This window comes from Falco cherrug, chromosome 14 (assembly GCF_023634085.1).
Source record: "Falco cherrug isolate bFalChe1 chromosome 14, bFalChe1.pri, whole genome shotgun sequence".
NCBI classification, from domain to species: domain Eukaryota; kingdom Metazoa; phylum Chordata; class Aves; order Falconiformes; family Falconidae; genus Falco; species Falco cherrug.
The window spans coordinates 15,165,393-15,309,571 of NC_073710.1; the positions used below are offsets into that span (position 1 = coordinate 15,165,393).

The 144,179-nt window shown below is 37.4% G+C and overlaps 1 long non-coding RNA gene across 1 annotated transcript; it reads right to left on the minus strand.

Annotated features, from left to right (window-relative positions):
* Positions 1-5,284: 5,284 nt before the first annotated feature.
* On the minus strand, positions 5,285-73,487 carry LOC114015414 (uncharacterized). The gene is made up of 4 exons (XR_003559328.2): positions 73,241-73,487; positions 67,560-67,670; positions 7,327-7,450; positions 5,285-5,991 (listed from the first exon to the last, which is right to left on the minus strand). It is a non-coding gene; the product is annotated as an uncharacterized LOC114015414 (long non-coding RNA).
* Positions 73,488-144,179: the final 70,692 nt, after the last annotated feature.

Below are 144,179 nucleotides of genomic sequence, written 5' to 3' on the forward strand. Positions count from 1 at the left end.
GATGCAAAATGGAGGAACTCAGGAAAGTCATGTGGCAGTTTCAGTGCTGGGCAGGACTGTAAGTTTTATCCCAGAGGTGAGACTGTGCTGTCAGTAGTAATATTCTTCCTGCATAAATTGCCATTGGAGGAAATGCTCTCCTTTTCTCACCCTTCATAGCTGGTACACATTGTTCCCTTTTATTGTTTAAGCAGAGGCTGCATGTCACCATAGGTACACCTGAATTACAGTTTCGATTAAAGTGAGTGATGTTTATACAGTGTTTGGGGGTTAAATGAGCATTTTCAAGTCCTACAAATGTATGCAGAGCATTTTGCTCTCTCCCACACTGTTCTTGGATGTGAACAAGATGAGCTTTGTGTCCACTTGATAGCTTTATTAAAAAAATGAGTCAAGATTATGCTGCTGGACCACCATAGTCAGCTGTCTTGTCTCTCAGGGCATGAGGAACTATATCTGTATATATATATATATATGTATAAAAGGGGGTATTTTTTGTACCACCCTAAATTGAACGGTTCTCAGGTGTTTTGCCAGGTTGGAGATCCAGGGCAAGTTGAATCTGCAGCTGAATGCTGAGTGTGTATATTTATAAGGCAAGCAGGAATCCAGTTGTATTTATTAATAATTGGAGATACACAGAAAGTCTGCAAATGGCTTGATATTCATAAAACCTTAAGAAAAGTTCAGATGCTGCATACTGGGTTGTTACAATTCCGTTACTGTAAGGGCCTTCTGCTTTTTTCTCTAAGCTATTGTTATTCTGTGTTAATTAAAACGCAGACAATTAAGTATATAAAAGTACACTCGAGCTTCTGTGCACATCCAGCTGAAAACAGAGCCAAATGACCAGAAACAGGCTAATGGAGTTACAAACTTTGCTTCCCAATAATGAATTTCATACTCAGTCATTCTACTCCAGTTACAAAGTGACATTTAAATTATGCTGCTGTTTCTCCTACAGGCTTCTGACAGGGTGTTTTCAGTAAGAAAATTAAATGGGTTACAAGGCACTTAAATGCAAAACTTAAAAGTGGTATCTTAATGTGTTTGATTCCTAAATGAAATGTTAGCTCTGTGTGTGCATATGATTTTACCATGAATGTGACATGTAAAACTGACAGTACATCTCATCAAATCTTCAGTGCGCTAACTTGCATCCTTTAAATGCTGGCCTTGTGACATTCCTGTTGAACCCACACAACAGAATTAGTCATGTGGAGAGGGCAACCGCTGGCAAAAGAAACAAAAAAGATAAGGCATGAGCAGCTAACTTAGCATTGTCACAGGTAAAAGACAGCAATGAATCACAGGCAACTGCAAAACCATCAGGAGAAGAGCCAGTAATGAAGGTGATTCAACTGTAATGTCAGGCTCTCTCGAGGAGACAGCATGCACATGGGTAGAGAAGTGGAGAAGAAAACAGGTGAAGGCTAATTTTTGATGTTGAAAAGAAAGCTTTATCTTCCTTGTGTGAGGCCCCAGTTTAGAAAAGGTATTTATCTATGAGGTTAACTTCGTCAGCTCCACTAACTGCACTCCAGTGAGAGATAAGAAGATAATTAAAATTACCACCATGCTTAATCAACTTGCCAGCATAGGGATACTCTCTTGAATTGGGGCACAATTAAATTAAGCTTAACTTCTTCCAAATATATGCAAGAAGTAGACATCTGGCAAAGTCTAGCTGAAAACGCACAGAGCTGCATTAAGACAATCTCCAAGGACAAAGGAAATGGAAAGTGAAAGGGTATTACAGAGCAAGACTTCTGCCAAGTCTTTTAATTTTTGTTTTGCAATGCAGACTACCAGTCACAAAAATACTGGTGATTTCACTACTTTATTGCTAAATCACTGGTGATTTCACTCATTTACCCATATATACATACATATATATGAAAATGTATGCATGTACACTAATGTACATGATTTTATAATAAGCGTCTCTAATTGCTGTGTTTTACTATAGTTTATAACTGTAATTAAAAGGTCTAAAAAGGATATAAAAGAAAGTAGACTAATTGAGCTAATCAGCGACAAGATCAAGGCCCTCCTGGCCTTGAAATCTATAGCTCCATGAAAGGGAGTCTCTGAATATTTGCTGAATCTAAGAGTATTAATAACCAGCAGTTACAGTTCTGTCTGTCTACAAGGGGCACCGAAGAACTAATTTTAACAACATGCCCAGAAGGTAATAGCAGAATCTCTATTAATCCTACTGAATCAGAGTTGAGAAGACCTCTTAAACCACAGCTGGAACTAGTCTCAGCCAGATTATATGCTGCAAATTCCTGATTCCTACTCTCTGGGCATGAGCTATAAACTCACTGAAGACAGAAAGGCTACCTTTCAGATCAGGGCTCATAAAAATAGTGTGAATGGCAGTTGTGATCTCACACTCTGGAAAGTCAGAATGCTTTAAAAATAATCTAAAATCATGGAAGAAAATAATTATATTTTCTTATTTTTCTCTACAGTAGAAACCTTGAAGGACCTTTTCAAATGGGAAGCCTGCATTTCAGAAGTGTTTTAAAGAGTACGGTCACTCACCAAAAGCAGAAACCTAGGACCCATCAAGCACTTTTTAAGGATAAATATAATTGAAAATATCTCACAAAGGCATCAACCAATTCCTTTTACTTAACTATGTGAAGAAAGGTAATAATTCTCTTTTTCTTCCCCCTAAACTGTAAAAGTAGAGTTCATTAGGTATGCTTTTTTTGCTTTTCTGTGCTTCTTTATGTAATTTGCTGTTTCATACATGGGGGGAAAGTTATAAAAGTACTGATGGTTTGAAGGAATGACTTGTTAATTTATTCCTTAGTCAGGTATCATCTGAATGCTTTGGAACTGCACTAAGTCTCCTGAATTCCCAGTCTCCCTATATGGCTTGTTCTAGCCTGGCCACAATGCCTGAGCAGTAGAATGTAATTTAGAGAGCTCTACTTTCAGGAAATCATCCTCCTTTTGCAACAGGTCCCTCCTCTTCCTGGGATCTGATTGTTGATCTTGCCTTTGTTTTCCATTTCACATATAAAATATAAGATTTTACAAAATAGTTTGGTGTATCAGTTGTTAGTTTTCAGCCCAAACGCATGGTATCTTCAAATATGGCAGCGGTCAGTCCTTTCTCAAGTCATTAATTTAATACTTGGTTCTAAAGGCAAATTAAAAGGGGGGTTTATACCTGAATTCTTGTCTGCAGTCCTGAATGAAATGTGTCAAAATCCACTTGACTTCACTAGACAATCAGGCCGTGCTTAATCCAGTATTTTATACTATAGCTTTTTTTTTTTTCTACCTTTATAACATTTCCATGATAGCCAAGCACCAGTTCAGCAGGTGATGAACCTTACTCTGCTCTTTATCGGTCTCCCTGGCTGTTTGGCTGTACAGAGGCTGACAAGAGGCAGGACAGCTCGTGCCAGCGCCTGGTTCAGGTAACTGCCACAGCTTCCATATCTCAGGCCTCCCACATGACCTCTGAGGGTGCCTACCTAGAGCCGAATGCTTGGAATGCAGACAGTTCCTGCCAGTTAGGATAAAAAATCTGGAACCAATGAGGAGTAAAAAACTTAGAATCATAGAACCATTTAGATTGGAAAAGCCGTTTAAGATCATTGATTCCAAAGATCTAACAACTGCTAAACCATGTCCCTAGGCACAGTGTCTACACATCTTTTAAATACCTCCAGGGACAATGTCAGGTCTGTAGAGACCCTGTGTGTGAAATATTTCTGGGTTTGCATTCATATACAAACTTAATCATGCATGTATGTCAAGAGCCTATGACATGAGACACTTAGAAAGTATGAGTTGATTTGAATGTAATCGTATGTTGGGAAAGAAACAGTATTATTGAAAACCTTCAGTTGAGTCTGGCAGTTAATCTAAACAGAAGAAAATACCAGCATCCAAAAATCTTAGACCATAAAAAAGCCACTGATCATCCTGGCAAGCTGGTCAAGTATGACTGGGAAATAAACCACTGAAACACTCTCCATGTTTCTGTAAGGGGAGACAGAGCAATTCAGCACCTGAAGCTCCTATTCAGGCAGAATTTGCTACTAATACCAGTTCTTACACCAGATCTCATCAGGCTTGACTTGAAGGAAGTTGTAGGCTTGAAGCCACAAAGTTCAGTATTAGAAAGGTAGCTTCTGTGGAGGGGGAGAAAGCAAAAATCAAATTGTCATCTGAAATTTTACTCTTTAAGTCATGAACACATTCGAACACATTCTTTTGAAAAGTTAAACAAGTGATTAGGAAGTTATCATCAAACATGTCTATGCTGGACTACCTCCCGACAGAAAAAACGGTGCTTTCATTAACAGTAATCCCAGAAAACCACTCATTTTTATTTTCTTCCAACAAAGAACTGTGCTTGTGAGGTAAAGAACATTCTAATATCCCCATCATCTGTTCCCATTTCCTTTCAAACTGAAAAGAGTATCTCTTCATTTCTCTGTTGTGTGCAGCTACTCTTTTACAACAGTGGGTTGTGAAACCAGAGCTTCCACTGACACAGGATCAGAGACAGGCTTAAGATTTTAGAGGTGGTTCTGAAGTCCTGAGAAATCCTTCACAAGCTGTATGCTTTTAGCCGTGCTGAATTGCTACCGTCTCCAGATCTAATCTTTCCAGCAGCTGATTTTCCCTTTATCCTGTGTGACCAGACTTCTCCCACAGGAGAAATTATGGTTCCAACTTTCCTAAAATTCCATCATTCTTATTACCCACAGTGGCACAAAAATGGGTCACCCTTTGAATCCTGTTTACACACTAACTTCACAAACTTATTCATTGCTTTTATCATGCAGATGGTTGTATGTAAGAAAACATATTTGTTAGATGTAAATTTTAGCTGCTTGGGGTCCCTGTCTCTATGAAGCATCTAGCCTAATGTCACCACAGGACAACATTTATGTTTTCATTTAAAAATAAAGTAGGCAGATGGGACTTCTCTCATCCATAGAGTAGTAAATTAAAAACAAAAGTAATGATTTTTTTTAAATGCTGTACTCTGCTGGGATGAGAATTTGGCATTATGACATCTGGTCTAATTTGAGTATTCCAGTAGCTGCTGTACAGCATTTACTAAAACACGGAAATGAAGCCTGCTAATATTATTTTTGCATAATCCCTGTGAACATGCACACCAAAAGTCTGTGCTTACCCATCTCTCAGCAAAATAAAAAAAAAAAAACCAAAACAGTAGAGACAGTTAATTTCATGGCATATGTCAAGTATTAATCACTGGAGTTGAAATGTTATCATAAAAAAGTCCACTTTAGATTATCTGTCCCTGAAAATAATGGAAAAGAGAAGCGGAAAAGAGAGAGCAGTCTCCCAATTTTATCGCAGAAAATTTATTCCCAAATAAACTTTTTCTCAGTAACATCTAGGACTCAAATTTTCTCTGAATCTTCCAACCATTTACGCAAGTTATTAAGATTCCACTGAATATTCAAAATGTTTCTTCAATTAGGTAGAGACCTTATGATGCCAAGAAACTATCAATATTAACTTAATTTTTGTCTTTTGATTATGAGCTATTAAAACTTGTCATCTTTAACAAGACACAAAGCATGACTAGTAAATGATTAAACAATTTTCAAGAGTTCAACATAAGATACCACAGATATACCACCAAATTGAAATGCCTCTTCTACCTCAATACAAAATCCAAGTAAACACACTAAATAAATGGGCAGGCTGCAGTTCCCAGGAAATAATGCCTTCTGCTCTACTATGGAATAAAAAAGTTCTCACTCGTAAGTCATTGACTCTAATTTGGCCAAAAAATTGTCTGCTGAAAACTGCTGCAGATGCTAGCTGGTCTCAGACCAAGTATTACCAAGAAAAGCCATCTAGCAGATACATTACTGGATAAACATTGAAGAACTGAGCTCCATCCCTTGCTTGACTGCTGGTTGAACTGCTGGTAAGTCACAGCTCTGCTATTTCCATAAAATGCCTAGGATTCTCCACCTGTAATGAAGGAATACGGTTGTTAGTAATACTTCTGAATCATATTTACATGGTGCTTTTAAAAAAACCTAAAGGTAGTGTGATTTTTTGGGGCGTGGGGGTGGTTTTTTGGGCAAGTAACTAGTTCAACTGACAGTGAGAGAATGCATTTGTCTCTCACCCTTCGGGTTTCAGTTTGGAACCGAGAGTCACAAGCGCTGAGGTCAGTAGGAATGCCATGACCTTCCAGACATGATGGATGACTTCCAGCTCCATACGCCCCACTGCCTTTGCATGAGCACTACAGATACTTACAAAGGAGACATTCTCTTAAAACTTTTCAGGAAAACACTTTTGGCAAATCCAGCCAAAATACAAGCTCTTTTTATATACTTACTTTACATTTTTAGGGAAAAATAACACTGTATCAACCTGAGAAGTGCTTTTTTTTCAGTAACGTTGTACTGGGGCTCCGTAAGCATTTACCTTCTGCCTCTAGCTATGGAGAATGAACAGTTAATAATACTAACTGATACGAGAAAACAGCAAGCCTTGTGTTTATTCAAAGGTTATGCAATTACTTCAGTTGGTATTTCTGTTCTGTGACAATAACGATACAATATTTTACACAAATATAATTATGAATATTGTGAGTGCTGATTATTTAAGGAATTGTACCGAGAGAAGAAAAAAGTCTTATTTGGTCTTTAGTGTCATACAAAATTGCTGTGCAAGAGGAAATACGAATAAATATACTACATCGTCTTACGTGGGTAATCCCACATGCCTAGTAACCCTGGAACCGGGGTTCTGTGCAGGTACAGGGCAACAGCAAAATTTATGCAGTTTTAGAATTTAGACCCTAATATGGAAAAGGAGCTTTCTTCCTGAATCAGCCAGCATGCCTGTACTTTCACTGGTGGTAGCTAGTATATAATGCTCAAAGGACTTTGAGCCACCTTCTTTCCAGGTACCTAACCATATTCCATATTAGTACTGGTTGAAACAAAACTTTTTCCATGAAGAATTCAGCACAAAGAAATCTTAAGATTTTTTTTTGCTTTTGCTTTTTGCTTTTCAGTCTAGCTCTTACGGTGGGAATAAAGAACTGGAGTCCAAAACCAAGCATGGACAGAGGGACATTTAAAGTACCCATTTGGAAATTTGAAGGATCAGGCATGTCTTAAATAACACCTCCTTCTGTGTAGTTAAGGTAGGGGGAAAAGGAAGGGAAGGGAAACCTTCATTGAGGGTTTCTTTTGAAAAAATAAGGAAAATTTCCTTCTTTTAGACAGATGGCAAAAAGTATATGTTTCCTCTTTTACCCTTATTTATCTCAGTAGATAAACTACTCACTGAAGAGGAAGGGTACTTCAGTTCACAGTTTCTTCCATCCAGGGAATTGAAATTTAAATTTAAATCCTTATCTGTCTTTCTGGAGAGTGCTTCATCACCACTGTATGTTGCAGCATGTATGTATCTGTAAGTAAGAGAAAGAGCATTCTTCTCAGTATTTTTAGGGAAGCAATTTATTTTGCATGACACACTAATTAGGGAGCAGATGCACTTCTTTACAGTCTAATCTCATGGTTAGGACACTCTCCTGTGATGAGGAAAAATGTTGGTTCAGATTCTGTAAAACATGAGAAGTAATTCAAAACAGATCTGCACTCTGCTGCGTTCTGAAAATGGATATCAAGAGTTACCACTGATAATCACTATTGTATTCTTCTAGTACCACATTCTAAAGTTCTTACAAAATTTTAAAGTTCTCAGGAAATTAAACCCAAGAATTTTGTGCTGGAACAGTTTTGTTCTTTAGCAGTAATGGAGAAAATAGAATCTGTTCTTTGCAACATGTGGATTCCCATGTGGGCTCCAGAAATGTATTTCATTGTCTTTAGGGCAAGAACTAATTCAGAGAAAGGCTCTTTTATTTGCCACCTATGAATCTTAACCTTGACCTAGAAAGTCTATCCTCACTGTTGCATGAGGGGCAATTAAACTTCTGTGAAGCAAAACCTCCCTACCATAGCAAAGTATGTCAAGCGTATCAGAGCTCAAACCTCCAACCTCATTTTATTCCCTTTAAATGCACCAAGCTGCCTCACATTAATTTGAATAAACTGAGAACAACGGCATTTAATAGGTTTGAGAAACCTGAAAGTTCCTTCAGTCTGTTTTGGGTTGTTAAGAGTTGCTGAGGGGAGAGCAGGTTTCTAAAATAAGTAAGACATAGATTTCCAAAACGAGACACGGAGCTCAGACATTTAACTGAACAACATCAGTCTGAGAAGTTACTGTGCACCAACTGCATCTCGTAGCTGTTGGTAATGGCTCGTGTGCTCACTAACAGCCTGCCCTGCTTGTGAGCTAAAACAACTTGGGGAAAAGCTCAGAGTACCAGACTGTTGCATTTCACTTGGGGATGGAGGCAGGCTAGAGTGCACACTAACTGGTCTATCATGGCAGCTCAGCTGACTGGAAGTAATTAAGCTTCTATTAGCACGTGGTTAAAACACTGGTCATTGCTGTCCCTTCACAGACTCAAAGAAGGCGGGAAGAACACCCAACCAGAGCACATACCGTTGAACGAATCATAGTCAGACAGCTCACTGATTTCTTATATAATGCAAAGATGCTTTTAAAATTCAAGGGGATCCATGGATCCTCAGATTCAGGCTGTGCATGAAGGAACACAACAAAAAATCTCTGGTACTCTGTTTTTTGTTAGTATTGTCTGACCCCAATAAAGGTTTGCATGTCTCCAACAAATGCAGTAATCATTGTTTTGCTGAGATCTATGCTTAAATATGCCTTCTTTTCTTATATACCCAAATGAAGTGCATCCAGAAGCCCCTTTTATCTTACATCCTTGAAAATGAGAAAGTTTACAACAGGAAAGAGGATCCTTGATTCTGAAAATGACATGTAACTCAGCTTACAGTTTTTCTAGTAAAATCAATGCTTCTAGAATGCTGGATCCCAGGGTTTTACAATTCTGCATTGATCTCGTTCACCCTGTTTCCCATGAGAGCCTTTCTGAAATACTGCTGTTGAGTAACACGCTTGCTAGTATGAAGGGGACAGAGGAGTAACCTTTGCTGCTTAAGTAAAATGCAAAATGACATAAAGCATCCAATTCAGCCTCCTTCAGGGTGTTTAAGACACAGAACTCATTTTTCTGGATGAAAAGCAGACAGTGACACTGCCAGCAGCAACTGTGTCAGCTCAGGTTCTCCCAGCAGGAGGGCCATACAGGGTGGCTGAAGAGGGAAACACAACAGATGCCACAAATGGAAGTGCTCATTTAGAGCCAACGTTTAACTAGACAAAATGAGCTATAGGCATAAGGAAGTTAACAGTGACTCTTCAAAACATAACAAATGCAACTGATCAATAATGAAAAGTATAAAACAATTAAGATCTGTTTGAACTGGGGGTCCCAGCCTGCATCCAGAGCATCTGCATCTAGCTGTGGGTGAATAATGAATGCCTTGGTTTGGTATCTTCACAACAAAAACACAGAAGAGAAAAATTAAAACACAGTTTAGGGAAGTATGACAGAGAAATGTTTTGAGCAGAAAAACCTTTCCTCTTCTCCCAAAATACCTTTAAAAAATTATATATTCATTACATTGTATGTCATATTGTTCAATCAAAATGTTTTGTATCCTATTTTATATTTATCCCCATTAAAACAGTTTTCCTGTTGTGCCTGTTTTTAAAGGAAAAATGGTACTTAGCAGTTTTTAGGAACACAAATATCAGATTGAGCTAGATATGTTTTTGAAAAAAAAGGAATTTTTAAGAGATGCACAATATAAAATACATTATTTCTAAGTAGACTATGTTAACATTTTATACAGCTTAGTGCAAAGATGACCATTACAGGCAAGTACTTACATCATACTATATCCATTGAAAAATCAGAAATTAATTTTAATGAAAGACAAAATATTAAACCACCAGAGTTATTAAATATTTAGAACATAACTGCTTTGTAGTGGTTATGATCAACTAAAATAAAATTAATCACATTTTTTCAAAGTAATGTAGATATATCTGGATGCTCCTCAAGCCATTAAAATACGAGTGATGGCTATTGATAAATTTAGCATTTTCCCATCACTTAGAATTGGAATGAGGGTGTGAGGAAAGCTGGTTTTGTTAACTTGCGACCAATTAGTAAAGCAGTGCCTGCCATGATCTGTAGATCATCAAAAAAATGATTAGGAGGGTTACAGTGACTTTGTTTCTCTGTATAAAGAAGTGATCATTTCCACTGCCTACCACAGAAACAAAAAATTACCTACAAACCCTGCTTACTATTTAAAGGAAGGGAAAATACATGAATTGCTAACTACAGTTAAGAGGAAGTTTGGGTTTGGTTTTTTTTTCAATGATGACATTCTGTCTGTCTACTTATAAAAGTGGCAGATACTTCATGGTTTGGTTGTAATCCATCATTACGTATCATTTTATAATGTGTTCTATCATAATAGCTTTTAGCTGAAGTCCAGTGTAATCTCTAGGTTGTGACTCAATCAGAAATGTGGCATACCTACTTACCTGTGGCTAGAAAAGTGCAAAAATCTATAGATAGCAACAAGGAAAAAAGATAGGGAAAGGTCTACAACGCTGCATTATTGATGGGATACTTTGCAATACTAGGTTTCCATTGCTTAAAGAAACCTAAAATAGGGGTCATGCAATTCAGTCCACCGGCAGATGATGAACTGCAGTTAAGCTCATGTTTTCTCAGGACTGCTATTTCTCCACTCATGCATCATGAAACCAATCTCTTAAGTCCTTCAGATGTTTTTCCCATAAAGCAGTTACCTAATGGCACTCCCATCATCATAGTATGAGCCTTATATGTAGCTTGACTAGCACGCCGCTCTGCACAGGGTGAATTTCACTTGTGCCAGAAGAGGGATGCAAATAGCTTGAGATGGCCCATGATGAAGATTACAAGTAGCACTTAAATGTCATTGTTTCCATGACCTGTTTCATTTCACGAGTGCACTGGGGTTAAAAATGCTGTTCCGTCTGCCGCATAGTGTGTTTGAGATTGGGGCAGACTATACCTGTCAGAGAGAACTACAGACAAACCCAGCGAGACTGGCTGTGCCAAGGCTGACTTCCAGCGAGGCACGCTGTTACTGCTGCTGCACCCAGCTCGCCTGGTAAAGCAGCCGGGTATAGACCACCGGAGCCTGAGGATGAGCCTCAGCTGTGGGGACGTTCAGGAAGCATGCACAGCTATTCCGGGTCCTGCATGGGAAACTGTGCTAATTGGGTAAAGCCACTCTAGTGTACAGGGACCAACTGGCAAGCGCAACTTCCACAACGAGAGAGATCCATATTTTCAAATGTAACTAACAACTTGTGACAATAAAGCAGGAACAGGAGCCAAGATGCTGGCACTTCATCTTGTCACCTCTTTCAAGCACAGTAACTAGAATTTGCATTTGTTTCTTTTCCAAAGGCAGTCACTTATTTTATAAAGTAGGCATTTAATGCATTTGGTTTCTTTGGCACAATTTTATTTTGAAGCCAAAGTCTCTAAATAGTTTGTCTCTCTTATGAAAAGAACTTGAATATTATTTAATTAATACTGTATCAAACCAGAGAAATGGCATCATCCACACACAGAGCAGAGATCAGAACTGTTTCAAAAAGGGTAAATAACATGACTGTGATAAAGGAGAGCGAAGATGATGGAAGTATACAAAATTATGGGTGACGCAAACATGGTAAATCAAAAAGGCAGTGCACTTCAAAACCCACAACAGCCAACAGTTTGACAACACAGTATCACTGTCTATTGCCATTCATAAGTCTTGGGTAAACAGCTACATCTGTGTCTCCCTTGCCCAGTGCATATCCTGGCTTTTAGGGCTCCTTCCAGGGGATTTTACAGTATTTCGTTTCTAGACCAGGCCCTGAGCTACGATACACAGGATATCAATCATTCTTACCCTGGAGGTTAAACTCCACAAAGTAGTCTATGCATGGAGGAGGGTCAATGCCAGAATAACATTTTTAGAAGAAAAGTGTTCTTTATTTGGCATCTGGCTGTGGGCATGTCTTTACAGGCAAAAAGAAAAAAAAAAAAGGGGGGGGGGGGGAGGACAGAAAATTGGAGGGGAGTTTTTTAAACACTGGCTTAAGCCTTGGTAGGGATTAGGTAGACAAGTAGGGGTAACTTTCAGACACCCTAAATTCATTATTCTCATTTCCCTACAGCAGACTTCACAAGGAGAGCCAACAGGCAGATGAAGAAACATGAACCTGAGCTGGTACTTTCATACAGCACTGCAGAGGATACTAGTTCAAACTCCAAACAGCTTATTGCTGTGGTAGAACAGCGCTAGCTCTGAGCTAAGACCATCTGCCTCTCAGCAGCACACATTAGGCAGCCCAGCACCATGTTGATGTAAACATACCGCTTTAAGTTCTGGAAGCAGCTCCTGCATAGTTGCTCAGTGCTCTACTGTGCAGCAAAGACTGGTGTTCTCTTTTGTTAAAAAAGTCCTGCTTTAAATCTTGCCACTCTTTTTTGTTTTGGCTTTTTTTTTGTTGTTGTTGTTTGTCTGGCTTTTTGGAGGCGGGGTCCTTAATAATTTCTTGTCAGAACAAGTTTGTAGGCTGCCTGGAAAAGGAGGTAGAGTCATTAAATTTAATAGTTCTGACACTGTTTCTTAAACAGTTCCTAAGTGTCATTTGATGGATAGCTGTCTGGAATGATACCCTCCCTCCTGCTGATACTCCTGACCAAACCCAAGTGATACAAAACGTCTCAGAATCCCAGCAATTGCCTATTAGCAATAAATTACTCCTGATTTTTGCAGTCACCTACAATACACTAACCCCATATAGCATAAGAAAAGGAATAGATATTGTATGGATAATATGCAGATTTGAAGTTTTGTCAGATATGAGAGAAAGAGACCCTGAAACCAATATTTACTGTCAGGGTTTACAATGAAATTTCCCTTCTCAGTGGATTATCGAAGCAGGGTGATGGACTAGGTGACCTCTTCAAGGTCCTTTCAGGCTTAGGGTTTTGCCCATGCCCTTCATGTCCCACCTGTCCCCATCGTCCCCACTCTGATTTCTATAATGAATGTTTTTTTGAAATTTCAGTGAAGCAACTGTTAGTGTCCACTGCCAAAGGTAGTATAACACAGAAGGTGTACTACTGGTCCAATTGGCTGAGACAATTCCTGTGTTCTTTTTGCCCATTTTAATTAAAGAAAAGGAGAACTTTGGAAATTGAAAAGACTTAATTTTAAAAATACAGCTTGAATTTTATGAGGATAATTCATATCAAATATTATATAGGCAGAAGCTGCTCTATTTCATTCAGCTTCTGGAGAAAAATAATTATGCTCTTTACAATTTGAAGTGCATTTGTATTCCTTCCAAATAGCCCTATTACAACAAATGAAGTACTCACTATACATCTTTTTCCTGCTGGTTTTCAACTTAAATTTAATTTTCACATAGATTTATTTAAAACAATTCTCAATGTGACTAAGCCAAATGATGAATTTATGGAAGGTTTGGTAAATGTGCAATCTAGCTTAAGTTAAAAATGGCTACTTTGTAATTCTGTGCCTAAATAAAATTACGCATTGTAGCCAGCTATTGTGCATCCACTTCAAGTCTATTTCTTCAGGCACATAGTCAATCTTTAACTGAAAGGAAGCATAGTGCAAATATGTTGCTAACAGAAAAATGTATACATACATATGCAGCATTAGTATTACACTTTTCTTTCATTTATTTTTTTTGTTCTCTGAGTCTGCTTGAGCAGTTCATATGTGTATGTATGTGTATGCATTTTATATATGCACAGAATACACTGCACATATTGATGTTGTCTTATTTTTTATTGTTTATAATACATGACTGTGTCCAAATGTAAATAGTTTGAATCTAAGAAGAAAAGTTAAATCAAATTAATCTCACTGCAGAAACGTTTTGTGACTTGTAACAGAACAGACTGCGAGAACTTTGCCTCGGGCGAAGTGTGATCCTGTTTTCTGTTCCACTGTTTGCACAAAATCAGCAGTTACACCAAAGTCTAAAGCAGCCTCTCTCTGACAAAGAATGCTTGAATTCAGCACAGGATGCCTACAAGTTCACCATTTTTAGGAGTGGGCCCCAAAATTTTCTGAGGATGTCTCACTGAGGTTTCAAATGGCTACCCAGCGTGGGAGATATACACTCAACTAACAACTCCTTCAGGATTTCTGACCAAGTTACCCACACTAAGTTTGGTCAGGATAAAGTTCCTTTCTCACACACAAATAGATAAAAAATGAGCTACTAAATTGTCTGTCCATATCACAACTATGTACCAACTACAGAACTGGTGTCTAATGCAAAACTCACTGCATACAACTTACGGAAAAACTTCCATCTTCCTCACAGTTCTGGATGAGGCCTGTACTTCCTACTGCGGTAGTACGTCAGGCTGTTTATTTGGCAATTTCCTGACTCACACAGAGGGATTTCCATTACTGTCTTGCAAGAATTACTAGATACACAGAAAGATGTAATTCCACATCCTGAGAGATATCCAGGCTCCCAGAGTCAGACTGTATTGCGCAGTCTGCACCACAGCCCATCCAGCATGCTAATTAGACATCAGTCGTATAAATTAAGAGTGAGACTACGGTATTTTTTCTTTAAACAAGACCAAAAAAAAAAAATCACAAACTGTTTCATCTTCTTTTTCCCCACTGTTTTCATTTTTGATGTTAAAAGGTTGACAGCTGCACGCTAAGGAGATAGGCTTACAGGGAAATTACAAGCAGGTAAGCGGCAGCGAACACAGCAGCTCTTCGGAGGCGCCTGTCTCTCCGTGCGCCCTTAACCCAGGCACCTCGGGGAAGGCAGCAGAACTCACCCAGCTGCTGCGGAGGGGTTCCCTCACCCGCCTGTGTGCCAGGGAAGATGCTGAACCCTGTCACCACGGGCTGTTTAACTCAGTGTAAGATCATACCCTACTTCGCCCTATAATAACTTCTTCATGACTGTGATGTTACTTTTTGATACAGGATTAATGGAGTGCAGCAAATACCGAGATATTGATTATAAGGCCTCATTTTTCATTGTTAGTATCTCCTGCCTACTATTAAGCTTACAGCACAGTAAAGCCTGGAATTTAGAATAGTACCATGTTCAAAAAAACAGAATTCAGAACTCTTTTGCTTCCTGTTACTTTGCTTACTTTAAACCACAGAGAATGTGGTTTTGATTTGTGATTAAGCCATGGGTTTTAACCAGATCCTGTTTTATAAACCTTTAACTAGTGCATCAGAAGTTTCTAACATACGTTATTTTATTGCAACAACGGTCCATCAAAAGAATGACTTTATATCATGCAACCAGCATTTCCTGAGCAATGGTGCAAAGGTATATGGAGCTCCTAATGGTTTAACTACTAACTTTCTCAAATTTGCTTAGGTTCCCCACATGGCAGCACAAGGGGTTGCTTACTCTGGAGAATTTTACACTCATGATGTACAGTTCTGAAATAATACTGAACCCTGGCCATATATGAAAGCCTCCAGAGTTCCTAAATTCTTCAAAAGGCTCATAAAATCTTTGAAGTTGATAGCACTTCCTGTGCTGTCTTCTGTATTAAGTGAAATGGAAGATAGAGAAGGCATTTGGGTTTTGTTATTTTGAAATGAGACAGTGAGAAGGGTCTGCCATAAACAAAGCTTATGAATAAATGAATGCACCTGACAAAGAAGTTAATGATCACATGGACTGAGCCCAAATTCTTGATCAATGACTCATGTAGGCTTCTTTGCTTAAGCTTTGGCAAATCAATACTCCATTTTGTTAAACAAGTAAAATAGATTTTTTTTGTAGGGGTGCTCTGCATTAATTTTTAAATATAAAGTGTCAGACAAAGAAAATCTGCAAGGTTCCTTGGGAGTATTGCCTGGACCTTCCCTAATGTCTTTGCTTCTTATTATTTACTGTCATGTTATGCTTCTTACAGGTCAGAACACAGCAGATGACCAGTTATGGTCGATAAACAGTAGAATTTAGAAGACACTATTGTAGTTACAGAGCTCATGCCTTTGCAGACTTATTAGTATGGTATAATTATGTCACTACATTAGATTGCTATTAAATGAAGTGGGATTGGTAAATAGTAGGACCCTCTCCATCTTGCTGTCTCCCTGGGCTTGTAACACCCAGCACATCAACAGCTGGGTTTTTTCCCTTTATCATATAATGTTGGGAGTTTTATTTGATGCAGGTGATTACATTGACCCCCAGTGACCTGCCACACCTCAGCGGGCAAAGCAACTCCAGTATGTAGTCTGTTGGGGTTTTTATGATAGAAAGCACAAAAATCAAGATTCCTGAAGGGATTCAGGTACATAATGATACAGATACACCCTCCTTAATTGCTAAGAAATAAATTTAGGCTGGATGGTAGAAAGTTTGTATCAAGCAGTAAGGTTATTCCAATTCAACAGGAAGAAATTAATTTAACTAACTAATGTAGGTTCCTGATAGTGGGTAAAACTGATACCTAGTTTTCAAGACGACTTGATTGGTTTTTGAAAATTACTCCTGCAATATTAGATGTATCAAAGATACAAGAATCAGATTCTCTTGCAATTCCTGCCCCCACACCATTTCCAAAATGGACAGCGCAGACTAGGCAATTCACTCCTGCTGAACTGAATCCCCCTCCCCAGTTCACATTCTGCTCATGTAATTCTGTAGATCACACCAGACATCTGCATGCGCTCTGAATGCTGTCACAGTTCCCTCATTCTGTCCCCAAAATGTCGGGTCAGACCTGGTGCCATGAATGTGGTTATTGCTGAGTTTGCACCTGTCTTCTTGACACAGTGAACTACTGAAATTCCTGGCTGTAGGGCTCAATGAATGAAAAAAATTGTGACTTGTGAAGAGAACAGAAAGTTTCTAATCTCGTCAAGAAAATGACAATGTCCTGCACTTGATATTGCCTGAATGATATTGCCTAAACAATATTCCTGAAACATCGCTCCTAGATAGATCTAAGTAGAGAGAAAATGCCAAATCTGATTACGTAGATCAAAGCGGTCTGCTTCTACAAAGCTCTGAGTACTCACAGCTCACGTTGTCAAAATTAGATTTGTGGCTAAGTGGAATTTTTCATCATCACAGCAATTTGTTTTGGGTACTTAACAATGAATTTAGGGACCTAACTGTAAGTAGCCAACATTGAAAGCTTTAGTTTTCTAAGAAAAGCTACTGCTGCGCAGATTCCCAGAGTTAGTTATTACCTTCAGCAATGTATCTTGTTAAAGAGGCTGCTCAGAGCCAACTTCCAGCAGCGAAAACAACCAATACTGAAATATGGATAAGAAATTACCCCTTCCCTTAGTCCTGTTGGTTACTGGTCTTTCATCAAGCTTAAATATGCAAATACTGCTCTGTCAGAAAACTGACACTGTGACTTTAATAAGAAAGAAGAACAAGAAACTGCTGTCTGAACCATGAATTAAGCATTCTGTATGGTCACTGCATTGAGTCAGTGAAAGAAAAGAAACCAACTGTTCTGCAAAAGATAAATTATTATCCCTTAAAATGGTTTATGTTCCCTTGGTTATTTGTAGCAAGTGACTGAAAGTCAGGTAGAGGACACAAGCTATTGAACAGATCATGGGGGACTCTTCCAGGTTTGGACTGTTAAAAATCTTCACAAGTATATCAGAACAGGGCTAAATGGAGCGAAACAGAACAAATCCAAAACAAGAATTATACCCTACACGAATGTGTAAGCTTAAAGATCGTTAGAGAAGCTAAAATCTGTTTGGTGGATTGTTAGTTTAAAGCCTGAGCTCGGTTATTGGAATGCTAAGAATTATTCATTCATAGAAGAGAAAACATACCAAGAAATTTCCTCCAAGTAAAGAAATAAGCTTATTCACAAAAGTACATTACTTACTTTGCAAAGCTATTGGCTTGATATTCTCAGGCTGAGACCACCCAACGGCAAACACTCTCCATTTAAACAGGAAGTTAGGCCTCATAGCACTTCTTAAGATTAGGCATTTTTTTTCCTATTTTAACATTCTCCCTGATTGCAGATTCACACATTGCTGAAGGTCTAAATTCAAGCAGAGCTCGATATTAATAGTGGCTCAGTTAGTTACTGTCCTTTATCAACTTGGGATCAAATGCTGCAACGACAATCAATAGAGTATTTCCCCCCTGTGTCTCTGACAGCAAGAACAAATACATACATCAGATAAAATTACTATGTTTTCACAAGTAATTAGTATGATTCAAGTGATACACCACTAAAATCAACTTTATGCAGAATCAGTGCTTTTCAAAACACCATTTCACTTTCTCTTTCATGTGTCTACAAACATTTCCATTTTAGCATTATCTTTTATGCAGCAGTATCAAATCACAACCCTGCTTCAGACTGATCCATGCCATTAGCACCACCTCCACAATTATAAGATGCAATCTTACTCATTCACAACAGTACTGCTTAGTAGACTCAAGCACAGTACGTTGTGGTAGATGGAAGTTCAGAACACAATTTTCCCCATGCCTACTTAGTTGATTAGTAAGTAGAAAAAGGATTTTTGATTAAGAACAAAATGACATATCGGGGATTTCCATAAATAAAACATTGTGTCATACAGAAAAAACAACAGAATTAAACTTAAATCTATAGAATTATGGATCTTAAGCAATAAAAAGCCTGAATTTGTTAACAGATTGGAATGCAGAGTTGGAGTGTTTCACATATTTTCATTTGTTTGGTGTAAGCTTAATGTATCAGTGTGACTTGCTTTACTTCTATATGGTTGCAAAATATAGTCTCAATGACCCCACTTTAACCTGACTTTAGAAACAATGAAAATACTCTCCATTGCACAGCTCGCAACACAAGGTTGTACATATTCACGACCAGGACTTCTATCATCTATCACAATACAAGTAATAACTTGCAATTATAACTTTTCTGTCATGTGAGATAAAGGTAAAGAGGTAGCACGAGGTTCCATTAGATGCTTTACCAATACTCCTTAAAGGTGATTGGGAACCAAGTGCAGTGTAAATTTAAACTGCACTGCCGAAAACAGGTAGCAACCATTCCTTCTGGTGCTGTCACTGCCAGTGCAGTGCTCAGAACGCTGAGACCTGAAGACCTTCGTTTTACGTTTACACATTTAATGTACTTGTACTTATACAAAGACTGACATGTGCCATGAATACTCAGTAATCTGGTAGAGAAAGCATCCTGCTGGGAACTGTGGGTTTGAGTCACTGCGCGCAAAGAAATAAACTGGGATTAGTTTCTTATTAGGTAATTGTATTAAAAAATCACTATGTGGATTGAGCCCTAAAGGCAATAAAAAAGGGCACTGCGTGCTGTGGGGTAGGTCTAGAGAAAGGTGACAAAGAACTGTAAGAGAAATAATGGTATATTTTTTAAGGAAACAAAAATGGCTTTCAGATCAAATGTAATGATGCTCTGACTCATTCAAGTCGTCTTGTGACAATGTGGAGTAAGAGTTGCAGATGGCCATAGCAATTGAGAGAGACATGGAAATCTCCAGTTCAGAGAAAGCTTGAAATGTAATAGAAAGCAAGTTGGCTGCCTCTATCCCCAAGACAGAGATTTCACTCATCATTGTTACAGAATGAAAAATTTAAGAAAGCCCCAAGAGAAGAATTTTCTTATTTTATTCAAACGAAGCTTCCATCTGAAGGCACATATGACACCATATGGGATCCATTTCAGGCATTCATTAGGAGAAGAATAATTAGTCTAGCATCATACCAGGAAGAAAGGAAGAGGCCCAGAGGATAATTACTTTAGAAACAGAAATAAAAGACCTTGAAACTAAATTTGCTAGGGACAAGTCTATGAAAAATGAAGAAAAAAAAGACATTATTTATGGGAATTTTGAATTCAGTTATCAAGGAGAAGAGGAAAAGGGGCATGTCCACGACCGGATTATTTTTAGCTCAGGGAGAAGCTGGTACACTATTGTTTTAATGATTATGGAAAACATGTAGTCTCATATTTCAGCCATTCATCACAAGCACGAAGCCTCTTTGCTAGTACAAAAGAGATGAAACACTTCCACATTATACTAGGAAGAGCTGCACTGTACGTCCTCTCTTTACAAATACACTATTATTAGTGCTACTGGTCACAGGCTTCAAATACGACTGCGACCCTTTAAAGGTTGTCAAAAGGGATTATTCCTTTGTAGAGCTTACTATGAGACAATCTGCAGGAAAGAGAAATATCTGTATTATGTAAATAAAGCACAGATTGAACATGAGTATGCAGAAGACTCAAAAATATGTCAGATTTAGGGATTTTTCTATGAGCAATTAAGCATACCAAGATACTGCTTTCTATACATCAACTTAATCCTAACCACGCATTTAGCCAACATATCTCTACCTTCTGGAAGGTAACAGATAGACACATCATGTTGAATAAAAGGCATACATTGTATAGCGCACCACAGTCTGTCTCTAAAGCCTCAGGCCCTAAGTAACTAACCCCTAATTAACTGCTGAGTTTGGAGTTTCTGTGCTACTCAAAAGGCCCATGGGAAGTGAACAGTGACAAGATTTGGCCCTTAAAAAAAGCACCGATGACTGGATTCCTCCTCTTGATACCAGGAAACACCTGATATTCTGCAGCACTGAAACCATAATGGGAAGTAAAGATTTGTCTAGGTAAAATCTTTTGATTGAGACAGCGGTCAAAGGGACAGTTCTTTGATGTCTGGAACTCTTTGTAACAAAGAATAAAATGAGATCTCACATCACTGCGTGTGAAACAGATGGTATGGGTTATGACAGTAGTTCATTCATATTGGGAGCACTTGTTACAATGCATTATCTTTTAAAGATACAGAGAAAGCTATCTAGCATTTTGTGACTCACCTACACCATAAACAAGATAATTACCTGGTTCACCTGCTAGAGCAGAGAGATCGATTATAGAAGCTAATTAGAGACCTGTTTTAAGCAGATATGAACTCATGAGTCTTTGTTATGGGTTCTTCTCCTCTTAACACACCACAGAGAAAACCATAGAACAACAGTGATTAGCCTTATTTCATTTTTATTGCTTCTCCCATTCAGAGTAAAACCACAGAAAGTCAAAAGTGTAGCTAATTTACTTTAGCAAGCCAGCAAATGTAAGTTAATTTCCTTACTTTACGACTTAGAAAGCTATGCCAGAGCATTAATGTCAAAAGAAAACAAAGAAAAAAAAAATACATATCCATATGGAATATGAATGCAACTCATGGTAGCTTGACAAATGCTGGCAGAGAAAATGTCATATTTGCAAGCAGGTAACAGATATTGGTAGTGAGCATTTGAGCTCTTTGTTATTTGTAGATGTCAGCAGTGCAGCAAATAGATACACCAGGTTGTGATGTTTGTTGATTTTTACTTTTCTGGCACTGGAGAACCCTTCCATTTCCTTTAAGTAGCAGCCTTCCTTACTGTTGTTGTTCCCAAAGGCAGAACATCTACAGCAGTGCCCGTGAATTTCTAATTGCTCACATTTAAATATGTCATATATATGTCATATGTCTATGATCTGTAGCCATTTCCCACCTCCATGTGACCTGTCATACTCCAGGAGGGATTACTTTAGAATCTGGGCAGTCTGAAAATTTCACACTGGATCTCCACCCACATGTGGGATGAAAAAACAAATTACTTTAGGAAGGCAGAGGGATTTTAATAATTAGTACTTAATTCCCAAGTGACCTCCTGTCTAGTGCAAACTACAGTACTGAGTAGGGCACTTAGGCTTCCAGCCCACTGGAATGAAAAAGGTATGTCATATCTAAGTCATCAGACTTGGTGAGAACTGGCACTGGCACTTGGAAATCCCAAGGAGCAAAACGTGGCCTGAACTGCACCCTTGTTAAACACCTGCAGCAGAGCTACAAAAAAACCTTGGCATTTTAGCCACAAAACTGTAAACTAAAATCTGAATTACTAGGAAGAATCTAAATCCTTTAGGTTTTTACCAAGTCCTTAACAAACTGACTGTTTTTGAAAATGTTTGCCTAAATATTGCCAACATCACGTTAATTAGGCTCACAGCTCACATCTCACTGTGCTGGGATGTACAAGTTGGGTATTTTGACTCTCACATGCAGGACCAAGGGAGGCACCATTCTAAGACCATGCCTGCTGTATCAGGTCGTACATAAACCATGAAGCTTCCCTTGCCTCCCTTGCTCTTCTCCTGAGCACTGACTAGAGCACCAAACTGCACCTCCGGCTACTGTTGAAGCTGTTTCATTTTGTAGGAAATACTTACCTGATCACTGAAGGTAAGGGCACAAACAAGTGACTGACTCTAACAAGCAGAGCACTAACATAAGGGAAATGTTAGTTCACATTTGCTGCACCGCTTCATTTTTAAATGTAAACTTTGTAGCTTACGTAAATGTAGTATGGTAAATATGGTCAATGTAATACAGTGTAGACAGTTTGGGATGAAGTCCTGCCCCAAAATGTGCTGTATCTGATGTTTCAGGCATTCTTGCAGGTGACACAAAGCTAATTTACTCCTCCCCTAATCCCAATCCCAGAAACTCTGTCTCCAAAACAACAATTGTTGTTGGCTGGATGGCAGAAGTTGCTTCTCCCACCGATCAGCCAGCCTGTCTCTTTTGCATCAGGCCAATACACTGATGCTGAAGGTTCCTTCCAAGACCCACTCTCCAGTGACGCCCGCCCAAGTGAAGGTAAATCAGGCAATGTAAACTGTTAACAAGATTAAACAAGAGCAAAACACCCAGAAATTTAGCAGTCAAAAATTAACTGCCTTTGGATGTGTCCAAACGCAGAAGTAGATACCTGGAGAGTGTAATGGGTGGAGGGAGACTATCTATACAGTAACTTCCTTGCAGAGATGAGCCTGCTCTGCCCTTACTCGAAGGTTACCAGATGTAATACAGACACTCGCATTCATGTTGCATTGAGTCTGAGCCAGTAAACCCTTTCTCAAGCCTAGCAGCTCACCTTGGTGCTGCGCTAACTGAAGCTGCAAGGGCTGTCCTGAATGAAGGCAGAGCAAGCTCAATCTGTGTGCAAAGGATCATGCACGAACATCTCAAGAATTTAAGTGCCTACTGAGTTAATCAGCAACCAAGGACTTTACAGTGTCAAAAGTACTGAAGTACTGGATTTACCTGCCCAGCGTAGTATTTTCCTGTATCTACTGTGCAAGCAGATGCTCAGCTGTCCATCAGTGATATCAACACTTCTGCAAAGCTGGACAGTAACAGATACTAAATGTCTGTAGCTGCTTAACTGTCTCAGTGATCGAGTCATATTTACACCATTTGCTTTCTAAACTCATTCATTCCATGGAAACTAACACAATCTGGGTTACAAAAGCAGCTAATCCTGACCGAGTGCTGAACTCCGTGGCACGGTTTAGCACTGATAATCTGAGGACACAAGATGGCATTCATCTCTGACCGCAGAGCTGCAACGCTGCCTACCTGTCTCCTCATTATGTGCTAGGCTAGCAGAGAAGCCAAACGATCTCCTCAACAGGCCTTCCCTGTTCATTATGAGTCCATACGTTTTTGGGGAACATGGATGCCTATTTTTGGAGATAAAAACTGTGCTGTCAGGCAAGGAACCAGGTTTAGGGATATATGATGTTTAGAAGATCTCTGTATGGACCTGCATTCGTTATTGAAAATGACATTAAATATTTGACTAAATGTTTGCATTTGTGCTACCAGACTGGTGCAGTGTAAGAAACTACTTTGCAGTCATAGAAGGATACACTAGATATCTAATTTGAAAAAGGTCACAGTGCATCTGCTCCACATACTTCTTGATCTCCTTATAGCAAAGTTAGCACCTCTGACAAAAAGACTAAACGTCACAAGAAACATGCCAAAAATTAGAAGGGCATACACAGTGTTTTAGGCTCTGCGAGAACAGCGTAGCTGATAATTTGGGCAGTAATGATTCTTTTCCCGCTAAACACAGCAGTGGTTAAAAAAAATCTATCAGTAAAAATAATATTACACCTTAAAGCAGGCCTGGCACCAAAAGAAAACTGTGCTTGTATTTTATGGTCATCCATCTCTGCTCAGAAAGAATTGATAGTTTTCTTTTTCCTTTTGACTTAGAGATCCAGTGAAAGTGTCTACTAGAGCCAGAAAAAGGCTATCAGCTCACCAATGCAAAATGCCAATCAAAACTCTTATTAAAACCGAAGTGAGAAGCTGGGCAAAGCAAAAATCCCATCTAACAAGAATACAGATTTAAGGGGTGGGGGAAGGAATATTATTTTTGAAAGATCGGAGTTACAGTAATACGAAGGTTTTATGTAGTGGTTCTTTATAAATCAGACAAAGGCTGGCTTTTCCCCCTACCTCCCTAAATACCCTATCCAATAATTAATTTAACTGATATGGGACAGCTATATCATCCCTGAATAAAGTCATTTGTATAGAACTAAAAGCAAATGCCTTAGCGGAAAGACAGGGGTGATCACTATTTCAAAGCTCTTTTTTATTTTTTCCCCTACTCTTAAGACTTGTGAAATTATTTATTTGACAATCTGAAAATAAAACTTGAGCTGTATTAGCATGTAGGTTGCTCAATAAAAGGGAAAAAAGGGAGGGAGAGGATTAATAAATTACATGCTAGAAATGGGAAACAAGATTAGAGGTGACATTTTGGCAATGCCTTCTTCACAGCGAAGAAAAAAATGAAGTAAGATTAGTTAGAGGGGAAAGAGGGAGTCAATCAGTAGGAAAAATGAAATTTAGAAAATGTGAGATAGACTTTGAAAAATTGAGGAGTTGATTAGGATAAAGGGTGCAATAAAAGTGACTTTGTAGCAAATAGGGACATCACTACTATCAAAAGGTAAAGAACACTCAATGAATCAGAGGGTTAGAAGGTAGACTGGAGAATACCAGGCTGATAGCAGTGAGAATGCACAACAGGGAGGATGACAAGAGAGGAACAAGGTGAAAACAAAGTATATTACTGGTGCTACAAATCCAAGAGCAGTGAGTTTCCCCAAGGCCCCTGTCTGTGTCCCTCCTACTTTCTTACATCTCCTCTGATAATGTGGATGAAGAGTAAGTTATACACAACCAGACAAGAAAGAGCAGTCTGTGTGGACTCAGATTTAGGCAAGACTGGATTTTCAGCCAGTTTGTTTTCATGGGTCAACACTGATAGATTTGTACCCTACAGCAAATCTTGAATATGCATATCAGGTTGCTTCCTCTAGCATATTACTATAGCAACAACACTTGAACTGCTGATATTTGACATCACTGGGGCTGCTGTTTCTTTCTGTTGTCAATGGCAAGCCAAAAGAATGCTCCAGCCAGTGCTACTTTTCTGCAAGGGCAATGGACCTCTTCTTCAACCTCCCCATGGCTCCCTAGAACCCACTACCCTTCCATTCCTCAGCCTCCTCTGTCACTGTTAAGATCTCTCTTCTTTTTTTCCCCTCTCTCCCCCTCTGTTTATATGCTGATATTTGTAGTGGCTGTTTGAAACTCACTGTAAATGAAATAAGAATGTGGGCAGGACAAGCAGGAACTCCCTGTGCCGTAAATGAAGAGAAGTGATCACTCTGCATTGGCTGTAGCCTGAGCAGGTTTTTTCTCTTTTGATTAACCACCTTCTCCTTTCCTGGTATATTTGATAAAGAGCTAAATGGATCTGGAGGGGGTAGAGTTCCACTACCATGAGATACTGGACAGCTCTTTGCCTCTTCTCCATTTGCTAGCTCTCCACCATCAGCACTTGGTCTCATCACAAAGCCAAAGCACCTGTTGCTGCTGAGTAGTTAGAGTGAAGAAAGCCCACACAGATTGCTTGCTCTCATTCTGAATCTAGCGGGTTTGTGTGGCAAGCTTTTGGTGGCCGGCAGGGCTACAGGGCTGACTTCTGTAAGAAGATGCCAGAAGCTTCCCCATGTCTGATAGCACCAATGCCAGCGGGCTCTCTGACAGACCCGTGCAGACCTCCTGTAATTCATCTTTAGGTGAAAAAGACTAGTCCCCCAGACAGCAGCTCATCTTACTGCCTTTGCAAGTATCAGTAAAATGCCTACTATCATTTCTTGCAGTCTTCACCAAGAGACAGGGTACCACAAGATGTCCTCTCTATGCAGTAGCAATTGTCATCCCCTAAAATGCTCATTTGCAACTGCAATTACTCCAAAGCATCTAAGTCTAAGAAACAAGGTAGGTGTTTCTTTCCTGTATTTAAATGCAGGATTTAACTAGTAACTGACCATCATATCTTGCCAATGTTGACTTTTTGAATCGTAATCACTGTAACTAGAACTGCACTGAAAAATTGCATCAATTTGTCAATGAAATTGAGAGTAGTTAATGTATAAAAGGTAAATGTTTATGTTCTAAGTCAGTAGGAACATAATACTGCTGAGATATTTATTAACCTTGAGAATTTCAAATGAATGCATGTTTTGCTCGTGGTCTTGATGGGACATCATTTCACCTAAACACAAAATGCAGGTAGATCTACAGGGTTTTCTTTTTAATTTATCAGCAGTCTATGAATATAATTTTAATTTTCAAGTGTATTTTATTGTTAATGATAACTTTTTTCGAGATTGTTTCACACCCAGCTTTTAATTAGGATGACAAATTTAAATTTGCCTTTATTTTTCTTTCTCACAAAGTGTTCTTTATTCTCTATTAATTTCCCACTGAGAATTTTTTAAATTAAGAGGTTTTGTTTCAGAATTTGTAATCTCCTGAACAGACTTTACAATAATGTAACGTAAGTCTCTTTCACGCAGTAACCTGCTGATTGGGGTTTTTTTTAGCTGTGTTTGGAAAGCTAAGTAAGGCAAGAGGTTAAGTAAATCTCTAGTTCCCTAGGGGGTCAATGTGTGGAACATGCAGATACATATCTATACCCGGTATAATCTCTTAAAAACTCTGCAAATTTTGCTTAACCACTTGGTCTGCTTGTTTTTTAAAGTTGTGGCAAAAATATACTAGAAGAACAACAGCAGTACACAAGAAGAGATGTCAGCCAGTCCCTTACCAAATACAAAATATGGTGCTTGCTTAGAAGTGCTTGTTAGAAGACCTTAACTTCCAGATTGCTGAACTGCCATCAAAGACTTCATTAACGCACATACAAAGTTACCACTTGTTAAAAATTATTTTCAAGAGAATCCTTCCTAGATTTTTTAAATCCATCTTGATCAAAGACCTTAAGACAAGATTCAGCAGTCAGAGCTGACAAAATATTTCTTATATAACACGTAAGGAATCCAGTTTAATCTGAACACCATCACCTAAAAGTTTTAAGTTACTGAAACAAAAACATAGAGTTAACGCCCATGATTTCAACCCTACATGACAGGACCTTTAACCATGCACTGAATGCATGTGCATTAGTTGAATGACATTTGAACTTGCACACTAAATTTTCAAGTCACCGGGCCAATTTTTTTCAATTTTTTTTTTCTTTTACTGACCTTAAAAAATCTTGCAGCTTTTTGAGTTTCAACCAAAACTGTACCTTACCTCACGCAGTGTTGCCTTTGTACCTGGAATAAAGACGCTGCTGCTATGTTCTGAAGAAAACAGCGTTGTACAAATATTAAGATATTACATGAGAATACTGTAAGATGCAAGGAGGAAGGTTTACGTTTGAAATGTACAACAGGTAAGGTCTAGCATTATGTGCATTGTGGACCTACATCTATAATACAGCATTAAAGGTAATGAAAGAAAAATCTGGCAGGAAGAACCAATGATTTGACCAAACGTTAATCAAAACCAAACAACACAGATGTGCCAATACAGCTAGTGCTCTCAGTTTTCAGATATAAATTCTGAAGAGGAAGGCATCACTGAAGTATGGCATAGTATTATAAGTTGAATTTGCACACAACATAATAAAAAAGAAAAAAGCTAAAAGACAATCAATGAAATTGGCAAAAAGGCCAGACATGATGAAGTTCTAGTTCAAAACCAGCCACATGGTTTTCAATTTCTGTCTTCAAAGTGGAAGACTTCTAAGAGAGGACACTGAACTGGAGCTTTAGGAAAGTCAAGTAAGTTTGGGTGAAAGGAAATGGGATATAAAAATGAAGGAAGAAGTTACAGGAAAAAAATTGTTCCTGGACATTAACGTTCTGTCCTAGAGGGTAGTACATAGCACGACATCCAGCAGAGCAAATACTATAACAAAATGCCTAATTGCAAAAAGTAATCAAAGGTTATGGAGTGAAAACACAAACGCAGTGATATAGGAGTAAATGAAGTTAAGAGACTATAAGGGATATGCTGAAATTGTATATGAAATTGTTTGTATAATATGCATAAGAAAAGAAGAAACGTTTGCAAGGCCTGAAAGGAGTACTGCAGTGGGGAAAAGAGATTCAGAACATAAAATATTTTTTGCCATGAAGTGACACCAAAAGAAAATAAATCTATCTATCTATCTATCTATCTATCTATCTATCTATCTATCTATCTAAAATACCAGATAGGTATCAAAGGGAATCGGTTTCATATAAAAGAGGATCAAGAAATAACTACCTGAAGATTGACACAGCTTTAGAGTGAGCTGAGAGCTGTGCCAGAATTCCAAATAAAATGACAGTTGGTCAGGTAAGCCTCTCAGAGAGATGCACAGATGAAACTGCTTTAGGAAATTATTGTAAGGAACCAACATCTATATTCTAAGAGAGTCTGGTGAAATTCACTCCTGAATGGAGGATCTTTGCAAGTTCCTGGCAGTATTTAAAATTTCAAGTTTAACAATCAAAGAGTTCCCTAACTGTCATAGTAGAACTTGGAACAACTGGTAAATAAGATGAACAGTGAGGATATAAAATCTGCAGAGATGACACAATTTCTTAGAATGTACAAGGTGAGAAGCCAATTTCAGGGAGGGTGATTACACAAAGCTCAATGAAGGCACATCACACAAGACAAAGTTCAATGACAAAGTATTGGAAAGAATTATTTAAGCATCTGTTACTCACTGCTAAGTTCTAAATTAACTTCTTACAATAAAGAGGAAAAAGAATCTCTCCAATATTTTTTTGAATCTTCAATGGAACCTTAGTACAAAGGAGGGAGAACAATTCTACAATCTCTCCAAATTCCTGCAAATTAGGAGAGGCCAAAGAGCCGTAAAGATACGTAGTCAGGTATATGCATGTATTTGTGATTACTGCCAGTCTTTCTTCCAAAATTATTTTGTGATGAAATTAATATGACGTGGTCAGATGAATTTCGTATCTAGTTGCATGCTAGAAAGCAGGGAAAAAGGGAAGAGGAGAAGGTGACAGAGAAGAAACAAAAATCTGGTCAGATCAGCCATCTCACTGGTTTCTTACTCTTCATTCTCTAAACATTATAAATAGCCTTCAGAGTTCCTCAAATAGGAGGAACTAAATCATTAGCAAGCATAAAAAGCAGTGAGGACACAGTAAGTCAAGACAACTGCTAGAATGCTACACCACGAAACCCGATCTGTAATTACACAACAGATTTCCAATTAAAGCTCAAAAGCCTATCAGAAGGCAAGGTACTTGGAAGCCAACAAATCTGACATGGGAACAATGTTCATCAGCAGAGTGTACCGAAAACGTGATTAGGCAAATGCAGCTTGGGTGTAAACATCTGTACCCTCACAGCTGCCTGACTGGGCCCTCGGAAGACAAAGCAAAGGTCTCTGTTAAAGCTGAATGCAGTACTGCACACGTACAATGCCTGTTGGTGTTGCTAATAAAATCTAAGAAGGGAGAGCAAACTGAAGATATCCATAATACTAAAATTGGTTGTATTTTGAAAAGGAAGAATTAATGATGAAAAAGCTCTATATGCTTACTACAGTGATGGCTCCTTGGCTTGTGTCCATGCTACATAAGCACTTGTCTTCACCTTCTGTGGTGTGTGAGGGCACTGGAGGGTACTGCAACTGCCATATGAAACTCTTGCATCTGATGTTTAATTTACTGCACAACAGAATGCTTTCGAAAACAAAATGAAGTCTTTCCTTCCCTAAATAATCTTCCCTCCCCCTCTGCCATCATTGTCTTTGTAATATTTTATGATTTCTCATATAACACTCTGGGATATTGCCCCACAGAGGATGTGATTATAAATATATTGCTGAAATGAAATACCTGTATGGTGTTTCTTACTCACAGTACAGCTTGAGCAGTGGCAGACTAGGCTATATGCATATCTTAATATTTTATTTTGAGTTTTTCAGTTTTTGTAATAAAGAGCAAAAAGGAAGCAAAGAAAACAAGCTTCACATTGATTTAGGACTTCAGGGAGAAGAATAAAGCTATTCCATCTATTTTACAAATGCGAATATGCTTATAACATTGATCTCAACAGTGTAAATCAATAATACCCAGAGCTTCCCTGTCCCCACAGATTGTCTGCAAATTATAAATTGTGGTTACAAAAGTATAATCAGGGTGAAATATTATCAAATCTCACACTCTACACATGCTGTAATTCAAAAAAGCAGCAGATATCTTGGAACTTAGAGTTTTGATGTTTTAATGAGTGCACTATTTTTTCTAGGGAAGTATCCAGTCTTTTGCTGAAGGAACAGACTGCAGCTTCCAAATGACTGCAATTCTCTCTTATGCCATTATAGGAAAATCTTTTTATCCTGTCACCAAGCTCAGTGCACTCAGGCGGTATAAAGCAGCTGACAGCTAACATTAGTAGTATTCAATATAATCAGATTGGGTTGTGCATCTGACACAAGGAGCCACTAAGACACAAAGAAACACTAGAACATATTTTGAAATTACATCTTTATCATGGAGTAAAAAGCAGTGTTTCACAGCTTTTTCAGAACTTTGGTTCATATCAAAATAAGCCTTTTGGAAGTGTTTCCAGATTCTCAGCTGTGTTTGTTAGGAATTAAAAAAAAAGGAAGAAAAAAAAAAAAGAGGGAGGTTTCAACAGGTTCAGTTCTTGCCTTTGTATGACCAGTGAATCTGGCACGCACCCTCCTCCTCACCCATGCATTACTATTTCATTATGAATATGAAGTAGTGCACCTTCAATAGAGACCAGAAGAACTTCTACTAAGGTGAGCTTAAGGGTAGATGGTGAGAATCAAATCTACTGAAGCAGAGATTTTTTTTCCTATGTCAGTTGAATGTTTTAACCCCTACAGCGCCAGATATAAGCCCTATTTTTATAAAATCATGTTCCTCCTCCTGATACATTTTGCCCGAGACCTAAGCTGGTAGGAAAGCTTTGGCTTCCATTTCACAAAGACTGCTTTGTTTGTCAATACCAAGAGAATGCATCAACCATCTCCTGCCTACTAAACATTTTAAACATCTAAATGTCCATAGAGAACATCACTGCTAGAATGTGACACGCTGGATGTTAGGTGCTTCCAGACTTCGGCTTTAGCTAAGACTTTTGACTACCTAAAGTATGGACTTCCATGAATTTAGCCCTGACTGATTTGTCTTGATTCCTGCAGAAAATCAAGAACTGAACAGGGAGTTTGAAATCCACGTATCTCCAAATTCCAGCATCTTTTTTCCAGTGATCAATTTGATTTTACCACCCTGTTCAAATGAATTTTTGTCAGAACTGGCCAGTTAAAGCAACTCTAAAAATAGCAGACTGTTTCTAGAGGAGAAAGTAGCACTGTTCGCCATCCTCCAGCCCTCATACCTCAGATTATGGAGAGAAAGAAAGAAAGATGAGGGTTACATTTTTCCTTTTTGCTCTTCAAGGAACTCTGTCTGGTTTCAGCAATAATGCAGCAGTATTTCCAGATAATTAATATTACTGGTATGATGTTAGCAGTCAGGCTGCTGCAGCCAACCTCAGAGATAGTCATGCTTTAGGAAGTGATAGGCTGATATTATAAAGATCACTGTAAATAAAATAAATCTTAGTGAGAAGCATAATTAGTTAGTTAATGTGTTTGTACCAGACCACAAGTAGTAAGTCTTGGTGCCTGCTTACTTATAGGCAATAATAGTGAAAGCAATGAATGTTTCTCTGTTGCTAAATGCTTAGTTTCAGTCTCAGTCATTTAAAGTAACAGTAGTTTGAAATCTTTCTTCTACTACAGTAAATAGAGGTACAGAAAGGGTACTGCTAGTGCTAATAAATAAGACAAGTAGTTTTACCACATGGTTAGCAGTGTTTGACCAGTATAATGCAAATTTGTTATTATTTGCTTTATAGTTATGTTACAAAGTTCATGTTAAAAGGTGTCTTTTTTTCCGGAATGACAACTAGCCAATTTTTTCCTGACTTCTGAAACCACCTAGAAAGAAATAAAGTTTTGGAAGATGTTGAAAGGCAGACATGAGCCTGATAACAGACTCCATCAATAACTTGGGAAACAGATGTAGTGTTTGTTCAGGCTTTTTAAACTCGTCTGGGAATTATTTTTCTGACTATAGTTTAAGACCTTCTTTTCCACATTGATGTGTTTATTTTTGTTCAAAAGTTTCACATTTTTACCAGGAAAAAAAAACCCTAAATGCTTGTGTTTGTTTTGCGGAGTCTAGGGGTGACCCCAGCTTTACACTGCTGTTCTTATGTGCATCTATTGCAATAGTTTACAAGTTGCTTGAACCTTTTAATAAAGCTGTCCTCACAGTAACCCCATGGGTAGGTAAATGCTATTATATCCACTTTGCAGACACAGAGCTGAAGCACATAGGGACTAGGTGATTTGTTGAAGTACACACAGAGAGTATAGCAGAACAAGGACTTAAAATCGCCTTCCAAATTAGAGGGCTTGAACTTCTGCTTGAGGTACTGCACATCCTTTCTCTTACCTGGCCATCCCTGTGCCCCCTTTCCACTGCCACTCACCCACCACCACAGACTCCGCTCCATCATGTACTCGATCTCACCTCCTTCTGGGCATGTGTCCAACCACATCATTTAAATAACCTGGGACTTCACAGAAAGTTAAACGTAAGAAGGCACTTTACGCACACAGCTATTCCTGACGTACCAGCCTGCAAGACACAGACTCTCAGAGGGTCCATGGAAGGTAGACTAGAAAGAAAAACCTGAAATTCCAAAAATGAATTTTAGAAGTGTCAAAGAGATGTTCTTCCACTCTTTCTGGACTCTTCAACAATGCTAAAAAAAGTATTCCTGGGAATATGGTGGAACTTTTTGAGCTGCGTCTCCTGGAACCAGGAGACCTGATCCACTATGCAAGCTGGAGAAATTTTTTTTCAGTGTAAAGACACTTACTAATATTCTACACTTGGGTAGATACCAATAAATATAATACAGTATTAAATTATATAATAAATAACATCTATTATATAGCATTATAGAAATACACACTAAAATATAAATAGAACAGGATCTCAGCCCCTAAGGTTATGGGCATGGCTTTCAATTAATCTACTTATCAGGAAAAAAAACTGTTGGTTTGTTGTTTTTTTTTTAAGCATGACTTAATTGCAAGCTGGCTCTGTGTAATTCCTTAACAAACTAGGTCCTTGTTCCATAAGCACACTGAAAACTTCTCTTGTGTTTCGTATGGAGATCCAATAATTGGCCTTATTTAGTTTAGATGAAATAAATAATTTCACAGCCACTTCTCATTTAATAAGGTTGGTTGCAGCCTTTCTTTTTTCTCCTCAGCTTGTATATTTTTGTTTGGAGTGAACATAAAAGCATATTTTCTTGCCTGCTGAGTATTCATTAAAACCACTTCCAAATTTTTGCAGCCATTAGTCCTCACTATGTTCTGATCTTACTGGCATATTGATTTAACTGTAAAAACATTCCTTTCTTCAAATAATAATAGTAAAGATATTAACTGAAAGTTCTGAAGGACAGCTCTTCATCTAAAGGCCTAAACTACATCTTATGATGGCACGCAGCTCCACCCTGAGCTGGGAAAATGGTATGAATAACAAGAACAGCCCCTGATAATGGCATTGATAACTGGTATAATTATCTTGTAGACAAATGGGGAACTCCAGAGCTCTAATGTCACCTGAGAGGCACTATCAGAAGCAGGTAAGAAAAATATAAACATAAACCAAATTTCCAGGTTTCCAGTGAAGCCTATGAAACGCTCCCTTTGTGAAATTGTAATTTAATATTCTTTGGGGTTAGCAGTCTGAGCAAAATTACTGATCAGCTTTTCAGTACACAGACTGAGAATGTCTTCCTCTGGTTAAGGTGACACACTGCATGCAATGCAGTAGATAACAGCTATATTAAAAGCCGACTTAAGCTCTTCATTACAGCAGAATTCTGTAAATAACTGTGTTTTAAGTACCAAAGATCTTTTACGCATAAAGGCCTCAAATTATATAGACAGAGTGACAATGCTCTGCAACAGCAACAAGAGACACAGATACTAGACCATGTTATTTTGACATTCCAGTTTTCAGACAGTGTTATAATAACACTCAGCCAGCACACTAGCAAAAGTACACAACCGATTAAAACTACCTAACAGGGAAATACTGAGGACACAGACCACCTATTTATCTCTCTGTCTCTCCTAGAGACCGCTGTACTGCTAATTGCAGTTAGTTGCTGTAGCCATGCTGCTCAAAGCATATAAGCATGACAAAGTAACAGGAAAAATGTAATAGTTTATTCTTGCTAGTAAACAGATACGGTAATAAAAGTTCTCTCTCCCTACCTCTGCTCTGATGTGGTACTGCTGATTACTTCTCAGAAAGAGTTAAGAACAATTACGATAAAATTACGGAAGTCATAATTTTAATGTCAGACAGAAATATTGCAGTGCAGACCACTGTAATAAATGTTAAGCTGTTGTCAAGAAAGAACGAGATAAATGATATGATCCATTCTCCACATCTAACTGAACATACAGAGCTATAACTATTATTCCATTAGGTTTGTCTAGGCTGAAAAATTGTATGCTAATGGATAAAATCTTAATCACAGAAATAAGGGCATGAAAATCATTCAGTTTAGCTAAGATGCTTCATAATTATCAGTTACTCTTTCATTTGTCCTAACTCATATCAGTAGTTCAGTCACACACCTCATCATTCCCTGAAAACTCAACAACCTCTTTGCAACTCGTCTGTAAAATTTTCCTTTTAACTTCAGTTTATTGTTGATGCCTCTCTAAAGAATTTTGTGTTACTGTACATTAAGACCATCCTATAAAAACACAATTTGTTTTACTACATTATAAAAAAATGCTAGTTATCCTGACACATCTGTGTTATCTGTGCAGTCCCACGGGAAACACACATGCAGTGGAAAGGAATATGTTACAATTTGTTTGGAAACATTTTTACAATCACCAGGTGAGCCAGTAATTGCTCATATGAAAATGGTTATCTCAACGCATTAGCTCAAAGATGGAGATTACTGTGTGCGCAGAGAGTATCAGTAACTGCTACTGAACTTCTCTGGCAAATCTAGCTAAGTAACTAGCCAAATGAAATAAGTAATGGAAATGCGAGTGTTCATACTCGAGGTAAGCAGGGAAGTCTTCACTAGGAAATAACACTGTGAGCAGCTGATTCGGAGATATTTAGTTCAATTACCTGATGTTGACCGTGGCTTTGTAGACAAGGGAGACAGAAGCCATTCAGGTTTAGCCTCGTATCAGCTGGACTCCACTACAGCCTGACTACACTAACTGTAGAGTCAGGACTCTTCAAATTTAACAACATTTCTCGAGCTTGTAATCTAAATTACCATAAACTTCTAATGAAGACTGGGATTTAATGAGAGACTGATAGAAGCTAAGTATCCTTAACAAGGGAAGGCACGGAAACCTGGAGAGGAGTTTTTCCTGTTGAAACCAAGATATCATTCATGACTGGAAAAAGTGGATAGTACAATACAGACAAACACTTTTTAGACTTTGAGGAGCTTTCTCTACCTCCTGCTGATCTGCCTGGGAGGGTTTTGCTCTCTCAGTCTCACTCTCTGAACAGTCTTCTTATGGCTCCCAGCTATGAAGCAGAAGGACTTAACTTACTCTTTTCTTACATGTTAACAAAACATGGTTACTATCAGCACTTGGCTTCTAGAGGTAGCATACTCTGCTTAAGGTTTTACTGCCCGAACCCATCTTGTATACATGGAGGATCACAGCTTTATTTGTAGGACTGACTGAATCTTCCTAGCAAAAATATTCTAATATAAAACTAAAACAAAACAAAAAAAAAAATCAAACAAAAATAGCCTTTTGCTAAAACATTTTGAAAAAAACTGATCTTTTCTTTTTACTTCCAAGCAAAATACAAAAGTTATTTTGAAAAATAACTTCAAAAATACAAATGCAACAGCTCAGACATCCCCCTGAAAAAGAAGATCTGTTGGAAACTGTCTTTTATCTCTAGGCAGAATCGAAGGAGTTTACTCTCTCTCCCACCCACACTTATCCAATGCTTTACAAAACAATTCCAAAATTATCTTCTGTTCACACATTGTTTTTAATGGTCTTTTTTGTTTGTTTGTTTGTTTTGTTGGTCAATTTTATTTCTTGTTTTAGGCTGTTTTCAAGAAGTCTTCAAGCTTTCCTCCCTTTTTCCAGGTCTAATTATTCTTCATATACTTGTGATATATCTAGAACCATATTTCTACAGTCCTCTGTTTCTAACTGTACGTTGTTCATGACTGGTGATCATCCTAAGGTTTGTAATGCTATAAACAGAAGTTGAGAAGCAAAGCACATCCCTATTGTTATGATGTGCTGAACAAACAAAATGCATTCTTTTGTATTCTGTAAATGGACTGTTATCTTGTCCTTCAATACTCAGATGGTTTCCCTTCGTAAAAAAATTTAATAGATAATTTTACAGCTGAATAACATTTGACCTTGGAAATGCTCATTGAAATCAATGAGGCAAGTTGATTTTTATGCAGCATCTATGCACTAAAAAGGCACTTTAGGCAATTCCAAACATGAGATAGCATAGTAATAGGAAACACTAGTTTCTTGAAACATGAAAGAGCTTATACACTCTGCAAGGCTTGCAGTTCCTCCTGTGTAAATTTCTAAATAAGTGTTATCCATTTTATCATAGTGGGACTCATATAAAAAACTTCCACAACTGCTGCACTAATAAGGAGATGTAGTGATCCTAGGAGTTTCATCACAGCAGAGTATTTCTAGCAGTTTTGCTATTTTTTTCATTGAAAAATCTCTCCAAGGACTACCAGCATATTTCTTTTTGAAGCCAGCAACTACTGCTAAATGGACTTGTTTTTATAAAGGCATAGCTGAAGCCTACTATGATAGACTAGTATTATTAATCTTACATCTCAAAATTTAAAGCTTAGAAATCCAAATCCAGACCACACTATTAATGTATGGTCTGGAAGCACATCTGTTGAACATCATGCTTTTTATCCATAGGTTGATTGATTCTTCTGTGTCACCTGAAGCCTCTCTTCAATAAAATGCAGAATCACTGATAGTTTGACTTGTATTAATCCTGAATATAATCTATTAATGGAATAAAACATCATATGCAAGTGTGTTACTATATTTAACAGACAGATTAAGAATTTCTGGGCACTCTTAATCTGCAGAGTGAATCTGGTCTGGTCTGCACAGAAGTCTCATGAAGGTGTAAAAGACAGTGTGAAACTAAATTCAAACGTATGTGTAGGTTTGAAATCAACAAGGAAATTCATACCTTGGGGAAAAACAAATAGCTGGTCCTAGTCAACTGTTCATCCTCCTTTGCAGACACACATTTAGTATAATGAACTACAGCAATCCCTTTTTTTGTTTATTTTTTCCTTTTCTCTGACATTTACAGATCCCACCCCCCACCACCCCCAATCTATGGCAGGTTCTCACATTTGCATTTATTATGTGTTGTGTGACCACAACAGCACAACCATATAATTATCTTCAGTTCTGACATGAATGACTGTCCAGAGATTAGGTACCGGATAGTTTGTAGCAACATGCTCAAAGACAGAAGAAAATCTGAATTATCAGGGCTAAAAAAGCCAGATGCCCCACCATCACCACCAAGAGGCACACAGAACCCAAGGATTTTACTTAGGCTAACAAAAGGACTGGAAAGCAAAGATCTCAGCATTTTGTCAAAAACCTGTAATAATACATAAATATGTTATCCCCCAGAGAAAAGAAACACACGCTTGATCCCTGCTACCTGAGGTCTGTTGAAAGGTCGATAAAGGCTGCTATTTCAGCTTTAAAATAAAATATTCTGTATCATGGAACAATTACCCCCTCATGATATAAATTACAAATTAATTTTTGCTGATTATTATACATTGAATTCATTTTAGAGAACAACTCACCAGAGCATAAATGTCAATTTCATTATTATTTTTTTAAAACTAGGATTCAATTTTGCATTTCTATCATATTCAAAAAAAATAATTTTCTATGTAACTCAGTGGGATATTCATATGTGCTCAGAAACTAATGAGGTATGGGAAATAGATACACTATCATAAAAGGAAAATTACTAAATGAGAAAAAAAGATTTTAAAAGGTTCTCTTAGAGTAAAAAGAACAATTTCATCACCAAATGGGACAGCTTCTTCACTGTATCTCTTTGCCATCCCAAGTGGTCTGTTCATTTATGTAACTATTTTGGAACATTCTGCTTTTACTGACTGAAAGAATCCTGTTCATTAAACATCTTTGTAAAGTACTGTCAAAAAGAAAGCTGAAGTAATAAAGTTTATAAAGACCATTTTAAAAATAAAACTCTGCTCATTTTCTTTTGGTAATTCTGTTTCGACTACAGTAAATAAATGGTTCTGTAAACCACAAACAAAATAAGGGGAGCACAGAGCTGTACTACCAAGTAACATTCCAGCATTATTTTTAAGTAAACTGAGTAATTTTCATCTTTTTCATCTTGTGGCCTGAGCGCCCCTTTTCATTTGGTGCACTTCAGATAAACTGGCTGGTCAGTGCTTTCAAACAGCTGCTTGCCATACTCCAGTTCATAATGAAATCTCTGTTTGACTTAGATCTGCCTGCTTTCAAACTTAATTTTGGCAACTGCACAAAGATCAGATGATTGGTATGAGCCGATTCAGGTATGAGCACAGGTATTCAGGATTAACATGTGGCCTGGTGTAATGGCAGTATATGATGTCAGCCTGGACATGAATGTAAGGTGCGACCCTCCAACAAACTGGCAACAGTTGCTGGAAAAGTGCTGTTACAGATGAATTAAAAATTCTCTTTAATTAAGAGCTACATGTTCAGAGAAAGTTAGTGAAAGATGTCTCTAAGCACAGTAAGAAAAATACATATTCATATTCTGATAAGGCAATCAAGATGTTGATGTTAATATTAGAGCAATAACTTTAATTGTATTTCAGCAAACGAATGGCAATTAGAAAACAAATTATCTCAGAGAAGCATGTCTGCTGCACAGCTTAGCCCAGAAGGCAAGCCAAAAGCTAAACCTTTTACTTGAATTTTAATGCAGAAGATAAATAGACACACCTCTGGAGTTATTCTAAATAGAAATACCATAAACGGTTTAAAGTTAGTCTGAGACACAAATGTAAAAATTAGCTTTTCTCTTGAAGTGGGTTCTTTGTTGCTGTAACAAACATTAGATGCAAGAGTAAAATATTACTCTGTGCTTTAAAGATGGGGAAAATGTAACAGATGTTGGCCATGCTAATTAAAAAGCATATGTGTATAGTTAATGATTTCCATTAGGGTAAGATTTAGTGCATAAATGCAATATTAATGATTCAAGGTGAATTTTCGTTTTACTTCTCAGTGCTATACTGTTTTCACAGTGACCAACCACAACTACAGCCACATTTTCTGACAGAAATAAACACACCCCCTGCTTTGTATCTGATCGTATTAACTCTAGAAAAAAATAAATGATAGGGTTGCTTGAACCCTCTTCCAACCAGAATGACAACAGCCAGCCAGTGTATGCCTCACTATACCACAGGGTACCAAGAAACAGACTGGATTTTCATGAACATAGTAGAGAACTAAAATCTGGTGTAACATTTCCAGATTTAAAGTCACCTTCTATGATAAAAATGCCTCCTTCCAATAACAATACACTCACGTTTCTAGCCATCTGTGTTCTTCCTTCTCCCTGGTCCACTCCCCCAACATAATATGCCCCATCTGTCAAGATGAAAGTCTGTTCTGACAACCCATTCACCTCAGTGCTGTAGACCTTTTTGGTCTCTGTGACTTGGCATGAGCTGTATTTTGCTAAAAATGTGGTGGTATAAAATGCTTAGGCATTACTCAGCCGTCCATGGTTACAGTTATACTATTTAGAAAACTTAAAAAATCTTTTTATCAAGCTTGAACGGTTTTAGTGATGCTGTAACGGAATCCACCCAGATTGCAACAGAACATTACAATTTTCAACCATCAAATTGTGCATAAATGGTAAAAAGAAGGACTGCAACTGAGATCTTGATCCTTAAAAATCTCCCTACTCAGAAAGGAAATCTGACAATTTCTTATTCTACCTGCAATGCAACAGTCCATCTTGGTTCTAGAAAGCAATTAAGTACCTCATTAACTTTAAGCACCTGCTTAATTCCCATGGCTTTGAAGCCAGTGGGAGTTAAATGGTTGTTCCTGAATTTGTGCAGGAAAAACATGCTTGCTCAAACTTGCAAAAAAGAGAGATTATGTCTGCTAAACTTGTTATAGACTGGTTTAATAAACTTTATGGTATTTAACCTTCATCTTTATTACATAAAAAAACAGGCTAGAGCCCAAATGTGTGATGACATTTAGGCTGTATCTTCAAAGGATACACTAAACATCAGGTGATCATAACAGTCTATTTAGAATTTGAAGTTATACTCATCAACTCAACTGACCACTACTACCAAAGGGGGGTGGGGGTGGGGAATCTAGGAAAAAAAGGATTAAGAATCTTCTTGACAAAGCTTAGGCTTTTAGGAGACTGACGATAATGTCTTTACTGAACATGAAGTTCTTTCTTTTTAGTATGAGTTTTACACTAAAGGCTCCAAGATTTGCATGAAAAACCTGAGGTTTCTGTCAAGAATGTCAAGATGGGGCAGCCAGGTGTTTTACAGCATTTAAAATACACTCACATAGGACATGTCAGCCTCATGGTATCTGTGTTCACACTGAAGAAAAATATATGTAGAAATATATATGTAGGCTACAAAGATGTAACAAAAGAATCTTCCAAAATGTGCCCTTTAAATCATGCGCTGATTTAAACATGTGCCTATTATGCATGGACTGTAAATAACTTCACTGCCTTCTCTACCAATGCCAAACAAGGAGAGATGAAGGGATTACAGTGAGCAAGGCTGAGAGACACCGCTATGAATTTCCAACAACACAGCCCTTTAGCAGGACGAGGCTGGGGAGAAGTTATGAGAGCAGACACGACCTGTGTACTCTTGCCTGCAGAGCCAGGAAACGGCACTACGAGGTGCTTTGCAGAAAATGAAACATACAGTGCCAACTCCTGGGAAAACATTTTCTGATGAGTTGGTAAGGAACAGAATGGTAAGGTCACTAAACTACCTAAAACTACCTTTACATTAACAAATATATCAAAGGCTTTTATGGTATATTGTGAACTTCATTTTAGTACAGCAAAATATTTGTGTGTGTGTGTGTATATATATCAATAAATAAAAGATGACCTCTGGACTGCTAAACACTTCAAAGTACCTACCTGGAAGTTTTCTTCCCTGTTTCCTAAAATAAAAGTATCAACACACTGATCATAGTGCTTTTCTTATAGCAGCCATTTACGTTCACAGGTGATCAGAGGATTTCTTGGTAAGCCTCTTTGATCTGAACAGGATGATAAAACCCAAATCTTAGAAATTGCTGCTTTCAGCTGGTGAAATTAGTGGTGGAATGTGCGATGTATTGTTTGCTTGACTACATGAGCAGCCACATCAGCCACAGTATCTTACCCACAGCACCAAGCCCTTTTCTACTTGCCAGGACCTCAGCCATAGACATAAAACCTGATGAAAATCTGCTTTATTGTTCGATTTTACTAGCATTATTACAATAGTTTCACTTAAATTCATCAATGGTGGATCGAGTCCTACCACCAAAAGTGAGACATTTTCATGTCATGTAAAATTCACAACAGTAATTTTTTTAACTGCTTTTTGTTTAGTTTTCAAAATGTAAATTAAATTTTCCAGTAGACTTTTCAAGCAGTACATTCTTCTAAAATGTATTGTGAAAAGTACTTCTCAATCTGTCTGCATTGCTTTAACAGCAGAAGACAGGAAAAAGCTGCAGAGAAGAATCCAAAATGCTATTGGATTAAAATTCATGAAGGGCAGTTTCTCCCTTCAGTGTCAGAAGTAATTGCATATACACTGAACATTAGAGCAGTTCCTGAAGTTGCAAACATAAGCAGCAATTTAAAAGTGTTGCAATCCTTTGCATCTGGTAATATTTTTCTGCAACTTATCCATTGATATTCTATCCATAAAATTGTGATTGAAGTGGTCACGTGATTTAGGTAACAGTCTAGATTAAAAAAAAAAAACCAACGTTATTATTTCCAATATTAGAGATACTGTAAGAAGAATGTCTATTAAAACCTATGTGGAGTACTGGACCTACTGATGCCATGTGGAAACAGATAAACCAAAAAAAAAAAAATTCCTGTAGTGATTCCTAAGCCACTAGTTGAACAGTAAAATGCATTAAATATACACATAATTCAGAATTTTCTATATTCGTAGCTTTAGTGAACTTGAAAATGCGACTGTTTAGTGCAAATAACTTATACTGAGGACATCAGGTTTTACTTAGACTCTTCATACAAAAGCTTATTACATTTACATCATAGTGTGTTAAAATTCACAAGGAAGCTTCTGTGAAGAGCACACTCTATCTTTTCCTTATTTTTAAAAATGATTTGAAAACAAATCCATCATACTTAGCATTTGTACATGGTACTCAACCGACAAGCCCAAATGTTACTGAGTGACAGAATTGGTACAAAATATACTACAGCACTACATACTGCATCAATTTCGAAGTTAAGGGGACCATTTGTAGTGTGGGAGAATAGGTATTTTCTTCCTAAGAGAGAAGCCAATTTTGTTTGCTAGATTCACCAACAAATAGAACAGTACAGGTCAAACACTACTCTATTTCTAATATAAAGAAATAATAAAGAACCATATATGGTACAAATGATCTATACAATCTACACTATGTGCGTACATACACAAACCCTGGTTACACGGAAATGTAAATGCAAGGTTTGCAATTTCCAGGTAGAAGTCATTCCTCCTTTTTCTGAAAGTGAAAGGTGGCAACTGACCCTGGATTCACACTGGTATTTCACCAGTGGAGAAGGCACCTCCAGCCTACCTATCTGAATTATGTACTTCTCTTAACTTTAATTAAATTAAATGATCTTTGAAGAATTTACTACAAAGAGAACAAAAGAGAGAAAAAGATAAATGAGAAAGGGGAATTTAACAGCATTTTATTGCACATATCATCATGTCCTTTGCCTTCATATTATCTACCAGTAAAATGCTTTCTAAAAGTGAAAATTAATTATTTTCTTCTAAGTTTATTAATTAATCATATCTTTTTTATGAGAGACTGATTATTTAATTTTAGTCATCAATGGGAATGTTGAGCTTCTTAATACCAGACTGAAGCCATGTAAGAAAAGAGTATTAATTAGTTTCTTTCCAAAAAGCAGGTGGAAAAGGCAATTTAATTTAACATAGACAGGTACAGGCCCTGATCTCATGTGAAAAATCATTACTGTCTTTCTTTTCCATAACTGTTAAGTTAAAATTCTACTATTCTGAAAGTTACTTTGTGGCCTACATGAAGTAAGTTGATGGTTTCACTCTAATTCCCCATGTTTAGGTGCCAACATCACAAGGATACTGTCAGAGCTGTCACTCTTTGACACACATGTTGACAGGCTTATTAGATAACAAAGATTTAATGGGCACAGAAACTGAATGCAACTCTTGACCGTATGGGGACTGCTCCCTGAGGCACACACAGGAAACCTTCCATGAGAATTTTAATTTCCAGTAACAGTACTCTTGTTCTGTGGAGAAACTAGATGATCTCAGTCTCCTTCCTTGTGATTTTCTCCCTGTTTATTACACATGCCTTCTGCAAAGTTTTCAGTGGAAAAGCCTCCTTGGTTCTCCGGAATGGTTAAGGTGGGAATTAAAACTGTGTGGCGTGTGGTCGTCTGAGGTCACCTGCGGTCGTCTGAAGATGTGTTGGCATGTATGTCTGTGTACTTAAGATACAAAACAAAAGAGAACTTTAACAGAATGCAGCACAGATTAGCTGTTTGAGCATGCAGAGAACTGCTGAAAGTAGTTAAAGGTACAACTGCAAAAATTGTGTGCCCCCAGGACACAGGACCACGAGAAGGGTTTCCTCCAATGCCTCTTTTATCCCTTTTTTAATAGTAGGGGGAAAAGAAAGCCTGATAAAGACACAGACCCATTACTAATGCATATGATAGTATTTTCAACTAATCATGCAAAAGCTTCAGTAAATATATCTGAAGCATTTGAAGAGAAATTGAGTGATGTCCTTGACTCACACAAAACCCCCACAATATTTTCCTGAAGATGCATCTATAGTGACAAAACTTGCCAACTAGCTATCATGGGAAGTGCACAGCACCTTCTCAGGTCACTTAAAAGTGAACATAGTAACTCTGATGTATTATAATTAAGGAAGATAACACCATCAAAGATCGAGATGTTGAAAGCAAAATATTGAGTCTTTTTCCAAATAATTGAGTTTCATAAATCAGAAAATTCAGTTATTACAATAGGGCAAATTTTAGCTTCTGGTACCATTCCCTCACACCACGTTCCTGCATTATACTTTCTGAAAAAAATGTTTTAACAGCTGGAAGCTGAAATATTTTATACATTCCAAATTTAAATAAAGAATATGAAGATCAAAGAAAAGATAAGAAAAAGTTGTTGCCTGGACAACACAGAGGTAAGCAAAGTCCTGCAATGATTAATTCAGAAATCTCTCCCGACAACATTATCGTACTCCATAGATGGAAGGCAGCCATACAGGCAGATGTTGATGTTGACTAAGTACATTTATTCTAAAGAGTGACATCCGTCTTCTGCCAAGCACAAGAGATGTGTGACTACATCTGTTCACTCCACTAAGGGAGCATACAGGCATAGGACAGAAGAAAGGGCTGCCATAAAATGAAATGTTAATCAGTGCACAGAGTCCCATTTGAACCATTAGGAAGTCTGTACTTCACCAGCCCTTAGGATCAGCCTGTCACAGGTCCCTCGGAAGGCAATAAGGGCTGTGCACTTGGTGTCAATGAGGGGAGAAAAAGATCAAAGATTAGGACTTAAGTTTGACCATTATCCATGGACCCTTAAATAGCTGATAATAATAAACATCCGCTATCTACATGCATATATATTTATGCACACATATCCACACCCAGAAACACATACACGTGCTTATTATTATGTCAGTGTACATGCACTCTTTGTCTTTTTACAATAGAACTGGAAAACATAATTCTTAGGCTAAACTTCCTACGTTAAATGCGAAGATCAAAGGAATCAACGGTGGTCCTGGAATGAATACATTCTGATGGTACTGTTCATGAGAAGTATCAAGCTGACTTCCAGTAGTATCATTAAATAATATGAGACTTGTAGAGTTCACTCAGAGGTCTGAAACATGCAAAACCAATTTATGAATATATCCCTCATTTAGCAGCTTAGGAGTTGACGTTATGTTGCACCAGTGTCTTCACTTACGTTTTAGGGGTCTTCAGGGCAGCCAGAACAACTGCCAACTGCAGTACATTAGTAAAGGAAAATAAACATTTGCATATTTGCACATTTATGTGGTTAAATGTGTTCTTCTATGAATGCATCTTCAAATGTTACTTTACTATTAATGTGTATATGTATATAATGCACACACACACATATATATATAAGTTTCCTGACCTCCCTGACTAGTTGGGTTAACAACTGGAAGTCTTTTCTAACGTAATTCTGTGCTATGTTCTCTTCTTCTTGCTGGGTCCTGTTGCCCTGGGTGCAGGTGAAAAGGAAATTAACAAAATCTCAGAGATCTTTAAAAAATAATTGAAACTACTTAACACCACCCCCACTCCCAATGTTGAACTGTATCCTAAAACAAGGCAGTAGAACACACTTATATTGATTGCTAACTTATTTTCATACTTTGGCTACAGATGCTCTGCTTTTTCACCAGTTTTCAAAATCTGTCCATATAACACTTCTACCCTTCAAATAATCCAGCTCCCACAGATGCAAGGGTGGCTGATTTTTGACCACATATTTTGACCATCTGAAAAGGTATTCTGTAAGGTCATGCATTTGCTTTGATGTACATACAGTACAAGTAAAAATTATAGTTTTCATGGTGTTTTGTTACTGACAAGTTAGAAGTTATAAAGTGAAATTGGTCATTTGCATGTATAATGGATAGGCAAAAAGCACAAATCTGTGGTTTGAAGACAGATTTCCTGGCTAAGAGAGCATGTGGGAGATTTGCTTTCGATAACTCAAAGCTGATGGGCTTGATGGGACAGCCAACTCATCCTGAATGCTATCATCCATAGCTACTGGCAAAAGTGTGCTGTAAGATACCAGGTATGATTATCCACTGAATTTGCAAGGACACTGATGAACATGGCTCCAAGACACAACAAATTAGTAACACCCTCTGTTATTATATCCCCAAACTAAAGGCAACAATAACTTTTCTGCCAGAAGGGGTTATGCAGTAAATGTAGCACTGTAAGTTTGTTTCGATAAATTCGTGTTTTAATGACAGTTTCTGTACATTTTGTCTTCACTGCATGAACTGCCAGTCACCTACAAAGCCTTTCCTTCAGTATTTCATGGCTTTTATGCAAATATTTGATGTTAATAGCTTCATATTTTTTTCCTTGGTTTGCTTTGTATAGTTTTGCTGAGTTGCATTATGCAGTCATTAAAAATGAATAGCCAAAATAAAAATATTTCATATTGGAAACCATACTTAAAAATTAATGGTGCTTTAGCAGAAGACTTTCCCATGATTTCACAAACAGCAGAAACTTCATAAGGGAATGGTTAATCAGCTGAAGACAGCATTTATCTGTGCTCTGTCTACATCTGATGCATTCAGTATAAGTTCCTATAGTTGCTTAAGCTATATAGGCTTGTACACACAGACCAAGCAGTGCAACGGTTGGTTAAAGCTACCTCGTCCTCTGTGCAGTGTGCTGCCAGCTGGAGGTACAGCACAGAATTCCCTTCCACTCACAGTGCTTAAAAGAACAGGAAATAACTTTGTACAAATTCTTGTGCTTTGGAAAAATTACAGTTTCCATTTTCCTGTGTATAACAACAGTAACTCCACTGAAAAAGCCCTTCAGGATATCCAACAGAGAACAGAAGAATGACAAGTTCTGTTTCAAGAAAACTAAAGAAACACCCCACAGATTGTACTAACTTGATTTACATGAGGCATGGTGCCACAATAGCCTGATTCCTCACTGTTTCTCTTTTAGGGATGGACTGCGAATCCATCAGTCTCACACAATCAGAGAATCCAGTAGTCACAACTGGACCATCCTCACTGATAAAGTTACTCAAGGGATGCACAGTGTACTTGTCCTGGTTTCAGCTGTGATACAGTTACTTTCTGTCTTAGTATCTGGTGCAGTGTCGTGGTTTGGATTTGGTGTGAGAACAATGTTGGTGACACAGTGATGGCTTTGGTTGTTGTTGGGTAATGTTTATACTAAGGGGTTTTCAGTTTCTCAGGCTCTGCCAGCAAAAGAGCTGGAGATGCACAGGAAACTGGAAGGGGACACAGCCAGGACAGCTGACCCCAACCAGCCCAAGGAATAGACCATACCACAGAACATCATGCTGGGCTTATAAACTGGGGGAAGAAGAAGGAAGTGGGAGATATTCGCCATTAGGGTGTTTGTATTCTCCCATAACTGCTATGTGTGATGGAGACCGGCTTTCCTGGGGATAGCCTGCCGACTATGAATTCCTTGTTTTGCCTTGCTTGCGTGCGTGGCTTTTGCTTTGCCTATTAAACTGTCCTTACCTCAACCCAGTGCTCAACTCAACGAGTTTTCTCACTTTTCTGCTTCTCTCCCACATCCCACTGTGGGGGAGTGAGTGAGCGGCTGCGTGGGGCTTAGCTGCTGGTTGGGGTTAAACCACAACAGTACTTTGATGGGTGTGTGTTGAAGAAAAAAAAAAAAAAAAAGAAAAAAAAAAGAAGTAATGTATTTCTAAGGAGCACAAGTGCCAACAGTTATTCAAACATCCTGGAAAACAAAGAGTGAAATAATAAAGGGCAGTGATTTTCCCATTATTGATTTAATATTCTTAATTGCTCACGGGTTTTTGTAAGTCAGTACATGAAAGTCTTCACAGTGACAGGGAAAGGAAGGGAAAGAAAAAAGAAAGAGAGAGAAATAACCATGAAAAGAAATGGATATGCAGATATGGCAAAAGCAACTGAAGACTGCAGTACCGGTGTCAGACTGCACACTTGGGAGTAGGGAAGGTTTTACTGTTTGTGCTCTCCTGAGTTCACTGCCATCATCACAACTGCATTTTTTATCCCCTTATTGAGCTCAGCAGAGAAAATGCCAGCCGAGATTCTTCTCCTGAGTAGGTTTAGATTAGGCAAATTATGCATCTCCTTATTTTTACAAAGGATCAGCTTCAAATTCAATCCACTGTATGATTTTCACTGAGTTTAACATACGATTATGAAAGTTCAGCTATTCCCTTTGGAAACAGTCCAATTTACATTCCTTGTACTTGCACAGTGCTCTGCTTTGCAGTCCTAAACACTTCACTGAGGTGGACTTCTTTGCATCCACAAGTCAGAATGCCAGGGATCGATTACTGAAATTCTCTCAAGTACATAGTGAACATCAAACAGAAGTGTGTACCCTGTTGGTATTGATTTAGAACTGATGATCTCATTAGAAAGCCCTAATTTTCAACATTGCTTTGGTTTACACAATCTTTAATTTATTTTTAAAAAGCTGATTGGCCAACTATTTCAGTCTCATGACTGTCTTCTCATCTTACTAGACAACTGCTTTAGTCTTTGAGCATTTAAAAGGTCATTAATCCAAATGCTAATGCAATCAATACTATATTAAATAAACTATAAAAAGTAAATTAATATTAGGTAACCTGATGCATTGTGCCATAAGGTTTTAAAATATGCTTATTGTCAGCACATTTAAAATGATAAATTAAAACACTGCATCTTTCAAAAAATAATCCCAGGAAGCTTTTAAAATTACTTTCTCCACTATTTAAACATTGATTCATAGTGAAAACAGTAAGGAAAATATGTATTATTTACTTTTTGGTTGAGCTAGCTTTTATATTGATGCTATTTTTCACAAAAGGATATGCATGTAAAATTCAATTTTCAACACAAGTGGAAATCTGTAAGTTGAATGAATTTGGCCTTAGAAATAGAACATTTACATCTAATGTATTGTAGGTGGAGGTTGATGCCCTGTTGAATGTCCGTAAAGTGAAGATCAGACTTGGCACATACCTCTATTTCAGACTACAAACCCCCACAGATTATATACAAATATGTACCATTTTCTATTCTGAGAACATAACTCCCCTTTCGGCTACCTTATCTAAGCTGGCCCAGTTAGCCTTCATATCTCTCATAGTTTTTCTATGCTTTTAAATAGTAAGCGGTTTTGTTGTTTCTGTGGTTGTAAACAATCCTATTCAACAGGTCCAGACTGTGCAACCAATATGCACTACTGTAAAAATTCACATCTCATAGAGATGATGGCATAAAACCAGCATTTGCTGAAAGTTTTTAGAAAGAGCATCTACATTTTGAAATGCATTTCTTTAACAGGCTTTCAAATAAAAAAGCTAGTTCAGAAATCAATGCATAGCCACCCTCCAACATCTATTCGTCTTGCAACCTGTGGATTTTAAATCTGAGGCATGAGAAAAAGTTTATTCATTTTTAAAAATCTTGGATAATGAATAAACTGGGCTCTTGCACCTACACTGTTGAAAGCTTTCTCCCTCTTATCATCACTGAAAAATCCTGCATATATTCAGTGCTTACATTTGTGTTCTCTGCTATTTACCTTCCTTCTCAGATTTTCTTTTGGTATCCAGGTCATTGTCTAAATAGCTCCGTTCTGCACCTTTGTCTTCAATGTTAAAAGAATCGATGTGGACTTTCAGTGTATTATGATACCTTTAAAATGCCTTCAGTAGCCAACACTGATCATTTTCAGTCTTTCTACTGAACAGTTGCTAAAAAAATGCCTTTCTGGCAACAATACTTATCTTACTATCACTGGCATTCGTTTCTCATTCACTGACTGTACCAGCATTTTAGGCTTTTTGTGTGTACCTTCCAGGCCCATCATCAGCCTGGCTTTCTCCTGTTCTGCCGTCTGCTAACAAATCTGTCAACCTAAACTACCAGCTGAAGTGTTCAGCTGAGGAAGCTTTTAGGAAAAAAATAAAAAATAAATAATAAAAAAACAAAACCAAAAGGGTCACAAATTTTAACCACACACAAAAAAAAAAGCTCAGAATTTCTATCTACAAAATGAAAACTCGCACATTTGCTCCTGTTAAAATGAATGGAGTGTGCAGACTTCAGTATATGGCTCTTTAACTACCAACTTCACACCAAATGTCTACAGTTGCACCAAAATACAGCTGCAAGCATATTATTTGTGAGAAATTGCTAAGGAAAGAAAATGGTGTCTGATAAAGATGAAAGTGCCACGTAGGAAAAAAAAATAAATAAAAATTGCACAGATTACTGCTACGTAAAGATGACAATCTTGAAAAATCACAGCTACCAATACAACGGGAGTGAGTGACCCTGGTTCAGCCAAAAGAAAGAACAAAATACAGATTGATGAGAAAACCACTTGTTAGAGAAAAATAGTATTTGTTTACAGAATCTGCACCTCATGTACTGTTTCTTGTAGTTGATCTTTCCCTTGTAAATATTAGAAAAATACTTTTTAGTAGACCAAAAGCATGGGGAAAAAAAGGTCTGTGGAGTGAGTGGAAAGCCTGAGTCAAGGATGGTTTCAGTTTATAAACTAATGGAAACAGCCTATCATAGGCTGTTCTAGTGTTAAGGCAGTTTGGATGAGGAAAGAATATTTTAATGGATCATAGGTAGACTGCAGTGGATTAGCCTCTGACCAGCTGGCAGCTGACATGAAGACTGTGACCAGTATCAGTGCAGGTGAATATGGCTTAGCAATGATAGCTTGTTCAACCTCATCATGTACTGGGCGCTTTGTTTTCTGGAGTATTAAGGTCTAGGAACTTTCTTAATTCAGGTAAGTATGAAAGTAAAAGGAATAACTGAACAGTCCTGTGTTCTTTCCACTAGGATTGAGAAGTGATTCACTGTAAATCCATCGTATAGTAACAAGACTCCAAGAAAAGCAGGAGTACCGCTCCTAGTGAGCCTCCAGGAGCAGTACTGCAGAGGCTCACGGCACAGCTGACAGCATGAAGTGACAAAATGGTTCCTGCTCTTCAGATGCAATATATTCACAGCAGCAACTCTTTATGTGGTATCATTCCTCTTGGTAGGTTTTTTTAACTGAATTGATAAATGATCATAAACAGAGGGTTTAAAAAATAATTTTCTTTAATGGAAAAAGAATCAGTAAAATGTCAATCATATTTGGGTATGAAAACATTTTCTTTCACTTCATTTTACTTTTTTCACTTAATTTTTATATTCCCCAGTGTGTTGTATCAAGTATCTTGGATATTTTGCAACGCTATCCACAAGGGGTGACATAATGATTACAGGAAAAACGTAACTAAATGATGTGTAACAAAGTAGTGCTCATTTGTAGACTGAATCATACAAAGAAATTTTTAGAATACTGCACAGAGCACAGAGGATTTGAAATGAGAGTGCGGAGAAGAGTAGTAGCGGCGAGAATGTTAAGAGATTACAAGGTGTGACTATCAGTTTTGAAGAGGTTAATTTCAGAGCACTCAAGTATTGCTAGTCATACCAAGGTGAGCACTGGGGTAAACAGCAAATGCAAATCACCATGGAAACATCCTTAGGTCACCAAGAAGCAAACGCTGGGGCTGAGCTACCACATGATTCACAGGCTGCTCAAAGTTGTAAAGGGATGCTATGTCCTTCTCTTCAGAAACAAAATATGCAATTTGCTTTTATAAGTAATAACCATCTTGAATCCTACTTTTGTCCAGAGTAACAACAAATTACTAAGAAAATTATTTCTGAAATACTTGATCATTATTTTAAAAAATGGTTGCTACACAGTTGTGAGTTCTCCTTAATTGCTGGAAGTCTGGAATGGTGAAGCCTTCAAACAGTTAATGTATTTGCAGCATTTTTTCAGTGGAGTCACTCAAAATGGAGGAAGCATGCTTCTAAAATCAAGTGCCAATGCAGGGGAGTATTTCATTATGCATGCATTGCTGCACAGTGTTCTCAGAGAATACAAGTTTCTCCGGGACAACAGTGCATCTATTTGCAGTGACTCAGAAGTGTATTTGCTAACAAATGTCAACACTGTTATGCACGAGTGCATCCTCACTTGTTGCAAGCTCCACGTGCTTCTTACTTCTGGCATAAGTCACTTATAAGCTACAAATTAAGATTACTCTAATGCAAATAATTATTATTCTTTTTCCATCTACATTAAAACTACCACAACTGATACTGGATGTATTTTGGGGTTTTTTAAAAGAGAAACCCCCTTCCACCTGCGTGGTTCAAACACAGTGGTTTTCCTGGCTGATCAGCACCAGAACACCACAACAGTTGAAAGAATACCTTCAATCTGCTTTCTCATAAGAGTCAAGTGGCATCTAAAAAAGTAAAAAAGCCTTAGCACTGTCTAAGAGATGGTAAAAATCAAAGAAACTTATGCAAAGCTTTGTTCTGTTTTATGTCCATAAAATTTGCCTATTATTCACACAGTATTTGGGTCAGATGCCCTGTCTCAGAAACACAATGATCAGAGCAAAAGGAATACGTAAGAATGAAGCCAACTGCTCCCTAGCATTAAGCAAACACTCCAAACATCTATTGTTATCACCACCTGTAACAGAACACTAAGGGCTAAAAGACATCGTGTCTAACTTCTGCTTATCGAGGACAAAGTTTGAATCTAACACAAATAAAAATGTCCCAACCAACCTATTCTGATTTCTGATTCTCTTTTACCATGGGCAAAATTTTAGAAATGCCGAGTTACCACAAAAAAGATTAGCTTTAATTTGTAATATTAAACATTGCTTTTTAGAAATAAATGTACTAAATCCTTTCAACTCCAAGCGTAACTTATTAATACTATAACCTGTGTGTAAAAAGAGACCAACAAACCAGGATAACTAGAAGAGAAACTACAACAGATGTCAGAGTAGAGTTATATGGACATTACCTGACAGCAGATTTTAAGAACGTCTGGTAATACTGGTTTTCAAGTCTGTTTAATAAGGACATTTTTCTTACTATTTTCTCTTGTATTATGATTATAGGGAACACATTATTTTAATGAAACAGAAAGAACCTTGGATTCCTCCTTGGTCTCTTTTAGGTGTCATATGTTCTCAGAAGAACATATCTTAGTATTTAGCTGATGTCAGGAATGCAGCATTCTCTCTGATTACAGTAGCACCACAAATGCATTAGGGCGTATTTGCATCCTTCGCGTCTTCTGCCATACACAAACAAAACAGCTAGGAGGAATATCGCCCTAAGTGATTTTTACCCCTATTCATCAAATGCCAGTTTAACATCAAAGTTTCACGCTACGTAAATATCCTAACTGACAAATCTAAGAGACAGCCTTTACTATGAGTTTGCCTTAACAGCAATGCAAGGAAGGATTAACTTTGTCACTCTTCAGAAGAAAGAGAATATGATTTCTAATATGCTCTTGGTGAGACGAAGAGGAAAGCAAGCATACTACACATTACAATGACTTGAATGACTTGACAGCTGTTAGCTAAACAATACAACATTAATTTTCAACATTTTTGCACATGGCTGGGTGAGAGATCCCTTAATCCCAGTTCCTATTCTACTGCTGCCTCATTGTTGCTGTCTCCTTTTGTATCACTTATTATAATCAGTTTCTGCTGCATACTCCCTTTCACCTTATTATTGTTGCAAAACTAAGGTACTAGGTTAATTCAGACTTGCTTCCCCGGGGTACATTAAGATGGATTTAAGTACTTTATTGAGACAGCCTGGCTTCAAAAGCTGCTTTATCAGTTACTACCAGAGAGAGACACCCATCCATGACAACAGTAAACTAACCATAAATTCTCATATTCTATATGCTGAGTGACTTTCAAAAGGAGAACTATTGATTTTGTCATTTATGAATGGATTTAGTCAAATTAGTCTTTTCATTGTGCACAATAAGACAGCACTGTGATTAGGAATTAGAGGATAAAGCTGTGTGGAACAAATGGAACTGCCATTTTTGGGATCCTCAACACAAATTCAATACGCTTTAGTTATGCCACCCTGATCATTTTGTTCATGACCAGCTACTCTCCATATTTTTATTATCTTCAAAGGAAAGAAAAAGTGGCCCCTGCCTTCACGAAGCACTTTGCTCTCCAGAAGACTTAACCTCTTTCAAAGAGCTCTCATGTCTTTACCTTTGAAAAAGCTAGTAACTTGTTTGCCAAAATAGCATAAGGATTTACAGACACACTTGAAATCAGACAAAGATTACACAGTGAAATTAATGAAGAGATTGTCACTTGTCAACAATAAATTAAGTTTGTGCTAAAAACATAACATGTTTAGATTGTAGCACACATCACTAAGCAATGTGCTACTAAAGACTCTGAACTTTTCCAAACACAATAAGCACTGATAGGCCCTGGATACCTTTTCCTGAAGTGCCACTCCAGATGGTTATTTTGGTAGCTGGGCTGTATTGCCGGAAATAAGGCTAACACTTCTATCCCAATTTTCATCTCCTTTGCATGATGTCTGGCATGAATATACCAGCTCACAACTATATAGAGAGTGGATCATCAAATGAAAAACCACTGGAAAGGAGGAGTTGTGTGCCAATAGTGTGTAGCCTTGTGCAATTGCATCCAAATGCATGCACAAATGGGCATGCATAGAAATCCTAGGATAAAAAAAAAATCAAATATGCTAGCCAGCTCAGCATTTAGTACTTCTTAATTATTTAATTGAAAGGTTTCTGCATCTAAACTTGACTTTGCAATTTAGGAACACAGAAAATCCTGGAGTTTTAGTTGCCTTCACAACTGTAATGTTATTTTCTAACCACTCCTATGTCCAATTTTTTTTTTGTATTTTACATGCTACAACAGAAACTACAAGGCACTTGCTACATCTGCACTCTGAAGAGTGCTCCTATGCATTCATATATTTGCTTAGAAATATGGACTGGTAGCATTTTGAAAACATTAATGGTATTTCCAAATTTATTAAAAGATTAATGTCTTCAACCTGCTGTGCTATATCCAGAAATGCCAGAAACAAAGCGAAAAAAAATGAATGTAAAGTATTTCAGTCTCAATCCCCTTCACCTTCAGGAACAAATTGTGCGTATCTTACATAGCTGATGCATGGTTGTGAAGCAAGTCCAGTGCTTCTGGCTGGTTTCTGTATGAACAGTTATGCCACTAATTCCAAGAAGCAGAAACAGACATATGAACTATACTTCATGCAGTGTATAATGAATCCAGTGTGTCCCAAAAGCATCAGTCAGTGCAGGTAGAAAGCAGCTGCACAGTATATACACAGACACATGCTTCTCAAAAGCTTTTGTCTTACTGCATGTGTAATATACAACACATCTTTCAGAGTAGGAAAACATCATCAGTGCCTTGTAGATATCAGTTTTTAAAAATGTATTTAAAAGGATCTTTTTAGAAAACCTGAAAACAAAACCAACCAAACACAAAAAAACAACCCAGATATTAATCATGTAATTACTTTTGGTTTTCTCATTTTACAGGCAAGTGTTAGGTGCAGATACTGTCCCCATTCCAGAGATGGCAAAGGGGAAGCAAGTTTGTGCTAATACATTCAGGCTTAACCATTGACTATTAAATGGAATTAATTGATGGGGAGATAGAGACAAAAGACTTGATGGCTTAGCTAGCTGTGGCTGCTAGGTTCTTAGACGCTCCACAATACCAAGACCACTTACCCAGGTTCCTAACTTCAGCTACTCAGTTTTAGCACTGGTTAAAGGACTTGTGCAAGCTTATACAGCATATACATGACAGAACAGGGTTTAGAAACTGGAAAGGTCTATTGGCTCAGACTTTCTAAAACTGATAACCCCGATGTCATAAGTACATCGCAAACTGCCCTACAATTCAGGGAGTATAACAAGCCTGATTAGGAGAATACACATTGGATATTTCATGGCTAAATAAGCAATATGTTGACTATAAAATTTATGATCTGCTTAAAACACAGTAGATTGTTTAATATTAATATCTTTATATTCCTCAAATGAACTGTATTAAAATGAATAAAGGATAGCCATTCCTACCAAAGGATAATGTGATTAAGTTACTCCAAAAATGTAAAAAAAATGGATAGGGATGTGAAACGGAAAAAAACAGATACTGTGGTAGAAACCTGTGTGAAGTCACTAGGAGTTTTGTAAGAGTCGGTTTAAAGAGAACGATATTGTCTCAACATTGCTAACAGAGACCTGGAGATGGAATGTGGTCCTCATGGACACCGAGACACAGAGACCCTGGGAAGGAGAACTGCATGGTACGAGGAGTACTATGCCGCTCCCTGATAGCTGGCACTGGAAGGAACAACTACAAGAAGGCCACACAACAGCTGTCCAGAAGATGGATCACAACCGTTGTCATAAAAACAAACCAGAAAACATGAACTTCAAGTGAACTTTCTTCATTATAATATCATTATAACACAAAAACACACCTCCTGGTCTCAAGCTACACACCTCGGGCACTCCTCTTTGGACGTGCGTGGTAGCCTTGCTCGAGAAGGTGGAGACTGGCAACAATCCATGGGCCAGAGGAGGAGCGAGGTGTATTGTTTGACTTAAAAGATGGCTCCTTAGCAACCAAACTTTGGAGATCTTCCCCACCAAGGATCATGACGATTGGAAGGACTGGCGGGATGCTGTCTGGATCTGGGACCATAGGGACACCTTGGACCCGTGGTGGTGGCTATAATCCTCTTTTCTTTTCTTTTTGCTTTATCTTTTCTTCACTTTCTGTCATTCTACCTATCGCATGCTACTTTACAGGCAGACAATAAAATTGTGCTGTTTTATTGAAGCATAACCCCTTGGTGTGGTCACCTTGACTTTTGCACTTTGAGATCATAGTAAACGAACCATCACGAGTCCACTGAGTGGACCGTGACAAGTTTTACTGTTAATTATTACAGCAATGCAGTAAGGCCCACCATCTCAACTTAGTCTGAACATAAGCCATCTTTCGTAAGAAACAAACAGATAACTTTCTTGGAGACAATACCAAACACAGTATTAGACTCAAAACAAAAACCACAAACAAACAAACAAACAAAAAAAAAAAGAAAAACTACTGATGCACAGCCATGCTTATGCAAAACAGGAATGTAGTACAGGCTTAATTATAATGATATCCTTGGGCACTGAGTCTGAAGTAGATACAAAAAGTTGCACAGATCGATGTGCTTCACTGAGTAAGAATAAAAGGGAAGAGTAGCTAAGGTATCAAGCAAAGGTGAGAAAATCCCGGTGATTTGAGATTTAAGTATAGCACAATACAACTGTATTAGGCTCTGTGCTATTTCCAGTATATTAATTGTTTAACATAAACAGAGTAAAACCCATCCTGTCTGTCTTCTAACATCACACACCGTTAGTTAGAACAGGTGCTTTAAAACAAAGCATTAATGACTTTTGAGACATAAAGTAATTATACAAAATAACAACCACTATATTGAAACTTGTGTAATTTGAACAGAAATACATAAAGACATGACCTTACCTCGTTCATCAGAACAACACTTAATTGTAACATTTACATGAAAAGACAGCAGCTGCTTCAGTTGCTATTGCAGCTTTCATTTATGTCATGTTATTTATATGATGTTATCCATGTAAGAAGGAGGTGTATAACGTTATCGAGCCCTATTGTCAGTCAGGACATAGAAGGAACATATACTTGAAAGCATTTTCAGAAGGATATTTTGTCAGTCTCCTACCAAAAATTGCTACTGGAAGACACCACTTCTTTAGCTGCTGGGGAAAAAAAAAAAAGTAGCATTTTAGCTACACAACACAAATCCCTTTGACAGTCTAAGACTTATTGTGCCAATGCTTAAGCCAAGGGGATTTTAATCACGAACTTTAATGTGTTTAAGAACTCAGCCCTGAATAGTTCTGCCATCACTATGGCTGGTAAACTGTGTAAGCTCAACCCTTGTGATATTCAAAAACTACCCTGAAAAAGAAAAAAAAAATAAATCATACAATCTCTAGTATCTGTGTAACAGGCTTGTTTATGCAGCAGTAATTTTTCTCTCCATTTTTCCTTGCTATTAACTAATAATGCAAAGCAAAATGTTCTCACAGAGAAAAAGAGCCAGCGGTAAACAAATGTTACACCCTTGGAGACTTACGTTTTCCCTTATGAAAAGCAATGCATTAGATAACATTATATATTTATAATAAAAGATACCCCAAAATATCACTGCATACAACTTTATTTAGAAGGAAGAGAAAATGTAGACGTTCTGATAAATACGCATACATGTGAGATAAAAAAAGACACCCTGAAAACTGATGATATCCTGAAAGTCCATGAAGAGTTATGCAACCAAATGACAAATTTGAGGTACAGAGTATTACCCATATTATTTTAAAACTGGAGTCTAAATTCTTGTTTCCTTATATTGCTACCTTAGTCTTTGTAAGACTCTATTTACAGCCTGACATCTGAAAACTGGTACAGTGAAAATGAAATCTTTTCTTCAACTTTTATGGTAATTTCCACATTTTTCTTATGTGCTGTCCTTTCAAAAATAATTCACTCACTGACAAAAAGCTATTTGAATAATCTTTATATATATATATATATATATATATACAAGTTTCTGCAGAATGGAAACTAAAGCATAAAGAAATGAGCTGAATACCTAAGTACAGTCTGAAACATTAGGATACATGAAGATTACGTTATTCCCTGCACAAGTTTTCACCGTTAGAAAGAATTCCTCATCAGGGAGAATTGATCCTGAGCCTGGAATGCTATACATTGACTACAAGACATTTATCATCAAAGGTCTATGAATATATTTGGCATTACTCTTTTAGGACCGAAGGTAACAGAAGCAATTATTGCATCTTAATTAAGGGTAAACACTGGTAGGCATATGTTATCTACGAGAATAGTTACATGTCTGAATATGACTAGATCTAATCTAAAATGAGTGCTAAGATTAGCCAAAATCCTCTAGACATTATCTGTGTGTAGGACTCTTTTTATAATCTTGTTCTAAGGCTAAGATCAATGAAACCTTAAAGAAGGATTTAGTGATGCTGATAGGATTTTCTCTTTTTGATAGAATGTTAGGTGGAAAAAAAAGACATATTAATAGGAATACATTAAAAACTTTCTTGATGATACACTCACACTACATGTAATACCTGTACTGTAGAAATGAGTTGTAAAACAATCCTTTATTAATGAATGAAACACTTTTTCATATTGGGAATACTACTCTAGATGCTCATGAAACATGAATCTTTGTGAATGTAAGACACAAAATTTAAATTGCAAATAAAGGAGATTTTTGCAAAGATAAATCTGATGAATAGAGTGAAATCTGTCTCAACTGGATGAATAAGATATTATCTTGCTTTATATGCTTTCAAACATCCCAATGTCTTAGTTACTCTTCTATCTCTTGATGGGGTATTTTATTTAGCAGCAAATGGGTTATATACAATTATTGACCACATAGTATAACCCTCTGCTGAAACACACTCAATTCAGTTATGTCAGAAGCTAAAGGTTCTTGGCATTTTTTGAGGTCTTTTTAATCCCAAATATTCCAGGAATAAAACAGAATCTTCAGATAATCAGTCATTGAAAAAGGGGAACAGTTGGTATAAAATAAAACCCCAAGCTTCCCCTTTTTCCTGGAATATACAGAAAACCTATTTAATAGCAGTACTTTTACATGACAGTCATGTCTGAACCGCAATGAACTGGTTTTATTCCTAATTTCAGGAATACCAAATAATTATTATACATTAATACTACAGATAATTACTGGTGTCAAAACAAACTGTCCACCTGCATTTAGAAGTAGATGCATTTCTTCTCCTAGATAGCAACTACAGCAAGAGTTATCTTTCCCGGAATTGCTGTATAGTGTCCAAATACAGAGGAGAAGGAGAACTAGTTCAAGAACAGACAGACATACAGCAACAGCTGAAGTGAAAAAAAGAGACAAAGATGCAGATGGGAATAACAGATAAATAGAGCAGGTAAGAAAGGAACAAAGGCCAGGCAGAGGAGGATGGGGGGAGAAGGCTGGAAAAAGTTGAGAGCAGGTTAAGAGTCCCATTAAACTGAGTACAATTGCTGTGGTCCATTAAAAAAAAAAAAAACAAAAAACAAACAAACAAAAAAAAAACTAGAAAAAGGGAAGGTGGGAGGGCTGAAATATGTCAGGGCTGGAAAGTAGTTTGACAGTAAATACTGGAAGTGGGAAAAATAATATGCAGAAACTAAATGTTATGTACAACTTGTATGCAGAGTATGTACATTTAGCAGTGATTTTACTGGGAGGCAGTGTTTTACAGTGAAACCACCAGCTCTTGCCTTTGAAGACAAGCACTTCACACCCTTAGGGTTGCAGCCACCATCCCAGAATTCTTATGTCAGGATAAAAGGGAGCTACCTAAAGGAAACCACTGTGGGTACCTCATGCAATAACTAAAAAGCTGGTTATTTTTAGTGAACAAATCATCTAATTCAGCAGCTTGGCTGCAGAAATGCCACCAGGCAAAGGAGAAGGAAAATTCAGTAGTTTGCAAGATAATGTGATACTCAAGATGGGACACTTCTAAGTTTTACTATGAATGCAGAACAGATGCAAACTGAAGTAAGAGGTGCTGCACACGGAAAATAATTAAGGGCTAATTAGCACAAATTGGCTGAAAGTAATTTGCTAGGCTTTTACTATGAGATACTGCTAATTCCGTAAGTCAAAAAGCTCGCTTTCTTTTTTCCACATTCCCAGAGTGTTTATCTCTCACCAACCATGGCGGGCATTTAAAAAACCCCACAGATCTGAGCCACATCCTCAGTTCAACTGAACTGTAATGTTTTACATCTGAGGCACCTCAGAGGGTGACTCAAGTGAAGAAATATTACTAAAATCAGATTTGAAGGGAAAATATATTTTAGTGTCCCACAGAGCACTGAGATTTCAAAATCCTCCCATTCTGCACTGAAACAATGATCTTAGGAAACCAAGAGAAAAAAAAAAAAACACAACAAACATTAAAAAGGGACAAAAATGGGAAACCTCATGAAAACTGTCCACTTGTAGTCTACTTATCACAGCACTGCTCTGGAACGTGGAAGAGAGAGGTTCAAATCCCTGCTCTGATTTGCACACAAATTCAGAAAATGCTTTTCCAATCCAAAAAAGCTTCTTTCAAATCATGACTGTCCAGCAAAGCTCTGTTTTTGACAAGCAGGTATCTTCTGAAGGAAAAACATTTGTCAAAAATTTCTGATATACAGTATCTCCACATACATGATATATTCAGAAAAACAGTAACTCACAGACCATATATAGTATTATAGGAAAGGTTAAACTTTCTATCTCCTAAAAAAGTAACCCTCAGTGGTTTTGAAAGAGAGAGTCTTAACTGTATGAAAAAGAACACCAAATTTCTTGCTTGGTGTTTGCCAAAATGGCAACAACAGAAGGGCTGGATTCAGCAATTTGTAAAAAGACAATGTGGATACACCAGCAATCACAACAAAGTGTGCAAAACATTTTAAAGTGTTGATTGTAAAATACTGAGGCATATCAGTATCATGGATGAATCTGCTTTCCTGTTTGGCTAGAATTTTACATCTAAGAAAACCAGTGTCATGGGTAACTTAAAATCAGTCATTTGTAAGCATTCAGTTAATAATTTTTTTTTATTATTGTATCTTTGACATATGCTCATTCAGCTTCAAAGAAAATGCACTGATAATGTTGACACCAAACTTATATTTCAACACAGGAGCTTATGCAGATTAGCTTCTGACTGTGGTTTAATCACAAGAGTAAAATGGCTCAGGCAGAACTGAGTAATATTTTAGGGGTCCTTTTAAGGTAAGTGATATGTTTGTACATTTCTCAGAGTGTGCAATACCTGCCTGAGAGACTGGAATTTGTATGAAGAAACAATTTCCTGTCTCCCTGTGGTAAATAATGTATTTAAATATGAGAGTTCTACAAATGTGTACTATACGTAGACTGTCTCTGAAGGAACTATTTTAGTCTGATAGCTAAATACCTAATTATAAATGCTTTAAAAATACACACTGTAGACCATCAACGTGTAATAGCTCTAGGCTCGGGTGCAGATACATATTTAAAGTGTATACCATTTCTATTAAACAGGCATGAACACAAAGCCCCCAACTTTTGGGAGAAGACAAGTAACATGCCCTGGACTCAGTCTGCAATGCACCGATCTTTGCCCAAACTTACTACTTTCCATTCACTTTGATTTGAAAACACTCAACATTTGCCACCAATACTTGGCACCCATTAGAACAGCAGGGTAGAAAAAGACTATAAGGGGTCAAAAAGATAGGTCGTGTAAAATACTCTTACTTAAGGATGGGAACCTGTAGGTATGTGCAGCTCTGTTAGCAGATGAAAAGGCTGTATGTGGAATTTTTGGACTGTAGTAAAAAGGGGAGTCAGGATAATGGCTATTAAGTGTACACAGTCCCTCACAGAAGTAACCTAATGCCCACTTCCAGTTGGCTTTGCCATTGCACACATGAAACCATAAGGGCAAATGGCACTTTCTAACATATACCTGTGCTTTTAGTAAGCAGCGGCAGGTTTGATCCTTCATATTTACGCAACTGCATATGCATGATTGCCGTGGTTTAACCCCAGCTGATAACTGGTGCCACACAGCCACTTGCTCACTCCTCCGTCACCCAGAGGGGTGGGGAAGAGAATCAGAAAGGAATGTAAAACTCAAGGATTGAGATAAGAACAATTTACTAACTGAAACAGAATAAAACCGAAAGAACAATAGTAATGATAACAGTAACAGTTATAATGAAAAGGAGGGAGAAGGGGAGAGGAATGAAATCCAAATGGATGGGAGGCTAGAAAACTAGTGACACACAACACAGCTGCTCAACCACCCGCTGGCCCAGCCAGCCCCCAAGCAACGATCAGGAAGCCCCAGGCAACTCCCCCCACCCCCTGATTATATACCAAGCGTGATGTCCCATGGTATGGAATACCTCTCTGGCTAGTTGGGGTCAAGCTGTCCCCGCCGTGTCCCTTCCCAGTTTCCTGTGTCCCTTCCCAGTTTCCTGTGTCCCTCCAGCCCTCCCACTGGCAGGGCCTGAGAAACAAAAAAGTCCCTGACCACACCGCTCCCATGCCAAATCCAACACACAGCACTGCACTAGCCACCAAGCTGAAAATTAATTCTATCTCAGCCGAAGCCAGGACAATGATACATACCAATTCTTCTTGTTTTTAAAACAGGAAATATATACAGCATACTCTGGACTAGGACTAGAACTGGCAGGCTACTTTTCCACCCAGAACAACTCAAGTCATCTCACTCATAAACCCCACAAAAAACTGAGTTCATATTACTAAATCCTTTTTAACTTCAGCTATAGCAGCACACAAGACACCTCTGAAATATTATAATCCAAAGCCAGTCTTTGACGTGTATGTTTGCTTTTTGTTGGCTATCCTTCAGATGAGAATAATTCTGAATTCACCAGTCATGATTAGTGCCTGTCCTATGTAGTTCCAGAGTGTCACCATGGCTGAATGTAAGCAAAAGTTATTGTACATATATCTTCTCTCTTGATGTGCTGCTCTTGCTATTCAGGCTGAGACTATCTGTATTCAAAAGGTCCAAGAAAGTACATTCTTTATAATTTTCTAAGGAAGAAAAGGGGCTTTAATAATTGTATTGATACAAAACTTATTACAAGTTTAATTCTTAAAAAAAACCCCAAAACTGACTTCCTCTAGTAATACGAAAACCAAAAAAACCCAAACCCAAGCAGCTGCCCCATCTGCTTGGCTCTAAGCATCTCTGTCTTTGGAGCTGAGCCATGCACTTCAGGAGAATGAAATTAAATGTCTATCTATACTTTTGACCTTGTTTAAAGAGAAGTTTCCTTCTTAGCTCCATTCCTAATTTAATATCACTGGACTAAACTCTCAAAGCAGCATGAACCCTACTTCAAAAGATGCCCTGAAGAAGGAATTCTGAATTAAAGGGACAAAAGTCCTATTTATGTATCCCAGATTAGAGATCCTATGGCATCTAAGTGTGGCTTTAGTCTCTACTTATTCTCTAAACAGACCCATTTGATATTCTTCCAATTTTTACTCAGTCAAAAAGCTGAGAGATAGTTAGTAACTGCTACTCTCAATGGTTTTGAAGATGATTTTCAAGTAATCTTGATTCCACTAAAGGGCAATGCCCTTTTTACTTTAATGGGCCAGACTTTGGTCAGATGCACATAAAATATCTGGGAAAAGATTAGAAAATTAGGTCATCAGCTTTCATGCCTTTTGAGGGTAGGGATAGAGGGGTACTCCTCAGTGCCACTAAATCTACATATAAATAATTGCACTTGAGACAGCTGTGCTCTATGGGGAAATTTTGAAGCTGTAAATAGACTCAAATGTTTGCCTTTGTGTTTGAGTGAAGTGGTTGGTCCTGAAAGCAATTTGACACATTTTATTCAGTTATCAGCTGCTGCTAACAGAAACAGTTTTGAAAATCTCAACTAAAATACATCTGTGATCATTTGGGCTGGATGAAAGAGAACAATATGTGGCTATTTGGGAAAACAATGAGCAATGAGCATTTACTGGAGTTCAGAATTTAATATTATTCAGATGAATCAGTGAAAACATTGGGTGTACTGCTATTTCAGACAGATAAGCTGGAGTAAAAGCACATTCTTCTTTTCATCTGCATTGGCAAAATGCAGATCTTTTTCTACATTGTAAGAGGCCTACTGTTTTCTCTTTTCTGTGCATGTATATTGTGCATTTTATAGGTTTAGTGTTCATATAGGGGATCAAATCCTGAGAGAAGAGTGATTGCTATGTATACTGGCTTGAACAGGTGTTTCAGAAAACCTGCCTCCATTTAAGATTCAGTTGCTTTTACATTGTTTACATCAACCTCGTTGCCAGTTTCGTGAAACAAGGCAAAAGCAATTGCCTTAAATAACATACTATTTCCTACTGTGTACGTAAATTGGAAAGCATTCTGCTTCCTTCAATCTGCAAAAGAATTTGTCTATAGTCAACATATTTTTTACCTACTAAGTCTCATATATCTAGCACAGAAAACAGACTTGAGGATGTTACCATTTTTTCAGACAGGGATGAAAACCTAGGACTTCTGTTCTAAAAATTACTAAGTGAATTACTAAGAGCCAAAAACCAGGACCTACAGTTGTTCCTGGATTCAGATTAACTATGAGATTGTTGAATGGCCTGTAATTCATGAAACCTGGGATTCAGAAAGCATGAAATACTAAACTCCAACTTCCTTCACATTTCATATCCTTCAATGAGTTTAGATGTTTGCTGACTCTGGAGTCTATGCTTTTTGTTCTGATTGACTTGTAAATAGTTGAAAAGAGCAGCAAGCAAACTATGTGAAAACTACGTTGAAAGAGTGGACTCTTTACAAGAGTGTGCATTAGCAACTTTTCTTGGAGAGTCAGCTTTCCTGATGAGACAGGGAAGGCCTCAGTATTTCTCTATTCTTGTTTATACTGCATGAAGTACTGAGGGAAAACATTGTCTTGTTCACATTTTGCCCAGAAATGGTCTATTATTTGCAGACAGGCTGTCTTTGAGAGTTTGGCATAGATAATTTCATACCCATGCATGCCTAGCTGTTACCCATCTAGAATCTCAGCATTATTTACATGGTATCTCTAAACTCTTCACCTGTCATTAAAGTATTTTGCGTGATACCTTTGCATTGAGATATATTATCATGTGCTCTTATCTTGATTCATATTATATTTATCCTTAGGAGTTGTGTTTTTACCAGAATGGTTCCTTGATGCCTTTGTCCTGCCTTTGTAAGGGAACTGACTCTACTAGTGAAAACTGTAAAATGGTGCATACTGAAGAAAATGATAGTTATAAACAATAACAGTAGCTATTCATGAGACTTGCCATACTTTTCTTAAGAGACAGGATAAAATTCTCCAAGAATGGTAGAAGTCTTCGCAACTGTCTCAGATTTTACTGCCATAAATTGAGTATTGAATTCAATGACAGCAACATTTTGATAAGTACGTGTTTTCAGCTAAGTAGCATGGGCAATTCAGCACTTGATTCTTGAACTGAATGACAGTATCAGCATTGTGAGATGGTGAAAAAGGTTTTCAGGAGAAATTTTCATTTTTCACAAATTTCATACAACACAAAGGAAAAACTTCAATTTTCATTAGCACGGTTGTAGAAGTTGGTGTTATAAGCATTAAAAATATAGTTTAACATCAAGCTTTAATTGCTGTCATAAAAATTATGCTGAAATCAGCTACAGCACATGCTTCTGTAGACTTCTGTAAGGCCTTCTTACTTGATGGATAAATTAGCTTATTTTCGAATTAGTGAGCTTTGTAAATTGTTTAGGGACCTTTCCTCATTCAGTAACTCCTTTATTAGGTGCTCATGCTCAGTTATTTTTTGCTTGTTGCAACTCTGTCCAAAAATATCTAGGGTCACTGTGATTTTTGCTTGCTAATGAAAATGGTCACTGAATCAGTCAAAGAAAGATTTTGTTCAACACCAAGAATATCTATTCTATGCATAATCCCTCCCCAGCATCTCCACACATACATGTAGATATGCATGTATATAGTAAGTTGAAAGAGAGAGATGTGATTTTGAAAGAGAGAGGGAGTGCAAGTAAAAAAATAAGCTCTGTGAGCAAGAGCTATTCTTCCACATTAAAGCTAAGCTGTGTTCCACATTTCTGAGTTGATCAGCAAACCAGGTATGAATATGCTCTCTTTAGACCACACCCTTATCACTTGAGAGAACAATCACAGAAACACTAGCAAAATGCCACTGTTCGAATAAGGGGCAATTAATAATTTTCTAGTGCTATTGATGAACCACGTTACACAACAAGTGTAGAAAGCAACATTTAGCATTATACAAACCTTGCTGTTCAAAGAGCCACGTCCACCTCTTAGTAGCCTCCTATATAGAAGATTGGCTGAGCATCCTCAAACTGGGGCACCTTTCTCCAGCACACAGAGAACTTCTTACAACTGTAGGGAAATATGAAGAGAAATTGTAAGATCATGATTGTGACTTGTGGAAGTAGCAGAGTTTCAGGTACAAGAGGACAAAAAAGATACTGAAGGTCCTGCAGAGATAATGAGAAACTCATCTGCAGTTACTAAGGATCCACAAGCTGAGAAATCAGATCAAAACCTGCCATACCTAGTGTTAAACAATATAAGCACTTTATTTTTATTTCTTCTGTTTTTGAAAAACTAATCTCCAAATACTTAACAACACTATGCAACACTCTAGGTAGTATGCAACTTGAGTTCATGTTTTTAACTAAACTATATTTCAATTGTGAAGTTCCAGGATAACAGCGTTCCTATCAGCACCTGAGCAGATGTCCTGCTCTCACACAAATCTTGCTTATGCTTTTCCAGCTTGTGATCAGCAGGATACACAACTGTAGTTCATTATTTAATTCTTCCTTTCTACCTTAGAACAAAAACTTGCACAACATTTTATCCACGGCAGAATTACCAAGCAGACATTCCTTTCTATATTTAACAGTCAAAAAACCCCTGTATGACTCTGTTGTTGAACCACCTAGTCTGGAAAATATCTATATAGCGCAGAATCTCCCAGTATACAGATTTCCCCAGGTAGGTCTAAATATATTGAAATTGGAGAATAAATTAACCTAGTGGACTCTTGGTCGTCATTAAAAAAATAGATTGTTTACAGCTAACTTGTGTATTTCCAGTCTTCCTCACAGTATGTAGTAAAGACATACCAAGCATTACTTGAATCAGCATTATGACAATAAACATTAGGTACCATTCAACACATGAAAAGAAAAATGTTCTTTCTGCGAAAAACTAGCCAGCCAACCCACCAACACTAGGCAACTGCAAACCTAAGAAAAGAACAGTGCATGCCTTCCTACCCATCTACCTTCTCCGACCTTCCTCTCTTCTTCTCATTGTCCTTCTCTGTGTTTCTATACTATTAGAGAAATCCTGTTAAGGTGTCACATCGTATGTGTTCATTTACCTCTTAATCCTTAGAGTGGTATACAATAACTTGAATTTGTGCCTTTTCTGTGGTGCACACCTACTTCCATAGTTACCTGCATTACACTCAACGAGAGGGTACCATTCATGCAATGATGCTGTGAAGACAGCATGGTAGGATTTGGCTCTTGAGAATGGTCTGCCCTGTAACACTGTATTATCTGGTTACCATCTGGGGCAACTCTGTGAGCTCTCAACCCATATGACATTAAATATTCCCTTCAAGCTTGGGAAGTTCAGTGCTACCACGCCAGATACATTCATCAGCGGGGTCACACTGCAGGGCTTCCGTTGGCCGCAGTTACAGTAAGGCAGGTGTGCCTCCATTTGGTACTCCCTTGTGGTCAGGAATCCTGCAAACTTCACAGTTTTCAGACCCATTCAGCTGCCAAATGTATCAACTGCTGCTTGTACAAACTGGCACATTACAGTTTTGTTTGGTTGAATGGTTAGCATTTAAAACACAGTCCAGCTAAGGCCCCTGGCAAACTATATGCAGAGATGTGTACTTTGATTTTTCACGTCTAACTGCATATCCTTCCCCTTGTTTTTCTACTACTGCTCAAGTTTCATAAGCAGTTAGTACATTGGTCATTCACCCCCATTTTCTTCCCTGTTGTCCCTGAACTCATTAGCCTTCTGCATATAGCCTAAATCCAGCATGAGTTAATAACTCAGTTTTATTCGTGTAATGCCTGGCAGTAAACTTCCGTATTGAAGCTCATACGCAGAGCACTAAAGCCAATACACTTTCTCACAAAAATGCATCATCTTACACAAGCTGCAGAAAAAAATCTTGCACATTTCTGTATGATAAAATAGGTGATCAGATCTGCAAAAACCTTTTTTCAATAATCCTGTGTGCATCTATGTTAATCACAATGCAACCACAAACCCATATAAACAAGTAAGAACAAGAATATAGGAAGATACAGATATATTTTGCATTAAGTGTCAGGGGTCAGGTTAGAAGTTCAATACAAACAGAATGTTACTGTCGGTGATGTACACAGGTTCTGTTTTGTACGTTTATTTTTAATTTGTCTCCAGAGAAAAGTTCAGCTGAGAGGTTTTGATTTGGGGCTCATGGCCACACAAAGAATGTAGCCACCCAAGGTCATGCAGCAAGTCAGCAGTTTAATTAGGATTTGATCTCAGAATTTTCCTGGCTCTTGGCTATTTGCTCTATCAAGCAGCTGGTACAATCTTCTGAAGATATTTATTTAGATGGTCAGTGGCCAAGAATGAAACCAGTTTCAGGCAACCTTGTTGACTGCTCCACTACTCTATTATTCAGAAATCTAGATAAATCACCACATAATGAAGTGGTTGGATAGCAGCTAAAAAGATTTGGGCGTTATAGCACATTGCAAGCTGAACATGAATCATTATTTAGGTGTTGCACAGAGGGAAACATCATACTGGCATTGTAAGAAAAACTATGACCTGCAGGATTCAGGAAGAAATCTCCCAGCTCAGCTCAGCACTCACAAGTCCTCAGCTAATTTAAGTCCACTTTTGGGCAACACACTTGGAAAGACATGAACAAATTTGAGAGAATCCAGAAGTGAGGAGGAAAAAAAAAAAAAAAAGCAAGATCAGAGACAGAGAAACAGAGCTGACAAGAAGGGTGAAACAAAATCAAATGGAGAATTCAATCTGCTCTCCAGGCTGTGGTGAATAGGCCAACAAGCAGAGGCATTACATTGCAGCAAATAAAGTATTGCCTAGACAGCAAAGAAAACTTAACAGAAAGCACAGCAGTGGAGGGTTCAAACTGGTTCATTTGTGATCTATCCTGCTGTAATGAACACACAGAAGACACTGCATACCTGGAATAACATAGCTGCACCTGATTTTGTGGTTCTTTCCAGAACTGCAATGGTATTAGGAAACCTTAATCACCATTTATGTATTTCAAACACCAGCCTGTACTTAGTATCACCTCTCAGTGATCACTGATACTCACGAAGTAAGAGGTAGTAGAAACTCGGTACCCATATCTCTCTCTCTCACTCACTCTCTCACACACACCCACACCCACGTGCACACACAGGACTATGTTGTCAAAGAATCCAAGCAGAGCTGTCCTCTAGCTACACCACCCCCCTCCTGTACCACCATATCTCAGAGTTGTTACATCCCAGGCCCAGACCAGCGCTTTTGTCGTCACTGAAACTCATGGAAGTTTTTCTCAGCCTGTTTATTCATCTTGTTCGTATCTTTTTGAGTGGAAGCTACGATCTGCTATGCAGATCAACCATTCTACCCCATTTGGTATCATCCACCGACTTGCCAAGGATTTCATGCCAACAAAGGTCATTACTGAATACTTAAACAGCAGCCTCTTATTATTACCAACTGCTAAGGAACATAACCGTTAACTGGCCACCAGCTGGTCTTTGAACCAGTTCCTGTTAGTTACTGGATGCCAATAGGATCCAAACTGCCTTTAAGGTACCAACATGAAAGAGCGCAAGAGAACTACATTGATTTTAGGACACTCTACCACTTACTCAGGGTATGTGTGCTCCCAAGTATTTCCCCTAACCCCTGTCCCCACATATTGATACCCTTGTGGGTGAACAGACCACGCCACAGCTGTACTAACATCAACAACTTCAGAATTGGAAAAAATAAATACAATATCTTATTCAGAAACACCAAATTGGATATGCACAAATAAGAGGAATTAGACTTCAAATATTCTGCAAAGGTGTTGACACACAGTACGCCTTGACAGCCCATCTGGTAAATGTGGATGTCATTCAATACTCTGAATTTCCTAGTGAATGGCATGCCAAAATCTCACTAGAATAAGAAATTGTACACCAAATGCCAATCATTCATTATTTTCTAATTCCCTAAGGAGTATTTTTCATTCAGTTCGGCATTTATAAAGGAAAAAAATGCTGTGCCTCTATGAATGAAAATTCTGCACTTTTGTATCAAGCCAAGGGCTGACACGATGCATGCAGCCAGGCTTCTCTGAGGGATGACTATGTACAAGATATGGAAATGGTGATGCTGGGAAGAAAAACAAAGGCCTCATTAACATGCTACTGAATTTAACAAAGAAATGAAAACAGAACCAATACCACAATCTTTTTTTTTCCCCTGTTCATTTTCATTTTCTAGATTATCAGTCTAGGAGAGAGATAAAAAAAAAGCAGCTGCAAGAATACCTCAAAATGCCATAATCAATAACTTGAACTGACTTGAATGAATAATGCAGTGTCTTGCCTAGATTTTACATCTGTTATAGGCTCCTTAAAGTAACGTATTCTGAAGTACAGAAGGACATGAACAATCTCTGTGCATGTGTTAGTGATGGAATGTTAGAAAATAAAAGAACACATAAGAGTTGCAGGGAAAATTTATTTCCTAAAAATAGTAGGGTCTCCAGTTTCCATAGTTTGAGATATATTGTTTAAATTAATTTAAGTGACTTTTGTTATCGATTTGACCTGCTGCAACACGATCTTCCTTCCAAGCAAATACAGATTCACACTAACTTTTTTGAACTTAATTATGTTTAAGAAAATATGTCCTTCTCTGAAAATACTTTACATCTTTTCAATAAATTTACTTATTTCACCATTTTGTTTTAAATCAGGTTGTTTTTACAACTAGACTTCAATTATTAATGTTAATGTTACTAAGTACTCTGAGTGAATCAAACACATTCTGTTTGACCTGATTATTTTTTTTCCTTTTTAGAATGCAAACACTCAGTTACTTGTATTACTCTACAGATGAGTATTAGTCACCCAAACTTTTTGCAAAGCACATTCTAGCTTACATGTCTGCATATGCTTTATGCATACTAGAAACAGTAAGATTTAAAGTAATTCCAGGTGTGTAATGCACAGATGAGAAACAAGAAAAGAAAATGTGCAGCCCAGGTCAAGAGGAAAGACCAATGTGAAAGGTATCTGACATTGTATGGCCATTTGTTTTCCTGAGCTTCCAGTATCCTCTCAAACTGCAGTGCATGTCCCTGAATTGAGGAAGATAAGAGAGTCATATATTGTCCTGAAGGATGTGCTAAGGACATACAATGCTCCAGGCATGAACACTGAACACAAGGTATGACTTGAAAAATGTCAGAAGATAAGGGATGAATGAAGGTGCATGTGACCTTCATTGTTCAAGGGCTTGAAACAGAGACAAACTCAGAAAAAGGTATCGATTTTGGTAGTCACTGTCTGTACAGACAAGAGGACTGTTCACATTCTTGAATTTTAACTGCAACTATTTTAATATTTCCATCTTCATCACACCCAGAAAACAACAGAACTCTATATATATATACACACACACACATATATATATATAAAATACTGCATGGCTAAAGCATACAGGAGCACAGGAAACCATACTTATCCCTACCACTAGAAGAAAATGGTATTCATTACTCCAACCTCCTAATGTCCCTACACAAAAGCTATACCCAGCAAAGATTTTCAGTTCTTCTTCCTAAATATCCATTACCACCTAAAACAAGACAGTGAGAACCAAATAACCCAAAAGCTCACCTGGAGCCGATTCTGCCTCTGCACTACCATAATATCACGGTACCTGCTGGTTAGGAAGGTTAGAACCTTAAAATGAAATTCTTCCAGGCAGGCGGATCTCAGACTTGCCACGTTCCAGATGAATTCTGTAACAGTTGAGCTCCTGGACACTAGGAAAAAAGGCCATTTTCCCATGTCTCCATCCAGGACATCTAGCGCTGACAATTTTTCCTTGTCTTTGAAATTATTTAGTAAATATGACTAAATCTGTGAGGAGACAACCTACGTAGCTTAGTATATTTTTTTTCAAATAAATAATCTGGGGCAATTAAAAAAAAAAGCAAGCTTAGTTCTGTTTTGTGACCTATTTTTGTACCACTCATCTAAGACATAACCCTCTCTATCAACAAATCCAATTTTCTCTCATCAGCTAACCCACAGAACAAAGCAGATGGATTCACAGTCATGCACAAGAACTTGTCATTACAGAACATAAGATGCCCTTCACAGAATTAACTTGTGAAAAATATTGCAATTATCTGTTCATAGAGAGCTTTCTGGAAGCAGTCTCTCTTCCTTTCTGTTTCCAAGACCTGTAGTAAGTTAGCATGACTAACATGCTTCTATGGCCTCCATCATTATGGTATCAGCATGACTTACAAACATTAATTCATAGATCTATGGATTGTAAGGCCAGAACGAACTATTGGGACAGTCTAGACTGACCTTGTTCATGATGCAGACCAACAATTTTTGCATCAAGACTGTCGCTTCTGCTGTGCTATAAAATACCTTTCAGAAAATTCTTTAGCCTTCACGAAAAGATTACAGTTGATAGAAATTCTAATCTGTCTGTAATGATTACCTTTCTGGCCTTTTAAAAACATTCCCTTTATTTCCACTCCGAATAGGTCCATTTTTGGCTTTCACTCACTGTATCTGCTTATCTCTTTTTTAGAAATTAAAGGGCAATCAGAAATATCTTGGACATCAAGACAAGGTAAAGCTAAGTCTCCTTTTTTCAGAAGTTGAAACAATTTGGCCTTTTCTCGCCTTCTCTGCTATGATCTTTTTTTATGAGTTTTCTGAACAGGCTTCTCTTTCAACTGTTTGCTGAGCTCTTACACTTTTTTATTTAACTTTTCCAAACTCTTTTTTTTCTTTTTAAGATTGGCCAATATTCAAAAATCTTTGCCTCCCCAGTTCAACATACAGTGGAAATAAAATTGCTTTACTCCATAAATGTTCACTATAAAATTAGCGTAAAGTACAGTATTTGCTCTTGTAAGGAAAAGAACGGTTACATCCAATTTTCAAATAAAAAAAACAGAGATAAAGCATTCTGAAAGGAAGCGTGTGGCAGAATCAGGACTCGCACACCTACTCATTTTCAGCCTAGCCATAAAGACAAGATTATCCTAACCCTTAATTAAACACAGATCAACTTCCAGCATATAGAAAAGGAGATTAATGCAAGTTCTTAGACCTGTTTGTGTCTTTTGATAGGAATTATGATCAGCAGCGATGGTATTTATGACCTCTAATACACTATGTGCCATGTATACATATTTTCTCTATCAAACTAAGATGCCACTCAGTTTCTTAGGTTTTCTATATTTTTTTTAAAAGAAATTGTGTTTTATTCTCAACTGTTCTTCAGAGAAACACAACCCCTTACATGCCATTTATCCACATCAGTACTATCACCACAACACGTTTTCTTTCATACATTCCACGTTCAGAGTCTGTCACTTCCAGACTGAGATGGGACACTTTTTCATAGTGCACTGCCATCTTCATGGTTACATCAACTGAAGTGCATGTATGTTTCTCTACTGTTAGCTTCTGTTGTTGTGATTTGAAAAAATGACAGAAGACTTAACTTCTGATTTGATGAACAACAGAGACCTACTGGCTGAAACAATGATCCTGCACCTTTAATTTTATTATTTTATTTTAGTATTTAATTTTCTATTAAATACAATCCTTTTTTTAAATATTTAGAATTTGCCCAAAATAGCAATGCTCAGCACCCTGTAAAAAAAAAAAAGAAACATGTTTCTCGTGCCAATAAACACTTAAAAAACCATGGTCTGCTCCTGATCAGTAAGACTTCCAAAGTGATACTAAGACACTGGAAATAGCAAATCAGAGCAATTTTGTTCTCATTGTTCTGGGGTCACACTATTCTCTCAAAAGAGGAAGATTTATTGTGGCAGAAATGATAGACGGATCATCTTCTCCACCCCTCCTCCTTAACCTTCTGTAGACTTTCTCCACCTTTTCAATTTCTTGTCCCTCTGTACGTGTTATCTCTAGCAATGCAATGCTGACTCCTGTTACACCCTGATAATGAGCATTTTAAAATGCAGTTCTTCTTCGGAAAAGTTACTCATATTTTCCAATTATTCTGATACTAAGACTGAATTTTTACTTATTTTCAAAGGTTTATCTACAATGTGCTGAAGTGATTTTAATTCTTCTATTTTACTATCATCCAGTATGCTTATACAGTGTATTATTAATCCTTCTTATACCGCCATAAAGTCAAAAGAAAACTATCGTAGCAATTTTGTTTTTGTTCCAAATATACTAGCTAAGACTTCAGCTTTAATAGAAAAGCATTTTTATTATTTTTTCTTTTTAACTGCTATAGAAAAGGGATTGCTTCTGTGAAAGTTCAGGGAATTTTATGTACAAGTCATAAATTTTGTACCAGAAAAATGTGCCACTGTATGTAGGACTAGCTATATGTAAGTCCCACACCAAAGACAATGGAGGGTAATTAAACTTCATGGCTCTCAATCTGTGATGGTGATATTAGGAGAAAAAAATCGGCTGAACACTAAGCAAACCTGTCCAGCCCAAGAACAATTTGTGAAGAAATTTCTCCAGAAGCAGAATAAATATTATACACTAAGAATTAGTTTTATTAATTTTGTCTGATTTTGACCATTTTCTGTAAGTTAGATGTTACCTGGGATAACTTATAGAGATCTCAACCAAAAAAAAAAAATACAGACAGGATAAATGAAGAGGCATGCTTTAGGGCCAGATGGAAACTGAACGGACAAAGACAGACTCCACGATGTAGAGAGGGAGCAGATCAATTAAGACCTCCTTCAAAAACTGAGGTTGCTTTTTTGAGAAGTTCCCATGATTAGAGCCTTACAAAAATCCAAACCCTACATTTTTCAGGAGTTAAACTTCTCTTTTAAAGTGTTTTCTCATGCTATCACTAAATATCTTTGCTTCTTGTCAGCATAGTGTTTTCTTTCTACTTTCTGTTAAGTAATTCAACATGACATAGCCTGCTAAAAACACTTAAATCACTGCACTGAAGAAAATATTATACTATATTAATTCTGTTTCCAATCTTTTAGGGAGGGAATCAGTAGCAATTCAAAATTCAGAAAATAAATTTATACAAAAAATATCTAAATTCCCCATTACATGCCTCTTTCTGTATACTGACAGTGTTTTTAATATACTTTGCAAGATACACTTCTAAATTACAGAAACAAACACCCATCCTTAAAAGGAAATGTTAAAATTAAAGCTTTTCTTACTGGGATAATTAAATACAGCTGAAGACTGAAAGGGCTCTTTTTTAGTTGCAACTTTTTTTTTTTTTATAACCTTTAAAACAGTATCATGAATTTTAAGAACTAAAAAAAGTTTCTTATCAAACACAACCCTTTAAAAACTGAATAAAAGCGGAGGTAGAATGAGGTAAATCTCATTTTCTGACCTATGTTTAGCCTGTAAAACAGGAAAAATGGATTTCTCAAAAAAAAAAACAAAACACCACAACCATAACATCTTCATGAATAATTTGTACTTTGATAGGGGAGAAGGCTTCAATGTCTACTATTGATTGTTTACTTACAGTTAAGAGTAAAAAAAAAATAATAAACCAAAACAAAGAGATTCAGTCTTGTTTCTATTTTATTTCTATTCTACCTTATAGAAGTACATGTGGTTTGCAAGAAAACACTGCTGTTCAAAACAATGCCCATCATTCCAAGCTTGGATTAAACTTCCACAAGCTTGGGCATAAATGTTCATGGTGAAATGGCCCATTAGGTCACAAAATAAATTTAAGCAATAAAATATTGAACATGGTAAATACATAAAGAAATATAGCCAATGTAAGCCATGAAATGTTTGATTTCATTCAAAAAAACATCACAATCAGTAGGAATCAAACTATTTTATGGGAGCTGCAATGAACTAATTTTACACAAAATATTGCAATATGTCAAAAGAGAATGGACACTGATATGTCCATTGATTGTACCCCTATGTCAATGAAAGGGATACTGGTACTGAATTAAGACTCACATGACAATTGCATCTTAATGTATATTTACATTATTCCACTGTTAAACTATGCAAATCAGACTTCCAATTAGTACCTACCCTCAATTAGCTTTGATATTGCCAGTTTAGTGCTGAATAAGATGTACATTTATATGTAAATGAAATTCTCTTCTTAAAATTTGCCTTAAAATAACATTACTTTTGGGGTAATTGTAGGGGATGAGAAAGGGAGATCCCTGTTTGTTTTTCTCATGTTTAGCAGTGTACAGCACACATCCTAAAAGTAAACTACCACTACTGTTATCATTATTATTATTTATTTATTATTGATGTAATTTCATACTAAGCTAAACATTTTTACTGGCTGTCTGATATTGGTTGGTCAGAGATTTCACCCTCTGAAGGTTACAGGCACAGCTTTCTTACACAATTTTAAATAGAAAGATAATTTATTCTATGGCGTGCAACGTTTTTCTCATTTTGAAGCCATCCTCTCACCATCTGGGTTTAAACTCTCAGTAGATTTCCACTGTAATGGTGTGAATGGAGGACACTCAGGAGGTACTGTTGAAAACCCCTCTACAGAAGAGGAAATTTAATGTTCTTTTAAGATGAACAATTGAAGAAAGAGAACTCAGAAGGAAGAGTTTGGCTCTTCTAATAACAGTGATCCATAAGAAAGTCCCAGGCACAGTCCACCACTCAGTCCTCTCTAAGGGTTCACTACAAGTCTACCTTCTTGTCCAATGTTTTAAAAGAAATTTAAGTGTGGAACCCAAGACCATATACCTGAGCATTTAAATTGGAACACCTCCTTTGTAGCTGGACAAGCTACAACAATCTACACCACTTTGAGACGCTGAAGCTAAACCAGTGATTAAAACTTAAATATTTCCCTTCCAGGTAATTTATTTCTGTACTTTCCCTTTCTGTTTCTTTCTTCTCCTTGTACTAGCTTTGGTTACTTGTAAAATGAATGTTCTTTCCTCAAGAAAACTTGAGCCTTTTTCTACACTGAGACAAATCTGCGACTTTTTCATTAGTGTATGTGTGTGCCTGTGTACATATACACATGTATATCTCTGTGTGTGTGTATTCATAGTAAGTAGGGCTTTCTTCCTGATGACATTAAGGGGCAGCATGCACACAGCAAGTATGAAAGTCTGATTTAAATCATACCAAATTCTAACAAAACACCTGAACATTGATCCACTATAGCCCAGTGGAGTGACAACCTCCTCATTATTCTCTGTTGGTCGCTTTACCTTGACTGGAAATTCTGTCCTTTTCATCAAAAGTTTTGTCAAGACAATCAAATCCAAATTTTCTAAAGGAGAGCTTATCAATCACCATGGTTTTGATGACAAAACATACTTGATCAGACCTTGTCACTTTTTTTTTTTTCCTCTGCCATCTGCCTGTATCCATCTGTTATTTGTTTTAAGATTAAAAGTGATTTAGGACAGGAAGTCTTGCTAGTTTTTGTTTGCAAAATACCTAGCATAGGAGGGTCGTGGTCCAAGCCAGAAAGCTACTGTAATTCAACCAATAAATACAATAATCTACAATAACAAGTTCCCTGGCAAGGAGGTGCAGAATGAAAGCAGTGTAGTAGGGCTTCCTATGGTCTCTTCTGTGTAAACTGAATATTCTAATCCCAGGCATTAAGTGAAGTTTTGATAATGAATAGTTTGGTCCTGGCTCTGAACGATCAGGTAAATTTTACTTATTTTCTGTAAAATATTGTTGGTTTGGGTTGTTTGGTTTTTTTGGTTTTTTTTTTTTAATTTTAGTAACATTTTCACTTGGAGCAAAAGACGTCATGGACCATGCCTCTGGCTGCATCCTTCATTCAGGGAAGCCTGTAATTTTGAGGCAACTCTTTCTGTGTTTGCTTGCTTTGCCACTTCCCTCAAGTAGCTTCATCTTTTCTTTTACACATAGCAGCTGAATACAAGATAAATCTTTTTCAGTAGGTGCAATGTTAGCTTCTAAGCAGCCTCTGGGGAGTGCGAGGAGACAGGTCTGTACTGCACTGACATTCTACATTCCCACACTCCCACAGTGAGTATATTGCTTTTGTGACACTGGTGGCCCATTCAGCAATACTGGCTAATTCCAGCTCCACAGTCCTTTATTAAGTGTTTTGTTTTGTTTGACCTCGCATCACAGGATCATCTTGCCAACCTCTGACTTTTTCATTACCTTTCATTACCTCTCATTTCAGCTTTCCCTACATTACACTGTCATCTTCAGAGACTTGCAGTCATAACACCTGGATTAATTAAGTGATCTGCATAGCAGTAACACTGTTGCCCTCTGCAAAAATGCCACGCCACCAGCTTCTAACTAAGAATGACAGAAATCCAGCCCTGAAGGCAGCAAAGCGAACAGCTTTAAATCCTACAAAGTTTCTCCTGGAATCTCAAAAGGCTTAAGCCAGGAATGAGAGGGGTGATAGTGATGGATGGTAGGTTAGTATTTTCAGTGAATGTACACCAGCAAGTACTTTCCCAGAAGATGGCTATTTAGTTTTGTAGTCTAGCAGAAAGATGGAATGGTATTAGCCCTCGTGTTTTCTTAATCTTTCCTATCTCTCTTGGCATGCAAGTCAAGGTTTCATGTTGTACTCTCCGATCTGTTCTTCCTACTGCACTTAGTCTCTCCCCAACAGGGTCACTCATCACTGACATGTGTTACTTTGAAAGCAAAGGAAACTGAGGCAAGTAAGTTCTCATTCTGGTTGCAGACAGTAGCCATTACTCTTTAGCCTTTCTGCCGAAGTGCTCTTTAGACGCACTTCAAATAGAGAGCGTCAGGACAGCAGACTGTTCAGCTTACACATGAGGAACCTTCCGATCAGTCCTCAGATCCAGTGCCAGCCTCCAGCTCCCACCAGTTCAGGGCTGGGGAACTGAAGGGGTCAGGTAAAGCCACATGGCTTCAGGCTTGCACAGTATACTAGGGCACACTCTCTGACACCTTTTGGTGTATTTGAAGGGTCTGCTTTCCTGATGTGCACTAATGCAAAATGCTTTGTTACCCTTCCCCCCCCCCCCTTTTTTTTTTGAAAGGCAATGAAATTAAAATACAGGAAATACCCCTAAGAAAACAAAATACTTTTTTACAGTCACTTGTGAGGTAGAACTGAAATCCTTTCACACTTTATAAAAGTTGCATTCTTCAAAACTATTTTCTCAGGGGATTTTTTTAAATCTTTTTGTCCACCACAAGATACACTGTAAATTTTACTGCAATAGGCTGAAGCGTTCAAGAATATTTCTGGTTTTTACATACACTGTACTGTAATTCAGCCTCTCCCCGTAATTCTCATTCCTCCCCCAAAAATTATGAGTGTGCCAAGTTACTGTTGTGCTCTTCATCTGTTTAATGCACACACAGTTCAGATGACAGCAGCTCATGTTAAACTCTCCTGATGTCATTACCAATTAAGGAGGCTATAATTCAGACATTTACTTGCAGCTTCTCCATTTGTCACTGAAATATTTTCCACAGTCCTGCATGTCACTTGAGCTATTTAGAGTGAAACCTGTGACGGTTCTATAAATTGTAGCTAAAATAAGAAAGCCTGAATCTCAGGTAGACACAATTAATGTGATTTCCTACATAAGGTCAGAATTGCTGCTTCCTCTTCTTAACATGCATCATTCTCCTATCCTCTAATAAAGGTTTATTTCCAGTTCTGCTGCATGAGGGCACCATATCTGTTTTTTCCTCCCCCTTGTTTATTGCAAATTTCTAATCACAACTTCTTAAATGTCTTTTAAGTTGTCCTATTCTTTTCTGAACTTTACTGCTTCAGCTAAAGCACTTCAGGCTTAGGAGTTCCACAAATTGTCTTCTCTGGGAACTTTGCTGTTATGCTTATTGCTTGCAGATTTTCAGGTCCCTGAGAGCTCATCTTACAACACAGTCCATTTTACCATTTTTTGGTCTCTATTAAGACCGTGCTGATACAAACAAAGAAGAAAAAGAAAAAACATCCCGAAAATAACTGAAAAAGCAAGAAAACTTTCACTGGCCAAATTCCTTAATCCAAAAAATCAACGTATTTTATCTAACCCTTCCCAGGGCAGTAAACATTTTGTTTAAGGGAGCTTATGTTTAGTTACAGGTGAATCTTCAGTGATCATAATACCGTATGTATTAAATAAAGCCATAAAGCAGGACAGAAAGGTCATTGGGGTAGTTAGTGACAATGTCTCCCACTCAGTGGAATGCACCAAGAACCATTCTTCCAGGCTTGCTTTTGAATATGTGATCCTATCTTCTCCTTGCCCTATCCTAATGCCAGGAAAAGCTGGCATTTGGGGGGGGTGTTTGGTTTTCTGAAGAGTTTTTAAGGGTGTGCTTGGCCCTTATTTGCAGGCTTTTCTGTCATGCAACTGGGAATTTCATTATTAAAGAAGTGCTAAAACTTCCACAAAATACCATGATTTCAGCAAATGTCATGATTCCAGCAGTTGATATTTTGAGAAGGACAAACAAACAGAAATCAAAATTGCAAGAACCCTAGTAACACTCCAGGAGACAGCAACTACGCCAACATGTGGAAATCATTTAAAGACAGCAGTGTAGGATTTATCTCAAAGTCAACATAAGTTCATCATAGTCTGTAAGAACAACTAAACAGCTATATTAACATTTGCAACAGGAAATTGAATTCTGTAATCAATGAACACTGAAGAATTGCCATAATATTTTAGTGTGCATTTTCTTAGGAGTTTGACTCCAGAAATTAGGGGTAGGAAGGACATCAGATACAAATGTTTCTGGGAAGAAATAATGACCAAATGGTCCCATTGTATGGCTTAAGAAAAAAAAAATCCCTACACATCTGTAAGTAACTCTAAACCAAGCTGTGCTTTATTTTTTTTTCACAGCTGGAATACTAGTTTTTATTACAGCTCAACTGGCATTGCAAATTAAAATCCATCTCTGTTTGTTAAACTGCTACTTAAAATGGCTTCCACCAACTGTTACAGTTGGATATTATGTTGTCATTTATGCATTAAGCGGGAATGGTTCAATAGCATGAATATTTAAAAACAAGTACATGGAAAGTATTTTAATTGGGTTTCCTTTGCTAACTGCTGAGTTATGTTCCCAAGGTTTGGTCAAAGCTTGCTTAATTTTTCATTACCTATGAAGCAGCATCCATAGTGGATTTTGGTAAGTGAATTAATGGGATCAAGATCCTCTATAGGTGTATCGCAGGGTGTCTGATCATAGCAGAACAGCTTTGCACTTTTAACGGACATTAATTAAAGTACTCAGCAGACTTCTACCATGCTGGTTAGTCTATGCTGAACAAGTTAGTTGGTGAACTCTTCCTTAGAGATGTTAACTGGGAAAAAGAACCACCACGTTACCATGAGTATAGGTACTACAGAATGACTGTAAGCACACTGGAAACATTGGAACTTTTGGTAGAGATTTCCAAAGGTTCATACTGGAGCTATGCATGAAAATTTGTATTTTCATGGCCTGCTACATCTATAAAGGCCCAACATCAATGGAAGCTGACGTGAACTTTGCAAAATTGATAACAGTATCAGGATCTAGGCCTAATTTAATTTAAAATATCTGAGGATACAACAGGCAATTGTCAGAAGTAAACAGATTATTTATATGGGAGTTAAACAGTTCTGAAAAATTACAGTAAGTCTTCACCATCAGGTTTTGAAATTATCTCTTAATGACTGACTGAAACTTCCTCAGACATTACAATTTTTTTTCTCTTTGAACTATAAATAACAGCCTGCAAGTGACACAAGTATCAGTCTTATCTTTACCCAAAGACAGTCACATCCAAGACATCTTTGTTAAGGTTGTTCATGAACATTCCCCCAGACCATCTAACTTTACAGAAATCCCCATGATACATATACTGAAGTTACTACTTTTATGATAGCTGAGTTATGACACACATTGTTAAGGCCTTACCCAAAGAGCTATCAACTACTCAACACTTAGGAAAAAATCAGCACATTTATTTAGAAACCAAATAAGATTTTTATAAATGTCAAATGATTCCTAAATTTTGTTACAGTTCAGTAGGGCCCAGACATCTAAAATAGCTTCAATAATACTGTTGAAAATATCTCCATTTATTTGTATGCCTTTGACATCCTTACCCTTAGAATTTTTTTTAAGCCACTTGCACTTTTACTGGAAACCTTCAAGGAAGGACAGCTGCTACTCATGGTGATCACTGAATGACTGTACAGGCCAGGAGAGTTCACAGCCTTCCCAGCTTGCTTTCTACATCAAGTCTTCCTGACAAGTGTTACAGAGAGTGTAAATCTCATTTCTTATGTTTTCTAATTGGCTTTGCATACTAACTTGAAAACAGATACACCTAAGTGCCTTGTACTTCAAGTGACCAAGTCTGTATCTCTTCATTATTGAAATATTTTGTAGGTGTAAAACTAAGTATTTTGAAAAACATTATGTTAACTACTTCTTTCCTTAAAGTGATGGAGATTGTCCTTAACATTCTGAGTCTTTAAAGTATTTAATATCAGTAAGGAAGTATCTCCTAGCCACCATATTTCCCAAATAAGACAGCAGATTCACTGCCTGCTACTGAAAAATTCTCTTTCCTCCAATCTAGTTATTCTTCCCTTGACTAAAGTAAATGAGTCTGTGAAGTTGAATGAAACTTCTAAAACTCCTCATATTGGCTTTTAAGATAATCACATTGGGTTTAAAGATATAGTAAGACAATAAACATTTCTATACTTGGGGCAAAGGAAAATTACTCCTCCCCTGGAAAAAAATATGCTTAGCTTAATATATGCTTAATAATATGCTTAGTTTTAGCACTATGTGGATTTTGTATGTGATTATTCTTGGTGTATATTAGATAATTATCTCAAAAAGTGCATCATTTGACATGTCTCCTCGCATCTGACTGAATTCCCAACACACTTTCCTAGTTGTTCTCATTGTTTTTAAAGGGATGGAGTGGTGGTGTGGGAGTACCACAAACAGAACTTCAGAAAATTTAGTTTTCTTTTTCTGACCAGTGCACACTGATCTCCCAAGTTAAAGCACTACTTCCATAAAACTTTCCTGCTTCAAAGTGATAATGTACTTAAATTATTAAAAAAGGAAATCTTTATTAACAGTTATCTTACTCTGAGGTTTACCTCCATTTGAACTTCCCAGGCAGACCAAACCCATGTGCCCATGGGTATTGATGAGTAGACACTTTACATTCTTGGAGGTGTTTCAGAGTATTTACTGTCTTCAGAATAGAAAATCTGTCAGCTTAGTTTTAAGTAGATTTCAGGTCAGGTCTCCTCTCCAAAATATCTACTAATTTTTAAGAAACATCATTGTTGATTCTAATACTGAAGAATCAAACCATTTTGCCTATTTTTCCATAGGTATTTTATCTCTAAGCACAGAGTATATGTCTCTGTGTACCCAACTCCTTTACATCCTGAGTCTCAATGTTTTCCTTCTATCTCTGCCTCCCCTTCTCTGATACAACTGTCCTTTCAACTTCAACAGCACTCCAGAATTCTAAGAAATATTTTTCTTTTGGTTTTTAGGTTTGAAAACCTTTCAATTCACTGGAAACTCGAGAAGATATTAAAGACTCACTGAAATCAGCTATTTAGATTAACTCCATTTTTTCTACTTCAGGACATCAGTATACTATTGAACTGATTTTTAAAAATCATAGTATTTCAGTGTGAAGAAATGATTTCTAGTTCAGTGATCCCAAAATGTTTGATTTTAAAGTGTCAAAATAACATTTACTACTGCGTCTTTCAGAATATTTCTACCTCAGAAAATAAACATTTTTCTTTCAGTTTCAGGGCAAAACCAAATGTTTTGATGGAGTTTTGGTGGGGTTTTTTTATTATTATTAGCTACTCACTATCCAGAAAGAGACTGTTGTCACAACTCATAAGCTTCTCCCTGTGCAAAATATGTATCTATAGAAATTAACCAACTGTTTGTCTTGGCACAGAGAACTGTAAGTCTTAAATCTGCAAATAGTTAATTACCGCCAAAAGACACCATTTTTTTTTTTCCTAGGGATACTAAATGCAGAGACACATAATTTGAGGCAGGTTGTACTCTCATTATTTTGAACACATCAGAAATGGGAAATAGCCTGCAGGGATAAGCCTATTTTGAAGGACCTGACATTTATGGAAAAGAATAAGATATTGTATGAAGATATGATGGATCATGACTGATACAAGAGTTTTCCCACTGACAATCCACTATATTTCAAGGTTTCTGTCTTCATAATATTAATGACAAAATTCTCCATCCAGTTGGACGGAGAATTTTTGGGAGTTTTTTCTCTTAAAAGAGAGAAAGAAAATTCTAACTTCATTTCAGGAACAGAAATTAAAGGCTGAGTCACTGACTTAAAAAAAAAAAAAAAAAAAAAAAAAAGGGGGCAAGTAGCCAATTGTAAGTATTACTTAGAAGAAGGACCTTCTATAGAGGTGGGGACCTTTTCCACATGACCACAAAGAGAAGAGAGGGGTACACTTCACGATTCAGAACATCTCAGTTTTCCACCTGCAGACAGCATTAGACTTCCCTGCCCTCCCATCAGACATAGCACACTATTTCTATGATTAATATTGAGATACCAGGTAAGGTTAAGTATGGGGGTTTTGTCTATGGTACTCAAGCATAAATAAGGATGACAAGGTTGACATTCCTTCATCAAATCATAAAAGTCCCTCTTAGAAGGGAAATGCCTGAAATATTCAGTAAAGGGAAGAAATTTAAACTGGTTAGTCAGGAAGGTCAGCTAAGTTAACCACAAATTTATGTAATTTTCCTTTCCTGTCAGCCTTTTCCAAACTAACATGTCATACAATGTATAATCATGGGACAGCAAATGAGGACATCAGACAGTGTTTCCTTTGAACGACTAGCAGACTTCTGCTTTCTTCATCTTCTGATGAACAGTTGTGTTAACTCACCCAGTAGTGGAGATGGGAATTACCTCATCTGCATCAGACAAGAACGAATGATAAAACGTAACAAAAGTAGGAATGTGATGTTCAGGAAGTCTAAGAAAAAAAAAAAAACCTGGTGTGATCTAACAGTAAATCCACACTACAAGTATGGGGAGATGAATCAAACATATTTTGAACGCAATTCATCAAACTTATTATCTTAGAAGAGCAATACAACAATCGAGAGAACTAATGCTACTACTTCACAGAACTTGGCAAAAGGAGAATCTGAATCAGTCTGTCTTTCTATCTCACATGCACACTCCCATATGTGATAGCATTAAGCAGCATCTATCTCACATGCAGACTCCCATATGTGATAGCATTAAGCAGCAGTGTCATATGTTATTATGTCTGATTGCTTAAATGGGCAATTTCTCAAGTAAGTTAGGCCTTGGGAAGCTCTTCAATTCCAAACCTAATCAGGAAACTTGCAACTCCATAGACTGCACTTGCTGAAATACACTGCTCTTCAGCTGACCTTCAGGAAATGCAGCATCAGTTGGAAGCATGCCTCACTCCAGGTCTGACTCAGAATTTAATTACATTAGTGAAGGGTAAGATCTGAAAAGCTGACGCTGGTTTTATTCCAACCACTGAGCTTGTTGCCAGCTTAAGTTATCAACCTCCATTCAGCTGAATGGTCACTTGGGAATCTGTGGTGGCAACGTTAATATGAAGCTGGTTTTCCTGTGGTGGCTACTCTCGTGGCAGACACGACTGCCTAGGGTAAAGGGGGATGCCCAGTAACACACTTCAGCTAGGTAGGAGCTAACTTGTAAACTGTTTTAGAACTACTAAAATGTTGCAGAGACAAAACTGCTTGATTTATACCTAAAAACCAAAACTGACCCTATACTTTTGACACACTGTTAAGCCTAATCACAGGTGATTGTAGAAGAGATCCAGAATTATTATTGCCAACGTTTCTGTCTAGTGCAGGAGATAACACACAAAAGAGATCTGCCATCACTGGAAATTGTTTGATTTGAATGCAGATTTTTGAGTATCATAAAATGGGGTTAGAAGAAATGATATTAAGAAAAAAACAGGTTTCCATATTAGAAGACAGCACTGGTACAGAATGTTCAACAGCTATTCTCCAGAAAGAGAGGCTGGTCATTCCAGAATGCACCAGTATCTATTCAGGTACACCTGTGACAACTTACAGGAACAGTATTTGCCCCGTTATGCCCTAAATCAAAATTAAGATTTCGATTATTCCAGTCATTCCCAAGAGTGTGCAACAAGATACTGCATTGCTGTTTACAAATATTGTTTTAACCTGACAATTTCTTACACAAGATCTTTTTCCTAACAAGGAAAAGGGTTACTACCAAAGCAAAGTGGATAGACAGAAAAACAAAAGATAAATCATATACTGCAAGCCCTCTTTTGACACTGTTCGCTGCCAGTTGTGTTGGACAGAATGTTGCAAAGCTGAACTGAATGCTGTACCATCATACTCAAACCAAAATCCATCAGGTCCAGACTTCCACCCTCAACAGCAACCAACATAATGCTTCAGGGAGAACATTTTAATAAACAACTGCAAGTTAATTTACACCAACTTGATACTGACACACTCAACACACAACAATACTTCATCAATACTGTCATCTCTACACTATTAACTGACAAAAATACATACAGCTAAACAGCTTAATTCCAGGCTTTGAAGTCCCTCTCAATCCATGTACCTACATACTTTCAAAGGCTGGGACCTTAAAACTCAGTTCTTCAGCCATTAGAATGATCAGCACTTATAAATTCAGGAATGACAAAGCGCAGACATGATGTGGTAAGATTCAATTGACAGACCATAGGATTCCTTCAATTAATCCCTGTTTTAATTTGGATTTTCAAAATCCTTAAAAAAGCTCAATCTTAGCTATTAAAAAAAAAAAAAGACAGTAAAAGAAACCATTGGCACATTGCTCCAACGTTTGTTACCTTTATAAAAAAAAAAAAAAAAGAAAGAAAAAAATCACCTGGTTTTTCAACTAAACTTACTGAGCTTCAACATACATCCATTGTATCTAGTGCCTTTTGTGTCCTAGACTAAGGAGCCAACTTATCCTTTCTAGCTAACTTATAGACTATGACCAAGTCCCTTAATATCTTGATTTAATTAAATTAAAATAATTCAGACCTCAGAGAAGAGCAACGGATTCTAGTAATGTACAACGATAGAAATTGTAACATAGGGTGAAAATTTCATATTTAGTTGCTGAAGTCAGAATGAAATAAAATTTAGGCATCTAAATACTGGAAGCACCTTACTAGTAATACAGAAATCCCTTACTCTGCAGAAACCTTAACTATTTACTTTTCACTGATGCCCAGAGTCTACCTCTGTATTTCTAGAATTAAAGAATTTGATTCCTAGCTAACTCATTAGCCCCATCTGGACACAAAACCGAGGCACTCCACCTAGATTGCCAGTGGGTCTTGCTCTGGAAAAGTTTGTAAATCATTCCTTACCAAAAAACCAAGAGAAATCCCACAGAGAAAGCAGTGACAGCTGCCATTCTTTTAAAATAACATGTGGAGCAGAGATTGGGGTGGGGGGTGGGGGCTGTGTGCGCACACGCTCCTGTTCCCTCTTCATTTGTCTGAACATACATGAGAAGCAGCAAATGTAGGTTCCCTTTGTCAGCCTAAGTGATTTCAAGACCACATTTCCACCTTCTACAAAATATATACACCAATATTAAACTTAAATCTTACCAGCAAGGAAAAAAAGACATAAATCCTACTTCAGCCTTATGATTTCCTAGTGACTAGATTAGACAGCTCTCCACTTAGTGTCTGAATAGTGAATCTCTTTCTGGAAAAGCAACCTACCTGCACACTGTGGGGAATAAGTATCAAGCTTAGAACAAAAGATTCTACCAGAAAATGAGGCACTAAGAAGTTAAGTTACATTATGTTTTGTATTTCTGTGCTGTCTTACAGAACTAACATCATTACAGCATCATTTATCCTGATCAAGAATCCCCTGGTCATTGTATGCCCGTGTGTTGCACTGATTTTGTAGCATTGATCTTCAAGACTTTCAGAGCCACTTTTTCTAAGCTGCAAGTCTCTCATACTGAAAGCATATTGAAATGCATCTGGTCAGAAGTGAAAAACATTTTCACCTACTTTGCCAAGCGACCTGGGTTGTTTGGAAATATGCCCATCTTATTCACTCATCTTTTTCAACATGTCCAAACTTTTTCACTACAAATTTTATGCATTTTCAAAAGTAGAAGCCAGGATCTATACTTTCAAGGCTCCAGGAAGACTTGAATTAGTAGCAACTCCCCAGATGCAACTGCCTTACTAGACAGTTTAAATCCATTTGGAAAGTTCCATGTTAACTCTGTAGTAACTCAACAGAGTCCTGCCTCCAGAAATAGCTCCCATCTGAACTGTAGCTGTTCACATATATTTTAAATCAGGTCTGTGACTGTTTTTTTACCTGGGGAGCCTGTGTGTTGAGGTAGGCATTTCAGGAACTTATGACAGGAATGAGACAGAGCAGAACACGGGTGCATATATATAAAGGTAAGCCAGCTGGTGCAATGGCTCAGTCAGAAGGCCCGGGGAACTGCCTGAAGCTACACCAGTGGTTACACTTCGCGTGCTGTAGCACACAGCAAGCTACACTCAAGTCTTGTATGTATTATTGCAGCTTTAACCCCCATCACTAAAACTAAATGAGTGAACCTAGAATTATTTTTTCCTGTATAGCTAAAACACACATGGAATATTTTTAGCTGTCCTTTGATTTGAAACTCCAGGTAATTAAATCCTAGTACAGGTGTAATATTTCAGTGTGCTCCCTCTGATCATAATTATCACATTTACAAAGAGCTACAGGGTCCAGGCTGTTAAGATTTTTTTTTCCTGTAACTTCACTTGTTATAGAAAGCTTGGAAGCTATGGTCGTGAATAAGGTCATGCCCTATCATGAAGTCAATAGGAGAAGTAACAGGCTAGCTCATGTGCTGAGTGGTGCTGTGAATCATGCAAAAGAAAGGTTCATATCACACACAGCCTGGCCTTTATCATTACACTCGTAAAGCTTCACTCATACACCTCCAATTCCATTTGTCATCCTTGACTCCAGTGGTTTCATCATTTTGATGAGGAGCATGTAAAGGGCATCCTCCATTCATAAACAATGAACACCCAGAGCAAATCAAAACAATTTCAAAATAAACATCTGTGACGTGCAAATACATTCAAGCTCTAGAGCCCTGTTCATTTTCTTCAATCTTGTTAGCTAGTCATAAACTTCAGAATTCCTATTCAATTGTCAAGCTATTATATACACTTCACCAATGGTTCAATATGGAAAATTGTATAGTTTATAGTGGCATTTACTGCAGCACAGCAATTTCACTTGGAAAGATCCAAGTTTAAATGTAGCATGAACTACATCCAGAAAAGAGGGAGTGGGGCTCAGGGTAAACCCAATACTGAGGTGAATTAATTTCAAAACCACATTATGAAGTCATCTGTTGCAAGCTTTCAATTATTCTCATAAAATCTCCACACCAGGCTATTTGGGCTCCTGCACAATAGAATTCAGTTAAATCACTCTTCCACAGCGCCTGCCCACAGCCCATTCAACTCTCAACAGTGCTTCCACTGATTACAAACACTATAATCAATGCCCAAAACAAATTAAAGAGAGGGATAAAGAGTCATCTGCCATCATTTGTATGTTCTTTATCCTTCAAAGGATTCCAGCAATTAATTTGTCAGAAGTTTTATTGTTATCAAGTGAACACTTTATTTTGTAGGACACTATGGGTAAAAGATGCTATAATGCAAACAAACAATGGCAATCATAATGCTATAAATCCGCTTCCAAATCTGACTCACGCACTGAGGGTTTAGGATCTCTCTAAATAACATATTTGTTTACTTGTAAGGGGAAAAGGTCCTTCTGTACATACTGCATAGATTAAAATTTAATCAGAATAAAAATGGCACTCTTTGCAAAGTATCACTAGGAATACAGTGGTCTGCAGTTTCATAATTAGGGGAGAATTATTAAAACACTTACTGATGAATGAATATAGAAATGTTAGTAACCATCAGTGTGTCTTTTATAGTCACAGAAGACAATATAAAGTGCAGTAAGATGCAGTATGGCCAGTAAGGATCCTCTTCCCCAGATCTCCTGCATCTATCACACAAAGATCACACTTCCAAGTAGTTTGTTTCTGCTTTTGCTTCTGATTAACTTTGAATGTTCCCCATCAGCCTTTCCCTAGAATTGTCAACAGTCATTGCATGTATTTCAAATGGGTTAGGTGCCACTCCAGAGTCTCCTTGCAATACTTCTTAGGGCATTCACACTTCTTACTTGTCCAGGTGTTTATACATGCATGCAAGTATTTGGCTGTAGGCATATACACAGCTATATAAATGTAACAAAACAAAAAAAAAATCTGATATGATACACGTAGGTAGATATAATGGACAAACATTCGTTCAAAAAAGAGACAGAAAGAGAGATGATGCTGAAAGGGTGTTGCTAGCGTCGCCACATGAAGCAAGCAAAAGTTTGGAGAAAAGGAAGTGTAAAAATTCCCCTCTCTCAGAATGTGACAATGAGAAATGAATGCTAATCAGCTGGCATAATCACACCTGCTTTAAACACTCTTTTCCCTTTTAAGGGAAATTATTAACTTCACAGAGCAAGGCAGACCATTCAGAATAAAGCATGAAATAGAGCAGCACAGTTTCTCACAGCACCTGTCAGCAGGTTTGCATTGTGTAAGTAATTATGATTTGAATGGGTATTGCATAGATGTTATCATCTTCGATTACGGCTGCCATTTCCATAATGCCATTTCCATGTGAATGAAGAACAAAGTGTGTCAGAAAAGTGTTGACCCTCCTAGGTAATAATACACTACTGATTGTGATAATAGTGGAACTCCTGTGCTCTTCAAAAAAGCAGGTTGTATATCAAGGACAATTTAACAACAAAAAACAACCTTACTCTAAGTCAGTGGTGGTTGTGTAAAGAAAATGCTAGTTCCTTGCTGCAGTTCAGACACAAGGATGATTGTCCACAGGGCATTATAGCCAATCTAGCTACTTTGCTTGGTACTTGAGCATCCTATCTGAGGCCTGTTGACTGTCATTTATACAATCTAAAATAAAGAAAAAAAAACTAAAAGAATTATGACATTCATGTCCGTAATTTAAGACAAATTACCAGCAACATCCTTTAAAGGAGTACATTAAAACCTACCTGAACAAAAATGATCAATTGCTTCTGACTTCTGTTTCAATAGAAATAAAATAAAATAAAGCCCAGTCTTTGCTTCAAGTACACTCTCGTCGCATATTAAAATGGATTCTTTTTCAGAGATACTACAACATTGCATCTTCAATCATTGAAGATGAGCGATAATTATGGTGTATGTGGATTAGGAAATCAAATGGTGCAATCTCTTTTCAGACCTAGCACAGAATTAACAACAAGGGCCTGATGCGTGCATTTTCTTGTGGAAATAATACATTTAGTCCTTTTTCCATTAAAGACTGGCAAAACTCCAATAATAACGATCGAACACTTAATAATATTTAACTGTCATATGATTACTATGTAGCAATTCCATTAGTAATTAAAACTAAATGGCACTTATCAAGTCATGTATTACCTTCTACCTTTTCCAACGCCTGGCCTTTCAAACTAAGGGTCAAATTAATGTCAGTGTATGTGAAAAATATTTCAAAGGGTGAGAAAAGGTGTTTTCTGTCTATTTATCCCTATAAAAAGTCAGCAAAACCCCTCAATTCCCTTAAGCACAATGTATCATCAGGGTGAGAACTAGAATAACCTCTAGCCTCAAGAAAATTGATTTAGTGAAAATGGAAGATCCTGATACTCTTCTTTTTCTGCATCTGCTCTTATAGCTAAATTGCTAACCAGTAGGCATGTGCAAACTCTTCTATACTGTGTTATCTTGATATATCAACTCTGCAAAGCACAGCCTAGCTCGAGTCACTCCTGCCTTACATTCTACCCTTCAGCTCAGCCTGGGCTTCAACATACACACTGGATATGAGTTCTAGCGTGTAGCATAAACAGAGCTGATTCACCCACGATAACCCATAAGCAAAGTGCGGCATACACATTTCAATGTAGTTATATTATATTTGCCTCAGATTTAGAAATATGTTGTTCTTTAGATTTAAACTCTTCTGAAGTGAGGCTTTTGGAGTGGAATGGAGAAAATGTCAATGTCCAGAGAATTATTCTGCTGTGACTAATAGATCTTTACAGCATTTTTAAATTAACTCCTCTCTACTGTATGCCATTCTGGGAATGATACCCATTTTCTGCTTCCAAATCTTCCCCTTTTTCTGAAAAATGTTTTTACTTTAAAAAAAAAACACAACACAAATCAGTAGATGTCTCTCAATCTCAATATTACCCAATTAAAAGTAATCTAAGTATCAAACTTCAAATATGAGTGCAATAATACAGAGTTAAGTGACAAGCTGAATTTTAATACCTGATAAGCACTTAGCTACTAGCACCTATCCAGTCAAGCCATTACTAGCAATTTATTACTGCACTACTCCACAGCTATCAGAAGAAGAAACAAAAGCTTAAATATCTTATGGAATATGACACTGTTGTTAATGCTAAACAATTTTTCTTCTTTTTTTTTCAAAACCCTCGTAGGAAAACAGATAGTTTGCAAGTGGGTTTTGACCATGTTCTTTTCAAGACACTTGAGAAGAGAAATAGGAATGCAGGAAAAATTCCAACCCCACATGCACATAGTGGTTCTTGTGTAGGATCTTCTGTTGTTGCAACAATACCCATAAGACAATAAACAAATAAGAAGTTTGGGATATCAGTGCACCATTGCAACTGGTCCAGCTTAACTATGCAATGAGGGACTGAGTTTGGATGACCAGAATCAAGGTATATGAAAAACATAAATCAACGCTAATAATCATCACAAGGATATGAGAGCACTGCTTGGCAATAACCAAGGTTTTAAACCATTTTAAAAAGTATTTATTACAGGTCTCTTTGAATACGGCAAGCTCCTATGCATTACATGCTAGGAATAAAAATGTATATTGTGACAGAGAGCTCTGGCTATGTATTATGGTTAAAAAGTACATTACGCAGAGAAGAGCAGAGCAAGGGGAGAGGAGAGATAGGGGAAGAGGAGAGGAAAACTGAAGTTTAAATTTCATTCTGGTTGAGAATGGAACTGAATGAGTGGTATTTTGATCAGAGAAGCACGGTCCTACCAGGTAGATCATAATGTGAGGGCCGTACTTTTTTCATGACAACAGGAGCCCATTTCGCCAGCTAACACTGGAGACTAACCCTTAACCACTCAGGGCAATGGAGTTTCAAAAATGTGCTCCGGAAAGTATACGCTCGAACTCTAGATGTTATGTACTCCGCAAATCTGCAGCTAGCATGAATCTGCATAATCCACAAATGAGCAAACAAGACCATGGTTGAATTAAATTGACTTAACTGTCACTTTAGACTTTTGCCAATTAAAGACAACTGCAGAAGTGGCAGCTTTTGACTTTTAAGAAAAGTAACTTTGGTGTAGTATCTTTCTTACATATTTTGTACGTTTGTGTCTAGCCTTTCCTTTCGATTTTATTCTTCCTGTAAACCAAGGAGAACCAATTATAAAGTCAGTGCTGTCTCATTCCTTTCCTTTCTTCATTCTTCCCCATTTTCATCTAACGTCCGTCCCAAAATTTGATATGGAACACTGTATTACAAGAAAATGTAAAAACCCCACACCATATGTAGAGCAAGAAGGGGAACAGAGATTCTATCATTTCTTTGGTTACTTCCAAACAAATACACAAAAAATAAACAAAAGAGTCCTGTACAGACAGCTCAACATGAAAAGTGACAAAACGCTTTCCTCAGTGATTTGATGTTATTGCTCCATTCAAAATATTTTTAAAGCTTGACTGCATGAAGAAGCAATTCCACTTGTGCCAGAAGTGGTCTCCTCCCACTTGGCCTCTACTGTTATTACTGTGCTCCTGGTAGATTATAAATTATGAATTATATTTAAAAATTTGCAGACATGTATTTTCTTTGCAGAGGGAGCAAGCTTTTATTATTTGCACTTTGATATATGCCCATACAGTAAAATGAAATCACGGCTTTTATAACACCCTATACAGTCCAAGCACTTGACCCAAATGTATTTAAACAACACAGTATTATTTCTGTATGCGAAAAATCTCTCCCCCCCCACACCTTACACCTCTTTTCTCAGGGTCTTTTTATAGCTCAAAATAGCCAAGCTTATCTCGCTGCCAGCATCCTCAGCTCATCTCAGTGTTCGGGGAGATAAGATTAGAGGCCTTGATCCTCCTGCTGTTAGAACAAGACCTCAATCTCTCACTGTCTCTATTTAATCAGGTTCCTATTTTAGCTGCCACAAAGCTGTCAACAAAAGAAAATAAACTATACCCCATCAAGGGGTTAAATTGGATTTCACGATGTGCAAATGCTCATCTGAACAAAATCCACCTGCACCCTCCATCAGGTAAATTACTTCTGACTTTTAATTTATTTCTCCAGGAAATGGAAAGGTATGGCATACCCAAAGTCAATAGGGAATAAAGAACAAGGTGTAATCAGCCTGCTCACCAATTCGGAGCCCTCTTCTCTGTCAGCTTTAATAGATTCTCAGACCACACAATTTATAGAATGTAAGACGTATCTTTTCTGGTCTATGTTTTATTTTGGACTTGTCTAGTTAATGGTCCTAACAAGTGACAACTGATGTTTGTTTGATGTAACAGTGCCTGCGAGACATACACATTACTCAGGCAGATTTTGGGCAGCCTGTTTGCCTACTCTGGGCTGTAACAGAACTGGATTTCAGCTGTGCTGATCTGCAGTACCAGAACTTTGTCATAATTTTGCTCAGAAAGCAAGCTGATTGGGTTTTTATCTATATCTACTATGTAGGCCTAAAAAAACCCCAATAATTAATCATTTGAAACTGTAAGAATCTTTTTACTTCTTTGTTCAGAATGTTTAAGTTTACAGTATGTTACCAAATAAGGTTTCCTTTTCTTGAATACTGATTATATTGTAGATACCACATGATCACATTCTTTAAAAATATTTCTCCTGGTTTTCCCTCTGACTAGTATTTCGGTTTTCTTAATTTCACCAGGCCAAATCTTCTGAAATTAGGAACTCTCCTCACTCCCTTCTCCCAGGGGAAGGAACAGCATCCATTAAGGTGAAATATCTCCAGCAGAATGAAAGAAGGCTTAGTATAATGATCACCTACTATGAAAATTTCATTGGCATTGTTGGTCTCCTAGCCCTGTTCATTCTATTTGTTTGTCAGCCCTATAGCAAGGTAGAATTTAATCTGCAATGGGGGTACCGTTAAAATTTAATTGAAACAAAATTCACATCTGAAGAAAATGCTTCAATCTCATTAATTTTCTGAACAGCATTAGAAAATCTGCACCATACATGATCCGCACACAAGGGATAAAGGTCATTTTTTTTTTTGCTAAACTGAAGAGAAGGAATATCTTTTGTAATTTCAATTTATTTTTTAATCTCATGTTATGAAACATGTACTTGCCTCCAGTGTGTTTATTGCTGTCTAGTAGGACATCTGCTACCTTGCTGCTAACATCTGTCTACCTATGATCACGTAGTGTTGGGCATAATTTTGTCCTTAATAGCTTTCCTCAGGTTCTGCCTCTTTACCTCTGACAGCCTATATTTTGTGATCTGAAGAATAAAACTGTTTTATTTTTGTTCTAATTAAGATACACAAATCCTTATAATTGCAAAAGTAATAGATATGGATTCTGGATAAAAATTTGTTCAGTTTTGCTTCTGGGTCCTTCTTCAACTGTGTGACAAGAATTAATAATTGTGATACTAAAGGTCTTGGGAACACACCATAAAATCACGGGGAAGGAAAAGCTAGTATTTTGAAGGAAAGAAACCCATAGTGGGATTACCATGCTAACAAATTGACATAGAATTTATTCTTTTTATCCTCTTATAATGGCACAGGTTCATGTTTTTCAACCAAATGATTATCTGAAAAACATATGCATGTGCCCGAAGTAAATAAGAACTTAAACTCCATGTAGTAAGGACACAAAGCATAAACAAAACAGGCAAAGATGTAAGCATACAATACAAAGGTAGATTAAATACAGTTTCTAAGCATTCTGATATATCCTGCTTCAAAAGGCCCCTTCAATCTAAGCAATTTAGAAACCCAAAACTGTAGTCTGAGTTGCCTTCTACCTCTTCCAGAACAAATATGCAATCTTTCAGCAAAAAAAAAAAAGAGGTGCATTACTGGTACACAGTGCAGCAAAAGCACAGAGAAAACAAATACTTGATTTAAATATTGCTTATTCATCAGCTAAGATATTTGGGACATTTTACTGTGACAGTCTTACTTTTCAAACTGTTGTTTGAAAGTCAGTTAACAACAGCTAAAAGCCAGGATATCTAACAAACTCTATTGAAACCTCATCTGAAGGTTCCCAAATCCATGCAAATATTTGGAATGGGCATCTTCAATTAGTATCTATTTGAAGATACAGTGATACACTGAGATAATTTCTCACCTCATTATAGTTTGTTTCAGCTGAGAAAACAGTAAACAGGGTTTTTGCTTTTTCAAAAGACCATGTTTCTTTCAAAAAATTGTAAATGTTTTCCCAGCTCTAATACTAAGAAAAACTCCACACTACTAACCTATTACTTATTTCAGGTAATGTTGGAAACATCTATTATGTACAGTAAGAATTACTGGGGGGTTATGATATGGAAACATAATACTAGGTAACAATTACTATTTGCCTAATTTGCCTAGCTAAATGCAAGTCTTGGAGTTCTCAAGACTGAGATATGCTGATCACACTGGATCTGAGGTCTTTTGGCAGTATGCTGCAAAGCTCAAGTGTCCTCAGTGTTTCAGAAAAGAAGCCATCTGACAGACACTGCCTAGTTAAATATGAGTTATTACCATTACCACAACATATTATTAGAAGCTCCATAAGAAGTCATGTATTTTGGAGAGGCACCGACTGCATACACAGAATATATTCAGAAAATATAAATTAACAGATTGCCATTTGCTTTATAAATTTAAAATATTTTTGGAAACAAAAAAGTCTATTCCATAGCAAAGGAATGGCTGAGATGGAAGCCTCTGAAAATATGAGGGTTTTTTTTTTATTTGTGTGTGCATTAAAAATACATACCTATTCATCAGGACACCAAAGGACTCATCAGCATTCTAACTACTGACAACTATTCTTGCATTAAGGTACTGCCTACTCACTGTGAATCAGGATTAGAGCAATGTTATTAAAACTGGTAGGACTTCCCACCCACACTTCAGAAAGTTCTAGTGTTCCACTGCAAAAGGAGAAAAACACAATTTGCCTGCATACAAGGATGACCCAGAAAGCTAAATCTTTTCCCCAGGAAAAATAGATAAACTTGTGCTTAAGTTCCTATAATGGCAGTGCATTCAACTGTTACCTAATAGAGAATGATGTTGGATCACTGAGTTTTCCCTGGAATTTAACATCTCTGCATGAAGTTCTTTCAATAAATAACCCAGCCCAGGTGGCAGAATAAAGAAGTCTGATGCAAAAATCAAACCACCAAACAAACAAACCAACCAAGCCTTTGATCTCAGTAATGGCTAGCAAGTCAATCAAACTTCCATAATGCTTTGTCTCATACATCAAGGCTTGAAATCTGGAGTTTGAAGCCAAATATCGGTCACTGTGCTGAGGCAGCTGCAAATGCATACCACTTATGACAATGCATCTGTTTTTAGTACACTGGTATAAAATGTCTGTGCTGCTTTGCTAATTACAAGCACAGCAGTCATAAAGCATCATCCTTAGCCCCTGTAAAAAAAAGGACTGTTGTTTAAAGAGAACAATATACTATTAGCACTTCACTCCCAAACCGCTATGGGTCCAGAAACATGTAGGAACAATACATTTCATTTTCCAAAAGTGCCAGTGGATGCCACGGCAAAAATAATAATAAAAATGTTAGCCTTCTTACTGTTCCAGCTGACAATGACTCTGAGATCAGACCCTTACCACACCCTACCTCCAAGGAGCTCTCAACTTAAATGAAATTTCCAAGTTCACACCACAGGATAATCTGGTCCTAGATATTTAAGGGGTTTGAAAAACAAAAAGATAACAAGCAAACCACAATCCTGCAGTGGGATACATGGGCTAAAACCTCAGCAAACAGGAATTTTTAGAGCTTAGTTATCCGTACTCCCACATACACATTTCATCACTCCTTCCAAGGCACCTGCTTCTTTGAATTTGGAATCGGCACCACCATCAAGAGGTGTCTCCTGCACACCAGTAAGTGACTCTTCAGCACCACTTCCAAAGGGTACAAAACTTTCCTTTCCCTGGTCTAACAGAACACACATCCCCCAAATTAAAGTCCTTGCACAGTCACATGCAATACTAAGACTAATTCAGTACCTTCTTCCCACCATCCCTGTCAAAGCTTTCTCTCATTGTTTAGCACACTAACTTTTAGCAGTTGGACACCCCCCATGTTTAATCTCCATGCTACTGTTCATTCAATGGACTCATGTAATTTGTTCACAATGCTAAAGGGCAGCACAAAGAAAAGTAATTTTCCCTAGTAATAAGATATATACACACAGAAGCCAGAAAGGGAAGGAACAAATAAAGCCAGATTATCTTGCAAAGTCTGTGCCTGCTCCTTAATGCTAATTTAAGTTTCCATCAATAGGCAGTTCCTACAACATGCCACTTCAATACTGATTCACAGCAAATGTAGGAAGTGGTGAGCTGAATCATCCAAACAAAATCCTCACTATCGGGGAGAGCAAAGACGAGGACTTGAGCTCCTTCTCTTTACCACACTTCTGCCTTTGCTTTTTATCTGACACATAAAATACAATTTTAACATCACACAAAGTGCAAGGCCCAGCTACCTACGCTTGCTGCTCTTCTGGCCTAGAGATGTAAAAACAGTGGCTAACTAATCAGGTTTTGGTTCCACAGAGGATTGTCAGGGACTTTTTTTGGTGGGTTTTCTGCACTTTTTGTGTGTTTTCAAAAGTTTCAATACCATTTGCTCACTCCTCTGATTGGCCCAACAGGTCTGTGTCTTCTCAGCTGGGTAACACCTATGCAAACAGCTAACTTGAGACCTGGCAACATGGAAGGGTGTGAGAACTACTTAAAAGTATGTCAGACACCTTTGGAACAGAAATTTCCCCCACTTCGTTGCCAAGTCACACCACACTTACTTCTACCCTCTGCTGCACTGAGAACTACAGAGACTGAAACTTTCAGAAGGCAGGCAGGAGTTGCCAAATTTTATTTTGGTCAAACAGGATTTTTACATGGCAAAATGGAGAACCCTGTTCTGGCTCGCTCCCGAGACAACTGAGGAAACACAGCGGTCAGAAGAGTATCACCCAGTTCTCATAAGCTTACAGACATCTTACATCATGCCATGTATTTTTTTATTTAATTCTAAGAAAGGATGAAATAATGATATTCTTAGATAAAAGGAAATAATCCCACATAAAACACAGAACTTTGTTTGGGTCCAGACATCCAAAAGTGCTTAAGACCCAGAGAAATCAAAGCCAGGCTTAGCAGATTTTGAGGAGTGTAAAGTCCCCAGCAGCGTTTGTTGTGACATGGCCAGTGTTTCAAAAGCTCTCAGCACACGAGGTTCTTCTGAACTCTTTTGAGACTCTAGATCTAAGTATCGCATTAGGAGCTGCTGTGTGCTCAGCATACTTAAGTGTCAGATCTGTATTACAGGCTCTTCTGAGCCCTTTTCAAAATCTGGTCTGCACTTTAAACATCCAGCTTCATGCATTGTTTCAGTCCCCGAAGGATTCAAGAGGTTTATAATGAATTTTTAAAATTGTGAAACTTGAATGAAAAGTGCCTTTTAACAGCTACATAAAGTAGGTTATCTCGGGCAACACATTTGTTATTGTTGCTACAGGAGGTATATGCCAACTATAAATACTATTTATTAGCAGCGAATGATAAAGCCTCAGCGTAACTGAAGGCTTAATAGCAGAATGAATTAATTCCTGATCATATTGCTGCAACTTTAGTTCTAACTTGAGACATTAGGTGGAAAAATACTCCAGTTCCTAATGTATTTCATGAGTAAAGATCCAAATTTAAAAAACTAGCTAAAATAAAAATAGCCAGTAGCTACTGGTCATTAGTATTTAGCAGTAAGTACCTGTTCTAGCCCTTTATATAGATGTTATTCTTTTTGAAAATGTGAAGACTTGATGTTAATATTTTACTTTTATTAGCTGTTTTACCTCCACATTTGGATTAGCTATGCCAATACCATGCCCCTCTCTTTGAAATTCTGCAAGACAGGAGAAGAGCAGAAGGAAGCAATGCAGCTTGAATAGCTTTTTACACCACAGGAGAAGAAAATATTTTTTGTAACACTACCAATATTGGGGGAGGCAGACAACGGCAAGTTTAAAAAAAACCTACTATTAAGACGGCTATAGCATTATATAAATGATATTAAACAAATTAAATCATCTTTTTCATGTCATTGTAGCTTTTCATTCTGAATTAGTTTTACAACTAAATTTAGAATTTCCAAAAACATTCTGAGGTAACCAAGTACCCAAATTCATCTTACACGTTCACTTAGTGAAAACATAATTGTTGTCAATTCTTCCAATATTGTCTGCAAACCCTAAAAGCCACAGCCTATTTCTGGTACCTTTCCACCAGCATGCTCACTCCCCTTCAGCAGCAATCTTCTATGTCCCTCAAAAGTGTGACTTCAGCAAACATTCAACAGTATGAAATAAACATTGGCTAAAGGTACAGGAAAGATATAACAGAAGGTCTTTCGAATCAATATATATTTTGCAACCGAGAGAGTACTATATAGTTATCTTGTTCGTACTCTACCAGTGACAAGTTAGGAATCAGTCTCCATGAGAAACAAAGATGGGAGAAAAGCTGGATACCAACAAAAAACACATGCATCAGAACACCTGCTCATCTCTCTCATAAGCAGAATTTAGAGTTCAGCCGCTACTCTTAGACTTCGTCCTCATCTAACCATCAAAAACATTTTGGAAAACAGGCTTGGATTTTTCCCATCTCTCTCCACAGAAATCCCTCCTGCAGAGAGTAGGAAAAGCCACTCTACAAAGCCAAGGGTTCCCTAGCTTCCTTGTACTGTTTGCAGCATTTGCAAAGGCAAAGACCTACTGCATTTGTAAATCAGATCCCTTGCATTTGCTGTGGCTCTGATTTATAGCTTTGTAATCTTCATAGCCCAAATTGCAGGGAAGGAAAAATGGATTTTGGAAGAAGTCACAGCAGATGTGTTCACTTCTAAAAAAGAATGCACAACATGTGCTGCAAAATAAAAGCACCATTTGGCAACATAAAATATCTTGGCATCTGTGTGAATTTGTAACTGCAGTAAAATATTGGTATGGCTGATAAAGCTGAAGTTCCATTTTCCTTTTTCTTTGCTCATATATGACTTTAGATGAAGTTTCCTTTTCATACCGTGGAATTGTTTTTGTTTATTCTAGATTTCTTTTAATTGCTTTATATCATTTTGCCTGATGGAATGGTAAAAAAATTACAACAAAAAAGTTTTATTAACTGATCAGATTACTTTTTTGTGGTCTTACTCCACTGGAAAAACATTTTTCCCAAAAACTAGTGAACTTTTATATTTAACATTGAAAATAGTATGAAATTAGTGAATGCATTTCTCTTAATCAACAGCCAACATACCTTTTCTTTTAACTGCATTTACAATTTTCATACAAATTGTAAATGCTCAGAAACGTCCTTTGCACAGATATGTTTTCTTTGGGATTAAGACAAAAACAATCCAAAAAAAGAATAATGTATTTATGAGCAAAGGTCCACTCTGTGCTTTAGGCCATTATTTACAGAAACCATTTGTGAAGTTCACATCTGTTACTGTTCCTTCCCTAGGTTTGAGGCTCATCATTCACACTTTGCAAGCAGTTCTAGATAATAGGCTATTGGAGGTTTAAGCTGACTACAGAGATGCAGAAATTCATTAATTTCGTTCATACTTACAGAGGGGCTTTCTGTTCTGAGACAACTACAACTTAAGCATTAAAAAAAAAAAATAAAAAAAAATCCTTCAGATACCGTCTCAGAGCATTTGACCTCTGATGTACCTGGCTGGAACAGAACAAGCACATAAAAATGACAATGAATTAGCTTTACTGTATTATATATTTCTTCTATTGAAGAAAACTGTAATTTCCACCCCCCCTCAAGGTCTTAATCTCCATTTCAAAATCAGCTTTATCACTTTTGGATCTGCAGCAAACCAGTTTTACCTCCTCCACACAACCAGTCACTGTGCACCATTACAATAACTCTGCACCCAGGTTTTCAGAGAGCCTAAGAGATTATGAATATTGAGAGTACTTCAAATGTAGTTTTCTTCCCATAAAAACTTTGGTGTCTGTTCTGAGTGCTGATATAATATGTGGAGGCTACAAGCTTGTTCCTTTAATCCATAGCAATTAGTTTCTATCAGGATATACTCCCACTCTCTGGAGAAGTTTTATAAATTGGGGTGGAGGAGGGGTGTTTTAGGAAATTTTAGCTTCTTAAATCAAAATGAAAACAGTCAAGAGACTCATGGATCTGTAACTGACTGTAAAAAAAATCTACTGCAATCATATTTGCTGTCACTGTACTATCTACTCTGTGAAAAAAAAAATAACCCTATTCAAGGTCTTTTTTTATATGATTATGTTCCTGTTGAGCCTATGAAATTCCTACTCATCCCTCTTCTCATCACTGAAACTACAGAAGTGTGAGGAAGACTGACAATATATACTTGTAATAAAAGTTTACAGTCAATACTGGAAACAAGTCGAAAGTTAAAAAATGAGCTAGAAGCTAATGTGAACTAAAAGAATTTCAGTTGCAACAAATTTAATACACACCGTCCAATTTAGCATTTCCTACCTAGCTTTCAGGTTATTGTAATGAGATCACTTGGTTGTTGCTTTTTCAGATTTTCAGTTTTATTATTCTAAATTAGCAGATAGGTTGCTTTCAGACCTTTACAGGGGACCTTCAACATCTGCATAGGTAGCTAAATCTTGGAAAACAGCAGCAAAACCAGCTGTGAACAATGTTTCTCTAGAGCTGTACCACTTTCTGCTAAGGGATGTTGTCTGCAGATGAAATAAATGTTTGCTACAAATCAGAGCCATAGTAGAAAAAGCCCAAATTCAAGGAAAAAAAAAAAAAAAACCCAAAAAAAACAAGTTTCAGCAAACAAGTTTGCTCTCTGCCAAGGAGATGGTTATTGTGGTATGCAATACTTTGCCACAAAAGAATCCTTCCCATGAAATACTAATCATATTTCATTTGAGAATCAATCAATTTTCATGTTCAGAATTCATGCCATTCTTGATATGAGTTGCATACCTTCCCCAGGTAACTGGCTAACAGCAAGCAAGCTACTGATACCTTCTCTGTTGTTTTTAATAAAAAGTCAGTCAATAACAAATCTATCTGGCCATAAACATTACATTACAAACATGAGCCCTCCAGCAAATAATTTAATTGGTTCAGTTAATGGATCCAAAAAAATGTTTTAGCTAGGAAACTCCTTTGTTATCACTGAAATTTTATTTAAATAACATTCTTTACTGAGAAAAAAAAAAAAAACAAACCACACAGTTTGTTTAGTCCTGAATGTACAGGCATTACATAATATTTAAGTCCTGGACAGAATATGATTTTTATACACAAAGAAGTTTGACATTTATGTTATGGATATGATTTAAAATACACACAATCTCACTCCCATCCCCTTTTTTCTTGGAACAGAGCTTTCTCCATTTAGTACTGGGTTAACATTATCTTTTACTCCAAATAAAGCTGAAAATGCTATGTCTTGCCTTTCCACAGCACAGGTAACCGCCAGCAACCACAACGTACAAATAATATTGCTAATCACCATTACTGTACAACAAAAGCTAAAATCAAGACAGAAACAGTTGAATAAATATGCTGAAAGAAGTAAGGCTATACCTGTTCTACAGAGCACGGTGCAATGCAATGCAATACCCTGCTCAAGGCTTGAGTGTAACAAGCAGTACTGATGGATTTGCTCTACACCTTTCTCCCTGTGCTGGACAGGCAGAACGATCTCTGGGCACTTGCACAGCTACATAGCCCAGGTCCTGAAAGCTAATTTGCTCTGAGCTAACTTGGCTTTTCGTTACTGTACACTGAATCGTGCCACATGGAAAAGTCAAAGAAGCAGGTCTGATGCAGTCCAGGACTATGCAACTGGCTTGATCCTTTCCCCCCCTTAAAGTGTGTGTGATGAACAGAAATACAGCAAGCAAAAGCTTCTGAAAATATTTACTGAGCAAATGACTCATCCTCTGGTTAAAAAGTAGATACATCCTGACTTCCCAACAAAAACATGTGGTTATTGCCTTAATGGACACTGAAGCAATAAAGGCTTGAAGGGTGGAGTAGATGTAGGTTTAGATACAAAATAAAGCCTTTATCAAGCTTTTCAAGCCTTTGTTGCTGTGGGTTTTTAGCTCCATTTTTGTTCACCTCCTGATATTTCAGCCTGTGGCTGAACAAAAGAGCAGCTGCTGAATCTGATAATATTGTTCAGCTTAGGCATTGCTTAGCAAATCAGAATAGTGTTAAATGGCTTTACTTTATTAGACTGCAGATTTGCATTGCTTAGTCTGTATTTCACTGTGTGTGTTTGTAGATGCCTATACATTCCTTTTGTAATATTTACTGAAATACATACATATTTTAGAGCAAAAAATTATTGACTACTAAAACCAGAAGAAAGCAATGAGATCTACTGTCTAGAAGAGGAGTTAATAAATCAGAATGTATAGGTTTAGATTCCAGCTCTCCTACTGAGTGAGTATAAGAACTTTGCTACTTAATATCCAATAAATGACAATTTAATACAGAACTACAGTGCAAAGGCTCTGAAGTTCCACAGATAAGCCAGATCTTATTAGGAATACCACTATTCTAAGTTACTACCTACTTATTGATTTATTTAAATACGCCACATGCCACTTAAATCGGATACAAGAGTGTATGTATTACATAGGGGATTAAAAACAGCTGACTTCAATTTCTAGATATACAGAATCCTGGTTAGCTAATTTTCATTTTCATATGAGTCTCCACATACAAAGCCAACAGGCTGCTTAGAATCTCCCTACATAAATCTATCCCCACCACACAGCTAAGTCCTCTAGAGAGTCCATCAGGAGCCAATTCTGACCACTTGAATATTCTGAAGGAGCAGCTTGAAAAAACAGAGACCTTCCCCAAGGAAAAACATACAAGCACAGCCCTGAAAATACACTGTGGTACATCATGAACAAAATGATGGAAGAAACAACCAGAATGCGTAAAAAGCCCATATATATGTCTTTAGTGAACAAACTTACTAACTCAGCCTTTAAGTCAATAGAAGACTGAAGAAAAACATTTTCAAATGTATTATTAGTAACATTAGCAGAGCTTTATCTTAATTTTGGTTGTTTTCCCCAGGTTCCTGTAGGAAACTGAATAATCATTATAGTTGTTTTCTCTCCTGTTACCTTAACAGTACATTAATGCTCCTAAGTAAGTGACTTCTGTAAAAGTCAAAATGCAACAAAAAACCTTTAGCAATTGAAAATACCATGTGTTTTCAAGCGAGGCTCTCCTGTCCATTTCTAAAGGTTGGGAGGCCAACAGATGAGGTAAACACTGCAGTGTTCTCTAGGTGTGCATACATTTCAGAGCCTGTAAGGCTGCAGGAGGAACAATCAGGCACAGAAACACCCAGCATCTCTTGAACTCATCCAGCCTTAATTGTTTGGAGGCTGAACAGTGATATTACCTACCAGTGGAACTTGACTGTTAAACAATAACTTGGCCTGCAGTCAAAAATGGGTACTTAAACAGAAATCTAGTTCTTACAGATTAAAACTTCTACAAACTCACACCGACAGCACACAGCCTGGAGAGCTTTGAGAATGTTTGTATTCAAAGAACAGTTACTGCCAAGAAGCACCTTGCAGGTCAGAAAGACAAAGCAGAGGAAATAACAAAGTGCACTGATAGCAAATTGCCTCAGCATGCAGTGAAAATGGAGCATGTAGTCAAAAAATCTGTGCTAACCTGTCACATGTATCTGACAAGGGAGGAAAAAAAGCAAAACAACACAGTGCAACTCTTACCTACAGAGAAGCTGCTAAAGAATGTCTGGATTTACTGTAAAAGCGACAATGATGTGTCCCACACCAGAGTCCCCAGGTGACTATGATTAAGAAAACTGGAACAACAAATACAAATGAAGCTGTAAGCCTGCTCAATTGCTTTGATGCCTGGGCTTGGGTTCAATTCTCATCATGATAAAACAGCTCTGTCATTTTAAGTGCCTTAATTTTCCTGTGAGTTATCAGACATTTCTGGCATTTAAATGACATACACATTTTAAGCTATATTCCCCATGTCATCCAAAAATTACGGCATTTTCAGCTTGCGTAAGCCTAAGCATTTTTATTCACTGTCATTCCAAGTATATTCAAGTGACTCAGAGGTACAGCATCACAGTCACATTTTAATTTTTTATTCTAATTAATTCATCAAGTTCATAACTATTCTTCTCACCTGAAACTTGTTCTTAGCACTTCAACCTCTGCCTTATAGCTTCAATTTTCAATGAGAATCTAAGCTCCCTTTCCTTTTTATTAAGATGATTTAAATTATCCAGAATTTTTCCCACTCCCACAAATAGCTAGCTTTCTTTTGCCTTTTTATAACATACATGACTTGAGAGAAAGCCAACTTCCACCAATAACTAAACTGAAAGAAGGCTAACTGAACAAATTAACAGCACACATTTTGTCTTGAACTAAATTAGTATCATTACTATAGTGCAGTAACAGCCAGGGGACTAGTGTTTCCTAGTGCAAAAGTACTTACTTTTAAATATTAAAAATACAAGTACACCATTAAGATTTTGCTTGACAATATCCCAAAGAGATTAGATGAAACCAGTTTAACAAAGGTCGGACACAGCAGAAAAACCCTCCAGGTCAGAGGGTTTCAGTTAAACTGAGTGGATGATATGATATTTCTTCCCTAGTTCTTGTAATTGTGCAGGCCTCCAAAGCACAACAAACAAAAAAATAAAAAAGTGAGAAAGTAGCACACCCTCTTTTCATGCTAGTGCTGACGATGCGGTCACCTTTCTTTTGCAGAGTACCTTCCTGGTCCTCTGGTTGTATTGCCATTGCAGATTCTCAGCAAGTGGGTCAGAAAGCACACAGAGAAGCCACTGGATTGCTGACATGAGGCAAATAATCCTCTACTCACCAAGGGCAGAACTACTGGTGCAGAAGATAATTAAACACTGGCTATTGCTTTTTTCTCAATACACTTAGAAAGGAGATTAAAAGAACAAGGTTTGGAATTAAATCCAAGGCTGCATTATTGCCTTGATATAATGTATAAATGGACAGAACAGAATTCAAGTTTCAGTGAAGACAGGGATTTTGCATGTTTTGAGAGCAATAAGAATTTTTAGGTTTGTATCAAAAGTGCTTGTCTGAAATAACTAAGCAGGTAACTACACAAGAGCAGTTTCACTACAGCATCCCAGTGACGGAAATGCTAGAACAGTATTGCCTGGTTTGTATTTCACCACCAGTACAATTTTTCTAAATTAAGAATCTCCCAGAAGAGTATTTTCTTTGCAAGGCAAATACTTCACAAGATCTCATTTTGACACTTCCATTTTGACAGCATGCCACAGATCAGAAAAACATTCAATTTTATGTTACAAACTTTACACTGGTAATTGTCTGGGTTTTATCAGGCTCAAAGAAAAACTCAATTTTAAAATTGCAATGGGTTACTTGCCTATTTTGTTCTTTGATACATTTTTAACTGGCACTGTTTCACTATTAGATAGTACTCAAAAATATTTCAGTATTTCTGCCATATTGATAATATTACAAAAAAATTTATTCCAAGCAGATCAAATAGATGATAAAGTAGTTATACATATGAGTGGTAAATTATTGGCTAGGGAAAGAATAGTTCAATAACTGTATATACCATTATCTACAATACCTAGGCACAGTATGTTAGTCCAGTATTTGCAGGTTTGCAGGATATTTTTTTTTGCTTGTTTTTTGTTTTGTGAGTTAGATCAAGGAGGGGGAAAAACAACAAGAAATATAACAACTAGTATTTTAAAATCCTGATTCATATTCTTTGGACAATGGATAAGTAAATGAGGGCAAGAAGGCTCAAATCAAGACTGCTGAAAGATAAAAACATCCTCTTCACCTACAAATCACTGGGAGCTATTTAGGTAAAGCAACCTGTGAAGCCTTGTACAAAATAATAGCCTATTCCGTTGTTAACAAATGTGACAAGTTTTAAAGCCCAAAATAAAGACAACAAAGAACCTCCAGAGATGAAAGTTGAATGTGGACCTTCCATGAGAATCCAAGCTGGCTGGTTAACATATTTAAGCATGCTTGTTCATTTCAAACTTCTAATTTTTAAAGCAGAGAAGGTATCTACCTTGTGTTGTAAGGTACATTACCCTAAGAGTATCATCATCTTTCATTCTGATTGTAAAACTAATGGAAAACAGAAGGCAGAGTGACAGAACTAAAGACCCAGCATAACTTAAGTGAGTGAAGAATAAATCAGAAGAATTTTCATGCCATCTATGTCTCATTCCCAATTACAAAATTGCAAAACACAAAAAGCATATTCCTCTGGATTAGGTCAAACCTCTACCATTCTGAAAACAAACCTTAGTATAGTTAATACGCATTACAGATAACTTTCTTCACTCCAATTTATTGTGCATCTCTGCTCTGACATTCTCTGACATCGCTGACTAAGAAGCACGGAGACTTTTTGGCTTTCAGATACAGCTACTGTGAAAAGCCATTGAATAAAATGATTTTGCTACATTGTCCCAGCAACGACCCCAATCTTGACCAAAGAGTTAATTCATTTCCAAGGACTCTCACTATCAGATGCTATCAATTTGTCTCTTTTATTATTTTTTTTTATAGTAATATCTAAGATGAAGCAGAGTTACTAGGAAGTAAGCTGAGACCAGCAAAATTCACTTCAATTAGGGGATAAGATGGCACTGAAATTTCTCCCCTGGAAGAAAAGAGACCGTGGCTTTTCATTCACATACCTGTAAAGGTTGTCAGTAAATAAAGTACCATCATATAAGCTAGATTTCTGCTTGCAGTTGGGGGAAAAATATTTTATGTCTACTTCTTACACTGGTGAAGGAATCTAAGCAAAATTAAAACACTGAATTTTGAATTCATGCATTATGAAGTCAACCTCCCTCCAAATTTCTCATTTCCTCTTGTAACATCAGCTCAGAATTTAAGCTTTTATTAGAAATTTCTTGGAAGAAAGAGAAATCATTTCAGAATTTACATCATTCCCATGTAAAAGAAGTTAAAGAAACCATATTTTTTTTTTGATAGGAAGCTGCTTGCCACACACAGTAATCCACTGCTTACCAAGTTGTGATGAAGTTGTGTGCACAGGCATTCAAGATTTCACTTTGCAAATAAGCCTCGGACCAAACTAATCAAAACTTCTACAAAGTTCATAAACAGTTTCATCTCAGTAACTTCACTAGGGATTTCAGGTCTATTACTATTCTCTGTACTGTCAATACCTCTCTATTCAGGGAAGTATCCTGCTTAGTTTGGTACCTCCAAGTTGTACCATGCTCTCTGTTTCAGAAACTGCTAGGAAGGACCCTAAGTTATACACAATCTCACTGAACTCAGGTGGGTAGGATGCAGATCAGCATTCAAAGCTGTTGAGTAGATGCCAACACTTCAAATTAGTCCTATTACCTAATTTGCACTAACACACAAATTGTTGAGAGTTAACACAAATTAAATGCATTCAGACTGAGCCAAATTCAGTTGCATGTTTGGAGAATTAGGATAAATGAAAGACACTTCGTAAAATCAGCGGCTGCAAAGCAAAGGGGCTGAAAGATTTTCTAAATTGGGACAGAGGCTCATAATAAAAGAACCAAAATAAATTCTGATTGGCCAGCTGAGGAAAAATCTCCAGCTTTTAGGAAACATCATTCATCTGAAAAAACACAATATACAACAAAAAGAAATGTAAGAAGTTAACTTTGGCAAGCACTGTAGCATGAAGTCCTGACGCTGCAGTCTTGTTTCCAATCCTCAATATATTTTGGACTCACCCAATGTTGCCAGATTTGGTTATGCCTCAAATTTGAAAAGTGAGATATTAACTCATGTCAGCCTCTCCTTTATGTCCTTTTCCTTAATTCCTTCTTCTTTCTCTACTCTAGCTTGGTTTCCTTTCCACTTAGTAATGCCAGCTTAGATGTAATCTTGCTTCGTTTTTACTGCAGACCAGGGACTAACCAAGTGCCACCAATATTAACAACAACGACTACAAGTTTGTCTGGTCTCAAAGTATGAGCTCAGCCTGTGTTTTTCTACTAATGCCAGAGACAGATAGGGTAGCTTTTGCCTGAATAATTTATCTTTGTTTTTCTTGATTTGCCTTTAATTAGGCAGCATCAAATTTATATGCTAAAATCTCAACACTGTGTTATTCTTCTGTTTCATCCAAGAGAATAGTTACAGCTTCTGAAAGATTTTCAAGTGGAATAGTCCCTTATAAAAACATAGTTCTGCTAAAAGAAATAATGAAGATGGCTAAAATAAAGAATTTTTTAAAATCTTTTCATAGCTTTTATCAAGATTTTTGTTGCCAGTAAGTGGGCCAAATTCTATTAAAAAACCCAAGAGGTGCAAGTGCTTCAGTGATGAAACATGAGTGTGAAGTCCTCTGAATATCTGTACTTATTCCATCCCCCGTAAACACAAAGGAGTCTCTGATACTGCAGAAAGATATTGGCATTGATGATGTGGTTCCAAAACAAGACAGCAAAATAAACCCTCACCTTGCTCTTTGCCAGACACTTCCTTCAATAATGAGGGGAGAGGATGAAGGTATTTATTATGTATTTTGTATCAATACTCTGTGTTACAGAGACAGTACTATTATGAGACAGGAGTCTTTTGGCTCCCGGTGTATTACAGTAAACAGCAACATTAGTGCAGCATGCTGGAGACTGAAGCCTCCCAGTCCTCAGGCAGGTTTATAAACTCTGTGCCAAGACTGAGGCTGCCAAAGAAGATCTGTCTCTGTACATGTGAAGCAGTGATGGATAGTCTTCAAAAAGTTTTCAGAAGCACAAATAACTATCAGATGAGTTTGCACTAAATAAACTGAAATACCTAGTATCTTTCTACTATTTCTTTATATCCAGACAGAGAAAGAAGCAACTTGTAATGAGTTAAATGACATTTGCTTGATTTTTGTTATTTTTTCACCCAATATTTAAATATTTAGAAACCTAAGAAGAAAAACATAGGTACAGCTTCACACTTCACATACTGATACTGTCAGAACATGTTTCTTCAGGTCTTCCAGACTCCTCTGATGCATCACACTAAATGAATAGCCCCAGCCTGGTGCAAAAATTGCTGTTCTGAAGGACTCATCCTCCATCTCAACTAAGAACAACAAACAAGGACACTCCCATACACGAGTAATAGCATAATGGTCTGCTCCAACAAGAACACACTTCTGCTATGTAAACAGCATAAGGACTTGAAACAAAAACACACTATAAGGCGTAAGTGTATGTTAATTCTGTCCTGGTAGTACGATGAGCAGTTTGTTTCTCTAGGCCAGAGGTCACATGTAGCCAAGACCACCATTAAATAACCACACACGTTGCAGACAGGATTTATCCAGTAGGGACTAAGCTTTTAAAATATTTAAGTACATCCTGGGAGACAACCCTCACCTTCAAGAACTTGCAACCCAAATAAGGAGGATCAGCAAGGATTTGCCTGGGATCACAGCATCAGCCCACAAGAATGCTGACTATGGCAGGCTGACTCAAGCTTGGTCCCTCCACCGTTTGCCAGGCCAGCAGCTCCCAAAATTATCTTGGTGCATTGTCATCAAGACCAAACACCATAGTTGTCAACACAAGCGAGGATTTGTTTGCTTATATTTACTTACCACTTTGCTGTGAGCTATTTAATATACTGTTCTGTATTCATCTCTTGATACCTGTTTTCCAGTGTCCCTTTATTATTCTCCAGCAGAACAGACTCTTGGAAACCTGAAGGATAACTGCCTATCCACAGCCTTAGTCCTAATTAGGAAACATGTTTATATTCTATGGAGATATCAGAATCACATAATAAGGGTTGTATCAGCCATTAGCAACTCACTTTAGTCTCACTGAAACACGTAACTGGTGTAGCAAAGTTTGAAGTATTTCTGACAAGGCTGCCTGTAATTCTCAGGCCAGCACAAAGATACTACACATCGCTTGCATGATATGAGAAGGAATATCCCTAACTACAATATGAGCTCCTGCATTTATATGCATAAGGGAAAGGGAAGCATGTGGACTTGCAGAGATCAGTGAACAACACAACAAACCTAAGTAAACTATAACAAGACAGGGCAGGAAAATACGATGGATTATAGCCTACTAATTTCAGAAACTAGTAACCCTAATTAGTTGATATTTTTATTGTAACAGAAACCCTCCCAAATCAGAATAGAATTATTGTTCCAGGTATTTCACCACAAACTAATGCAAATCCTGGCACAAAGCTGGACAGTATCTTTATCTATTCGTAATATGGGCTGTAAGAGTTTACTGCAGACTAGTAACTAGCCTGACATTTGCAAGTTGGAGAGTTTACCACCTTTAAGCAAAATTTTAGCACATAGAATACCCTTAAATAGAAAAAAAAAAAGGGGGGGGGGGGACACCAAGCAAACAACAGAAAAATAAAAAATATTTTTCATTTTTGCAATTTCAATATCTGCCTGTGACCTGAGAAAACCTGTCCATGTCCAGGGAAAGTCCATAGGCGCTGTAAGAGAAGGAAAACTAATGACAGGTTTGTAACAGTAGTTCTGAAGCTGCTACTCAGATAGGCTCACATTCTCAGTAACAGACCAGACTGAGAAGACAGGATTTGGGTGCCTAAGTTCCAAACTTCAACATTTATATCCCTCTATCATTTACAACTCCCCTTTCTAATCCTGACAGTAATAAAGTCCCCTAGAGTTTGTTGACACAGTATAATGCCTTACTTTGAAGAGACACCTAAGCTTGTTCTTTTCCTTGCTCATTTTTGCTTGGGCAAAGCACTTTACTACTGCAGATATAATGGCTCTGGTGCCTCAGCTCCTTTACAGCTAGCATGGGAACCTACACAGCAGTGCACCATGCCACAGAAACGAATTTTAAGCTTCTGTTGGTGAACAGTAACATGTTTTTATTTCTGGGCAAAACCATAAAAAGCTAAATTCTGGCATTGCACAGCTACTAGGACCTTCCAACACTACATGTACTCAGCCTTGTCATTCATGGGCTTCAATCAGCTGCTAAGTGAGGGGTATACCTAACCCCTTCACTGAAGAAGGCTAATAAAGCTTAATAAAAGCAGTGGTACAGATGCGAAACTATTAGCTGCAGAAGATCCAAGTGTACATCCACCTTCTGCACAGGGTAACTGTTGGTTCGCAACCACCCATAAAAATATTCTAGGTCTTAATGGAGCATGTGAGAGTCAGGTTCTCCCCTGGTGCCAGTTTTCTACTTTACTTTAAATAATTACGTATCAGAGCAGGTAGTGGTTCTAGTAACAACAGTCACACTTGTTTTGGTACACCAGCTCCCTGCTAAATGTGTTTGTGGCCAAATCCATGCACACTCACCTGAGATCCCCTTCCTCCCTGCATAATACAGCAAGAAGTCTCAATGTTAGGGTTGTTCATTTTGCTAGGCACCAGAATTCCTGAATTGTTATTAGTCGAACAACCTTTTCACAGTACCTGAGCCTGCAGTACAAAACCGTTTCTGTAACACTTGGAAGCAATCAATAAACTAATGAAAGTTGAAGTGGCTGCAAGACTTCAGTGCACCTGGAGCTGAAGATATTCTTTTGAACTTACAGGAATTATTTAGCTTTTTTCTGCAGTTCTCTGATTCACTACATCAAAAAACTTTGCTTTTGTGAATAACTTCATAACAGAGTATCTTTGGAGATCAACATAAGAACACGACAACTGTATTGGGTCAAATGAAAGATCCAGTTAGGCTGGAGCCTCTGAAAAGAGGGTAAGAAGGGGGCAAGTGTATGTGGTATTTTCCCCAGACTTTCTCTTAGCCTGCAGCAATTTGTGTGGTTCATGGGACTCCTGGAGAAAATGTGGCTTCTGTGTATTTACTAAGATGCAACAGGAATGTCTGTCATTAATCTGTCCAGCTTTGCCATGTACTATTTTCTGTAGGACACATTTAACACCAACTAAGTTACGCATTTTAAGCACTTGGATTTGAAAACCCCTAGGCACAGCCCATCCATTTGTTCCTGACCGCTCATTGTTTAGCGCATTGATCCATGACTAAGGTTACTAGGTACTACTGCAATACAGCACAGCTTGCTGACAAATAAGACTAACCTCAACAGACAACACGAAAAATGGAATAGGTGACAAAACTCCAGCAAGTTCAGTAACTTTGGAATCAACCCAGAAATGTCTCAGTGGAATATTTCCAGTTTCTTCTGATTTGGAGAAGTTAGGGTGGCATCAGAAGGTAACAGCAGGAACAGGGATATAGGAAGTGGTGTTCATTTAGATTCCCAGCCAAATGGTATTTTGCTCAATACAAACCATTTCCAAAAAAATCCCTCCTACCTTAACAGAAATTACAGTACTTTATTTGAAAATGAGAAGCAAGAGGAAATTAGTTTTATGTCATGATTCCATTTTAAAAGTTGTTAATAGCCTTAAAATTTAATTTCAATCATTCTACAGAGTTTTTCCTCACTTTTTTCAGAAGGTGAGATGACTACTTCAGAATGTTAAATCTTTTGATCACCAAAGAGGTGGAATAAGTCTCATTTTGTTTCTCTTGAACTACTTTTCAGTTATAGGAAGTCTATTCCATAATTGTTAACAGACATTATCACTGTATTTGAAAGATCTACTTTATTAGCAGGAGCTAGCTCTCAAAGTCCATATAATCACAATCCATTACCATAACTGTTTTGCTGCTCTACTGTATTGTTTCGAAGTCCATGTACCCTTTCTTCAAAGTAATATTCACTTCTGAATTAATTTTGAACTATTATAAGTATTTCTTCTAACAAAAAGTTACTCTGGAATGACATGTTGCAGTCTCCAGGTGCTTTCATCTTCCCCTTGAGATACTCTGATTTACATAATGTTTTGACTATCTTTTTACTAAACGTATATACACTTACATACATAAAATTCCTTTCAAAAGACAACCTTACATCTTAAGAGCTCTGAATATGCAGCAATATAGAAGTCTGGATGAAAAAAAGGCCACTGACTGTGAAGATCTAAGAAACAGACTGACATTAGCCACCTCAGTACGTCCCCTAGAAATGAAGCAGAATACTGTACACTGTGCAGTTCATTCCTACTGGCAAAACACACAACTCATCAGGAATTTGAAATGGAAAAATACCTCAGTATACTTTTACACATACACACACAAACACTTATAAGACTTTTTTTTAATGTAGGGTTGTTGCTGGGGTTTGGGGTTTTGGGGGTGGGAGGGTGGGTTGTGTTTTGTATTGGGTTTGTTGTTGGTTGGTTGGTTGGTTGTAAGATTTCCACCTGATTCCACCAAGCTAGATATTCACTATTTTAATTGTCCCATTTAACACTTCCACAGCAATTGGTCCAGGGCACAATTTATTTGTGTATTTCCCTTAAGCATTCAAGCCCCCTACACAAGGTCTCAAATTCTAAGCACAAAGAGAAGAGTCAGGAGATGACAGGAAATACAAAACACTAAAACCTTGCTGCTGATGATAATTCATTATTTTCTAAAATAAGTCAACATCTGACCCAAAGGTATAATTTCTTATTCAGTTTTATGCTGTGCTCAAATGCAAGGTTATAAAAGACCTGGTTACTGGTACTATTTATTTCTGCTGCTAAGGCAGAATTGAACCAATATTAGGCTCTTTGTGCTAGGTGATATGCATATTTGTACATAATTTAAAGGTTTTAAGAACTTACTGGAAGAGAAGGCACAGATACATAATATAATGACTGTTCTTAATAATTTGTATTTCAGGAACACTTAAAAGTTCCAAACAAAATCAATGAGCCATGTCAGATAGCAACAGCATGAACATATTACAGGACTGTCTCTGCCACAAAACCACTGTATGCATGATGCACAGAAAATGCAAGACCAGAAAAGGAAAAAAAAAAAAAAAAAAAAAAAATCAACACACACACAGAACTCACAAAACCACCACCAAACAACAAGCCATTATCTCAATCATAATCTCAAAGTGAAAAAGATCAGGTTTTAAGCTCAAAATAGAATTTAGGTCTTCCAAAAGTGAACTCACCGTGTATTGATCAAAAAAATAAAGAATGCAGTTTTTTTAAACTTCCTTTAAAGGGAACAGTATTTTTTGATGTTTCATGGGTTTTGCCAAGCCTTAATAGAAGCTTTTTTCCTTTTAGCACCTGCCCAAATATGAAGCTACCAGAATTATTTCGAGTATATCTCCTCTTCTAGAATATGAACGTTTGTTACGTGTGTTTGATATATATGTATGGACTTGCCACATAATGACCTGTATAGCTGCAGCCTGGTAGCAATTTATGTCAGTAGTAAACTCTCAGTTGTGTACGTCTGGAATTCTCTCTGGAATTCAACTGCTGTTCAACAGCTATGAACACATACTTCATCTAAATACCCCTCTACCCTCCCCATTTTTTGGAAAGGAAAGGATAAGGGAAAAAACAAATCTTAATGATTAACTGAGACAATGCAGAGTAGGGTAGCTAACCACCTTCTCATTTCAGATTTATGAAATTCAGCCCCTTCAGCCACACATCTCCAGTGATGTTATTCTGCCTGCTGCTTTCATTAGGTTTACACCTAACTTTTGCAAGGGGAGTATGGCATACTGAAATCAGGTGCAAGTCTTAAACTGAATATTTAAAAATTAGTGCAGATAGAATAACTCCTCACTTTGGAAAATACTGACCTTGGAGTTTGTCATTTTTGATAGCATTACTTTGGGTCAGAAATACTTTATGACATCAACAGTATCTGTACCTGAAAATCAACTTTTTCAAAAGCTGCTAGAGCTCCACATGCTTTCATTTGAAATGCAAGTTCAGTCTGAATGTTTAAATACTTCCACAATTCCTACGTGATAGCAATTTATGGAATATATAAACCTATACTTCACAACAGCCCTTGAGATAAAATATTCCTTTAATAATTCCACAACTAATTCATTCTTAATGACATAAACATTTTATTACTAGTCTTATTCTAAACATCCACAGTTTGCCAAACCTCACCTACTTTTAATGAGATGGGAGATATTTTCCAGTGTATAACATTTTATACATTATGTGGTATAAAGCCTAATTACATATTTGTGTTCCGTCTGTTCAGCTGAGAGTACATAAGCTTTCTTGTAGCATCATTCTTGGAAGACCACGGTTATTCAGTACTACCTAATCTCCAAGGAAGTTAGTTCCAAAATGGCAAATTATCCCTATTTAACTCTTTCATAAAACCAAGCAAATTATAATTTCTGTACCTGCTTAATGAAATATTTGCTTCAGTCTACAGCAGGACAAAGAAGGTAGATAACAGCTTAGCTGTATCACTCAACAGGACAACACAGTTTTGTCATTGGCTGCCACAACATTCAAAGGCCAGATCACCAGTGCATATAGCTCTACAATGCTAAATGCTATCAAATAAATTATCACAATATTCCTTTGTTGTTTCCCCCTTCCCTGAGAAATTTTTGTGTTTCAACAATTTTCATTCACAAATTTCATTGGGGTGGGTGAGAAAATAAGTAATTTGTTTCTCTCTCACACTTCTTGAGAGGAATCTCCTTTGAAGAACTATAGGAATGCACTGTAAACCCAAATGTACAGAGCAAAACATTTAGGTGTATGTTGAACTACCACACCTGCTTCTGAGCAAATATCCATCAGCTGGATATGAGCAAAATAAAACGTCTCTTTCTCTCTTTTTTTTTTTCCAATATATGATCCTTTAATACCTGCGACTAAAGGTTTAGCCTCAGATGATTGCAAAGAGCGTTTATTACAAAAAATTGTCATGACTATTAATATGTAAACACTGCCTCCAGACATCTGATTTAGCTTTGTCCATTTCAGATCTCTAAAGGAAGGTATTCCAGTCAAATTCGTTAGAGAACTGGATCTATTGCTTTCATCATCAGTATCAAAGACTTACTTCCAGCTTCTGGTTAGGCAGATATGCTGCTAGACTTCTTGAAGTGTTTATTTCTCCTTTAATAAGCACACATTCTCCACTCACAAAAGAGGTTCTGATTCCAGGACCAGATAAGAATTTTTCCCATCATCATTAATAAATCTTTAGAATCACCCCAAATTATCACAGAATCAATGACTTAAGTGTTATTTACTAAGTCAGTGTTTCCTTTTCACCAAGTCCAAGCAAATTATACTGTAGTAGACCATTTGCCACAGTAACATTTTCATCATAACACAGGCTAATATTCTGTGTAAAATTACTACCATGAATTAACTTTATGTCTGTAGAAAATGAGATTGTATGTAATTACTGATTTCCATTCACAATAAACTGAGCAAATTATCTCCACAAACATAAATGCACCATAAATTTGTTTTGAGGCATAATGAAGAAATAAATTTGTGAAAGAAATATGGACTGAATCTGCCAAATTATTGTAAATGATAGCTTCTTTAAAATTAAGGCATGTAATTGCAATTGGAAAATGTTATCCTCTTAATGGTTGTATTATTATTTAGGTAGACCAATAATCCTCTTTGCTGATGCCTCATTTCTAAACTATTGGCAGATTTTATGCATTTTAATATCAAAATGCCATGCAATCTATAAATAGAATGATTTACCATTTGCAGGATTAGATGTGTCCTAATGAATTTTTGAGGATTTTTAAAATGGAGATAAAAATGCTTAGTAGAAAGTCTCAGATTTTTTCTGCTCATATTATTTAACTGAGTGTACTTATTCAATAAACAAGATTGTTTTAACATATGGTTCCCAGAGTTTAATGTTAATGATTGAAAATCACCATACCAAATACGCCATGTTAAATCAAATAAAGCCATCAGTTTGATTATGTTTTAACAATTGCACATTACATCCTGCAATAAAATTGCGAAGTTAACTTCTTTAAAATGCCACAGAAATTAAAACACTTGTATTGTTGCAAGGCATCAGCATTATCTGACATTTCAAAAGCACTAAATCATGTGTGATATGCCCTGTATCTTGTTGAGGACCATGCATTTTCAGACATTGTTAATAATTTCAACTACTTTAAGTGGTCAAGTTTTTTAAAATCTTTCAGGTCTGAGAATATTCACTAACGTTAGTCACCTTACAGAATTCACCAGTGCACTGTTAACTAAAATTGTTAATTACTTCTGGCTGAAAAAAAAAATATTTTTGCTCATAGCCATTATGTTACTTCCCCCCCCCCCCCCCTTAGAATACATAAAAATAGAACAAAAAACCCTACATCCAAGTTGTCATTTGAAGTAATTGGCAGTCAAATCAGTAGAAATTACTACAGACAATTGTATGAAATGGCTTTTGCTGCTGCTGCCATAATGCCTAGCAGTTTTCCAAAACAGCCAAACAAATATTGCATATAGTGAGAATCCAAAAAGGTATCTGAAAATACAGTACAGTTACCGTGTCACATTGCTAAACATCAACCAGAAGTCACATCCCAGATTTCCTGCTCAGCATCTACTCTTTTTAGAGTAGTAGGTATCATAGCTGGCCAAACAAATCTCTCTCTCACATGAGGACTCTCTGGGATTGCTCTCATCCTTGGAGCTACCTTCTCACATCCCTCACATCCCATGCAGGGCCCCTTCATTCTCCTCCTCCCTTCCTTTGCACCTACCACAGCTTTGATTTTGAGAAAGGGAACCTTGCAAAGCTAACCTGCAAAAGAGACACAGCCAAGCTTTCAAAGGCATTTTTTCTGCCTCAGACAGATTCAGGTTGGAATTATCATAAACTAAGATAGATCACATTACAGAATTTCTGCGCTGTAGCCAAACAAGTGAGGGAAGAACGTGGTAATCTTTGTCTATACTCCCCATGCATACTGCTAAACCAGCTTAGACCAAAGCAACTTTATTACTGAACTACGGAATTTCATTTCTTGCCAGGTATGTTAGCACCACTCCTAGGAGACAAGGGGAAGCTTTCCTCATTGCCCACACTGGGAAAACAAAGGTAGAGTCAAGCAGGAGCTTGAAAGTATGTTTGCACTTACTTGCTTCTGTGTAGGCTAAGGCAGCCTCAACATTTTTGATGCAAAATAAAATGGAGCTAAGTTGTGGTTTGAAAGAATTAGCTTTGCTTTACATTTTATTTGTTAGGATTATTTTTTTTTTTCAAATAAGCAGTGATATAGCAACCTAAAGGTCATTTGGGTCACTTTTTCTTAGCTTCCAGCACAAGAAAAAGCCATTTCCTACACAAATCACAAACCCTTGTCTGATGTTACTATGATGGTCTAATACATTTTAAAAAGCCATTTTTATTTATATATGAAGTGAGCTCTAAATCAGTGTTAAAGTTGTCCTTCCTTGCTTGAAGGAAGGCTAAATATTGTTTTAATTTATTATATTCCTTCCAAATTTACAGAAGTTAAGTATAGGTCTTGCATTAAGCCTCTGGACAGTGAAAGTACAGAGTAGAAACCAGTGGCTTTGAATTTTTTACCTAAATAAAACTAAACATGCTACACAACCATCTTTTTTCTTCTGAAAAGGTGGAATGGTATTTGGACAATAGAGTATGTTAAAATTAAGATGACATACCTAACATTACAGATAAATGCTAGTTACCCCTGAACTAAACAGAATTTTAATGCTAAATATTGGGAATTTTAAAATAAGTTCTTTTCAGGGATGGTTCATGAGTGACATAAGAAATTGTAGGTTCTGTATCCAGCTGTTCGTCCTTCCTCTCTTTCATGCATGGTCTTCAGCAGATATCTTCTGTATTACATACAAACACACAGAAGAGTCCTCATAGCCTACTCATGCTTGGGCTGCAGTATCTCAGGGCACCGGAGTAGAGCTCTGCTCCTAGCACTGAATTACTGCCTTTATCAATGAGGCAAACACTCCAAGTGGCAACAGCTGAGTTAATGCTCCTGCCAACCACTGCATAAAACAGTGGTAGTAAAAGAGAGTATATTGAGATTCCAGCATAGTAAATTAGCCCATAATGAGAAAGTGATTCTCAGTCATCCAGATAATCCAGCGAGATCGTGTTCTTTGCTGACTGCCCTAGGCATAAAAGGAGAGTTTGAATCCTAATATGAAATCATTAAGCCAGTTTGGGTTTGATTTTTGTCAGACAGTGCTGGCAGAACACAACAGGTGACTGGAGATGATCAGTAATTAATATGAGCAATAACAAATAGTAACTCCAAATAACCTACAAAGAATGGGAAAAGGACAAGCATGTACAATTGAGCAGCATCCACACATTTTAAGCGTATGTCATTGCTCATTGAAAGCAGACAGCAAGCTCTCTAAAACTGGGGAAAAGGGCAACTTAACTTGCAAGTCCCTGTTGTCTTCATTCCATATTAACCAGGTGGTTTGACATTATATACAGACCACTAGGTGCTTACTAACATTCCCAGCCTGGCTTCTCCTATCATATCCACTCAAATCAGGCTTAGCATGTTTCTGCTGATCAAGAGATCCATGAAGTGGCGAACAGCCCTATTTTACCGAGAGAACGAAGCGGAAACTCTTTACATTAGGAATCTTGCATTCTTTATGTGAATAAACCACTCCAATGACAACTTCTAACCCCTTTGTACAAAATATATCCGTATGTTTTAAACACTGAAGCCAATCTGTGATTCAGTATCAAAATCACCAAGTAGTGGGGGCTGGAGATCAAAAGGTTAAAGACAGACTACTGCCTGAAATGTCATTAGAGAGGAAAGGGCACTTACTATTCAATTTCTTACTGACTTCTGCTCTGTTGAACATTCAAGTGCAAGCAATTTAGCCCCAATAAAGGTAGTTAAAGGCTCATTCTGCACAGAAAAGAAAACTTTTCATTTACCAAATGTTTTAAGAGGATTGTACAGTGTAATTAATTGATTAATATTTTCATGGGCTTTGGATTCTGGAATGAAGGGAAATACTTTAAAATACTGCTACTGCTCATAAATGTGGATATCTCCCTAAGCAGTTAAGCAGGAGGCCAGGTATTTTCTATTCCACATGCAGGAAACACAATAGATAAGATCTTGTAGATATTCTCAGCCCTAGAGGCCTTCACTGCAGAGGACCATAAATTACCACAGTCCTGAAGTTATGTTTTAAGCCAGGGGCTGCACAGAACCACAAATACTTCTATAATGTAGAAAAGCAAAGACAAATATTTACTTTTAATGAAGTACCTCTGAGGGATAGCTTAGGTAGATTGATATACGAGTCAATGTCTCTTTTCCTTTTTCTCCATATATAAAATATGGAGGACTCATTTTGCCCAATATGTGAGATTGTTGCAGGACTGATTAATTCATTATTATTCACAGAGAACTGTATTCGGAGCATCAGAAGTATCACAAGAACTACCTATTGCTCTGTAGTTACTGTTCATTGTGTGTATGGGGGAGGGATGAAGCGAATATGCTGCTGGTTGAAACAGAGCATCTTGACCCAAGTAATTCTCATGCTGTTGCTCTTATTTCTGGCTATTACAAAACAGGACAGCAAGTGAGGAAGTAAGTAGAAAAATGTATTACTCAAAACAAATTAAATGCCTTCTTAGAAGGTTAAGAGTTGGAGTTCTGTATAAAGCAATTCTGGAGAAAGGACTGGGGGGGGGGGGGTGGGGGGTGGTGGAACAGGGCAAAACAAAACATGAAAGAGTTCCTAGACGCAAAATGCATCTTTTGCATGAGACAATGAACAATGCAACATGTGCTGAAGAACACCACTGTAGCACCATAGTAATATACATCTGGCATTCAGGCACATATCTTCTTCCATAGAAAAAAAAGAAGAAAAACTGAGAATTTATTGAAATAAATTAAAAAAATTAATTAAGAAAATGCAAAACTCTTAGAAGATACAATTATCTTAGATGTCACAAAAATCTTAGATGTCACAAAAAGACACCATATCAGCAGCATCTGCCAATTAGTATTTAAATATATTCCTGTGTTGACTATACAACAATCACTGCAGTTTAGAAAGATAGCCACAGACTGAGTGAGAAACTAGTTGAAAAATGCTTGATACTAGGAAGAACATTCCCAGTGCAATACCATATAATGTAATCTGAGGACTGCACAACAAATGTTTACAAAACAATCATTCATACTTACATTAACAGTGGGTTTTCATGCAAAAGCCAGTGCAAATAAGCATGGTATAAAAGAAGAGGCATCTATCTGTGTTGCTGAAGAATCTGCCCAAGGGAATTTGCTTTATCAAATGGAAAACTGGACTTTTATCTACAATAGCTTATAATTACAACCCAATCTTTTATCTGCCTGTCCTTCTCTACTGCATATATAATATTCCATTTTAAAAGGAAAAAAAAACCCTAAGGTTGGAGGGAAAGGGAGATCTCAGAAAAATTATCCTAGAACATTACCTCACCTCTTGCTCATGACGCATACTCCGATTACATGATCACATATTTATGTCTTCAGCATCTGAGGCTCACCATCTGGATCAAATAAGTTCCCAAGTATCTCAAAGGCAGAGCTAAAAAACCTTCCAACTTCACTGCAAGAATTGATACTATCAAGTAAATGAGGCAGGAGTATTAATATGGAGCTGGTTTCACAGATCATCACCTCTGCTTCAAATTGTAGCCAAACCTAGCCAAAAGCAATAGACAGACACATACTGACTCACCTCCACAGGCATTCTGGCTTTAGCAGGTATCATGAAAAGTTGGTGCCTTTTGATTTGCAGGTTTGGGAATGAGATCTGGTGTTATACAGCTCTAACCAAAAGAACTTGCATTCAAGATATGAAATAGTTGTGGCATAGTCAAGGAACCAGCCATGGCTTTGAGTCATACATATGGCTTATCTCCTGTTGGATTCTATTTAGTGAATGAATCAGGGTTTCAGTAATAGAACAGAAGAATAGAAATAATGTAAAAAAAACAACAACAACAACAAAAAAAAAAAAAACAACACTGAGCCAAGCTCTTCAGCTGGTCAGTGGAGTACAAAACTTTAGTGATTCTCACACAGGCAAGGATCTGACTACATGTATACATTCAATCTGATGTCTTAAATTTCTACTTGTCATGCAGGGCAGAGAAATACTTCTTTCCTGATGGGAAGTACAAAATTCCCAATTTAACAGGAATATTAGTGGACAAACAAGTCATTTTAATGCAGAATATTCATTAAGAAGATTTGACTATAATAAAGAGTATTTCAAAATTATGTCAATCGTTACAATGCTGTGTGAAAGCTGAGAGCAAGAGAACAACTCCTCTACTTAATGCCTACACAGTACTATTTCCCTTCAGTTCCATATACATGCTAGCGTCACAAAACAAAATAAGCTTTAAGAATAAGACAGTTTATACACACAAAAAAACCCCTTTGTGGTAAATGCCAACAAAGAACACATTGTACATTAATTGCTGGTCTCTCAGTCCAGACCATCTGTCTCTGCAATGTAATGAAGGCTGGCAGCATTACTGCTATTTGCTCAATAACTAAAATTGGGTCTGAACTAAACCCTCCTCACTGTCTTGTTACCTATCAGCTTGTCTTTTGTGAACCAAGACACAAATGCAGTGCACAGCCACCTTCTAGCAGCAATGGCTGAGCCTGCTGTAACATGCCTGAAGTTGAGGACAGAGGGTATTAGCAGGGATAATGAGAAAGAAGTGAAACCACCAACCACACCTGAAAGCAGAGTGCATTATAACTGCTGTGCTTTCACATGGTGAGAATGTTCAGTACATATGGTAATAGCTGCTTCTCAGTATTGCTGAGCCACTGTGGGGGTTCAGGCTCATTCCAGTACTAGAACTTGGAAATATATTTTTATTTGTGTAGATGGCATCTATAAGAACTCTTATTCGGGTTCTGCTCTATCTATCTATATATGTCTGCAAGCAGTTTTTCATGGGTAGCCTTAGCTTAACTCAAGGATAATGAAATACCAGAAAGCTAGGTAGCAGTATCTGATACTAAAGTAGCCATAAAGTCATATGACCTGCTCTGCAAGAACAGAAACGTAAGCAAGGGAGAAACTGCATTTACCATTTAATGTCAATACACAAAAGCAAAACAATGAAGTCAGCCCTGTGGAATTCACACTCCACCATTACTGCAAGTGTCATGCCATATTAAAAGAACTCAGTAAGAAATTTTCTTGGAGTTTTTCAGAAGATAACAAAAACATGCAGTCCACAGTACACTTCAGATTCTTCCTGCTTTTTGGTGCCCACCTAGCCCTGTAGGTGTGGTATGTAAGCAATGATTCTAATGCTCACTCTCTGTGGCCAAGATATCACTGAGCTAATGCTCAGCTGACCAGCTACTCAAGAGGAAGATGCAAGTTATCCTTGAATTTGTGCCTTCCCTCCAAAGACAACATACATGTCTCAAAAGGCAAAAAGATATAGGGAGAATCTGTGCAGCTGACTATTGAAGACAGATCTGCCTACAATTCTGTGGCAACAGTCCAATTACTAAAACTGCTAGTGATAGCAGGAATAGCATGTGGGTGGCAGAAAAAGAATAAGCCATTTTCATATATACGTAATTCACACAGATCTCTGAAAGAATGTGGCCATGCTGCTGCGAAGCTGCTCTTTGGAAAGCTGGATTCATCAGCCTGCTGAGGAAGACTGATGATTTTTCATTATTTTCTGGCTTCAAGATCAACTGGGAGAAGATAGGGGTTCTACCGCTTTCCGCATTTCACCCCAGGAAATGTGTCCTCATCTTGGAGGTTTGTTTGCTTGGGGTTTTTTTGTACTGCCAGAATGTTGTGTATGGCTCAGGTATCTGGGATTCTCAGTAACTCACTGACATGGGGAGCAAACAGTTTTCACCATTAATTAAAATCCTGCAAAGAGATTTTGACAGATGGAAGTGATTGAACCTATTGCTACAGGGAAAGGTCAATTCCATTACAATAATTTTCACTCCAAAAAATTAATTATTGGCTGTTGAAGATACCATTGGAGAGTCTGAGGAAGATTTTTTCCCCCAAAGTTAGAACAACTGTTCAAAGAGTTCCTATTAGATGGAAGAGGCATTACTGTATTCAGACCAAAAATCTGAAGATAAATCACTCTGTTCAATCTATATGCCTACAAAAATGCCAGAACTTTTTTATTCATTCAAACTGATCTGTTATAACATCAAACATTTATTAAATTGTCAGGAATTCTATTCCAGCAGAAGTACAGGTTTTGTAAAAATCGGGATGTTTGCCATTATATAAACTGGTCCTCATCTGTGAGGATCCAGTGCTCACCCCAGAATTAGTCTGGGCTTTTGTTTCCAAACCACCCTAGCAAAATTTGTGTTTTTCTTGGAAACTGTGGGCTCACTGACTATTTTCCATGGGGATGTTTTGGTTTTTTCCTGAAAACAATGTGTATGTGTGTGCCTGAAAAAAAAAAGTGTTCATAACATACATTGAAACAACACATTTAAAGATGGGAATTAAACACAGGAATCCAGTATCCATTGCTGGGCTCCCCAGTAGAAGAGAGATACAGAGCTACTGGAGAGAATCGAGCAGAGAGCCACTAAGATGATGAAGGGACTAAAGCATCTCTTCCATGAGGAAAGGCTGGGCCTGTTCAGCCTATATAAGAGAAGGCAGGGGCGAGGATCTCTTTGATGTATGTAAATATCTAAAGGGAGGGCATAAAGAAGGCTGAACCAGGCTTTTCCCAGTGGTGGTCAGTGACAGGACAAGAGGCAATGGGCACAAACTGAAACACAGGAGCCTGAACATCAGGAGCTGCTTTTTCACTGTGAGGTTGCCTAGGAAGGTTGTGGGGTCTCAACTCAACTCCGAGCATCTAAATACGGTTTCCAGCCAGCCAGTTCAGATGCTGAGGGTTAGACCTTGCTGTGGTGAACCATCTAGAAGTAAGCAGATCCTCAGTCCTATTACTGCACCAAAGGAATGCTGCCCTGCTTGTTACAAAGAAATCTTGAGTTTGAAAACTCTGGTCTGAATCATCAACTCTATTCCAATGGGAAAGCAAGATTTACTCCTCCCCACATTTCTCTTTGACTTCTGGTGTAAAGGTCTAGAAAATGCCAGCACCAGAGCACTCATCCTCTTTTTGCAAGAGGAACAGTGACAGTAGGTCAAAAGTTCCCAAAGAAATTGACCAAACTGTAAATCACCAATGGACAAAACAAATTATTTTTCTATGCTGCCTGTTCTTCCATGGTGTGATTTAAATGAAATCCCACAATAGCCAACATTTTTAGATGTCTGCATGAGCAAAATATGTGTCCTCCTTCTCCCAGCCCTGGAACTGTAACAGCTGATAATGGAGTCAACGGTGTAATACCAACTGTAGACATATTTGAGCACTGTCTGAAACCTGATTGTGCATGACTCAGAGAGCATAAGCCATGAAAAGTATGTTTGATGTAGTCTAAAAGTCCAAGTCTTTTTCATTTTTATAGTTTCATAGCCTTGCAAGCTTGAAAATTCCTGAGAGAGCATGTAGTAAAACAAAAAGTAAACATTAAGTAACATATTCTTGCAAATGGTGCCAGCCCAGTGGGACTGAAAATGTGTTGCACAAAGATACAGGGAAGCAAACAATAGTATAAGAATATCCTTCTTACAGAAAGAAGTTCAACATCTCTGCATGAGACAATGAAAAACAAGATGAAAAACATGAAGCTACATAATGTATCTAACTGAAATCTCAACTTCACCCAAAGACCAAAGTCTCATTTACTTTATGACACTTTAAACATTCCACTAACGAAAAAGAAATAAACAAGAAGGATGTGAATTTGCACCCAAAGCTGCTCTGAAATGTTCTGGCAGAATAAAGTGACATATTTCATCATTTCTTAATCTCCTAAAAATGTGGCCTGCTGCCAAAAGGACGGTCCCAGTTTCCGGAGCTATGATTCACACATCTAACTGTCCTAAACCAAAAGTTTTTCAGTTACACACACTTTTACCCGATTCCACAGACCGGGAATTCACACGATTTCAAAAATGTGGTTTAAAGATAAGGCTGGGGAATAGACAACCACCCTTTTGGCAGCACCTTGCAGCTAGGTCACTAATGCAAAGCTTCACGTTGTCCTGAGTTTCTGCTTTACACTGACAGCAGGAGAGAAGGCACTTGATCCCACATAAAGCAAGAGTGTAATAGTTGATTCTTTACTGTGAAGGAAGTTACCTTGTAAAAAGAGAACATATCCAAGTGTTTTGAATAAATCTGAGGTCCAACTGAGTATATACAGGATCTTCATTTTGAGTTTTTGAGTCGTGGCATTTTCAATCTAGCCTGAAAGTCCAAAACACATTTTTACTGTATCTTAATTACCGTATCTAATTAATTTATGTAATTAGAAGGTGGATTAAGTGTTTTCAAATGTTTTCCAAACTTTACAAATAAAGTGCATGACACTTGAGAAAAACAACCATTGTCTACAAAAAAAACCCTTAACCTAGAATTCACCATCTCCTTCCTTGTAATGGGGCAGAAGGAGCAGTATTACTGAAGTCATATCAGCTTAGCTGTTTGAATATGTTGTTGAAATAAAACAAACTGACCTTGTTTCCCAAACAATCCATTCCATATATTACTTTTGAATGAGTTCTTGATGTAGAAAGGCAGAATAATCAAACATACCTCTGCAAAAGCAAAGGCCGAAATAATTTTTCTATTATCTCCATTACAATCAAATTACTTAAGAGCAGTATCTCTTAAGGATGATAGAAATGCATATTTTGATGGATTTCAAGCCCTCTTCTAGTAAGGTCACTTCTAAATAGAATCAAATACACTCATTTCAGTTTTCTGGTATACAGTACACTATCTTCCACAAGGTAAAAACATAGCTGGTGTTTACTTGAACAACAGTGGAGGCTATAAAGGCAAGGAAACATTTCACCCTAGCTCTCACTCCCTGCTAAGTGGGTTTGAGGAACCACTAGCTCCCCGAAAAGCCTCTCTCCATAGCCTCTTTTTTTGGTGACTGTTTGCTAGGAGAAACGTATATGGTAGCTTAACTACTAATACGCAGGACCAGCCAAAAAATTCACTAACCTACAGAAAGGAACTTTTCTTAAAGAAAGATACAATGGATGTATTCCCACTGCATGCCAGATTGTTCATTCAGGCAATGCCTTCAGAGCAATGCCTCTCATGCGCTCAGTGGAGCGGTGCAGTCTGTGCTATGGGGTAGCAATTAACAATTACAATATGGCTCAAAGTAAAAACTCAGTGAAGTTGATGCAAGGAGGAGGGGGGGGAAATTGCTTCACCTTCCTGCGGATTAATTTTCAGATATACTCTTTATTACATACACATTTTTTGTTCAGTGATTCTTATACCACCATCCCCCAAAAGTGTGCTGACAGCATTTTTATCTGAAGTCCCAAATCTCAACCAACCATACCTTAGCAAGGTAAAAAACACAAATCACAATTTTCCACAGCAACATACCCAAAGCTGAAAAAAAACCAAAACCAACAACCAACCAACCAAAAAAAAAACCCACAAACATAAACCCCCAACTGTTCCAAACTATTAGGGTACAGTTATAACTTAGTGAATAAAAACAACAAAGTGTAGGTATTTCTACAACTGGACAACTGACTGGATGTAGTTCATACCCATCTAACTGGAAGGATCTTAATCATATTTACATAGCTTCTCATATATTCATGAAGACAACTGTGTATCATGAAATTTTGGTATTATTTAAAATTAATGTTGAACCATTAATATCAATGAGTACTTGAAATAAATATATTTTATTTCCAAAGTTATGGGTACTAGCAAAAACAGGACAAAACTCTAGTTTGCAATTTGCAAATAAGCATTTAACTAGTAAGTATTCCCACAAATACTGAAAGACAGGAATAAGTATATTGACACACACAAATTAGCATCACTTCATCATGTTTGTTCATGGAAAAAATAGCCTATCTTTTAGAAAAGCAAGTTCTTCTCTTTTGCTGTATTTTTTTCTACTTCGTAACGAAGGAAACCTTATATATATAACTTGCTTCTTGGGCTACGCATGATCGTAATTATTGACATCACTGAAAATTTACATAGACTAGGAGTTCACCCTAACACCCTCTAGCTATCAGATGCATTTGTGAGTTGTAGATAGTTCAGTGCTAGCTTCACCTTCACTTCTGATCAGCAGGTCTGTTTCCCTCCAAAAAAAAAAAAAAAAAACAACCAAACAAACAAAACACTAATGAAACACATTAGCACATGACTGTGACAGTAAATGCTGCTTCATATGTGTCATACTGCTCTACTAACATGACTTTGGGACCAGAACTGTCCTATGTTCTGCTCAGAGGAGAGGCAGGGCTGGAATACAGCTGTTAACAGCGGCCTGGGCAAATAATGCACTCTGAAACACTCCACATACTTCCTCAAATGAAGCTCAAACTACATATATATTGCAGTTACTTTGCATACATTGTTTTTTGTTTCACACAAGCTGCCCATCCATGTTGTCAAATAATCTATTGCAAGTTTTTAGGAAAGCAGCTCAGTAGTGTGATGGATAATCTAACATTTTTGTATTGTCTGTTAATGAATAAATACTGAACCTATGTGCTGGCGCCTTCACAATGTGCTGTTTTCAGACTGGCCAAAACTAACACGAGCCTTTTGTTGCAGTCAATCTGAATGCAGCTGTTTAACAACACTACAGTGAACAATTGACATACTAGTGCACTAAAAGAATGATTACACACAGCATGCATCAATCACTTGGCAGAACAGAAATATAGTCATTGTAATAGAACAGTATCACATGATAAATACCTTCCCCCTTGAAATCCTTGTGCCTCAGCGTTTAGAGATGATATATGGCCAGACTTCACCTTGACATTTTTCCCCTAGCAGCAGACTATTGTCCTGTGACATTTTTCTTTGAAGACAGATCATATAAAATTTTCTCAGGAAGAATCTGAATGAACTTACACACTCATGAAAGGAAACAACTACTATTTAAATGAGGAATAATGGATCAGGAAGAGCTTTATCTTCTAAGCATTGTAATAACAGGATGGGTTTGGCTCCCTTTTTTCACATAACATTTACCAATATGTTCTCAGGCCCTGCTTCAGTGTATTTTTTTCCCACTCTTCCTCTCCTGGTCCCCAGGATCTCTTCTGCTAGTTCTCCCTTAGTGGAGATGATTATTCCTAGGACAGGGAAAACAGCTCTTTCTAGAACTCTGCAGCTAGTTGATTCTTGCAGGGAAAAAAAGCTCCATATTCTCTGACATGTTCTTTGGACTGTTTGCTACGGCAGACGGTTGTGAGGAAAGGCAAAAGCTAGCTCATTAACCTAGCTTCAGCAGCTTACAAAAGACAGAGTCTCAAGGAACCTCAGGATTTACGCCTGTAGAAGCATCCTTTCCAAAATTATGACTCCAACGCCTGCCTACCACATTCTGATCTATAGTACACAAAATGTCAGTGAAAACTATGATGTTGTGACATAAGGCAAAGGCTGTGAATTCTGCTCTTTTTTATGAGGCCTAGGGAAACTATGATAAAGCAGTCCCATCACAGCGCATTATTATATGTTTATGGGCTGGAAACACATTACTATGTGATTTTGCACAAAAGTTTTAAATAGTTATGTGCAAGCAGTAAAGTGGAGGCTAATGAGGTCCTCTCAAAAGTATATTAACAAAACTTTCATATGGCTTCACAACTTCATAAAGTTTCTGTGACTTGCTTCCCAGAGAAACTAGAAAGAGGAATTTTAAAAGAAAGAGCATTAATGCTATTTTTCATTTCTCACCACCTGCAAAGCTATGCTGACTTACTGTTCAAGGTTCAAAAGCTTATGGATCGGTAAGGCGGCAAACAATAAATACCTTTTAGCATCCTTGAAAAGTAGTATAGCTTAAAAGCTTCTCTCTCTGTATTGCCAACCCATAGAGTTGCTACTCTGAATTACAATACAAACTCTGGATTTGAGCTGGAGTTGAAATGCATGGAAAAAGCAGGTTATGGCAAGACACTATATTTTGTGGCATGAACTTCATCACTAAATGCAAGGTAATCCTGAAATGTGCAATATATGTTAATACATTTTTAAATTCAGAAGGGCTTAAAATAGGAAGAAAGGCACTGAAGCATTTTAAAGATATTAAAAAAAAAAAACCAAAACTATTACACGCTGAAGTTCATTATCACTGGTAATACAATTGGATTTGCAAAACCAGTTTGTAAATAATTGCATATGAACTGCACATGGTTGCTTACAGTTTACACATGATTACAGTTTGATTGCAGAGACAACCACACAAACAATGAATTCAATTTACCCAATAGTTGTAAATGTTTTGTAAATGGATTATGTATACTTAACCCATTTGGTTAAACGTACTCAGTAAATATTTTTCAGTTGTGAAGCCATGCAGGATACAGTGAGTGTTTGCTATAGTTCAAGGCTCAAACCTCAGCAAAGACTCTTCTGGTACTTTAGACTCCCTTGTTTTTCATGCTTTGTTCTTCCCTCTCATCTCTCTGTCTTCTTTATTTTGTTGGGTCTGATCAAAAATCCATTACAGTCAATGGAGAGATTCACATCAATGGGCTATGTATCAGGCTACTATGTTATAAACCGGTAACATGGACAATTACATATATAATTAACATCTATTTACAATGACAGCTAAATGAACTTTATCATGCCCTATTGCTGTGGTACAATGAGAAGGAAAACTGTCTGTACAGCATGTCAAACACCAGTGCTGAGAGAACGACCCAATGCTGGGAGAACCACCAAGTGCTGGGAGTCTGTCTGTGATAACTCCCAGGAAGATTTGTTCAAAATGCATCAGGCTTTTCACACCTCTTAAGCCTGTCACATTAGGCTGAAAACTGCTCAATTACAGCTTCTTTCACAGCTATGGAAGCTGCCATTTCTAGCCTTTATGTCTGCCCAAGAAAAGTCCTCATAACAACTTAAGTTGTTATTTTTGCAACTGATGCCACCACAGAGAGAAGCTTTCCAGAACACGAAGTACTCTTCCACCTGTGACTGTAGCAAGCTGAATACACAGCCCCAAAGACCTGAGAGCCAACTTGTCCAAGCCTTCCATGAGATTTCTGCTAAATCAGGGTGGTGCCTGAATTTAAGACAGTCATTAGACCAGTTAACAACACCCAACACCTCAGGCATATAGAACAGCAAACATTCAACACCAAGGAATTTGAGAAAAAATGAGAAAAAACGTCATGATTTTCATCCTCCTGAAATGTTCCAACCTCTCTCCCCACCCCACCCCCCCCCGCCCCTTCACAAAAACAACAGATTTCAAAAGGTAAGTAAAGCCACATCAAGCAAGGATGACTTGGTAACCAATTACTGATTTTTGGAAACGAGTAAATCTACACCCTTAGACAGGGGATGGGGCAGGGGGAGCAGGAAGATGTCTTACTTAATGGATAAGGTTTTGTCTTGCTTTTCAAATCACCAATAAGAACTGGTCTTTCTAAAGTGCTGAGAGAACTACAGTCCTAAAAGAACATTTCTTGGCGATAGCTTTAAATGAAAGATGGCTTTTGTCTCCCCACCACACTTTATTCACATAATTAGCAAAATGAATCTCTATATTAGTTCCATCATGTCACACAACAAAAGACACAGATGACTCCCGAGTTAGTTGCATAGCCTCAAAGGTTCTTTGTGTTGCTTAATAACACACCTCTGTTGAAATGGTGCCATTAGATAATTTTAAATTGACAATCTACCCCACTGTTGTTTACAGTACATTCAAAAGCTATAAAAGCTTTTTGAAAGCAAGAAAGTCGGTGACTTACTGCTAAGCTTAGTATCTTGAATGACAATAAAGGCCATTTCAAGACTACAGCAGGCAAACATCATTCCTCTGAATTTAATGAAGTTATACCTGTTTATACCAGCTTAGGATTTTATTCTGACTTGTGTTTTTGAAATACGACTTCACAGTATGCTTAGCAGCTGCCTTCTAGTCATGCAAAGAATGTGGCTATTATTTTAATTATTTTTTTTAAAACGGAGAATTATTAATTAGAAAAAATGTCCTCTCTTCCAGGGGCACTAGAAAATATTCTTGTTAAAAATGAAAACAACTTCACTATTAATTATGTCCACAGAGACCAATGCAGTAAAAAAAAAAAACCCACACACACACACATAAATTATTAGTTCAAAATATCTTGTAGAATTATTAAAAATCATTCTTACAATAATTTTCAGGTATTCTGAAATTCATGTCTTAACTGGTACAATCATTACTTGTGTGTTCTATACAAACATATATCTTATTAAACTCTTATTAAAACAGGACAATGATAAATTAATATTTTTCTTTATTTTTGCCTTGTGAACCTTAACTGAATTAGTTGAAAATGTGGGTTTATTTTGAAAAACCTGAATGAATAGGAAATACAGAAAATAACAAAGTGTACTCAGATTCCTTTTGAAGTTACAGGTTCAGGGTAGCACAGAATTTGGATGCACAACTTAATCAGACTGATTAATCTTCTGAACTGGATACCTTCTCAAGGTTCTCTAAATCAGGTACCCAGATACCATGTTGAATCTGAGAAGAACCTGACTGCTTTTCTCAGCTGATTATTTGGAGCATGGATATTTTTCTTTTGGTCCACTAATAACATATTAGGAATATGTATACTTTATGTTTTTTTCTTCTTCATTCCCTAAATGTAAAATTCAACTGCCAACACTGAAGGAAGACTTCATGAGCTGGGTCCATGCCTGCATTTCCTAACACATATGATCAATGAAGTCAGCTATTCTCTTCCAAGGTTTTGTGCAAGACACCTATACTGCTTAATTCACCAAAACAATTCTTGTTTATTTCATGGATTTCTCTTTTTGGTTTGTTTTTTTTTAAACAAAATTAATTATGCATTATAGAAAAAGGGAAGAAAACCACAGGTAGAGTGCTAAGAAACACAGTTCACATGTAACAAAGAATATAGAGAAAAGAGTAGATAATAAGGCAGACAATGGAATATCTGACAAAGGTGAAATAATGAGGCAGATACTGGAGGACTCAGACTGAAGACATCCCTGCAGTACCATCTAAGCAATATGAAAATTAAAATAAATAATAATAAAAATACAGAAAAGGAAAACCCACCTAACAGTGAAAAAAGGCAGCAGAATCTTGTCCTTGCAATCTTCTTTTTACTTTCTTTTTTTATATCCAGCACACAAACAAGCCCAACATACAAAAGCAAGCAAACCCATATGACTTGCAGTTGAGATTCTAGGTAAGTCTGTATATTTGGATCATTCTACCTAGACGTACTCGGTTACAAATGCAATAGCCAGCACTTACTGCAAGGACTCAACATGCACAGCTACAGAAGTAGTATTTTCAAAAGGCATTTGTGCTTAGGTACTAAGTCAGCCAAGCAGACCTTTGGCCTGCCCCTAGCTGATCCACAGAAGACACCTGCCTGCTAGAATATGCTGGTGCCTCAGGTGTCTGGCTCCATCTCCCAGTCTTATCCCCCAACTTATTCCAGAACATACAAATTCCTTGAACTACTTGCTTAACAATGTCAACTTTTCAAAATTAGGGGATGTTTTAAACCTGCCAGCTTCCACTTCAAAAAAGGTGTGGCAGTGGTAAAAAATAGTAGGCAATAGCTTAGTACTGTGCAGGTAGAAAACACAGTTCAAATGGAAGTTATAATCACTGGGGAGCAGTACAAGTCAAAGAAATTAACAGATTTTGCTCAAGAAGCGTGCCAGATACAGGGTTTCATAACACACCAATTCATTACTTGAGGAGATAGTGTTCTTCCTCTCATCAAATATTAACGATCATTTCAGGAAGTTTAAAAAATTGTCTCAGAGCAACTTCTTGCAGCCATTAATTAAAATAATGAGCACTATAATATTAAAAGTGTAATTCTCTTACATATCCTCAAGTGTTTGCCTAGAAGCCTCTTTCTTTGGGAGACAAAAAAAAAAATATCTGAAAACACAGCAAATTAAAAAGTTGATACTTGCATTGCTCCTGACCAAGTCTGTAATTCTCAGCTGGCAAATATGAAACTGGTTTATCTTCTTCTGTCAAGATGCCACAAAACTGTTTTTTTCCTCAGTGCATCACAAATACCCTAACTCCCTGCCCCCAATACCTACACCATGTTTTCTATACTGTGCTTATCAAGAAAGATGACAGACACAATCAACCTGTGGTGATTCACAAGTGCTATACTTAAGGAGAGACTTCCAGCACTTAAAGATGACATTGAGCAGCATGCAAGGGAAATGGAGGATTTTGCATGCACTCGCATTTGGATACCTCAACAAATTTGTTTCTGCTGCCATTTTATCCCTCTGGTTTATTGTTCCCACAAGCATTCAGATGACAGAGGAAGACTGAGGACAGCTGACATAAAGGGATAATAAGTACAAGGACTTAGAGAAACATCTAATCAAGGATGAAAAGACAGCAACAGCAATGTATGCCTGCTTGTAACGTTTTGGGGAGGTGGGGGGTGTTTCATTTAATAAACACACCAAAACATACCTTTTCAGTCATCTCTACTCTTAATAGCATCTGTATTCTTAATAGGATTTGTTTCATAGTTTTCATTTGTTTGAAAAGACACATTAAGAACGAACACAGGAGCCCTGGATTCATTTCCTTCCTTTTTTAAGGGGTATCTTGCATCAAGATATTTGTGCAGAGTTCCCAGAAGCCTGTTTGAGGAAACTCTGTTTAGCTTAATTAGTGATCACTGCAAACCTCTCCCCCTATTCTGTCAGCACTGTTAAAAACGAGCCTGTGACAGCATCTGGGCGAGTTGTTGTTTCTACACTGTCTACTTAAGACATAGCTTTGGAGGAAATTAGATCCACACAGGCACAGCACAGTGTTGCCTTTCGTGGCAATGGTAACAAAGAGGACAAGTAGCCCCATGTATCACAGAAGAGTTGCAATTTAAAGTGGTTTGAAGTAGGGCATAGGAAGAGGTTTCAAACTCTTCCTCAACAGAGGTCAACTTTGACGTCACATACTGCAACAACAACCCAGGTGAGCATCTAAACCAGCCCATATTTGCAATGTTAATTCAAATAAAAATACTCACAGCGGAACATCTCCGGAAGATGGCCTGAGAGAAACTTCAGTACTGTAAACCCAGGTGTTTGTAAGTCTTCTCACATATTGTCATGAGTATTGAGGTCCCCTTAGCCAAAGGATGAAACTGCATTTCTTTTCCTTTGTCTTTCCTGAGACACTACAGTCTGAAGACTTATCATTTGACTCTCCTGAAACAGAAACTAGGACACAGCATAGGTCAAAATGCAAAACTCCAGTCTTTACATAGGGAACGTCTGCTCTGTGTGTACTTCACCCGCTGTTCTCACCTCAGTCTGTTTTCCCACACTACATGGAATGCTGCAGCCTTGCATGGACATCAGTCCAGGACAGCACTGCCTCAGCTCACAGCCTCTCCACAGTGCAATCTTGAGAGTGTGAAAGCATTTCTTGCAAAGCCAATTCACTGTACTGAAGAGTCAGCTTGAGGATGATTAAATCTTTTTAAGGTAGGTTTTCTTACACTTGAAGCTGCAAGTACAGCTTACAATTGCAGCTGCATTTCTGCTGTCCACTGCTAATACGGCTGAGAGGCAAAAGTATTATCTTTATACGAAACTTCACCTTAAACCTTCATTTTCCAAAGTCTGTTCTGAAAGTCCTATGCCACACTAAGGCTACTTATAACTGTACACTACATTAAAGTTTTGTCATTTAATTCAGTTTGGCTAGTTCCAGCACAACAGCTGGTCAGTACAATTCCTCCCTCAAAAGTATTGCTTCATTTAAGTTACATTTGAATTAACTTACTGGTTTGGGTTTTTTTCCTGCCTTAATAATAACGTGTAATATTTTTCAATAAAAGGAGAAAATAAAGCAGCTGTCTGCATTAACATCACCTACAGTGTGTAATGATCTATTATTCCAATGAGAAAATTGGAGATGAGAAAATTCTTTGAGATTTTGTTGGGGTTTTCTATTGTGTTTCTGTTGGTTTTTTTTTAAAGCCTGATACAAAAATGACTAAATTACCATGATAAAGCATCACCTCCTAGTGAACCAATGATGATCTTTTCAGGAGGGCAATGACAGGCAGAGGTCCCAAGCCTCAGCTAAAAGATAACTTTCAAGAGCAAGTGAAAGGGAAAAGCCAAGTCACAACATAATGATACATATGAGAGCATTTTAGGTAGAATTGATAGCAGTTATTTAAAAAAAAAAAAATAAAAAAAAGGTAGATAGTTCAGCCCACAGCTAAATTGAACACGCTAGCTGTGAATGAAGTTTAAGACTCAGGAGACAAATCAAAGTATGATGAAAAAGTATGTGCCATTAGATAAGAAAACAGAGTTTTCTTTTCACTTCTAGTCATAGTAGTAAAAAGCCACGAAATGGCTGAAGAGAAGAAATCATTCTCATTCAAACACAAGCAAAACCATCTGTCTGTAGTGTTTGAACACTTTTTGTATACTGAGAAATAAACTCTGCTGACCGTAAAGTCTCCATCAAATAAAAAGACTCAAGTGATCCACCAGTGGTTTCTTTGCTAAAATGTTAATGTACTCAGCTTCAAATTTTGAGTGGTTGAGAAGGCTTCTGAGGTTTTGGGGTGGGTTATTTTTGGTTTTGGTTTGTTTTGGTGTTAGGGTTTTGGTTTGGGTTTTTTTACGTTTAAACTAGTCATACATTAATAGACTGTCTATATATCAATGTAATGTTGTTGTAGGACACTGCTGAAATTTTGCCAAAAACTCAAAGTAGTTTATTCCACATTTCACTTAGGAATGTCTTAATCACTTAATATACTGATCTTGGATCAAAAATCAAACATAATATGGCAGTTTAGTAACAGTACACACACACACAGTGTCAGTTTAGCTCCCCTCACTTGAGATGGAGAAGAAACAATAGAGGCTGGTAAGAAAATAAAACACTAAAAAAGTAAAACTGGAAAGGGTTAAAAAAAATAACAAATAAAACCAGAAACCCTGCATATACTGGTAGGTCAAAACAGAACTCCAGCTGTAAAGAAGGAAGTTTATGACTAACGATACAGCCCATCCAGAAACACAGAACACTCCCTGAAAAATTAATTACCTGCAACAGGCACAGAAAATTATTTTAGTGTTTTGGCATAGTGTCGTGGTTTAACCCCAGCCAGCAACCAAGCACCACACAGGCATCTGCTCACTCCCCCGCACCCAGAGGGATGGGGAGAGGAACTGGAAAGCAATGTAAAACTCAAGGGTTGAGATAAGAACGATTTAATAGGTGAAGCAAAAACCACCCATGTAAGATAAGCAAAACAAGGAAATCATTCACTGCTTCCCATCAGCAGGCAGGTGTTTGGCCATCCCCAGGAAAGCCGGGTTCCATCACACCTAATGGAGACTTGGCAAGACAAACACCATAATGCCGGATTGTCCCCCCCTTCCTTCTTCTTCCCCCAGTTTACATACTCAGCATGACGCCATATGGTATGGAATACCCCTTTGGCTAGTTCAGCTGTCCTGGCTGTGTCCCCTCACAATCTCCCGTGTCCTTCCAGCCTTCTCGTTGGCTGGGCCCAAGGAACTGACAAGTCCTTGATTTAGTATAAACATCAACCAGCAACAACATCAATGTCCTATCAACACTGTTCTCACATCAGAGCCAAACCAGCACTGTACTAGCTCCTAAGAAGAAAACTCACTCTATCCCAGCTAAAACCAGGACACAGAAAGCAAATGGATGGAATTACTCACAAATTTGAAACTGATACTTACACTTCAAAATATTAGGCTATATTATCCCAGCTAAGACCCTCCCCCCTCTTGGTATCTAAGTCAGAATTTCTGCTTGTTGATCTTATGAACCTTGATACCCTTAGTGCATTAACACTAAGCCTGATTTTTAAGGTTATTGCAGGGTCCCTGGGAACACAAATACAGTTGACAACAATGATCTTGAGATTTCTGATAAACAACTTGGGGTTCATGTTTATGCACCTGACTGTTTACATCTAACAAACATATACTCCTTGCTGCTGTATAATAGAGAAGCTGGTGCTAGAAAATTAAGTCTGTACTGGAGGACTTTTGAACTACAGGATCCTCAATGCTCTGACTGCTCTTCCATTTCAAGATACCTGCAACTTTTTTTTTTTTTTTTCTTCACTATCATGCAGCTTCTGTAGAGGGGCTGACAGCCCCTACCCAGTAATGTGGTGACTGCTACTGTCTTGATGTCTACAAACTTGATTTTCCGTAAGTGGAAAGCACAGAGCTCAGGATGACACTGCCTGGACGCATGTGCTCATCAGCACCTGTATTCAAGCAGCTTTCTAAGAGGATGTTCCTAGGCATATATTTTCAGAAGTGTGTAATAGACTGCAAATCTGTACTACAAGTACTTTGAGTCTGATCATGGCATGACAATGTTAGAAACAGGCAAGTTATTACAAACACTGGAGTTCACAGGATTTACTACTCACATACTCAAATTCTTCCCATTTACTGTGAATGAGAATTTAGTTCTGATGCAGCTGACTCCAGACAAAGGAAACTGATACTTATCAAGGGTTCTGAATTCCTATTTTATAGCCAGGTTCAAGTTCTTCAATAAACCCAGACCTTAAGGAGTTACAGCTTACAGATTCCCACTCAAGAGTATAAAGGCGATTCTTGATCACAAAAATATTCTGATTTCAAGGGACTGGAAGTGCACTCCTAGAATAATACCTCATACACAGCCTTAGCAAGCTAGTTCTTTGTATTTTATCCCCCTGCCTTCTCTGAGAATCAAGTACGTATGTCTGGTACCAAGCAGAAAGTTAACAGCGTATATTTACATGCACAACTGACAACTACTGAAGACAAGGAAGGAGAGTGGAAGTGTTTGCCAAAGAACTTACAATGAAAGTACATGTATATTGCCCAAGTCGAACACAGAAGAATTACTATGCCAAATTCTGACCACATTCTGGCTATAGGCGGGTGCACCGCAGATTTTACAGATTCATGCACAACACAGTAGCATGGATCATTTCTGTATTTTTATAGAAAGACAGTTTGCAGGGTAACATTTCCAACAAGAGAGGAGAAGAAATCATTAAATAAATACTAATCTGACTCGACTGTCCCTACTCTTGCTTAAGTAAGTGATATACACTTGCTTAGATACGACTGTCTGAGAACATATAAAAAACAGCCTTACATACAGCAGGAAGCTGAAGCCAAGCTCCATCTCCCCTTTGCCAATCCAACATTCATGCTATGGCTACTTACTGTGCATCACGGTCTTTCTAGTTATCACTGAACATACCATCTCAGGCAAAACTGACAGATGGGGACATACTTACAGAAATACACATGTATGTATATATATTTAACAAAGGGTTTGGCAATGTAGTATTTTGCTATCAAAGTAGAGGCCATTTGAAAACTCCCCAAGCGGTATGTGTTTGATGTTTTAAAGTTAGTACTGTTCTCAGTCACCATACTAATGCAACAAAAGTGGAGCTGCACGGCAGCACACATCTTTTAGGTTTGAAGACATGATCTTAGTTCTTTAAAAAAAAATAAAATTACTGAGCAAAATATAATAAATATCATTATTTACAGAAGCTGGAACCTTGTTTTATTTAGGAAAAGAAGTCATTTCAATTACCTCTTCTAGAATATATCTTTTCACCAATTTAATTGCTAAATCCTAGAACTGTCTCCAGTACACTGACTGTAATGAAATTGTTAAGACAGCAGATAATTCTCGAGCAATGTTCATTACTGAATACTATGTGATCCATCATGTACCTTGAATTTTATTTTTTATGATAAATGTAAAGTCTCACACTAAGGGAGAAATGAGACATACAGTTAGTTCTCACAGTTTTTGCTTGTGGGTTTCATTTGTTTGGCTGGGTTTTTTAAAACTTTAGAAAATCGTAACACAGACCCAGGTATAAGTGATTCA